Source organism: Erpetoichthys calabaricus, chromosome 4, assembly GCF_900747795.2.
Source record: "Erpetoichthys calabaricus chromosome 4, fErpCal1.3, whole genome shotgun sequence".
NCBI lineage: Eukaryota > Metazoa > Chordata > Cladistia > Polypteriformes > Polypteridae > Erpetoichthys > Erpetoichthys calabaricus.
In genome coordinates, this window is record NC_041397.2 from 29,711,126 (window position 1) to 29,855,304 (window position 144,179).

General features: G+C 38.7%; 2 protein-coding genes and 1 long non-coding RNA gene across 4 annotated transcripts; 2 read left to right on the forward strand and 1 right to left on the reverse strand.

The window, feature by feature from the left end:
* Window positions 1-3,132: 3,132 nt before the first annotated feature.
* On the reverse strand, window positions 3,133-17,840 carry LOC114649919 (uncharacterized). Its single transcript, XR_003715930.2, has 3 exons — window positions 17,654-17,840; window positions 6,564-6,661; window positions 3,133-3,316 (listed from the first exon to the last, which is right to left on the reverse strand). It is a non-coding gene; the product is annotated as an uncharacterized LOC114649919 (long non-coding RNA).
* Window positions 17,841-18,134: 294 nt separating this feature from the next.
* ccdc169 (coiled-coil domain containing 169) lies at window positions 18,135-63,150 on the forward strand. Its single transcript, XM_028799296.2, has 8 exons — window positions 18,135-18,270; window positions 36,948-37,030; window positions 42,438-42,545; window positions 43,783-43,823; window positions 52,678-52,776; window positions 52,864-52,917; window positions 59,643-59,716; window positions 62,903-63,150. The coding sequence occupies exons 1-8, from the start codon at window positions 18,197-18,199 to the stop codon at window positions 63,003-63,005; spliced, it is 636 nt and encodes a 211-aa protein (XP_028655129.1). The 5' UTR covers window positions 18,135-18,196; the 3' UTR covers window positions 63,006-63,150.
* Window positions 63,151-91,540: 28,390 nt separating this feature from the next.
* Window positions 91,541-139,078, forward strand: LOC114649920 (uncharacterized). 2 transcript variants are annotated; one of them, XR_007934806.1, is made up of 8 exons: window positions 91,541-91,692; window positions 95,942-96,041; window positions 107,240-107,350; window positions 107,981-108,085; window positions 113,804-113,951; window positions 125,665-125,720; window positions 131,842-131,933; window positions 138,467-139,078. XR_007934806.1 is itself a non-coding variant. In XM_028799295.2 (7 exons), exons 2-7 carry the CDS (start codon window positions 95,944-95,946, stop codon window positions 138,991-138,993), a joined length of 1,032 nt encoding a protein of 343 aa, XP_028655128.1. In that variant the 5' UTR covers window positions 91,552-91,692; window positions 95,942-95,943; the 3' UTR covers window positions 138,994-139,077. The 2 variants fall into 2 exon arrangements, 1 of the variants encoding a protein (XP_028655128.1); XM_028799295.2 differs by lacking the exon at window positions 107,981-108,085 and having other exon boundaries at window positions 91,552-91,692; window positions 138,467-139,077.
* Window positions 139,079-144,179: the final 5,101 nt, after the last annotated feature.

Sequence of the window (144,179 nt, forward strand, 5' to 3'; positions counted from 1 at the left end):
GTGGATTTAGAAATTGGATCGCTGAATTGATAAATATGCAAACAAATAAAATTAAAACAAAAGTATTGTGAAATATTTATTTAGTATCACAACAACATGAAATACAAGTATAAATAACTAAATGGGTCATGAAATATGCCTTTTGTTCCTTATTCCTTTGTCATTTTTGAACCCCCTTAGTCCTGAACAGGGTCGTGGGGGTCTACCGGAGCCTATCGCAGCCAACATAGGGTGCCAGTCAATCGCAGGGCGAACACACACACAAAATTTAGTACCACCAAAGGAGGACACGGGGAGAACATGCAGACTCCTATATTTAAAGTTATTATGTATTTATAGTCATATTTCACAGTTCTTTGATTTATATTGCTATTTATTTTTGACCTAAATATTCCTCCATTATAAGGAGGTAACATCATCCGCACTCGGTTGTTAATCTAACTCAGTACTTCCACAGCAAAATCGCTTAAAAGCAGTGCCGTCACGAGTGGGCTGTTTCAGATGTTTGTATTGTGCAAAGCCCCCAATCTTTACATCTGTGTTGTAGTTTTGTATATATTCATATCCTCCACGGGGGTTTATATTTCCATTGCTCCCACCCCAACACTAAATCTGTGACCAAGTGTTCCGAAATCTGAAGGTTGGGATGGGAGCCTTCCACAACATTTCGCTCTCTTATACGTGTATGACAAATATCTAGACACTAGGCTAAGACGTTACGTAAAGTTTAAAATGCACTGCCATTAATTTGTTAATTTTATGCTCACATTTTAATGTTAACGGCATGTTGTCATTAATTAATTTCATTGTGTCGGATTTAATTTTGTTTTTTGCGTTTGAGTCACTTTAAGGGGGCTAAGTGTGAAGTATGATCTCTGTCAAAAAGAACTCCAGCTTTCCACCTTTGTGGCACATGCGTAGTAACAAAAAGCAATTGTTTTTTCCTCGACAGCAAATGCCTTGTGCGTCCAAGGACATATTTTTGTCAGTTTGTTCACGCTTGAGAATTGTTCTTGTAATTTCCCAAGGCAAGTGTAACTTTCAGAAGTGGAAGCGTAACTGACGTGTGAAATGTAAATTTGACTTAAAATTATTATAAGTTATTTTCGACAGGAACCTTACTCCATACACAAGTCTAGTAACTGAATATGTACAGACTAGAGTTGAGGCATCAGAGAAGAACCAATTAATACACTGAAAATTGCCACTCAGATTCCCTTGGAAATTCACACCACAAGTGTTGTTACCATTACAACGGTGTGACCGCTGACACTAGTGCATTTGTCGAGGTACACTGAAAAAGATTCAGCCAGTTGATATATATTTTTTTTCTTTAACAAATCGCTGAACAATCTATTGCTACTACAGCATGAAGAAGCAAAACGTCATGTATTGTTGATGGTTTTATCACTTAAGCCATGGAGCAGGGAACCAGTTGAAGTTCCCCAAGGTTTTTGTGTGACGTTACAGATGCTTTTATCATTTCTGCTAAACAGTGAGCTGAACTCAAACTAACTAACATGACACATTTACTGCTTAGATTCTGATAGAGAGAGCTCAGCCCCAAGGTATTGTTGGCCAACAGTCTCTGAAGGTAAATCCAAAAAGCACACATTTTCCTAAATCTGGTATTTTATTCCAGTAGCATAAACACTTTGCTCTTTTTAATTTTGTCTACTGGTGGGAGCGTTTTAGCTACTACTCCATCTTAAAACACACTGCTTAAAAAAAAAAACCTGTGGCACTGACCACAGTGCTAACCCGCACTATTTAATTCTAGCATTCTGTGAGATTTACGATAGCTTACTAGGCGGAGAAAACAATAATTTATTAGTAAATAGTTGTCATGATTTTGCAAACGCGCTAATTTCTTGTTTGACTGTTGTGTCTTTATTCATACTCCAACACTTCACAGACTCCTCCTTGAGAACCACTAACCTGAAAGCCCATTGGCAACAACCCCTCTCTCACACAGAGACAAATGCAGGAAACATGCCTGAGCTGATGAACATAAGCACTGGAGAAATGCTAACACCACAGTTCACAGGGAGATGTTCATCCCAATGGTCCAGGCATGACTTTGGTCATCAGATTATAGAATTCAGATAGAAAGCAGCTGCTCAAGAAATAAATACGTTGTCACATTTACTCCTGCTCAAGGCAGTATAACCTTAAGGAGCCATTATTTTTTTCAATTTACATGGCATTAAGTATTCTGCACAAGATTCATAAACCTCAAACCTTGTTATCTGGTCTCTTAAGTTCCCTTTTTGCTTTTGACTTGTTCAACTGTCCATATGGAATATTTCAACCCTCAGTGGACAAAGTACACTGATCTCTGGTACACAATTTGTAGAGAAAGTTCATTTTTTGTTAAGGCATCTCAAATAAAGAATACCGTGCACATTTTTGAAGTTTTACAAACTCCCATTTAAAAGCATTGTACTGCTGAGAGGAGAGAGAAAAAAAAAAGGGAAATACTTTAATAGCACCTTAGCACTGTCGGGAAAGGCCTTGAGAAGAGATGCGAAAATTAAAGGGAAGGGACAAGGCAGAAAAACAAGAAGTCCTATTATAACACCAAGGGTTATGACAAAACTGGAGGAGAGAACACTGGGGCATCTTATCTAGAAAGTAGAATTTAATTTTGATCAGAGTGCTTGAGAAATACATGTTGACATGAAAATATAATTAATTGTTTACATGGCAAGTTTCGAGTTGAAAAAAGATTTTTGTAAACGTTTATTTATAAATATTAACAGATAAATGACACATTAACAGATATGCTTAATCCAGTTGAGGGAGAGAGGACCAGAGCCTATCCTGGAAGCCTCTGGGGCAAAGCAGGAGGGTCTCTTTAGCTGGGGTGGAAGTCGATCACGGTGTCCATTAAAGCACACCCCCACACGTGTGCATTTATAAACAATCAATGCCCTAAACATATGCATCTTTGGAATGTGAGGTGGGGAAAAAAATGCAGAGTTACTGATATACGAGTAATTCAATGCTTTGCTCAGTTGCTTTTGAACTTTAATACTTTAGCAGCACTTTGAAATGAACCATATCTAATAAACAGTTTGGCTGATATTAACAAAAAATGCAAATTAGTATGAAAAAATGAACAAATTGTAATGTTCTTGAATGAAAGACATTTAATATAAATATTGATACAGAATTAAGCATGTCATTGTACAACTGCACAACCTTTGCTATTTATAGGAATGATTCAAAACAAATGTGACTTCTTAGAAGCCTACATGTTTAACAGCTCACCGCCACATTTTACAGCTGCCACTCGTTCCAGCTTAGATTGAGCCTGCCAACAAAACAAAGAGTACAATTAACATTACTGCTAGATATCACAGTTACCAGGGTACAAATACTAGATTATGCTGGACTGAAGGCTTCAAGCAGAAGGACTTTAATAAAACCGTGTGTGATACTAAGAGAAAAAGTATACTAAAAGCTTAAACAGAGTAGCTCCCATAATTATTGCACACTTGCCTGATACTTTCACCCATGGCGATTACATGATCTGGACACACTTCCAATTGTTTATATCCACTTTTTTTTAGAACTAGTGCCCCGGCAGGCTAAGTGACTCACTCAAAGCCATGTTGAGAGTCGGAGCAGGAATTCAGCTTTGAGCTGGTTTAAAGTTCAGTGCTTTTACTACTATACAATGCTGCTTTCAAGCTGAATGATTTAAGCATTAGGTCTTGAGGTCTAAAATGTACACACCATAGCCGAGTGCACATGAAATATGTTTAGTGGTTATACTTTGAAAACCAGATATTGTTGCTTTCTCTAAAATTTCAACAAGCCAGTCATAATGACTAAGCAGTTTGCAACTACGCTTTAGAATCACGCTTACAATTAGGCATAAACAAGATGCACAGTCCAAAATAGTAGCAAAACTGGGGCAAGTAACATAGGAAAATGGCACAGATCAGTCTTTCTACTGCACATTACCAAGCTTTTTAAATTAGGAAAACATTTGAATTAGAAAGTAATACGTTGATGTCCATGAGACTAAATGACCTTTTTCATTCTGTACCAATTTTGAAGTTTTGCTTTTAATTTGGGAAAACAATTCTATACAGAGTGTTTATCGACAACACCCTACCCAACAGACCCAACCAGTATAGACAGATGTTTTTTATTCAAATGTTATATGCTGGATTGTTTCTTGTACATAAACACAAGGAATTCAATAAGTCCTTGTTGTAGTCATTGATGTTTCTTATCTGTTGTTGGTATCACACTGCTTTCACCACTCCATGGGAGACATGCAAGTAAGAATTTCATTGTACAAATGACAATGAACATATGAAAGAAGCAATGGGTAATCGTACCTCCAGGGACAAGTCTACTTCAATGAATGAACATAACTACCCATGGGACAGACCAACTGCAATCTGCTATTGGCGTATAAATCAAGCATCAAAGAGGGAAGAAAAACTGTGCAAATATGGTTTTTGGTTTCCAACTGTTTGAGTAGTTGCAATGTAAATGTTGCACATTTTCTTGACAGAGTGGAATCTTCTCTCAGGAATTATAAAGTTTAGAAAGATTTATGAATTTTATGGAAGTAAAGAGCACGGATGACAATAACATTTTACAATAAATCAACATAAAATAGTAACTCATAAAAGTCCTCAATTTGTCACAGAGTGTTTATTTGAACATATAGTGTAGCATTTTTAGAAGTTTTCTTGTGCTTCTGCTCTTCATAGCTCAGCATAACTGATTATCTGGAAAAGTGTTGGCTATTCTCCATAATTTACCAGAGGTTCAAGTTAGAGAAAAAAATAACTTCAAGTGATATGATAATACATGAACTCATAAAGAGCAGAATAGCATATAAGTAGAATATAAAATGCTGTAGCTATAACAAATGAATATGAACAAAACGGAATACAAATGTCACTTTGTCCTGCAATAAACATTTAAAGAAAATAAATATTTAAACTGACTTAATACAGTACTGCATAATTTTGATACTTCTCCATAAAATATTGTACAACTGCAGGACACTCTTTAATGCTCAATGTTAGCACCTGTAATGCTGAATGTTCCAAATCAGAAGTTGGTTTAATATATGAATGAGCTAAAACTGCATAATTCTTACAGTTCTACTGATAATTTTAATAGGAGCCACCCTACTGAGCAACCAGTGACAAATTATACTAAACTAGCATGAAAAGTGAACTTGCCAAGTATTTTCTGGTCGCAACAGTTTCTACAACATCACAATACCCGTAGTCAAGTTTCACTTAACAATGCCAAAAACACGGCCAGAAAAGGCAACTGACAATGAGACGAAGGAATGTATTTGATGCCGATTATGCCCGTTAGGAAGTCATTCAATAAAGGAAATAAAAATACAAATGAACTTGCAACAAAAATTAAAAAAGCAAATGAAAAGCAGAAACTATCAGTACTGCCTTGCAAGTGTTTGTGATCAGCACAACCTCACATTTGGCTTATTACAGTACAATTTTACGGTGCCGTGAGGAACGAAGTTTCATTTACTGTAACATGATGCTTCAGCATATTTGTCATAAATCAAAAATAGGTCCTGTAATCATGCATTAGCCCCCTGATAAAAATCCAGTTCTCCCTGTCTTGGTTCCAACCTTGTTTCAAGGTTGAGTTACTTAAGTATTGTAATTTTCATAGCCACAGGTAGATTGATGGGAAGATATCAAAAGTGCCCTGTTTGCAGTGTTATTTTATTTATTAACAGTCATATTTTAGCATACTTCAAATTAGTACTTTTTTTGCATTGTTTCAGATAACAATGTTTTCAAATAATACAGTATCTGTATCTCGGATAGAGTGAAAGGAAGCAAACTCAGCGCTGAAGTTAGCCCTTTTTAGCATTTTAGTATTTAGATAACCAAACCCCAATGGAATCTTGGAGAAGAAATACAACGCCAAATATAACAAAGTGGCTGTAACTAGCACCAGATGCTTTGCTTTATTTGACATGAGAATCTGTACAAAAACAAAATCATCAAAAATCACTTTGTACTAACTCAGTCTGAGGAGAAGCAGTGATCTACAAGTGAATGGGAAGACAGTTATGCTACTTCCATTAATAAAGTAAAGACGGTGTTATTTAATTTAACAATCAATGCTAATGTCTCATAATAGTGATTCATTATCAGTGCAGACCGAGATATTTCTTAAATTACTATTGTTCCTTCTTCAGGTCCTTCCTATCTCTAATTTGTTACACTTCTGTTTGTATCTTTTACATATTGTGGACACTCAGAAAAGAACAGAATGGACAATGCATTATGTGCTTTTACAAATGTTGGAAATTCGCTTATTTAGGGTTTTACATTTAAGTAACCAAGAATGTGTATATTCTTGAAAAAAAATTTGTTAGTCCTCCAGCTTTACATGAAAAATGTGCATTAGTATGTGACTTATCTTGTTACAGGATGACAGCTTTTAGCTGAAAGTATCTAATGTGACATGTCAAGCACAAAATTCTAGTACCACTGTTGAAACAATATTATAAAACATTTTTGTTCATTGGAACAAATGATTACCTTATTGAAAGATTTGTTAAGATGACTTATGGTCATATTGTGCTGAACCAGGCATTTCTGGTATTCTGCAAGCTTATTGGTTTCCTTTGTAAGCTGTTCTGAAAGACATTTAAAGAAAATAAAACAAGCTTAGGAAGACATGCATTGGATTATTTTGTACATTTCAAAGTTAACTTAAAACTGAAAATTATTAATTCACAGATGCAACATTAAAGCCCTTCTACATTTAGCTTTGAGCAGATTATTTTAGACTAAAACTGTCATTGTTAACAAAACATCTGGCACTTTACATCTTACTTCTTTATTAAACTCTGGTTGATATTTCTTAAAACAGACAGCCAATCAGAAACTGAAGACATGTTATTGGTTTACATATTATATGCAGACTTCTCTGATACACTTTCCAAACATACTGCTCTTTTAAATCCCAAACAATTTTGTTCACAAGTAACAGATACCTCTGTCAATTTTCAGACATGCTTATTTAGTTCAGGGTTGCACAGTAGTAGTGATTTAACACTGACAGGTTTAGACACAAAGCTCCATCCAACCCTGGACAAGCGCAATTTCACCGCAACATTGCTCATGTATGCTGTGGCACTCAAACTGGTCTTAAGAGGCCAAATGTTTGCCAAGAAAACATTCCCCACCACACACACTACCACTCTGTAATGTTGGCACAATGCAAGATGGATTGGTGGATTTATGTAGTTTATACCAAATTCAGACTTTTTGCTATTTGCATTTTAAAGCAGAGAAAAGCCAAGCAAAATGACACCTTTTATTGGCTAACTAGAAAGATTACAATATGCAAGCTTTCGAGGCAACTCAGGCCCCTTCTTCAGGCAAGATGGAGAAGGGGCCCGAGTTGCCTCGAAAGCTTGCATATTGTAATCTTTCTAGTTAGCCAATAAAAGGTGTCATTTTGCTTGGCTTTTCTCTACATTCATAATGGCTAACACGGTACAACACCCTAGTACTACATTTTAAAGCAGAAATGGAGATTCATCAGGCCAGGAGATATTCTGCATCCCCAAACCTTTGATGGTTGTACCCACAGAGGGAGCCTTATCTAAATGTTCTTTGCTGACAGTTGAAACCAGTGACGCCCTTCAGCACACTACTGTTTTAAGAGTTGTTATTCGAGTTCTTGTAGGTTTCCATTTAGATAGAGCAAATGTCCTTTTGACTGCTGTTATTAACATTGTGAGGTTTCTCCACAGACCAGCCGCTCAGTGTTCTGTTGAGTGCACTATTCTCTATGACTTTATTTCAAGAAAATCCCAGACGGGCAACTGTTTGGTATGCTGGAGCCAACATGTCTGACAACAGTGACAACACGGTCAAAGTTGCTTCAATCATGTGTCTTGCTCATTCTAATTCCCATGTGAACAACTAATACTCCTGACCATGTACAAATCCTACCCAGACTGGTGTTCTGCCAAATGACTAGCTGTTTTGGATATGTGTATTAATGTTCATTAACAGGTGTGCCTAAAAAAAGTGTCTGCACAATGTATATAGCACTAATGTGTTGATCTGAAGAAAGTCTGCATTATTTATAGTGTCACTCTTAATCTTGCTGTAGTTAAGGTTTGTACAGTTTGGTTATCTTCTGTAGCTAGACAGACTATTAAAACTTCATTTATGATTATCTTTCATTGCATCTCTGATCTGATATTAAATTTTATGTGAAATACACCTATGTTAACTTCATAAACTAATCTACTTTACCCCTTGTGTCTAACTGTGGCCTTAACAGAAACTATTTTTATTTACCTTTTAATTAAATTTTCTGAAGCTGCTTTTGTCAACTCCATGATCATGGATAGTTGGAGTTTCGCCTGGTAGAAATATTTTCAAGGCTGCCCATCACAAAAAACACTCAAAAACAACTCTACATCAAGTCAATTTAGAGTCACAATCAAACCGACACCATACTGTATATAGTATTTATTTATACTGTAGAAGGAACATAGGGACAACAGAGGAATGTTATACAGATATCAGTAAGAGAAGCTTATAAATTCCATAAAGGCACCCCAGCAAAAAAAATTAACTGCTTTGAGGGCAGGTACAGGAGTCCAAAATATCAATCTATAAAGTTTGAGTAAACACAAAAATTAGCCACTGACTAAAAGATTCTGGCTTATAATGTAAAGCAAACAATGTAAGTTTTAAAGACCAGAAACGCCCCTCTTCAGTAGAGGATCTTATTGTATGACTGCTATACCATTGCTGCCATCTACTGGTAGTTTAAAAAACCTGAGCTTAGAATATTTTTATTGATTCTTTTAACTGGGTAGTTATTTTTCACTTTCAACACTTGAAACATAAACCTTTAGTAATATTCACCCATCCATTATAAAACCTCAGTAAAATCAGCTCAGTACCACAGGAATGTGATTCTCCTAATTATGTAAAAAGTAAAACAGTCAGATTTCATTAGCCATTACAACTCAAAATTGTCAAAAAATGGACCATTATTAAAGCCAATGAGAGTCACAGTACTAGCAGTTGTACATCAGATTTCAGTTTGCCTGGAAAACTGGTGTGTTCTCAGGCAGTCATAAAGGTATCTTTCAACCACTGTTTTCAAGATCCCCCGGGGTACTTTATGCAACTGGTTCACTTTAACTACAATGGGATTAAAAAGCATTCTGTCCCTACTGGTCCACTCTGTTTAGTGCAGCAGGGACGATAATGGAATGTCATCCTAAATTATAGCACTCCCCACAAAGCTAACCAAGAAAGAAATCGCTCTTCTTTCTCATTCTGCTGAACTCCTATTCCATTATACTTCCTGGCTTACCATATTAGCTGGTAGGAGACAAAAACAAGTTAAAACTATCACTACTGGGTAGTTTGTAAATTATTCCTTGCAGCTACCTACTAATACATCTTCATTAAGCATCCTTCATATTCTGCAAAATCAACATAGACACGTCTACATACTGTAGGTTGGTTTAAGCTAGGGTGGTCAGTTCCAGTCCTGAACCCAGACTTCGGGATTAGGTTTAGGTTTCTTTATTTAATCAGGTTTACACAAGAAAACATGAAATTTGCCTTCTCAGTTGCATCTAATAACAGACAGAATGAAATAAAACAGACCAATAGAAATAAGAAAGGTTCAGGTAAGGCAGTTAGATAATACATATTTACACCAAAAAAAGGTTACAGGATATCTATCAAAACCTTAAACATTATCTCCGATATTTCTTATTGAAAATTCGTATGGCACTAGGAAGAAAGTGGGATGACCAACCAGATCAGAAGCTTGTTTCACCCCTTTATTGAGCTCGTAGTTTCATAAACATATTATTTTCTTATTTTGTCACTTTCTTGCTCGGGGTACTTGACAAAATAGTTTAGAGCTAGAACAGCTAGAGAAGTTTATTAGATATAGTATTTAGTCATAATTATCTCCTTTTTTAACTGGTAACAACCTTTATAACCACACAGTTACAATTTCTTGAGGAAAATAGTTTGCTAATGTATGTGCTTCCAAATCACATTTTATGACCCATGATGAGTTTACTAATTTCATATTCTTGTCTGCAGTTTACTTCACAGAGGACACTGACATTTCTCACTAGGAACTTTGAACTGTAACGGGAGCCAGTGTGTCAAAATATGCCACTAACAATACCATTGTATTTGGCCCATCTGATAAATTCAATATTAAACAAAGGGCTTCTTGCCAGTCTAATAATTTTATTTACTGCATTTCTCGTACAAAGTGTCCAGCCATCTACATAGGCGAAACAGGGTCTAGCAGACTGATTCAGAGAACATTTTGGGCTTGTAAGGTCTTTAATTTTAACAGCTCTATTGTAGAACACTTCACATTCCTTGAATGATAGCCACACTGGTCTGTTTGTGTTCTTTCATGAGGCTTCAAAGACACTTTTGAAAGAAAAACCAGAAGAAGCTAAGCTCATTTTCAGCCTAGGATCACATATATCTGCAGAGGTTAACAGCTGTCCAACTTTTTAATCTCTCCCTTCACGTTCTCTAAAGAGAGCTTTTACTCAACTTCTCTCAACTTTTCTTTCATTTGCCTTGGCTTTGTTTCCTTCTATTTATTTTACCCGTTCTTTCCTTTTAAGTTGTACACCTGATGAATACAGCCAAAACATTGTGTCTTTAGCGTTCATTCCCCTTTGTAGATACATGCTTACACAGCTCTACAATAACTGTTATTCATTTTGTAATGCCTGTGTAACAAGAAATGTGCTGCTTTCATATTTTACTTTAACATAGTACAACATTCTCAGATCCCCTAAATCCAATTCAGAGAGGGTCAGGTTGGTACCCACACCCTATCCCAACAGCATTAGGCGCAAGGAAAAAAACAGCTTTGGACAGTCCACCCCAAGGCTCACCACATTCACACTGGGACATTGTGAGAGGAACAGAGACATGGGAACAACATGCAAACTCCATACAGACAACCACCATCCATGAAATTTAAACCCAGAATGCTAGAACAGTGAGGTAGCTGTTTGAACCAAAAAACTCTGTGCTTCTAAATGGACGTGTGCGGTTTGAAAATTCATTAAATTCAATTTAATGAATGAAGAAAAAAAAAAAAAAACAGAAAAAAAGGCTGAATATGAAAAAAACACTCCACTACTTGGAAAGTGAACAAACAAAACTGGGTTTGGCACTTTCAGACATGTGTGAAATACTTTATAAATAACCAACCTTGTTAAAATGTGTTTCACAATATACAAATTACACCAAAAAGGAATACCACAGACATACATTTAGTAGAACGTAATGAACAAACAGCAAACATAGTTTTATAAACAGAACTTAGTTTTTTGGTAATTTCTACACTCATGCACCTACAATCTTCTAATTAGGGGAGTATATACTACAACTACTTCTTGCAACCTTTGGCTTCATTTTGTTTATTTCTGTAAGAGGCAGCTAATGTAATGGGAATCCCTTAAAAAAACTGCAACACACTAAACAGAAAATGTATGTCAGAAGAAACAGCTACTTTATAAAGATACCATAAAAAGTGTTTTTTTTCTTGCAAGGTTAAAATTTACCCAATGCATCACATTACATTTGATTAATAGTTCAGAGAGGGAGAAGGACCAATAGACCAAAAGCAGACAGGTGTTGGTTTTCTTTTTCCAGCCGAGTTAACTTTAATAAAGGTAAAATAATATCTTTTTGCCCAGCTTCAGTATTCTTAAGACCATTTAATGGTTTAAATGGCTTCAGAAAATTTTGGAAGAGCTGTATTAATACAGCAAGCAATACATATTCAGAAATTTCATTTAATCACAAATATTTAGAACTGATCATACTAAAATGACTATTCAAGCATTACATTTTTTTAGTTTTATTATTTATTTCTTTATTTTCAGAACTTTTCAAAGTAATCCTATCTACTGTACATATCTATCATATAAACAAAGAGACTTACTGAAAATAATCATTGCTTCAAAGACAGGTGGAGACTGCTCCTGCCCAACTTTTCACTGTCACTGTGACTAGTGAAACCGCAATACATACTGACATGGGTTACAACTGGAGGGGAATCTATAATCTCATTTCTACAGTCTTCCTTGTTGGAAACTTTAGTCACTTATTGCTGTAGTTACAGCATACATCCAGTGGGGTAAAACTTGGTAGCAGTGCAGACAGCACATTCATTGAAATGCTATTTTTACAGGTGCATCTTTGCCACCTCACTGAAAGGTCTTACATCTAATCTATGGCACATGTAGGGAACTAAGCTATTAAAGGCATACTTGGTGATATTTTCTCTTTATTAAACTAGCTCTCTGAGAAATGCAACTTCTATAAAAGTTTCCTTCAAATTAAAAACTATTTTCATTGTAATACATCTCAATTTTCAAACCTGTCTCCTAAGCATGATATGGAGCATGACTATACTGCATTTTTACAATTACATTCTTAGCAAGTTCATACAGTAGATACTCTAAAGGAACGTAATCTTCTGAGAGCTGTGCTAGGCATATATGATTACAACTCAAAATTATCAATTTTCCGTCATCTCAACAAAGCTAAAATATATGTAGTATATAACAGCCTGAAACCAGACTCCCCTGGCCAGTGGCCACATATATCTGGACAAAAAATGTAGACCAGGGGCCTCACGTATAACGCCGTGCATAGAAATCACAGTAAAACATGTTGTATAGACAAAACTGGAAATTTGCATATGCACAAAAAAACCAGATGCATAAAACTGTATGTATGCCAAGTTCCATGCACTTCACCTTTATAAATCTCAATGAACATGAAATTTAACGCACGTGCATTTGTCTACAGCCCCACCACAACTCCTCTCAGAATTTTGCATATATGAATAATCAAATCAATAAATAGCCCCTTCTGCTCAGTGCTTTGTTAAAAGACAATGGCAAATACATGTGGGGAAAAAAAAGAACTTCAGTTAATGCAAAGTGGAGGCAAGGAAAAACATTATTTGTTGGCTTAAGCAGTGGTATAAGCAACAAAAGCAAGTTGATTGAGTGATACAGAATGGCAGAGACACTCGAAAGTTCAAACTAAGAAAGTCGCAGTGCCCGAAATAAAAAAAGAAGTGGTCATATATCAAAGTCACCGTGAAAAGATGAGTAACAGCACACCATTTGTTTATTCTATTTCAGACATTACAAAAGCTGAGATTGCAATGATGGTGCTGCTGTGCCCAGCACATCTTTGGGCTCCAGCTGCTCACCAGTTCAACCACAGTGTAAAGAAATCTTACATATCTTATATATCTGGATGACAAGTGGATAATACCATCCTATATCGCTGGCATGGCATGACTCAGTGATGTTTGTGAAATACCAGATCAGTCAGCAAGTTCACATTGAAAAGCTTCTGTGGCTAAAAACCTGAGAGTGGACTAAACTTGCAAAGAAGCAGGTAGAGCACAATTCCTCTAAGTCTGCCTTTGTAAAGCCAGCACCACTTCAGCGCACAGTTCCAAGAGGAGAGCTCTGGGAAATCAAAATCGAGTTAGAAACCAGTCATCTCTAAATATGCGCTCTCTAATTCTTCCATTTGCGATATCTTCTAACAATGCTAAAGCAGCTACAGTAATTGGAATAGTTTGACCATTTTGTCCACCATTATATTGTTACAGAATGCTTACAAATCAAGTGATTTAAATTTGTAAATGATAAGCAATTAATTTCGGTGTATTTGATAAATCCCATGTCATGGATGCGAGGCTGCTTTGAAAATGTGGGTGGCTTTAGGCCAAGTCTAGTTTTTAAACAGCTCAAAGTGTGCGTGGAAACGGGCATACACAATATTTTTGTGCATATGCACCATTTACACATGAAGCCCCAAATGATTAAATGTTCAAATAAAATGAAAACAGATAGGGAAAAAAATCAATAGAAAATGCAAATCATTGACAAATGAGTAACACAACCATTTAAAATTTTTAGTTAAGCTTTTTTTTGGTTTTGTTATATTTAATTACAATCATGTATATTTCACTTACATATTTTTAAGTACTTTTATCCACATTTGCTTGATTTATGCTGTATTTTATGCTTTGTGTAAACTGGTCTACCTTTATGTTCGGTAATTTTTTAATTGTATTATTTAGTATACTGTATATGCATCTTTTAATGGATCCTGGTTTTCCTTATATATGTTTCTACATATTTTCAAGATTAACTCCCAGTTACAACCCTGTAATTTTTATATTGTATGCCAAAGCAGGTTTATTTCTGAAACACTCATGGTTTGTTTATTTGTTTAAGAACAAAGTACTTCATAATACAAAGAACAAAGGCACTGCCTCAAAGCGTAATGGTTCTGGGTTTCAACTCTAGTTTGGTCAACATATGCATGAAATTTGCATTTTCCTTCCATTACCTCCTCCCACAAACAGTGCATTAGGTAAATGGGTTATGTTCAGTATAACATTTTATATAGGTGAGAATGTAAACGGATAAATGGATGACACATGTGGCTGTAACATTTCACTATGGTTTATGGGCAGCAAATCAAATATCCATATTGGCTTCTAAAAGTAATTGTGAAAAGCACAACAGTTTTCTTCAAGTTCAAAAGAAAGAAAAAAAAAAATATTATATATATATATATATATATATATATAGATGCTTTTAAAAATCAATAGTCAAAACATATCTGTCTGTTAAAGGTTTCTCAGTGAAAGACTGTATAACAGAATGAAGACAAAAATCCACCAAAAAAAGGCATGAATCACAATCCAAACAGAAGATTGTATAAAACATGTTTATATGTGGGCGGCAAAGTAGGTAGTGCCTACATCCAAAATTCAAATTCCACATCTTGGAAATGTCCATGTGGCATCTGCTTGGGTTTTCCACCAGCTATTCCAATTTCTGTACAACATCCGTAAAGATGTGCAGGTTAGTTTAACTGGTGATTCTAAACTGGTCCTTGTGAGAGTGTGAGCACAGCTGTCTGCATGTGCTGAATGGGGATTAGGTAACACAACTATAGAAATAAATTTTATTGTTATACAGTATATTAAACATGAGATAGCTAATGAATTGGACTTAAAACTAATCACCAATTCCCCCACTGTGAGAACCTAAGCAAGTAACTTACCTTGCTAGTGCTCCACAATTCAAAAAAATCTAAAAATGTATAAAATGATGAATGATATTGTAATACAGGTTTCCTGGTAAAAATCAGAAAAATGTTCAACAATCGTATTATACATCCCCACTAAGTTTCATGATTTGCTAATATAACGGTAAAAAGTCTTAATTGGCTGATTTGAGGTGTTCATAAAAAATAAGAAGTGTAATGATTTAATTCATGAGGCAGAAACACAAACAACAAGAACGGTTGTGCAAAAATTAGAAATATTAAAATTGTGCTTCAATTTAAAAGTCTAAATATTCTTGATTATAATAGAAATTTGTAATTTTTCACCCTTTCGTAAAGCTCTATAGAAGGCTAGATCCTTAGTAAAGGATCAAAAAAAATCAACCACCACTTCATATTCGTCATTACTGGCCTTGAAATAGTCTACAGCAATTTCCCTCATGCTCAAGTTTCAAATTGGTCATTTTTAACCTTTCTGGGACTAGCTTTTAAAGGGTTAGGACCATCAGTAAAGAATTAAATATCAAAAGTATCATAGTCATGATCAGCAACCTGGAGACAACATAAAATGACATTACATATGCCTATATTACACCCATTATCTTAATTTTTCCAAAATTGTGAAAAAAGGAGAAACTTTGACCCCTTGTAACCCATTAGGGGCTCAACCCCTGCACTGGATATGGTCAAAGCATGGCATAAAAATGAGGGGGGGGGGGAGGGTTTGAATGTAGAGGGCTAAAAATTGGGGGTAACCCCAAAAAGCTTTTGTATAACTACACCCTTAGTTTATTTGAATAGTATATGTGGGGGTGTTATGAAGAGGTCTGTACCCAACAGAATTCAGTAACCTTTCTGATTTGGCACAGGCGCACTAAGGTGTGATTGTAATGGATTGCATTGGGCATTGATAGGTTTATAAAAGGGATTCTCTCATATCTGAGAGTCAGGAGGCGAAAAAAAAAACGAAAGTGATTTTAAAGCATTAGTAAATAATTTCTTATGAACACAATATAACTACGCTTCGAAACATTAATTACAGTGCTGACAGAATAAGTTACTTTATAGTGATGCACATTAAACTAGTGTTCCTCAAACTTTATTGTCTTTTGCCCCAATTATACCACTTAAATTACACTTGCAACACACTGACAGCAACTGAGAAGTCTGGGGTCCCCCTCCCCAAGGATGAAGACAGCTCATTATTCACTTGTAGCCAGCTACTTATTCACATACATTGTGTAAAGTTGTTACAAAGGCGCTTATGATAAATAACAGTTGAGTTTTGCCCAGCCTAACGTGGGTACTTGGGTCAAAATGACAGGCAAAGTTGACACACTCATTATCTGCTGAATGACATTTACTGTAATGTTTAAAATCACAGTAAAAGGGTTTAATGTCATTAGGCCAGTCCAATTTCAGGAAAATACAGATGCCTTTGTTAAGTTTTGCATAACTGGAGATAACTGGGTCAAAACTGCTGGCAAAGCTGATACACTGTCATATGTAATAAATTGGCAGCATAAGAGGTTAAAAAGCTTTGGGCCACCCCCATTTTCACAGTTTCAAGAAAACAATGAGGCCTCTTTTAAACTTCAGTGGAGTTTTACCAAAGTGGGTAACTGGGCCAAATGAACTGGCAAATTTGGCACACTCCCATATCTAATTAACGAGAATTGCTGTGATATTTGGCATCTTTCCTTTCTTGAAACTGCGAAAACCGCTGCTAAATCCGAGATGGCCCACCCCTTTTGAAATCCTTTACAGTTCAATTTAAATATCACAGTAAATCTCATTCATTAGTTATGGGAGTGTGCCAACTTTGCCAGTCCTTATGACCAAGGTACCCACATTGGGCCGGGAAAGCATCTGTTAATTGTCAAAGGCATCGGTCGGTCTTTCTGTTAACGTTGAATAAGTAACTTCTTTGCACAAGGTATGAATAAGCAGCTGCCTGGAAGCTAAAAAGTAGCCAACTTAAGTCTCGTCCAACTAACTCACATCAAGGTTTTACAGATTTTAGCGAGTAACAACACGTAAAATTTAAAAGGATACAAAAGTAACAGATTGCCGATAGGCCGTGAATGCAACGCAGATAAACATTTACGTTAACCGTGTTATGACAACAGCTTACCCTGTGTAAAATATACATACACGTGTAGCCAATGAAGCGCAATGCGAGTAATATTCAGCATTAAATGTACTGTTTGCAGCTACGAAGTTCGGGTTCAAGTCCCGGGCCGGTGTTGACTTGTGTTTTCTTTTGATGTCCAAGTTTCCCAAGGCAACCATTTAATTTACTAATCTATTTTTATTTTAAAAAGATATTCGTCGTACTGCTGATGTTCAATGGCGCGTTTCTTTAAACAAGTTGCTTAAACTTCTGTTAAATACACAAAGATTTAAAAATCAGTGTGCAAAATATAAAAGCTGCACGGTGACTACATCGTTCTCGAAAAGAAATGATCGCGACAGATTACCAAGTAACTGAGTGATCTCCGAGTAAGACTTCACAGTATCCGGACACTGAGTCTCCATCCTGTGGGACGCAGGTAAAACGTCGTTTTCAGTGAAGGAACCAGAGTTCGCCAGTCTTGTTGATTTACTTTTCGCGCCTATTGGCGATCAAAAAGAGAGGAAACCGAAACGGAAACGGACGGTGACGTCGCCTTGTCAAGCGCTTCTCTGATTGGTTGCTCTTAAACAAGGCGATGTGTCTTATGGGCTGGATTTCCCGAACATTTGGATTTTTCTTGTACTTGTTATATCGAAAGTTATTAAAATCAAAAAAGCTATTTGAGCTGGTTGCTCTCGAGTATAAATACTTTAAAAACAGAACATATCGCCGTTTCACGACCTCGCTTTTGACCCGTGTCGTTAAGGAATATTTAAAGAGTATCAATTGTTTCTCCCCACGTTATTTTCGGCTTGCCTTTTAGTAGCGGACATGCGCACATAGGCCCTGTAAGCGTTCGGCGTCAGCGGGCTGTTGCTATGGAAGCGATTCTAACAAGCCTGGAGTGATGGACGATCCGGATTTCTTGAACTACGATGCCTCGAGACTGAGGATTGAGCTGGAGCAGGAGAAGCAAATGATGTGAGTGTTCTGCGCGTAGACAACAATAGAGACTGTGCATTGCGTACACGTGCAAAATAAAAAAAACTGTGCAAACAACCATTTTAAAAGTAGCATGTTAACTGTAAAACACAATATACAACTGCGATACCTTGCCAGACAATACTGATTATTCCACGAATACTACTATCAACATTTTGGTGCTTCGGAGAAAATCTAATAGAAATTGTTGAAATGGTTTAGAATCAAAATAAAAACGTACCGTAGCCTTTCGTGATGTGTTGTTGTAGCCGTTGTTTCAATAATGCTTTAGCAGAGAGTAGATTGAGATTATTCTTACATAGCACTTGTTTTCTGTTTCCCATTACAGATATTAAAAACAATAGAGAACTAAATTGACCTATATAAGTGACTATGTATCTGATCTCAGTTCTGCGATTCAAATTCATAAAGTTAGGTGCCAATCTGAGGAGCAGAACTGACAAGGTAGTCTTCTCTGAAGTTCTGCTTGTGCCACACGCCAGTCCAGGTAAGACTGAGGAGATTCGAAAGCTTAACGTGTGGCTCGAATCTTGGTGCAGGATAGAAGGGTATAGGTTAATGGGCCATTGAGACTCCTTTTGGGACAAATGGGACATGTTCCGCCGCGACACGTTACATCTGGACCGGAGGGGCACCAATGTATTGGGGAGGCATATGAGTAGGCTAGTCGAGGATTGTTTAAACTATGGAATGGGAGGGAGGGGGTGAGGGAAGAAAGTTTAGGACAGGCCAGGTACCTGGAGGAACAAACAACAGTTTAGAAATAAAAATGAGTAGTAATATAAGTTCTAACTCAACATTTAAATATAGGAGTAACACATTAAAAATAGCTTGCCTTAATGCTATAAGTATCAAAAATAAGGCAAGTGAGCTGTATGTAGCAGAGCATAATTATGATATAGCAATAACGGAAACCTGGCTAAATAACAAAGATGGGGATGAGTGTAACATAGTGGGATACACATTTTTAAGTAAGTATAGACAGAACAGAAATGGAGGTTGAGTTGCTGTTCATTTAAATTATTTAAACAGAATTTAAATGCAAGTCCTCTTCAGTTGGACGATGAACCCTATCTTAGTGAGGGCACATGGCTTCCCCTGGAAAGCATTAGGGAAATGGGACTTAGTTTAGGAGTGTGTTATAGACTGTGCTATAGACTATATATAATAGAGTTCTCAGTGTTTTGTAAGAGTATGGATGCCAAGACTAAAATTGTGAAGTTTAACTTTGGTAGGGCAAATTTTGAGCAGATGTGGCAAAGTCTAAGGAGGATAATAATAATAATAATAATAATAATAATAAATTTTATTTATATTGCACTTTATATTTTAGCATAAACTATCTATCTATCTATCTATCTAAACTGGGATAAGCTTTTAAGTGTGGAGACAGTCGAGGAGCAGTGGAACACGTTTAAAGAGGTTTTACATATAATGCAAGACAAGTGCGTACCTAAATTTGGAATTAATAGGAAACTTTTAAAAACCCCACAGTGGGTTAATAAAGAGCTAAACAAAAGAAGCTGCAAAGAAAAAAAAACAACTGTATAAGGCATACAAGACTAATAACTCCAAAGTTACTAGAACACGAGAGCAACCATTATGAAGAATATTAGGGGGGATAAAAGACAGCTGGAGAGGAATATAGCAGATAAGGTGAAAGATAACCCTAAGACCCTAAATAGTTAAGGGGAATTAAAAGACACAAGACAGTTAAATAGCAGAAGAACTGGACAAAATACAAAGGCTCATCGACTACGAGATGCTAAAATTTCTTTACAAAGCTGGAAAGTCTCAGGATCAGATGGCTGTCCGGCAGGATTTTATGTAAAAGCTGTCTGTTAAATTAGCCCGGTTAGAGCTACTTCTTGTACTGCCTGTGAATTGCACAGCGAAGAACATGAGGGACAAGGTAATGAATCATAGTCAAGGAACAGACTAAGGGTCGATACCGAGAGTCTAATTCTTTGTATTATACCCAAACAACAATGTAAACCAGAGACCATAGTCGAAAGCAGAAGCAGGGATTTGAAACTGAGAAACATTAGAAAGATTAGGGGGCCCCGGCAAACTAAATCTAGGCAATGAAGCCCACGAAATGTCAGCATCCGTGATAAAAAAATCAGTGTCATGCAAAAAATGAAAAGTTTTCTTAGAATTTTGCAGGATTTTATTTACATTGTTCTAAAAAAAACCTTTTTGTAGTGGGTCATTTGTTTACCTACAGTAGCTCTCTGAACTGGGTAGTGATGGGGTTTTCAGTGCTAATTATGATTTAATGCATATTAATTCTCTTTTGGAAACGTTCAGTTGATTGTATTTTTAACTGGATTATGTTTTACGTATTGCAACATGATCTTTAAGCTCAAAAAAAAAAAAAAAAAACACCAGAGTTCCTATTGAAACAACTAGGCAATCACTGGACCTCTGAATTCATGACAGCAGTGCGGACTACTGTGACACTATGTCATCCTACCTATATCAAAAGAGAGAAATATATACAGTACATATAATTCTTTATCACTTTATATTTTTTCCTTCTTTATTCAATGATGTCAAAGTAATCCCTGATCATTACGAGAGTTTAATTGTTTTACTTGGCTTACTTGGTCCTCATGAGCCAGACATTTTAATACTTCTCTTTCATGTTATTAGTTCAAACATTTCTGCCCAAATAAAAATAGCCAACCAAAAAATATCTTTTGATTTTTATCACTAAGCTTACTAGAATACTCCACATGTCAGTTTTTTTTATAAGAATGAATTACTGAACTACTTATCATGAAAGCAACTCCTGGGAGGATGTTCTAACCCACAATGCCAGCTTTCCCCAATCTAAAGCATTTTTCACTGCTTTTCAGCTTCTCCCTCACAGTATCATGTCAACTCTGTATTGTAAATGATCAGCCTAAATGAATGTTTCCTTCTCTAGATAGCCATTACTCATAGCACAGAACACTTAGGCTTCCACTTTGAACAATCTGCTTTCATGCTGCAAAGTATGCACAATAAAGCATATAAATGTTATTAATGTTATGATCTGTCAGCTTAAAGTGATGCTGATTCTCCATCCGACATGTTATTTTAGGCAGTCTAATAGAATTATTTAAGATATCGTACACACAGTAATTCACAATAGAAAGGCAGACAGAATAAAGAATGTGTTCAAAAATATGTGCCACTATCCGTTGGTAGATTCAATAAGAAACAGTTGGATGTTTATGTTCTACCTTTTCTATACTAATTTAACAACAGAGAAATCTTCAAATAAATATGAATTTGTGCATAGATTTAAGTTGCCAGTCTCTGGCCACTCAGATTACAAAATCTGCTACACTTCGTCAACATGCTACATGGATAATGTAGTCTAATCAAGCAGCTGTATGTAAATTTGTAAAAACAGCCATTTTCATTGCAACATTACAGATTGATTTCCTCTCTTTGCAGTTTATATTTTGTATCCTTTGGTATCAAGTAGCTTTATGTAAATTTATAAAAACAGCCATTTTCATTACAACTTTACAGATCGATTTCCACTATTTGCAGGTTATATTTTATATGTTTTGGTATCAAGTAGCTTTAAGTAAATTTATAAAAACAGCCATTTTCATTGAAACTTCTCACTATTTTGCAGTTTATATTTTGTATCCTTTGGTATTATTTCCCTAACACCAGGGCCAGCTCATGCCATTCTGCCACCCCTTTAAATTATCAGCATCACCACAAATGGGCAATAACACAAAGAGTAAATATTCCTCCATTAAGTTTACAATAGGACAGCTTGAGCCCTTTATTGACAGCTTGATGTAGACCTCCTGCACCAATGCAAATCTTTCAGTAATGCACGGTCTCTCATATGCTTCAGAAGACAAAACCTGGAAGTCTAGGGGAAAAAAATTGCACAAACCAGACTGATAGTGCACATAAACAACTAAAAAAAGTAATATTACATTAATGATAATATTATTAATTAAATTATCTACGTATGGTTTTTGAAGTGTGGGCACCAGGCTATCAAGGCTACAAATTTATGCTTTATAGAAATGATAGCCGGTTCCATTAAGAATGTCTTGTGTTTCTGTTGTTCTGCAGAGATGTGTTTTGTTTTTAACATACTTAGCTTTAAGAAGCTGCATCCTCCTGTCACCTTTGTGTTATTTCAGTGTCTGCTTAAAGTTTTCATCATTTTCATATTCTGCACATTTCTGTTGATCAACAACTCAGATCTTGAATTGGCACCATTACCATAAAGGCAGAGGTGGGTGGCCCAAGCTTAGACTGACCCATTTCTCAACAATTGAGCATAATTAGTGTGAGAGCTTGTTAGGATGGCGTGCTTGGTCAACAAGTTCCTAATAGGTTGCATAATAGTATAAAATGGTACATTTCACCACTGCTGCCATTGTTCACAAGCTCCTATTGGCAATCACCTACAGTGTACTCCATAATGTTTGGGACAAAGACACTTTTTCTTGATTTATCCCTCTGTTCCACAGGATAAAATTACTAATCAAATAATTTAGATGTGATTATATTGCATATTACAGAGTTTTAATTAAGGGTATTTGCATACATTTCAGTCACACCATGTAGAAGTGGCAACACCTTTTATACATGCCACCCCCCAGTCTCCCCATTTCATGGCACCATAATATTTGGGACAATGGGCTTCACAGCTGTTTATGATTCCTCAGGTGTTTCATTCCTTCATAAGATACCTCAGCCTGTTATCACCCTGTGGAGTCTGTAGTTGCCATTGTTCAACATGAAGACAAGAGCTGTGCCAATATTAGTCAAAGAAGCCATTATCCATCCATCCATTTTCCAACCCGCTGTATCCGAACACAGGATCACGGGGGTCTGCTGGAGCCAATCCCAGCCAACACAGGGCACAAGGCAGGAACCAATCCTGGGCAGGGTGCCAACCCACCGCAGGACACACACACAAACACACCCACACACCAAGCACACACTAGGGCCAATTTAGAATCGCCAGTCCACCTAACCTGCATGTCTTTGGACTGTGGGAGGAAACCGGAGCGCCCGGAGGAAACCCACGCAGACACGGGGAGAACATGCAAACTCCACGCAGGGAGGATCCGGGAAGCGAACCCAGGTCCCCAGGTCTCCCAACTGCGAGGCAGCAGCGCTACCCACTGCGCCACCGTGCCGCCCAAGAAGCCATTATGAAACTGAAAAAACAAGAATAAAACCATATACCCTTAAACCACATCTGAACTGTGATTTATCATTTTGAACTGTGGAGCTGAGATAAATTAAGAAAAATGTGTGTTTGTCCCAAACATTATGGAGTGCACTTTATATGGATGGGCCAGCCTAGCCTAACATTGATTAACAGCGGAAAATAAGAGTAGCTTTTTATGAACCATCTTAAAATAGATGTTTCAGTGTTAATCAGAAAGTGCTTTTGGTAGACTTTGACTGTTTTTTCTATTTTACAATACATATAAATGAACTGCTATGGATTGTGAAAAAAATCCATTTGAACCGGGCTCAGTGTTCCTCAAAGACAAATACCTGACAATGTTCCTTCATTCTGACAGAGTAATTGTCTTGCTTTGGGTAAGATCTTAATCTTGTGCTCAGTGCAATTGAATGGAGGAGGCATTGCAGGAACGACTACCACCACTTGCTGACTTGTTAGATTTGAAAATGGAAAAATAAAAGATAAAATACAACCATGGTCTTTGCTACTTTATTTCTTTCTCAGTTGAATTAGAAATATTCTGAGACCCCCGTGACCCTGTGTTCGGATTCAGCGGGTTGGAAAATGGATGGATGGATGGATGATTTTGTACTGTCACCTTAAGACACTGGTTTGCTACCCATGGTGAGATCTTGTGTTTATAAGGATGAATGTTTCCAAAGGGATGCGTGTGCAAGAGGGCTAGCTCAGAATTGACGCTGCACATGTCTGTCATCAAACAAGTCCATTTTTATTATCATCATCATCATCATGGGCGGCATGGTGGTGCAGTGGGTAGCGCTGCTGCCTCGCAGTTAGGAGACCTGGGTTCGCTTCCAGGGTCCAGCAGACCCCCGTGACCCTGTAGTTAGGATATAGTGGGTTGGATAATGGATGGATAGATATTATCATCATTAATTTAGCAGATGCTTTCAAACAAGGCAGTTTACTAAAAGTTAGAAAATGTATTCATGGTGTAACACTGAGTTCAGTAGTTAGGTCCTAGATACTTCTCAATTCATTTCAGGGTTGTGCAGGCCAAAGACTATGTCACCTGGATTGGGCAAAAGACTGAAATCACGTCTGGAAAGGACTCTAGTCCATCACAAAGACCACTTTCTCTCACACACACCATATTGACCTATGTTGATAATTTGCAATTGCCAAATAACATAACCTAAATTTGAAATAAAAAGAAAAAATTCTAGCATAAAGCCCATCCTCATTTGTTTAGTGCCAACTTTTTACTACAGATCACAAAATTGGTAATATTACAGTTAGTCCCAAGGTTACTGTAAATACAATGCCTATGAAATTATTCAACCCCTGGGAGGTTTTCACATTTTATTTTTAAACATCATTGAATCACCGGTGGATTTAAATTTAGCTTTTTCGACTTTAATCAATAGAAAAAAGACTCTTTAATGTCAAAGTAAAAACTGATCTCTGCAAAGTGGTTTAAATTAATTACAAATATTAAACACAAAATAGTTGATCACATAAGTATTCACCCCATTCAAATTAGTATTTAGTACGTGCACCTTTAGACAGCCATGACAGCCGCAAGTCTGTGTTCACAGTCTGAGAACACAGTCTGTGTTCTCTCTCTGTCAGTTTTGCTCATCTGGACACTGACATTTTTCCCCATTTGTCTTTGTAAAACTACTAAAGCTCTGTCAGGTTGCATTGAGATTATGAGTGCACAACCTTTATCACGTCCAGCTACAAATTCTCAGTTGGATTGAAATCTGGACATTGACTTGGTTTTTGAGACATTCCTGTGTAGCTTTGGCTTTATAATTGGGGTCACTATCTGGGAGTAAAACAAATCTTGCTTCAAAGTCCCAAACCTGGACACTTGTGCAGCATGTATGCCTCACGGTAAAGCCCATCCTCCATTTGTTTAGTCAATCAGTCATTGTCCAACCCGCTATATTCCTAAACACAGGGTCACAGTTAGTGCCTACTTTATGTAATCATCAGAGAAGGATCAGGACCACAGGGAAAAAAAAACACTTTCACAAATGAGAACATGATTCCATAACATTGCTTGAAGTGGAAACAAATAAATGGCAGTACTGTCTGTTTTTGTCTACTTTTTGGTCATCTTTGCCATGTTGTTCAGAATTAACACAAGTTCTTAACCAAGCTTATCCTGTCAGAGTTTGTACATATACATTACATCAAACTGAGAGATGGGGTACGAGTGGGTCTACTTTGGAGTTTCCTACACGCTGTTTAAAACATATTATAAGGATGTTTGTTTCGGCAGAGCAAGGTTTTATCAGAAGGGTAGCCTGTTAGAAATGGGCCATTTATATTCTTCAGTTATTTATCGGGACACATAACCTGAAATTGTGACTGTTCTTGTCACCTGAACATCTAGCTACCCTAGTAAATTATAGTGACAGGGAAAGAGCAAACCATTATAGTCTTCAGATAATGGAGCTGTGATCTTGGTTTAGTGTAAGGTAAATAGTACTAGCTAAATGTTTATTTGTTCTGTCCACAACAGCTTACACACCACAGGATACTTCATTCATATCTAGATAACCCGTTGTTGTCCTTGATTGCATTTTATAACTTTATGGTTAATAAGATAAGTTAACTTACCCATTACGACTTAAATCATCAGGGGGAAGGAGATTCGTGCAGAGGTTTAAGCTCCAAGCTGGACGTGCCAACAGAGGGTTGCTGTCCCATGTGTGTGCAATCAGCCAGAGATAGTGACTTCCTACCCCATGCATGCAGTCTGCTAGTGTTTCATTAACTTGTACTGGGGTTCTGTTTGCTGTCAGTAGTGTCTATCGGAGATAAAAATGAGAATCATCTACAAAATGTGCAAGTTGGTGTAACTGCCGTCAAGGTAGAATTGAAACAGTAAACTAATTTGTAGTTGAAGCTGCACAGACTCACCATTTTAAGACAGACAAGTAAGCAAATTTGCCAAAGCTTTTCAATGGGAGATTTTGGAATTTAAAAACTGTACAGTGTGATCTAGTTAAGATATCCAACAAAACTTTTACGATCTCTGCAAATTTCCTTGAAGAATAAGTGTGCCACATTTCAACAAAATTGGTCCATGGGGGACCGAGTTGTTTCAAGTCGAAAAACAGATCGATAGACAGACAGATGTGGCTACCGCAATAGGTGCTTCATGCAATGTACACGAAGGGACCTAATAATCAAAATAGATACAATATATCTGAGTGATTAGCAAAAAAATGGAAAGTTAGCAAGTACTGGAGAGACAATTTAAAGCAGAATCACAAAATTGGTAGTATTAAGTTAGTTCCAAGGCTACTGTAAATACAGTGCCTATAAAATTATTCACCCCCTGGGAGGTTTTCATATTATATTCTTATACAGTTACATCATTGAATCACAGTGGATTTAATTTAGCTTTTTTGACTTTTACCAATAGAAAAAAGACTCTTTAATGTCAAAGTAAAAATGGATCTCTGGAAAGGTGGTTAAAATAATTACAAATATTAAACACAAAATAGTTGATCACATAAGTATTCACCCCCTTCAAATCATTATTTAGTATATGCAACTTTAGACAGCCATGACAGCCGTGAGTCTGTGTTCACAGTCTGAGAACATAGTCTGTGTTCACTCTCTATCAGTTTTGCACATCTGGACGCTGACATTTTTCCCCATTTGTCTTTGTAAAACTACTAAAGTTCGGTCAGGTTGCATGGCGATTGTGAGTGCACAGCCTTTATCAAGTCCAGCCACAAATCTCTCATTTGGATTGAAATCTGGACCTTGACTCGGTTTTTGAGACATTCTGTGTAGCTCTGACTTTATGATTGGGGTCACTATCTGGTAGTAAAAACAAATCTTAATTCAAGGTACTGGTTTCTTGCAGACTGTATCAGGTTTTCATCCAGGATTCCCTTTCTATTATACATTCACAAGCCTTCCCAGAGCCTGCTGTTTGAGAAGTGATCTCCATTTAACTAAACTGTACGACTTCTAAAAACTAAATGGCTTACACCAGTGGTGATTTAGGTCTGTCATATTAAGAGGGGTGAATGCTTAAGCAAATCAAATATGTTGTGTTTTATATCTGTGATTAATTTTGATCACATATGTTTTCACTTTAACCTTAAAGAGTCTGTATTCTATTGATCTGTGTCAAAAAAAGCCCAAAATAAATCCCACTGTGATTATATAAAAATAAAATGTGAAAGTGTATAGGAGTGATTACTTTTTAAATAGGTATTATATATATGTGGTTCTCAATGTGAAAAAAATAAATCAATGTTTTTGTGTGATATATTTAGCCTAATCGGCTTCTATCTCTTTCTCTGTGTTCTAGTTTGGGGAGCTTTAGTAACAGGTCCCCTAGGTCACTCTAAATAAATCTCTTACGTCTTCTTTTAACCACCAATGCTAAAACTGAAAAGATTTAATCCTTCAGTCTTTCCTTATAGCTCATACCCTGAAGTCTTGACACTCCACCCTGAACTTTCTTTAGTATTACTGGATCTTTCTTTTGATATCAGGATCCAGTTACACAAAGTAGTTAATGTAAGACTTCACAAGTTTGTTGCATAGCTTATGGTTAAGCTTCCTTAATTTGTTTTTGAAATGGCGTACCATCTAACCCAGCACCATATTTGTTTTCTTAATTGATTCTGTATGCTCTTTGAATGACTCATTACATTCTTCTCCTAAGATGTACTGTACTTTTAGATTCAGACTTCTGTACCCACATAAACCTACGCACTTCTGGGACAGATTTGCACTGGCACACTGTGTTGCAGGTAGCAGAGAACACCATATGAATATCTCAGTGTGGGAGTTTTGACCAATGCCAGTAATTAAGTAGTTATTTCCATAAGGCTCCGACTTTATTTTCCTTGTCTTTCTTGTAGATGAGGATTCCTGGCTGTTTTGACTTTAGCTCCCAAACCCTCCAACACCAACAATTACTCCTGTGCTCAAATAATTATTTATTTTAACAAATAACTTCCACAAGGTTATTCAAAAAACACAGCACAGACACAATTCATCATATTTTCTCTTCCTTTTTCTCTCTCTTCCTCTCCTTTCACTCCTCCAGGCAAGTGTTCTCCAGCTCCTCTCCTGGCTCTGACTCGCCTGAATAATGTTGAGCGAGTACTTCTTGTGTTACCCCACTACAGGTTGGAAGCACTTCTAGGTCAAGCAAAGCTCCTTAAAGGGGGGTTTACAGTCTTGCCCCCGCAGCCCCTCCTGGCGGCACCCATGGAACACAGCAGGGCTGCCTAAAGGGACTGCAATTCCCAGCCTGCCCTGCAGGTGTCCATGTAGGCACTGTAGCCCAGGGATACTGCCACCTGTTGTATCGTACAAACAAATAGTCCATGAGATTGGTCTTCCCCGTCCTCCTTTTAAACTGGCCTCCCAGCTGGGTAAGGCACCTTGAACCATTACGGCCAGAATGTCAGATTATGCCTAGTGTCCATGACACTATTAAAACCTTTATCATGGTAACTGAAACACACTCATTTTAAGAAACAGAACGATAGAATTTATTGATGAGCAAAGGGTTATAGAAATAGGATAACTGTTTGTATATTGCCATAAAAGTTAATGCAAGGCAGATGACACAGAAAAACATAACACCCGAGAGGCTGGCTGTTTTTTGCGCTTTCACAGGTTTTCTGGATCTTCTTGATTTTAGAAGCTTTTTCATCTAATGTTTAACTTTTTGGAAGTGTAGTGTAATGTCACAGTCAGCTTGCCCTTGCTTCAATGCAGAGCTACGTTGCAACTCCACAGTTTTGTCTTGATAGAATTTAAAAGCTTGCAAAAGCTAAAACTGCACATGACACAGTTACTCATGAGCTTGTTAACTGACTATTGTCAACTGGAAATAGTTCAAGAATTTAATTAATGGATGGCTATTGGTAGGCTCCATTGATGTTAATCAGCTTCCTAACTTCTTTTTTTCCTTTTAAACAACTCTGTGTCTTTATGTGTATTCAATATGGCAATTAGTAATCTGTAAATTTTATAATTAAATTAACATGGGGAATTGTTACTGCACTCTTAACCTTCGCTAAATTGTTACATAGTAACAATCATAAGAAAAGCAGGTTGTTTTAAAACTACTTAGTTATAATTGTGACAAAGATAAATGGTTTTATGATTCCATATCATTAAACAATATCAGATGCCAATTAGATTTGCACATCATTGCTTCAGGTATGAATGAAGATCTTTGCATGTATTATTACTTTGCCAAGTAATTCTTTGTCTGTGGTGTGGTCTGATGTCGACCTCCTCAACTCGCCATTAGACTCTTTGTTGTATCTTCTGCATCTTCACAAGGAAATATATAAATCTTTCTGGTCTGAGAGTATAAATGCTAAAGTTCCCTTTGTGAAGTAATGCTGCTTGTCAGACTTCCCAGACTGGATAATATACGATCTGTCAGGTAGACTGTAGTTTGTGCAAGTAAATGAAAGAGTTTCTGACATGGAAGTGAAAACACTGGAGCACCACAAGTAACAGGCCTGTCTCATTTTCTCTTCACTCTGCATGCCTCTGACTATAAATATAACAAAGTCACATCACTTGCAGAAATTCTCAGGCGAATCTGCATTTATGAGGTTTACAAACTACAAGCCCAACCCACACAGCAGCGATGGTGATGCCTTCCTTTCGGATGAGCTGAACAACTTCTTTGCACGGTTTGAGGCGCAGAACAAAGAGCCTGCGAGAAAAGCAACACCTCCCTCCACTGACCAGGCACTCTGTCTCTCCATAACAGCCGTGAGGAGGACTCTATCCAGAGTCAATCCACGCAAGGCTGCAGGATCTGACAACATACCTGGTCGTGTGCTTAAAGAATGTGCCAGTCAATTGGCTGGTGTCCTCACAGACATCTTCAACACATCTCTGAGCCAGTCGTCAGTCCCAGCATGCTTCAAGTCAACCACCATCATACCAGTGCCGAAGAAGTCATCAGTGACATGCCTGAATGACTACTGACCAGTTGCACTCACGCCAATCATAATGAAGTGCTTCGAAAGGTTAGTCATGTCACACATAAAGAGTAATCTCCCTGCCTCCCTTGACCCTCTTCAGTTTGCATACCGCTCAAACGGGTCAACTGAGGATGCCATATGCTCTGCCCTTCACCTCTCCCTGACACATCTGGATAAAAAAGACACATATGTCAGGATGCTATTCATAGACTTTAGCTCTGCCTTCAACACAATCATCCCTCCAAAGCTGGTTGTAAAACTGAGCAGGTTGGGCCTGAACACCACCCTCTGCAATTGGATCCTGGACTTCTTGACAGAGAGGCCCCAGTCAGTTTGGATGGGCTGCAACACTTCCAGCATCATCACACTGAGCACTGGAGCACCGCAGGGCTGTGTGCTTAGTCCACTGCTGTTCACCCTGCTGACTCACGACTGCACAGCCATGCACAACACCAACCACATCATCAAGTCTGCGGATGATACGACGGTGCTGGGACCGATAAGCAGGGATGATGAAAGAGCATACAGAGATGAGGTGGAACGGCTGTCTGCATGGTGTGAAGACAACAATCTATCTCTCACTAGCTAAGTTTCCATCAGTTTTTTTGCGACGTTTTGTTATCGACAAACAGAATATACGTAAAAAAAATAGTGCGAAATTTGCTGTCTCCAGCCTGTTTCCATCAAACTGGCTTTTTATCGATAAAATGGTGTGCGTGATGATGTCATCCCCCCCAAACCGAACTGTCGCATAACTTTTTGTTGTATCGCGAAAAAAATCTGCCCTTGAGCCGTTTCCATACATAATTTTGTGTATGTCGCAAATTATCTACCTTTTGTTTTCCACGTTACACCCCCTCCACTAAACAAAGAAACAAAGAAATGGAGAGATTATTCAGACAGTTTTTTGAAATTTGCTAGCTTACTGTTATTTCAGTTTCACAAATAATTGGAATTGTACATAATATCCGAAGACGACAGCAGAATGAAGCAGTTGCTTGTCTGATAGCCCTAGAGCTTGAAGAAAGTACCCCAGTGCGACGAAACCCACAGGTATGGGAGAGACGACGGAATAAGACCTTCTGGGAGGAGGAGGTGGAGAGACATTTCACAGAAAATCTCTGGCTGCAACATTTTATAATGACACGGCCGACGTTTGAGATGTTGTGTGGATTCATCAGTCCTGATGTTGCGCCCATCACAGGTTGCCACCGACCACCGGTTCCAACCCAAAAGCGGATTGCCATCGCCCTTTACAAGATGGCAAACTGCGCCGAGTATAGAGTAGTTGGAGAAACTTTCGGGGTTAGTAAAACTACCGTCAATCGATGTGTATATGCTGTGTGCACCGCTATTAAAGAAAAATTAATGCGGCGTTATATCAGACTTCCGACTGTAGCGGAGGCCAATGAAATTGCATACCGCAATTCCTTGGTGCATCTTGTGCCACAGATTTTCGGTGCGCTGGATGGCACGCATGTGCCTATTCTTCCCCCGACGGAAGGCTACCGCAATTACATTAATCGCAAAGGGTGGCCATCTATTGTTCTCCAGGCCCTTGTTGATGACAGGTGCACAATACGAGACATTTGCGTTGGAAGTGCCCATGATGCAGCTGTGTTTGCAGCATCGGATCTGTACAGGTGAGCCTACCTTTCAACATCCCTTCACAGTGCGAGAACAACTGAATTAACCTGCTTCCCTTAAGGTTTTTAATTAAAACTGAAATTTGAATTAATACAAAATGACGTTTAATCAAAAAAAAAAAAACTCTCTTCATCAGACCATGCGAACCGCTCCGCCATTCTCGTTTTGATTGCACGTGATGAAAATGTGACACATTTATTGCGTTAAAGCCCTTTTTTCCGACAAAAACTGTTTCCAATGTAGTTTTTGCGACATCTGAAGTATCGATATGGAATTTATGCGCTAAAGTTAAACGGAAAAATATTATGTCGACATGTACAACATTTTATCGATAATTAGCATTTCCATCAGCTATATCGGTAAAAAATTTGAAGCGCTAAATATTTTTTCGCAAAAAACTCCTTGGATGAAACCTGGCTAATGTCGACAAGACAAAAGAGATAATCATGGACTTCAGAAAATCACGTCCTGCCCACATCCCACTCAGCATCAACAGTTTAGATGTGGAGACTGTTAGGAGTACCAAGTTCCTCGGTGTGCACATAACTGAGGAAATTACGTGGACACATAACACCTCATCACTAATCAAGAAAGCCCAGCAGAGACTACACTTCCTGAGGCGTCTGAAGCAAGCACGTCTTCCCCCCTTCCATCCTCACCATGTTATACAGAGGCACCATTGAGAGTGTTCTGACCAGCTGCATCAATGTCTGGTATGGCAACTGCAACATATCCAACCGCAAGCACCTGCAAAGGATAGTGAAGACAGCAGAGAACATTATTGGGGTGCCTCTCCCTTCACTACAGGACATATTTTACAAACGCAGTGTCCGCAATGCCTGCAGCATTGTGCAGGACCCCTTACACCCCTCACATGGACTTTTCACACTTCTGCCATCCAAGAGAAGATACTGCAGCATCAAAGCCAGATCTGCCAGGCTGCAGGAGAGTTTTTACCCCCAAGCTGTTAGACTCCTTAACACCAGGCTGCCCCCTGGGATCTTCCACACAGCCTCAACCACCTCTAAAAACAGAACTTTTATACATGCGAGCTACTGTCCTGCAAATGCGATTGTGCATGTAGAAAACTGAAAATCTCATACTGACCTTTAAGTATTTTGACACTCGTTATCCTTCTGCTGTGAAACATTCTGACCCGTCATTGTTTACATATGTCTTAAATAACTATTATCGTACACTGATAATATATAATAGATAAAGATACAGAAATTATTTATTTATTATATTACATACCTTACACATCAATATTGCTGCTTCTTTGTCCTATCTTTGCACAATGTCGTCTTTGTTTTAATTCTTAATTTTTAAGTTTTTAATTTATTATTTGCACATCATGTTGTTACACTGTGGACCCTGAGCTTCGCAATTTCGTCTATCTGTATACTTGTATATGGTTGAGATGACAATAAAGTTCACTTTGACTATTGATAAGGCGGATGAAACGGATGAGAGGAGTCAGGTGGAGAACTTTTTTTCTTGGTGCAAAGACAATTGCCTGCATCTTAACATCAGTAAAACCTGGTTATTGACTTTCACCGCACCAAAAAGCATATTCAAGGAGTGAATGTAGAGGTGGTCCACTCCTGCCACTACCTGGGGTTCACATTAATGACAGGTTGGACTGGTCTCAGAACACAGAGGAACTATATTAGAAAGGGCAGAGCAGGGTCTTCTTTCTTAGGAGACGGCGTTCCTTTAATGTGGAAAGTGACAATCTTCACACCTTCTATAATATTCTATAACAGTGCGATTTTCTACTCTGTGGTGTGCTGGGCTGGTAGCTTCACTTCAATAGAAGCCCACCGAATCAACAAGCTAATTAAAAGGGCCAGCTCAGTTATGGGATGCACTCTGGACCCCATGGAGGTCTTAGTGGAGGAGAGAATTATAACAAAACTAAGTGCCATTATGAACAAAGCTGCACATCCTCTCTCTGACATACTAACACTGAGGACCTTTGAGCCAACAAATTATTCAGCAGGAGTGTGTGAAGAAACGCTATAGGGGCTCCTTTATACCAACAGCAATACACCAAAATAATGCCTCACTGGAACTTTGACTGTCAAGTCAGAAATTATAGTCATTTTGGAGTGTGTTCAGATGAGAGTGTGTGCATCTATCTATGTATCTGTGTATTTAAAGAGCTTTTGTAAAGAGCAAAATTTTCTATCTAAAGACTAGGCTGAGTCACTGCAGGATTGTTAAATTTTGGAACGTAGGTGAAGGCATCTCTTTTAGCTCTGTTCTTTATTATAGAGATTACCTTGTGCGCCACTAAAAGCCTACCAAAATGGGTTAATGTCCAATTTGTCCTAAACCACTCTGATTTTCAGTTCCACCCTGCTAACATTCAAAAAAGAACTGACAATGAAAAGAGTCAGAGGTATTACTTAGAGAAATTCAAAGCTTGCCAAATCCTTAATTTCTGAAAGTATTTTCTTTTGGTTATATAGTTTTTCTCCATCATCCATTAAATATGTTATGTAAACGATCAACTCTTAATTCTGTGCGTATTGCTGAGCGTGTGAGCAGAGTGTCATTCAGGGTTTGCACCAGGCTCCGGATTCTCTCAACACAGAAACAGATAAGTGAATTTTGAGGTATGATTTTTTGATTGTCCATGTTATATCTCTCTCTCTCTCTGTAATATTATATATATATACATACATACATACATACACACACACACACAGTAATCCCTCGCTATATCGCGCTTTGCGGCTTCACTCCATCGCGGATTTTATATGTAAGCATATTTAAATATATATCGCTGATTTTTTGCTGGTTCGCAGATTTCTGCGGACAATGGGTCTTTTAATTTCTGGTACATGCTTCCTCAGTTGGTTTGTCCAGTTGATTTCATACAAGGGACGCTATTGGCAGATGGCTGAGAAGCTACCCAGCTTACTTTTCTCTCTCTCTTGCGCTGACTTTCTGATTCTGACGTAGGGGGATTGAGCAGGGGGGCTGTTCGCACACCTAGACGATACGGACGCTCGTCTAAAAATGCTGAAAGATTATCTTCACGTTGCTATCTTTTGTGCAGCTGCTTCCTGAAACGACATGCTGCACGGTGCTTCATATACTTAAAAGCTCAAAGGGCACGTATTGATTTTTGATTGAAAAACAAACTCTCTCTCTCTCTCTCTTTGTCTGCTCCTGACGGAGGGGGTGTGAGCTGCCGCCTTCAACAGCTTTGTGCCGCGGTGCTTCGCATACTTAAAAGCCAAACAGCCCTATTGATTTGTTTGCTTTTCTCTATCTCTGTGACAGTCACTGCTCCTGACACGCACTCCTTTGAAGAGGAAGATATGTTTGCATTCTTTTAATTGTGAGATGGAACTGTCATCTCTGTCTTGTCATGGAGCACAGTTTAACTTTTGAAAAAGAGACAAATGTTTGTTTGCAGTGTTTGAATAACGTTCCTGTCTCTCTACAACCTCCTGTGTTTCTGCGCAAACCTGTGACCCAAGCATGACAATATAAAAATAACCATATAAACATATGGTTTCTACTTCGCGGATTTTCTTATTTCGCGGGTGGCTCTGGAACGCAACCCCCCGCGATGGAGGAGGGATTACTGTGTATATATATATATATATATATATATATATATATATATATATATATATATATATATATATATATATATATATAAAATCCAATGTGTGTCTGTCTGTACATCTGCCTGCTTTTCATGAAAGAATTACCATATATACTCCCATTTAAGTTCTTCCGTGGATAAGTCGGGTCTTGATTTTTATCGTATAATTTCTAGTATTTTATAATGTCGGTTGTATAAGTCGAATGCAGAAAACTCATGCTGTTGGTCCAAGAGATGATATGCTAATACACTCCTGAGAGAGTAACCACAGAACACACTGCCTTTTTTTTTTTTTCTATGTATTGTGCCTACGTGACCACACTAATACCCAAACTATTCTGAAGCGACGATTGCACTATTGTGTGTTTTTTGTATCTCATACCCTCATACACCTTTATCGTAAGAGCATCTCTTATCTACGATGGAGTGTTCGATCAGGAGAAAATATGAAGCGGGTTTTAAATTAAAAATAGTTGAAGTGGCAAAAGAAATTGGTAACTGTGCTGCTGCAACAAAACTTGACATGTCTGAGAAACTGGTGTGAGATTGGAGGAAACAAGAAGATGTAAAAAAAAAAAAAAAAAAATGTCACATTTTTGAACGGGCATATAAAAGTCAGGGTCTGATTTTATAATCGATTTTTAAGGTTTCAAGACCCAACTTATACATGAGTATATACGGTACTTAACAGATTTAGATAAGGTTTTTTCCTATAATTTGCTTGAACATTCTGGTTGATTTTGCGACTTCACTCATCACGCGAAGTATCATAGTTCGCTTGCAGGAGCAATTTATTCGTGCTAATCTGAGACAGAGGCTACAGGCAGAGGGGAGGGGGAAATGTGACGTCAGAAGTGGGGAGCCAGGCAAGACCATCCTCGCTCACGCGCCAGCCTCCATTCCAGCCGGTTTACCTGTAGCCACATTTTGGAGTGTACCTTGCCTCCAATTAGCTAGTGATACCTGTTTTTTTTTTTTTTTAATTGATTTTTAAAGTTTGTCCTGTTTCATTACTACATGGATGGAGCCATGGGAGACAGCTAGTTGTTTATATGTATAAAAAGTTCATATTTTTCAAAACTTTAATGATGCAATGGTTCTTCAAATAATGAAAATATCTCTGTAAAACTACTCAGTCAAACATTTTAAAACTACTGTACATTTTGAAACATTACATCATTGTGTCTTTTAGGGAAATGCTGGTGCAGTCATCTTTTGAATTGAGGAATACTGTTGCTGATCTTGAGAAAAAATTGGACACAGTTGAAAATGAAGGTAAGTTGGTTTACTTCTCAGCTAATACCCAGAGTTGCATAAAAGCTACACACCTGTAAGTGCAACACGCATACAAAACACAGACATTTAGTTCAGTTTGATGCCCAAACTCTCATGTGGCTCCTTATCAAATGCTTTCTGAAAGTCAAGGTAAAAATATGACCCTAGCTGGAGAGGTATAAAATGAAATGTTCCCACTGAAATTTTCATGAGCTTTTAAATGGAAGATAAGAGCAGTAAACTGCCAGCCTACCTCCTTGCACTGAGTCACCACTTTATAAAGTACACCTATGTAAAAGCCAATTTTTTTACTGAGAGGAGCCTGAACATGTCAGGATATAGTATTGACAAGGTATTGAAAATACAGTACAGAGATGATGACCCATTGCAGCTCCTCTCTGTACTATAACTGATGCAGTAGTTGGTGGTTGACGCTCTAGATAGATAGATAGATAGATACTTTATTAATCCCAAGGGGAAATTCACACCTACTCTGAGTAAATCATTCTGTTGCATCCCATTTATGCACAATTGAATTGAGGACTAATTCTAACTTCATTTATTAGAAGACCTCACCCACATGCAGTACATGTGTAAAACCAAGTTTTTTGTTTTCCAATAAATAAAAATATTCTTTTTAATCATGACGCTGGAGAGTGGTGACATGTTGCATGTTGGTTTGATCTTTCTTTGTACTCATGAGTGTACTATTACTACTACTATTACATAATAATAGTCTATATGGCTCTATGCTTTTAGTGTTTTTTCTTACCTAGCTACAACTGTTTTTTACTTTATTGTTGTTAGAAATAGAATGCATTTGAAATGTCAACTGCCGTACCTCATCTATGACAAAGTAAAATAAGTGGTGCTTTCTCTTTTCTTTCTACACCACTGTTTAACTGGCATAGTCACTTTTTGTTAGTTCCTTTTTTCATTGTTAGAAGACTCCTTGGGCTGGATTTTTTTTTGGTATGACGATATTTTCTTATTACTCAAATCATACTGTTGTTGGAAGAACCCCAGCAGTGTTACCATTCTATGTTCCTCCATTGTATCTGATGCTCTACCATCAATAGTAAACATTTGCACTATCTGCCAACCCAGATTAAATTGCACTGTCTGGGCATATGGTGGACAGATGAATGTAAAATTGTATTATCTCAAGTATTACTAATCACAGTAAATTGAATGGATGTTATATCTAGTCATCCATTTTCTGGCTCATGTACCCTATCAGCTTTTGGTATAAGGAGGGAACCAACACTGGATTAGTCAGTAGACCAGCTTGTGTGTATATATAATATTATATATATCTCGGGTGTATATAATATATATATGTTGTGAGATATGGCCGGCTATTTATCCTGGCCAATATCTCCAGGCCGCCAGATGGAGCCCTCCTTGCAGCATGGAGCCAACCCGAATGCCAGCAGGGAATTATGGACAGTGGACTTTTAATGCACAGCCCTGCTGGATACCACGGGGGCCGCCAGGAGTCGCTGCAGGGTGGCCCAGGGATTATTTGCACCATGACCCAGAAGTGCGTCTTAATCACAGAGACACAAGAAAAAGGATTTTTATCTGACCCGGAAGTGTCCCATGTCACGTAGACAGAGAAGGTGAAACACTTCCGGGTCAAGGACTATAAAAGGATTGTGGGAAATCCCAGACGTTGAGCCGAGTTGGGAGGCAGGGTGGCTACGCGTCTGGGAGTGGAGGATTGAGTATTGTGTATTGGTTATTGTGGATTTATTGCATATTGTGGAGAGGAGGGTGCTTTGTGCACTGATTTATAATAATAAATATAAATTTTGGACTTTTAGCTGGTGTCTGATGTCTGGTCTGAGGGTTCAAGGGGTCGACAGTGCCTCTATTTGTCACTATATATATATTATATACACACACACACACTTGGTCACACAGGGTCATTTAAATGTTGCTAGTTATCTTAACTTGCATCTCTTTGGAATGTACGAAGAACAATGAGGGAAGCTCTATGTGAGAATTCTGCCTGGGTCAGAATTCAACTTAAGAATTCTGAAGCTGTGAGGTAACAGTGCTAACAACTTCACCACCATGGTATCATATTTTTGTAATGTTTAGTAGTGAAGGATAGGACCTAATCTTTTAATATAATCATCATCATCAGTCAGCTGCGCAAGTGGAAGACTTTGTACAGCTGAGAACAAGTTTCCGCCACTTCTCCCAGTCTTACTTGCCTTTTTTGATTTTGCTTGGGGACAGTTAAATTGCAGTGTTGACGGTGTTGGTGATGTGTTGCCAATATAATTTTATGACCTTGTTTAGGCACTTTCAGTCTTCTTGATGGGTCATACAGCACAAATTTTCTATTAGGTTCTTTTGGGGTGCCTTCGTAACATATGTCCTACCCCTGTAAATTGTCTTTTGATGATGATTTCAAGACTGGCTCCTGCTTGACTTGCTTTTATATTGTTTTGTTTGAGATATAGTTGCTATGTTTTACCCTCGGCTTGTAGTTTGTTTCATAGTCATCTAGCATTTTTAGGTTTGTTTGTTGAGGGTTCATGTTTCACTGCTGTATAAGAGAATGCTCAAGCATGAGGTGTTGAAGATTTGCATCGAGTTCAGTAGATGGTTCCATCCATCCATCCATTTTCCAACCCGCTGAATCCAAACACAGGGTCACGGGGGTCTGCTGGAGCCAATCCCAGCCAACACAGGGCACAAGGCAGGAACCAATCCCAGGCAGGGTGCCAACCCACCGCAGGACACACACAAACACACCCACACACCAAGCACACACTAGGGCCAATTTAGAATCGCCAATCCGCCTAACCTGCATGTCTTTGGACTGTGGGAGGAAACCGGAGCGCCCGGAAGAAACCCACGCAGACACGGGGAGAACATGCAAACTCCACACAGGGAGGACCCGGGAAGCGAACCTTGCTTTGCCAAATACTCTTTAGCTTCCAGAAGGCTATCCAAGCATGTGTTTTACAAAAACGTTGCATTGTTAAGGGTATTTGCAACCATTGATCTCAAATACTTGAAGTCATTTACTATTTTGATCTGCCCTCCGTTTAGGTGTAGGGGAAGATGTAGGTTGTATTCAGGGCTGAATTTCATTTGCTTGGTCCTACTTACATTTACTTCTAGGCCAACTCGTTCTTCTGGTTCTTGGCTTACTTCCTCAATTGTTGTTGTGCTCCTTCTCTTTCATTTACTAGTAGAGCTGTGTTATCGGCGTAGTCCAAGTTGTTGAGTCGTTATTCTGGTATTCACCTGCTTTCGTTGGGATGGGTAATGAAACCAACTTGTTCTGCAGAGCTGTGCAGGACATAGTCAATTATGATGTTGAACAAGAATGGAGTCAGCATTTCACTTTGAAGAAGTCCTGTTCTAGTTGTAAAATCATTTGACAACTTTCACTCTGCGAGGACTCTGCTTTTCAAATTCTCATAGACAGCTTTTATAGCTTGTACTATTTTCCGTAGTGACACAGAATTGCAAACATAATGTCATGCTTGATTGAATCGAAAGCCTTTCTGAAATCTATGAACATTGCATATAGAGGTATGTGTGCTCTGATTGCTCCTTCAAATACTCACCGCAGGATAGGACTCTGTCGGATGCAGCTTCTACCTTTCCAGAAGCCTGCTTGAGTTGAACAGAGGAAATTGTCGACGATTGGATAGATGCGATTTAGAAGCACAGTATTTTATTTTAATATACAGTGGTGTGAAAAACTATTTGCCCCCTTCCTGATTTCTTATTTTTTTGCATGTTTGTTACACAAAATGTTTCTGATCATCAAACACATTTAACCATTAGTCAAATATAAACACAAGTAAACACAAAATGCAGTTTGTAAATGGTGGTTTTTATTATTTAGGGAGAAAAAAAAATCCAAACCTACATGGCCCTGTGTGAAAAAGTAATTGCCCCCTGAACCTAATAACTGGTTGGGCCACCCTTAGCAGCAATAACTGCAATCAAGCGTTTGCAATAACTTGCAATGAGTCTTTTACAGCGCTCTGGAGGAATTTTGGCCCACTCATCTTTGCAAAATTGTTGTAAATTCAGCTTTGAGGGTTTTCTAGCATGAACCGCCTTTTTAAGGTCATGCCATAGCATCTCAATTGGATTCAGGTCAGGACTTTGACTAGGCCACTCCAAAGTCTTCATTTTGTTTTTCTTCAGCCATTCAGAGGTGGATTTGCTGGTGTGTTTTGGGTCATTGTCCTGTTGCAGCACCCAAGATCGCTTCAGCTTGAGTTGACGAACAGATGGCCGGACATTCTCCTTCAGGATTTTTTGGTAGACAGTAGAATTCATGGTTCCATCTATCACAGCAAGCCTTCCAGGTCCTGAAGCAGCAAAACAACCCCAGACCATCACACTACCACCACCATATTTTACTGTATGATGTTCTTTTTCTGAAATGCTGTGTTCCTTTTACGCCAGATGTAACGGGACATTTGCCTTCCAAAAAGTTCAACTTTTGACTCATCAGTCCACAAGGTATTTTCCCAAAAGTCTTGGCAATCATTGAGATGTTTCTTAGCAAAATTGAGACGAGTCCTAATGTTCTTTTTGCTTAACAGTGGTTTGCGTCTTGGAAATCTGCCATGCAGGCCGTTTTTGCCCAGTCTCTTTCTTATGGTGGAGTCGTGAACACTGACCATAATTGAGGCAAGTGAGGCCTGCAGTTCTTTAGACGTTGTCCTGGGGTCTTTTGTGACCTCTCGGATGAGTCGTCTCTGCGCTCTTGGGGTAATTTTGGTCGGCCGCCCACTCCTGGGAAGGTTCACCACTGTTCCATGTTTTTGCCATTTGTGGATAATGGCTCTCACTGTGGTTCGCTGGAGTCCCAAAGCTTTAGAAATGGCTTTATAACCTTTACCAGACTGATAGATCTCAATTACTTCTGTTCTCATTTGTTCCCGAATTTCTTTGGATCTTGGCATGATGTCTAGCTTTTGAGGTGCTTTTGGTCTACTTCTCTGTGTCAGGCAGCTCCTATTTAAGTGATTTCTTGATTGAAACAGGTGTGGCAGTAATCAGGCCTGGGGGTGGCTACGGAAATTGAACTCAGGTGTGATACACCACAGTTAGGTTATTTTTTAACAAGGGGGCAATTACTTTTTCACACAGGGCCATGTAGGTTTGGCTTTTTTTTCTCCCTAAATAATAAACACCATCATTTAAAAATTGCATTTTGTGTTTACTTGTGTTATATTTGACTAATGGTTAAATGTGTTTGATGATCAGAAACATTTTGTGTGACAAACATGCAAAAGAATAAGAAATCAGGAAGGGGGCAAATAGTTTTTCACACCACTGTAACTGAACTTCAAAATATATAGAAAGAGCGGAATGTATACCCAATAAAGTTATTTGTTTGTTTCGATATTTTTTGAAGGTAATGAATGGAAAACCAGGTTTGAAACACAACAGGAGCTTAACAGGCAACTTGAAAGACAGATTACTGTCCTCCAAGAAAAACGTGAAGATGTTGGTAATCCCATTGGTAAAGTATGGATTGTTTATTCTTTCTTCTCTGTTCATTGTTATAAGTTCAGTATTTTTCAAGTCAAAGTTATCTCTTCACATTTATGGTATATATGAATGTGTCACATGAAATTTCATTCTAAAGTAAAGCATTTTTTCTGTATTTAAAAAAAAAAAAAAACACCTAGACTGTTCTTGCGTCAAGGAAATCAAGGAAATGGTGTTAGGTATCAAGGAGATATAAACATGAAAGTAAAAATAAACAAATAAAAAAATCTTACGAATGCATCCACTTTGAAGCAGCAAATGTTTTGATTTAAGGAAATGTGCCTTCCATGCGAGGTATTCTTGTGACAACATACTGTATGTAAACTGGAAGTAATAAATTTTATCACTAATTCTTGATACTATTTACATTTCTACTCACAGCAGCCATCATGGGTTTATATGACAAATTTAGGTTGTCATGCATATGTGTCAGAGGATCACCTTCCAAGTTCCTCCCAGGTATATATTACCACCCCTGGCCAAGAGGGTGCGCTACTGCTGTCTTGTATTTTTCTTCTTCCACAGTACAGAGAAACTGCTCTGTGTGGACAACTGACTCCACTCCTTCCAGTACCTAGGCTATAAGAAAACGAGCACCTGGAAGGAGGTGTCACTTCTAATCCAGAGCCACCAGAGCTAAGGAGCTCCATAACCTTCAGCTGGCAGACAAGAAAGCCTAACTAATACCAGCCATGTTATTCTAGTTTTTGTTTACTTTTACACCACTGAATTTTTGTTGGGACTTAGAAGTAAATGGGAATGGCCAGGTTGGCATACCAATAATTTATTTTCGCTTTAGCCCTGTCTCTCGGATGACCACAGTTATACCATGATTGTAAAGAAATATCTTCCACTTGAAAAGCGGTAAATTTATCCTTTAACCCATAGTACTAGGGTGTTGTACCGTGTTAGCCATTATGAATATAGAGAAAAGCCAAGCAAAATGACACCTTTTATTGGCTAACTAAAAAGATTACAATATGCAAGCTTTCGTTGCAACTCAGGCCCCTTCTTCAGGCAAGATGTAATACAGACACTGAAGTTCCCTATGTTTAGGGAACTTCAGTCTCTGTATTACATCTTGCCTGAAGGGGCCCGAGTTGCCTCGAAAGCTTGCATATTGTAATCTTTTTAGTTAGCCAATAAAAGGTGTCCTTTAACCCATAGAAAGTGTTTAGCTGCTTTTAATTCTTATTGTTGTTTTACAGATAGACTTTCTTCCATACGCTCATATGAAGAAATGCCAGTGGTGAGTAAATGGTGTATGAATTAAAAGAGCTACACTTTTCTTACCATTTTTAATGCAGTAAAAGTAATTAATGAACTACGGAGTAATTGATGCAACCTTTGTAGAAGACATTAACAACATGCTGGTATGTCTTTAGGCATTTCCTGTGAATTTCCCCTTGGGATTAATAAAGTACCTATCTATCTATCTATTTCCCATCATATGCAGTCCAGGGGACATTCACAACACAACATGCTGCTGTAGCAAAATTATATTGTGTCTACAGAATGTATTCACTAATATTTAATTCCCATTAATGTCCATTCATGGACTGGCACAACCTAATTGTGGCATATGGTGGTACAATTTTTGGAAAAGCCACCCCACAATTCATACCGAGTTTGACATTCTCCCTGTGTTCACATGATCTTTCTCCTCCAATACCTATTTCCTCTCAGAATACACATTAACACACATGTATTTGTTTATTTTTTTCCTCTAGGTCAAATAATTAATAATGTTAAACAAAATGTTTAGTGTAGTGTATTGTACTTTTTACTATAGGAAATTTAAAAAGTTATTTATTTGAACCTTTTTCCCAGTGGACATGCAGCACATTCCAAACTTCCTTCCTTGTGAGTTTTATTAATGGTTGTTTTAGCAATGAAAATTATGATTTACAGGTATCTATACTTGGCATATTTCAATGCATTAATAGATAAGATGACCAAGCATCTAATTTTGTAAATTTTTGCAAAGAACTGTTTTGTTTGACACAGAAGTCAGAAGGAACACAGCACAATTCAATTAGTCATAGTCTATACCAGTGTTTTTCAACCAGTATGCCACGGCACGTTGGTGCATTGTGAGAGCTATCCAGGTGTGCAGTGGAAATAGTGTAGCACACCTCATAGGACTGGTGGATAGTGAGACGCAAATTGCCCCTGAGGCAAAGAGGGGTAGGCAAAAGAATGAAGCAACTGGGAGATGCCACTGAAGTGCTTTCTAAGTGCAGTGTCTGTGAATACTGATCTTGGAGTTGCTTTTTTTACTGGCTTCTCTAGTAGTCCCGCCACTTCAAACAGTTGCACACGTATAGGAGATGGGATGTTTTTGGTTACAGAAAGTGTGCCACCCCAGAAAAACAGTTGGAAAACACTGGTCTGAGCTATTAGGACCCTGACTACTCACATTTATGATCACTGTTTACCATGCATTAGTCCATAGCAAAGTAATTATACTCTAATGACAAAAATATTTACATATATAATAACTAGAATAAAACACAAAATATTCAATAAAGGCATATAACATCACAAAATAAATTATATTATATATATATATATATATTAATATAAAGTATCGGCTGTGCACTTATTTCCTGAAAGTTGCAACCACTTTTGCTCATTCATCCATCCATCTACTAATTTTCTGAAAGAATACTAGTCCATCATGGGACACAAATGTATTCACATCAGGACAGTTTAACATTATCAATTGTTTCAATATAATTCATTTCAGTTTATTTTTATTAATCCCATTTATGAGCCCGGGGAACTTACTATAATTACTTATATACTGTGGTAAAAAGGAGTACAGCACAATAGAAAATATAAATCTACTCCAAAGCACACCAAAGTTCCACCGTAGACCCAGAATGAAAAGTGTATAGAAACAGCAATGGTAAAAACAATTTGATACATGATGAGTAGTAGAAAAAAAAATACGACAAGAGCCCTTTTTGCTATATATGTTGTATATTTTTATTTCATGTGAAACTACATAACAGAAAGTTAGTGAAGGGCTTTGTCAGCATGCATCTGCAATGGAAAAAAAGTTTAAAGTTATTTCCACGTTTGAAGCAGAACCTTTTAATGTTTTTCTTTAAGAGAAACTAGAGGGCTTTGCCCCCTGCTCGCTTCGCTCGCCATCCCCAGTTTGGTTTTCCGGACACTTAAGATTTTTTTTTCTTTGAATTGTTGCTATTTCATTAGTTTCACTTTTATTTCAGAACTTATGTAAAAACTAAATTTGGAATCTTTCGAGTCCAAATATGCTGAATCTTTTAAATGAGGTCAGTGAGACATGTGTTTAATGACATTGTCAGGTTAGAGATAATGAAAACTGGAATTCAAAAGACCCCAAAAAAACGTAGGCGCGAAACACATGCAGAGCAAGATACAGAATATGAAAGCAGAAAAAAGAAGGAAAGTGTCAATAACAAAAGTAAACATCGCATTAGCGCAAAAAAAGAGAAATTATTACTCGGAGAAATAGCTAAAAGGCGAATAGAGATCGAATATATGGACATAAGTGATATGTCAGAAGTATGTACATATTGTAAGGCTTTGAAGTTTAAGTCAGAGAATTTCAAAAACGTGTTTTACCTCACATGCATTTATTAGTTACTTTGCAAAAAAAATTATTAACTGATGATGATGTAGATCGCTTTGTTTAGAATTTCAGCACAGACAGAGAAACCTATCTTGAATTATCTCTAACCTGCTCTGCATTTGTTTTGCCCTTTTGTTTTGTAAACTCTTTATGACGTTTTACATTGTTTTCTACTCTGTCTTTTATCTCTGACCTCGCTTTGTCCTGCTTTTTTTTTCCCCCAATGACACCTGGGGCCTCATGTATAAAGCCATGCGTAGAACTTACACTATAACATGGCGTAAGCACAAAAGCGGGATTGTGCGTACGCACAGAAAAATCCAGATGCAGGAATCTGTGCACACGCAAAATTTCACGTTCTTCCACTACATAAATCCCAATCAGCGTGAAAAGTAACGCACGTGCACGCGCCTTCTGTCCCGCCCCAACTCCTCCCAGAATTACGCCTCTTTGAATATGCAAAATCAATATAAATAGCCTTCTGTGAAAAGACAATGGGAAAAGCACAGGGGAAAATACAAGAATTTCAGCGAATACCAAGTGGAGGCAAAGGAAAAACCTACTATTTGTTGGTTTAAACAGTGGTATAAATCAACAAAAGAAAGTTGATCGAGTGACAGAGTATTGGAGAAACTCGAAATATCAAGTTCACAAAGTCGCACAGTACCAAAATAAAAATAAAAAAAAAAAATCACATATCAAAGTCGCCGTGAAAAGGCGACTCGTAGCCCACCGTCTGAGTGTCATATGAAAGCTTATTAGGGTTCAGACAAAAAAAAAAAAATTGGCACACAGTGGGGAAAAAAGCACGAAATGTCAACTTTAATCTCGAAATTTCCACTTTAATCAAGTAGTTTATTTTGCCATTAAAGTAGAACATCATAAACTTCATCTTAAAATAGTTTATTTTACTAGTTTCTCAAGTAGCACATTAAATGCTTTGTTCTGTATTTGATCTTCTATGTGCTCTCTGTGTGTGAATCACTACGTGCTTCCGTTCTTTCTCTTTCTCCGACAGGACACAGAATCCATTACATTTGAGATATTACAGCTCTCTGAATAATTAAAATACTGAGATGTATAGGTGATATCATTTTCATGATGATAGCAATGAAAGCATGTTATTAAACATGGGAACACGGTGGCGCAGTGATTGTTCATATCTCACACAAGAGGCTTGCTGTGCCATGTGCGACCTTCGATGAAATAATTTATTGCAGAAGTACGGTCTCTTTCAAATGTTCTTTTCTTTCTCCAAATACCCAATCGCCACACAATCAGCTCTGTAATAGACGTTAAGCCATCTGTAAGCTAAGAACGCCAATTCTTCAAAACTTTTAAGGAACATTGAAATATCTTCATAGTACATGTTTAATTATTCTATCCGTCTATCCTTCCAGCGTCGCGTCGCGTCAGCACCAGCAATAATACAGCACAAGGCAGGAGCTATCCGTGAACTAGCTATACGCTGTGGCACCGTGTCCTCACATGTTTAATTATTAACAATGCAGATTATTTAAGTTAAAGTTTTATCTGTATACTATAAGCAACATATTTTGCTGCATTTCATCTTAAAAATGATATTGTCATCATATGCGCTTTATAAAGTAGCGCAGATTGTGCAATATTATAACTGTAGTGTAAGTTTACAGTGAGGTAATTGTACTTATAAGTACAAACAGTTCTACAAAGAGCACTTGATGGACTGATTGAGTGCGTTTACAGTTCTTGGGATGAAACTGTTTCTGAAACGCGAGGTCCGTACAGGAAAGGCTTCGACGCTTTTTGCCGTGGTTGAGGTAGTGTGTACTTGAAACTGTATACCGATAATTCTCTTTCCGATCAGCTGCTGCTGTGATTCACACTCAGATACAGTATATAAATACTCCAAGTGGTGCAGTGAGAGTAATATGGAAAAAGATGATCCGCAGTGGCAACCCTTAACGGGAGCAGCAAAAAGAAGAACAAGATGCAGTGAGCGTAACAACGCTAAAGCAGTTATGGTATTTGGAATACTATGGCTATTCCCTGGACCATTATATTGCTACAGGTTAATTACAATCAGATGCATTACACTAATAAACAATATGCAGTTAATTTCAGTGTATTTATAAAGCCGCGTCAGGAATGTGGAGCTAAGAAAGGGTGATCACACAGGAACAGTAGCACTGCTTTGACGCTGGGTGCCGCCATTCTGCAAAACCGAGCGGAGAAATTGCGTATGCCAAGGTAGGAGTTACCGTGGAAATGTGCGTGGCTTTATGCCAAGTTTAGGTTTTATACATCGCGATTTGAGTGTGGAAACATTCATACGCAACATTTCTGTGCGTACGCACCGTTTATACATGAGGCCCCTGGTCCGTGGCGATTATTTTCCCTTTTTCGAGTATCAATTTCCATTTGTTTGCGCTACTGCGATCTTTACTTTCTTTTTTTATACTTTAATTTTTCTACTTTCATATTCTTTAAACTTTCTCCACATTTGAATCGCACATACGTTTTTTTTTTTTTTTTTGAGCCTTTCGAATTGCACTGTTTTCATAATCTGCTCTGCATGTGTATAGCGCCAACATTTGTGAACGTCTTTATGAAGTTCTACTTTGTCTTTTACTCTGTCTTAATTCTGAGCCCGATTGGACGTGCTGTGTTTCAATTCCACTTGTTACAGGCTGATAATTACTTGCCTTATTTTCTGAATTTGAACCTAGATTTTTTCTTTTTTCTTTCCAATCCTTTGGAGTCTCTTTTCTCCGCGCTGCTTTCATCTTCGCTTATTCGTCAACATTTCATTTATAACGAGTATTGTCCTTATACGCTTTATATGCACTAAGACCCTGGATCTGTATGTGCTCAAATCCTTCACAAGACTGAATGTTTTGCTGCCCCGTTGTCTTATTTGATAAATTGTAAGTAGGGCGTGTCTTGCAAGAATCTCATGTTCTACGTTATCGCGAGACGGTCCTGGGTCAATCTCTTGGCACAATGTCTCATGCTTACGTCCCCGCAAGACGCACCGTGGCAAGTCTCTTTGGTCTCGCGTGTCTTTTAAATGTCTTCCGAGAAGATCACAAATCGTATCCTTGCTTTTGCTTTCCAGGATGGATTTTTTTTTTTATAATAGAGAGATGTATGACACTTCTAAAGCCAAGGAACAGTTACAAACGTAATGGTGAAATACAGTACAACAAATTTTGTTGGAGGTAGCAGAGTTAAAGGTGCTAAGATTTGCACTGGGTGTGACGAGGATGGATAGGATTAGAAATGAGTACATTAGAGGGTCAGCTCAAGTTGGACGGTTGGGAGATAAAGTCAGAGAAGTGAGATTGCGTTGGTTTGGACATGTGCAGAGGAGAGATGCTGGGTATATTGGGAGAAGGATGCTAAGGATAGAGCTGCCAGGGAAGAGGAAAAGAGGAAGGCCTAAGCGAAGGTTTATGGATGTGGTGAGAGGACATGCAGGTGATGGGTGTAACAGAACAAGATGTAGAGGACAGAAAGATATGGAAGAAGATGATCCGCTGTGGCAACCCCTAACGGGAGCAGCTGAAAGAAGAAGAAGATTTTGTTCACACCAACACCCATTTAAAAATATGTTGTGATAGTTTGTTTTATTATGAATGTGGCATTCAAATAAGAAAGAATTACTTACTATGCTACAGTCTGTGTAATCTTTGTATTGTCTCAAGGAACAGAAAGCAATCAATTGTTTTCAATCAAGATTATCTTCCCATACATTTGTTTCATTTTTTAAAAAAAATTATATTTTCCCTGCATATTTAAAGAAATGTGTCCAATAGTGGTAGAGTTACTGCAAACATATTTCTGTACTGTGAATATTCCATTTCTACATTTCTGTTTTGAACATTCATTTGTGCTTTTCTTTATAGACAGACTGTTTTATCAGTCATAATCTGTTGATACCTACTGCAGTGCTCAGTTTTTTTAATAATTGGGTAGAAGCAGCTGTGACTGCAAGGTGACTGAATGAACTGTAACAATCAGTGAAATTGACAAGTTTTAAATGAAGTGTGTAGTATGACATTTTACTGTCATAGGGTGGAAAGAAAAACAGCCCGTTTCATAAGCCAAAGGAGGGTGGACATGCAAATAGACATTTTTCTCTTTACAAAAATCACATACATTTTCTATACTGAAAATAATGACTGCAAAGTTTTTTTTAGAAATAGTTGTGATGGTTTTTGGATGATGCTCAAAACAGACTGACAGAAATTTATATATACTTATATAACTATTTTAGGGCTATATATATTGTAAGAGAAAAACAATGGAATGAAAAACAAGAAAAAACATGCAATAATTGTGGCAATGTCTTTTCATACTTGAGTTCAGGGCAGAACTACCCTAAGATAGCAGATGTTCCGGCTTCGAGTCCATTCGACAGAAGGAGGAGGGTTCAGGTGGATAGACGCCAGAAGTAATGTCAGTAGTGTTAAAGCCGACAATCTTCCGGTCTGCAGAGGGAGGAAGAAAAAAAGTATTAGGACACAGGGACAACCCATGGAGCAGTGGGAAATTACAATCACCAGAGTGCTTAAGCAGTCCCCTCTGTACACATGCGTGACTTATATATATATATATATATATATATATACACACACACACACACATATACACATATACACATATATACACACATATACACACACTCTATTTTAGGGCTGCTGATTAATTACCATTAACACTTGTGATTATACATTAAAAATTTCTGCAGTTAAATTTTTTTAACACACCTAAATGCGTTAATTAAATGCAGTTAATTTGATTGCACTTCACAACCTATTAATGAAACTGCACCAGATGAATCCAATTCTATTAATAGTAGTGGCAGGTTCTCGGTAATTATCAACACACTGCTATGAAAACAGTTGCTGAGATACACTTGACCAAGAAATTGACATTGACTTATATTCATTACAGTGCTGGAAACTACCGGAGGACCAATGCCATTCCCCAGCCACTACTGTCCTGAGCAGTGTTTGGAATAATGCTTTAAAAGTTACATGCATTATGTAATTAATTTGTTTTGTTCCGTTATACCCAAAGCTTGAACTGACATCCTAAGAAATAATAAAGGTTTTAAATATGGAGCACCAAAGGCTGCATAATGAAATTAATACCTGCTTTATGTTAGCATCCTGACCTGGAATGAAGTAGTAAATAATGTTAAAATATTCTTTTTTCTCGTTGTTCAAGGAAATAGATTTATTTTGATTATAAGTATGGGATTCATATCTCTGTTAGAAGGAAAAGCTACACAAAAGTAAAGCACTATTTGTAATGAATTAAATTTTATAATAAATGGCTACATTACATAATTAAATTACTTACCAAAAACTAACTAAATAACATAACTTAAAAGTAACGTTTCCCATCACTGGTCCCTTGTGCACATTTGCTTCTGTATATAGATATGTTGTTAATAATAAAAGACCATCCCTTGAAAGACCAGTGTAAATAAACTGATGTGCTTAAGCAATTGGCTGAATAAGCAGTCTGAAAATTAGTAGGGCCTTATTAAAGACAGCATTATTGACAGAACCATTTGAAGAGCTAGACTAATTTGCATGATGTGGCTCAAAATAAATAAAACATACTGTACTTTTGACTGTACTTCTGTGCTGTTGACTGATTAGTGTTTCAATATTTTTTCAGTTGTTTCTGTTACACAAAACTTTCAATAAACTAACTTGAATAGTTTAATATGCATAGGCAAGTTAAGTGTTTGTATTAAAAAATAATCACCGAGTTATTTCTGCTTTATAGAAAAATATTGTGTTTGAAGGAAATACCTACAAATTTTGATTAAAAATTGTATATATAAAATACATAAGAAAAGATAAAACAGATTCAAAATAAACAAAATGCCATTCCTTACAAGCAATTTAAATGAGGCACACTATTGACCTGTTGCTACCATCTGGTGGATATGTAGTGCTATTAATGTGGGGTTATGTATTATGTCAGCTGATTATGACAACTTTTAGCAAGGTCGTTTTTTTTTTTTTTAAATACATATTTATATATAGACAATCTAAAATAATATTAACCTGTATTTTAAATATAGTTGTAGTGGTTTTTGCATGATGCACTAACAGACAGACAAAAATGCAATTTTATGTATATGAACTAAGCTGTGGCACACTGTGGATCTAGTTTTTAGACAGTTGGAGTCATTCAAGAAGGTATGCTGTTCCTAAGTGTCCTTTTTTCCATGTTTCACGGTTGTTGGTGGAACCGAATTTGAGAAACAAACATATCTAGGGTTATCAGCATGTCCAGACTGTTCTTTTCCCATCTGGTTAGTACTGTACTCATAGCTCTGACAGGGAAAACTAATCTATAGCAGGAATCCAAATGTTGTATCTACATAGGTTTGCGTTTTGTTTTTTTGTGTGTGTATATATATATATATATAAAAAAAAAATCACATTATATAGTAAATACATATTTCTTTTTACAGGGAGCTCTGAAACAGTTGCTTAAGCAATTAGAAACAGAAAAGAAGCGTTTACAGAGCCAGCTTAAAGATTACTCAATAAGAATAGAGCAAGAATCCAAGGTATGATATGATTCAATGATAATAGTGATTATATTAAGCTACAATATACTAATTGTTAAATGTTAACATTAAATACTTTCTTTATAGGCTTATCACAAAGCAAATGAGGAGCGTCGGGCCTATCTTCATGAAATTTCACAAGTAAGAATATCTCAATCCATCTTTATTTATTGCTAAAGTGAACACTTCTGAAAGCAGCTTCAGAGCATCATTGTGAATAGTAAAAGACAAATAAAGTTGTATCTATCCATCTACATGTTTATCCTCCTCTCAGTTAAACAGAAAAATCCTTAGAATTTTATTCAATTATTCTACAAATCCTCTTTTTACTTATTCCCTTCTCTGGCCTGCTTAGTAGTCTCAAGTCAGTTCACTCAGTCCAGCCTTGCAAGCATTTCATACTGTTGACAAGCACTCCTGGATTTCGGATTACAGAGCACAAGCAATGTATTTAATTTGGTTGGGCTTCCACAGGAAATCTCTAGGACACTGCAGTCTCATGAATTTTTTCTTCCAACAACAAGCAAACAAGGGCTGTGCCACGACCTTAAAGGAGAGATAGGTGTTAAGGTGTTGGAGCTAAGCTAAAGTTAAACCCTCATCGATCATGTCTATGTAACATTTTCCTTGTCAATGTATGATTCCTGGCAAACAAAATGGATGAGCTTCGACTTTAGATTACCTCTTAGAAACAAATTATGGATTGCAGCTTCATGGTTTTCACAGAAACATGGCTTATCACCAGTTTTTCAGACAGTGTAACCTCACTAGAGTGCCTGTGTATTTGATGGGCTGTGCATCTACACGCAAGTAAAACCTAGTGCACCAACTCAATTCAAATTGAGAGCCATTGTTCTTCTGATCTGGAGTATCTGATGATTAGATGTAGGTCTTTCTGTCTCGCAAAAGAAAGCTCATTCCACTATCATAACTGCAGCTTAACTCCCCAATTAAAATTATTGCTGAGTCAACAATGCAAGAACTTTATGCTGCCATTAGTAAACAACAGTCTACACACCCAGAGGGTGTTTTTATTGTTGTAGGGTACTTTAGTCATGCTAACCTGAATACTGTTTTACCCAACTTTCATCAGAATGTTTCTTGTCCCACTAGTGGAGACAGTACAGTACTTTGGACTACAATTTTATTATTATAGTTGAGGCTAACAAAGTTATTCTCTACCCAGCCTGGGGCAGTCTGCCCATCTGTCTTTGCTCCTACTCCCTAAGTACTTGTCTCCACACCACAGGATCATTTCAAACATACACATTGGAGTACATTTGCCACTCAGACCATCCTGAACTCTAAAATGGTCTTGGACACCTATGCATCATCACTGCTGGACTATATTAACTCTTGTGTAGATTGTGTCACCTCTCTGAAATAAATAAGAACCTACCCTAATCAGAAGCTATGAATGAATAGCAAAGCCAACCTAATATTAAAGGAAAGGGATACCACTTTTAAATCTGGTAGCCTACAGCTCATCGAGAGCTAATCTAAGGAGGGTCATCAGGAAAGCCAAACACAACCTCATATTGTGAGTCGAGGAGTACGTTCATAACAATTCAGTTCCTCATCACATTTGGCAGGACATCCAGGTTTTTTTTACAGACTACAAACCCAGTAACACAGCCCTACTTCCAGCTACGCATCCCGACCTGAGGAGCTTAACTTCTATGTTCATTTTAACAAGAACAATAAGGAAATGCCCATCAAAATAGGTTCAGCCCCAATGAGCACCCTCTGCTCTCCACCACCTGTACACGTGCTACACTGAGAAGTGTCCATGTGCGCGATAGGATCCCTGACTGAGAAGAGCAGCTGGCAGGTGTCTTTACTGACGTTTTCTATCTGTTCATGGCCCAGGCAGTTCCTGCTTTCCTCAAGACATTAGCCATTATGCTAGTGCCTCCACTGGAGTGAGCTTTAATGACTTAAGTTCCATTATTATGAACTACTTTGAGAAGTTGGTCCCACATCATGCAAATTAATCTATGGTTCTGCCAATAATTCTGTCTTTAAAATGATATGAAGATGAAAATTACAGCCTTATTGATTTTCAGACTGCTTATTTAGTCAACTGCTTAAGCACACCAGTTTATGTACACTGGCCATTCAAAGGATGCTCTTTTTTTATTAACAACATATCCAGATACACAGGCAAATATCCACAAAGAAAACATTTCTTTAAATTAACTTATTACTCATAAAAAAGTAACTAAAAAGTAACTAAATACAGTATGTAATATAGCTACTTAATACTAACCTTTAGCACCTCCCTGTGTAATTGAATTCTAAATTTCCTCACCAACAGACCACAAGTCCGTTAAGTTAGACAACCACACCTCTGACTGACCCGGACCCGGTCATAGCAGGAACATGCTGCTCAAAGAAGACATTCAGAGACTTTGAGTAGGTGCAGGCAGAACAGTACTTTCCATCCATCCATCCATCCATCCATACTCTTCCACTTATCCGAGATCGGGTCGCGGGCACAGCATCTTGAGCAGAGATGCCCAGACTTCCCTCTCCCCGGCCACTTCTACTAGCTCTTCCGAGGGAATCCTGAGGCATTCCCAGGCCAGCCGAGAGACAGTCTCTCCAGCGTGTCCTGGGTCTTCCCCGGGGCCTCCTCCCAGTTAGACGTGCCCGGAACACCCCCAGGAGGCATCCTGATCACATGCCCGAGCCACCTCATCTGACTCCTCTCGATGCGGAGGAGCAGTGGCTCTGCTCTGAGCTCCCGGATGACTGAGCTTCTCACCCTATCTTTAAGGGAAAGCCCAGACACCCCGTGGAGGAAACTCATTTCAGCCGCTTGTATTTGTGATCTCGTTCTTTCGGTCACTACCCACAGCTCATGACCATATGTGAGGGTAGGAACGTAGATCGACCGGTAAATTGAGAGCTTTGCCTTATGGCTCAGCTCCTTTTTCACCACGACAGACCGATGCAGAGCCCGCATCGCTGCGGTCGCCACACCAAGCCGCCTGTCGATCTCCCGCTCTATTCTTTCCTCACTCATGAACAAGACCCTGAGATACTTGAACTCCTCCACTTGAGGCAGGATCTCGCTCCCAACCCTGAGAGGGCACTCCACCCTTTTCCAGCTGCTTCACACTCGGCTGCGAACCAATCCAGAGAGAGCTGAAGATCACGACCTGATGAAGCAAACAGGACAATTTCATCTGAAAAAAGCAGTGACCCAATCCTGAGCCCACGAAACTAGACCCCCTCAACGCCCTGGCTGCACCTAGAAATTCTATACATAAAAGTTATGAACAAAATCAGTGACAAAGGGCAGCCCTGGCGGAGTCCAACACTCACCGGAAACAGGTTCGACTTAGTGCCGGCAATGCGGACCAAGCTCTGACACCAGTTGTACAGGGACCAAACAGCCTTTATCAGGGGCTTCAGTACCCCATACTCCCCAAGCAGCCCCCACAGGATTCCCCAAGGGACACGGTCGAATGCCTTTTACAAGTCCACAAAACACATGTAGACTGGTTGGGCAAACTCCCATGTGCCCTCCAGGCAGGGTGTAGAGCTGGTCCACTGTTCCACAACTAGGACGAAAACCACACTGTTCCTCCTGAATCCAAGGTTCAAGTATCCGATGGACCCTCCTCTCCAGGACCCCCGAATAGACTTTTTCAGGGAAGCTGAGAAGTGTGATCCCTCTGTAGTTGGAACACACTCTCTGGTTCCCTTTCTTAAAGAGGGGGACCATCACCCCGGTCTGCCAATCCAGACGCATTGTCCCTGATGTCCATGCAATGTTACAGAGGCGTGTCAACCAAGACAGTCCTACAACATCCAGAGCCTTGAGGAACTCCGGGCATATCTCATCCACCCCCGGGGCCCTGCCACCAAGGAGTTTATTGACCACCTCTGTGACCTCAGTCCCAGAGATGGGAGAGCCCACCTCCGAGTCCCTAGGCTCTGCTTCCTCATTGGAAGGCGTGTTAGTGGGATTGAGGAGGTCTTCGAAGTACTCCCCACAACGTCCCGAGTTGAGGTCAGCAGCGCACCATCCCCACTATATACATTGTTGACACTGCACTGCTTCTCCCTCCTGAGACGCCAGATGGTGGACCAGAATCTCCTCGAAGCTGTCTGGAAGTCATTCTCCATGGCCTCCCCAAACTCCTCCCTCGCCCGAGTTTTTGCCTCAGCAACCACCGAAGCCGCATTCTGCTTGGGCTGTCGGTACCTATTAGCTGCCTCTAGAGTCCCACAGAACAAAAAGGTCCTGTAGGACTCCTTCAGCTTGACGGCATCCCTCACTGCCGTGTCCACCAACAGGTTTGGGGATTGCCACCACAACAGGCACGACCACCTTACGGCCACAGCTCCGGTCAGCCGCCTCAACAATAGAGGCACGGAACATGGCCCATTTGGACTCAGTGTCCCCCACCTCCCTCGGGATGTGGTCAAAGTTCTAACGGAGGTGGAAGTTGAAGCTACTTCTGACAGGGGACTCTGCCAGACGTTCCCAGCAGACCCTCACAATACGTTTGGACCTACCAGGCCTGATCAGCATCCTCCCCCACCATCAAAGCCACCTCACCACCAGGTGGTGATCAGTTGACATCTCTGCCCCTCTCTTCACCCGAGTGTCCAAGACATGTGGCCTCAAGTCTGACAACACGACCACGAAGTCAATCATCGAACTGAGGCCTAGGGTGTCCTGGTGCACATACGGACACCCCATGCTTGAACATGGTGTTCATTATGGACAATCCGTGATGAGCACAGAAGCCCAATAACAAAACACTACTCGGTTTCAGATCAGGGGGGCCATTCCTCCCAATCACGCCCTTCCAGAGTGGTAGTGTCTCCAGCCCCTCTCAAGGAGATTGGTTCCAGAGTCCACGCTGTGTATCGAGGCGAGCAGGACTATATCTAGCCAGAACTTCTCGACCTTGCACACTAGCTTAGGCTCCTTCACCTTCAGAGAGGTGACATTCCACGTCCCAAGAGCCAGATTCTGTAGCCGAGGATCGGATCACCAAGGTCCCCGCCTTTGGTCATCACCCAACTCGCACTGCACCCAACATCCTTGGCCCCTCCTACAGGTGGCGAGTCCATGGGAAGGGAGACCCATGTTGCCTCTTCGGGCTGTGCCCGGCTGAGCCCCTTGGGTGCAGGCCCGGCTACCAGGCACTCGCCATTGAGCCCCACCTCCAGGCCTCGCTCCAGAGGGGGGCCCCGGTGACCCGCATCCGGGCGAGGGAAAACGCCGCCCCAAAAATTTTATTCGTCATAGTAGGTTATTTGAACCGCTCTTTGTCTTGTCCCTCACCTAGGACCAGTTTGCCTTGGGTGACCCTACCAGAGGCATAAAGCCCCCGACAACATAGCTCCTAGGATCATTGGGACACGCAACCCCTTCCACCATAAGGTTAGCCGTTATCGGACTCCCAGAACCGATTATCATCCTATGACACCTCAAATTCCTCAGCCTTGCTCTAAAGAAAATATTGGTGGTTTCTATATTCAGTTAGAGAAAAATAAAAATACATATTCAGGCTGTTATTGATTAACTCTTTCACAGTCTAAGACCAACACCTACATCAAGTGCTTTCCTAATCTAGTAACAACTACGTCATTGCATAGATTTTATCTTCCGTAACCCTAAACACTGGTGTCCAACAGGGCTATGTGCGGAATCCCCTACTCTAATCCCCGTTTACATACGACTGCTTCCCCATACATAGATCTAACACAGTCATTAAGTTTGCACATGACACCATGATAGTACGCCTCATCAACAAAAAATGAGGAGTCAGCCCACAAAGAAAAGCTACAGTACTTAACATGGTGTTCCAACAATAACCTGGCCTTAGACATCATGAAGACTTAGGAGCTCGCTGTAAATTGCAGGAAGTCAGAAGGCTGCAGGCACACCCTCATCTTCATCAACAAGGATCGTGGCTGATAACGTCTCCAGCTTTAAGATCCTGGGCATTCATAACTCTGAGGATCTTTTATTGTCCCTCAACACCTTCATAATGGTCAAGAAGGCACAGAAGCATCTGCTTTATGAAGATGCTCAGGAAATTCTAAAAGTCTTGTCAGATTCTAGTGACCTATAACCACTGCACCACTGAGAACATTCTATCCAACTGTATTGAAGTATGGTATGGTAACTTCAGATTCTCAGACTGGAACACTCTGTAGTGAGTGGTAAAAACCACCCAGCACATAACTGGTGCCTCGTTACCTGCTACTGAGGACCTCTAGTGCAAACGGTGTCTTGCATGTAGTGTTCTTGAGGACACCTCTTATCACAGCCTCATATGAACTATTTACTCTTTTACCTTCTGGGAGGCAGTACAGAAGCCAATGTGCTCGCATGGTAGGCTTAACTGCGTCTACCCTGTAGCTGTTACCCTGCTAACCTGATAAATCCAAAAAAAAAAAAAAAAAAAAAAAAAAACGGCCACAACTCAGTTTCCCCTTGACGTCTCTTTTCAAAAAGCTCTTATTTTCCTTTTAATCTTGTTCACTTTGCTCTCTTGCTGCAGCGGTCATGTCCTCTTATACCGTGTGGGATTCAGAATGATGTGTACATGATATAACACATGGCTAAATACATTTTTTATGAAGATATATTAAAAGAAAAAATTGATTAACCTATCTGTAGTTTTTCTGAACTGTCATTATACCTAAGGATGTATATTATATAACAATGAGTGTAAAATTTTCATAGTGAGCTCCATCCTTAGTTTTGCTCATGAACGATTAGAAGTTATCTGTTGGGTACTGTGTAAGTACAGAACAAAATAAAACTGAGAAACATTATTAAGCTACTAAAAAAATACAATGTGTCCAATTTAAAACTTTTGCTTTTTACCTAGACTACAGCCATAATAGAAGCAAACAAGAAGCATCATGTGACTGAAGCAAGTGAAATGCATGAAAATCAAAAAAGGTAGAGTATATAATGTGATTATATACTCTAGGTTTAAATTTTGACTTGCTTAATGTACAGTACCTTTCAGTTTTAACATTATTTTAAAAATCAATGAAATTTAAAAATTGTTCAGCTAATAGCTAAGCTGTCCCAATAATGTTGCCTATTATAACTAAAATAGTTGCTACCACATGACCACTGGAATCATAATATGTGATGTCATTGCTAGTGATGGGCAATCCAATACAATTTACTTGTTCAATTCTTTCAAACTACCTGCTATGTGAATCGATACATTTGATTCATCCGCCGGATTCAGGGCCGACAGAGTTTAAAAAAAAAACAAAAAAAAAACACCCTTCCTTAGGAGGAGGGGGTTTCTACTCTGAATGCATGCATCATACATATGTAATCAAATAATATATAATAATTCATACATAAATATATACATAATAAATTGTGTGTTGATAATTGATATCATATAACATTGTATCCTGTCACACAGAATGGCAACAAAGTAATGATTCAATTTGCAAGTTGAATGGGAATCGTACACCTCATTCTCAGCTAATATTTCAGTTTGAGAATTAAATGAATGAGAATTGTGCATGTCGTTCTCAGATGATGGTTTATTTTGCAAAACAACTGAACAAGAAATAGTTGACTCATTTACAGGGTAATAATTCAGTACGAAATAGAAAAAGAGTGAGTGAATCATACATTTCTAATCCAGTCAATTGAAATGAAGAAAGTGTGCATTAAAGTTGAAAGGAAAATTGTTAGAAAATAGATTAAATATTTATATAAGGTTCAGTTTTGTTTGATTAATTTGTTGAATGTACAAATGAACATAAAATGTAATACTTGAATATCATGTTTATATATTCTCTTTAAAACAATTCCAATAAAATGTATACAAATAAACAAGTGAACGAGAATAATAAATTAGATGTACTTGCACATGTGCTCTAAACAACTGCTTATGTAATGAAAGATGCTGGTGATGTCACACGTGTTAAAGCACCATCCATCCATCCTCTTCTGCTTATCCGAGGTCGGGTCGCGGGGGCAGCAGCTTGAGCAGAGATGCCCAGACTTCCCTCTCCCCGGCCACTTCTAGCTCTTCCGGGAGTATCCCGAGGCGTTCCTAGGCCAGCCGGGAGATATAATCCCTGCAGCGTGTCCTGGGTCTTCCCCAGGGCCTCCTCCCGGTTGGACGTGCCCGGAACACCTCACCAGGGAGGCGTCCAGGAGGCATCCTGATCAGATGCCCGAGCCACATCATCTGACTCCTCTCGATGCGGAGGTGCAGCGGTTCTACTCTGAGCCCCTCCCGGATGACTGAGCTTCTCACCCTATCTTTAAGGGAGAGCCCAGACACCCTGCGGAGGAAACTCATTTTGTATTCGTGATCTCGTTCTTTCAGTCACTACCCATAGCTCATGACCATAGGTGAGGGTAGGAACATAGATCGACTGGTAAATTGAGAGCTTTGCCTTACGGCTCGGCTCCTTTTTCACCATGACAGACCAATGTAGAGCCCGCATTACTGTGGACGCCGCACCGATCCACCTGTCGATCTCACGCTCCATTCTTCCCTCACTCGTGAGCAAGACCCCGAGATACTTTAACTCCTCCACTTGAGGCAGGATCTCGCTCCCAACCCTGAGAGGGCATTCCACCCTTTTCCGGCTGAGGACCATGGTCTCGGATTTGGAGGTGCCGATTCCCATCCCAGCCGCTTCACACTCCGCTGCGAACCGATCCAGAGAGAGCTGAAGATCACGGCCTGATGAAGCAAACCGGACAACATCATCTTCAAAAAGCAGTGACCCAATCCTGAGTCCACCAAACCGGACCCCCTCAACACCCTGGCTGCGCCTAGAAATTCTGTCCATAAAAGTTATGAAAAGAATCGGTGACAAAGAGCAGCCCTGGCGGAGTCCAACTCTCACCGGAAACGGGTTCGACTTACTGCCGGCAATGCGGACCAAGCCCTGACACCGGTTGTACAGGGACCGAACAGCCCTTATCAGGGAGTCCGGTACCCCATACTCCCGGAGCACCCCCCACAGGATTCCCAGAGGGACACGGCCGAACGCCTTTTCCAAGTCCACAAAACACATGTAGACTGGTTGGGTGAACTCCCATGCACCCTGCAGGACTCTGCTAAGGGTGTAGAGCTGATCCACTGTTCTGCGACCAGGACGAAAACCACACTGTTCCTCCTGAATCCGAGGTTCGACTATCTGACGGACCCTCCTCTCCAGAACCCCCGAATAGACTTTTCCAGGGAGGCTGAGGAGTGTGATCCCTCTGTAGTTGGAACACACCCTCCAGTCCCCCTTCTTAAAGAGGGGGACCACCACCCCGGTCTGCCAATCCAGAGGCACTGTCCCTGATGTCCATGCAATGTTGTAGAGAGACGTGTCAACCAAGACAGCCCTACAACATCCAGAGCCTTGAGGAACTCCGGGCGTATCTCATCCACCCCCGGGGCCCTGCCACCAAGGAGTTTTTTGACCACCTCGGTGACCTCAGTCCCAAAGATGGGGGAGCCCACCTCCGAGTCCCCAGGCTCTGCTTCCTCATTGGAAGGCATGTTATTGGGATTGAGGAGGTCTTCGAAGTACTCCCCCCACCGACCCACAACGTCCCGAGTCAAGGTCAGCAGCGCACCATCCCCACCATATACAGTGTTGACACTGCACTGCTTCCCCCTCCTGAGACGCCGGACGGTGGACCAGAATGTTAAAGCACACCTATTGAAATTCACTGAATCAATTCGTATGACTCAAACTATCATATTAAAATTCTGTAAAGCTAAATCTCACATCAAGACAATAAAAGCTCTCTCTTTAGAATAATATTCATGTCCACTCTTAATTTAATAAAAAGGTGTATAAGAAAAGGAGGATTATTTACATAATGCTAATGTATTATATATGCAAGAATTTAGAATTATAATGTGCAAACTCTACATTTGTAAATATGCTTAGAAGTTTTTTATTTTATATAATGTTCAAAAATTAAGAGGATATATACTGTATTTGCTCACAAAATGCAGGCTAACTTTACCTACTGATAAGCACTCTCTTCTATAAGTACTTGGTATGAAATTTAAACAACAGAAAAACTACGTTTTACTTCAAAAAACAAACTGAACTGCTTTATTTATGCATTTGTTTGCCAATTTTTATGCAGGTCCAACTACAGTGTGCCAGCTAATAAGAGAACTTATAATGCCAAACAACAAGCACTTAAGAAGCAATCTACAGTATTACCACTGCCAAAGTTAAAGCACTGATGGGGAATATGCTTGTCGTTTTATCTTAATGCTGACAAAAACATTTCATGAGATTGTCTAATTTTTTTTTTCTACTTTGATGTCAAATTTTTATTGTAATTGGTTTCCTAACACAAATAAACAAAATAAATAATTTTGGAATTTACTGTTTCCAATGCAAGTTTATTTCATATATATTTTATATAAATATATATATTTTATATATTACACACACACACACACACACACACACACACACACACACACAATATTATAATAAAAAAATCCTGGGATGAGAAGAGACTTTTTCAGAGAGACACGTTCACGTCCCACAAGACGAGTCTTTGTGCCAAGAGATTTAACCATGCCCGGGGCCGGAAATAAAAGTCAAAGATGATGACAAAGTAGAACGTTGTAAAGAATTCAAAAACTTTGGCGCGATACACATGCAGAGCAGGTTACAGATAATGAAAATACTAAAATTTGAAAGTCTGAAAAAAAAATGATAGTAAAGATCGCATTAGCGCAAACAAATGGAAGTTATTACTCGATGAAATAACGGAACAGCGAAAAGAGATTGAATATATTGTTCAGATTTAAACTTTAAGTCAGAAGACTTGTAGATCATCTAATTCGTGTTGCCATCAGGTAAAAGTAGTGTTTCTTCCCAATGAAGAGGCGTATCCGTGAGAATTAAAAGATTGTGGATTTCACTTTCACCAACCAACCATAGCATGCCACGACCCTGCCTGATTGCTGTGTCTGTGTTTAGGAGAATGGTAGACCCCGCTACAATAAATAAGCGTGCTGTTACTGTTTCAAGCTGAATAAAGTTGGCTTCGCTAAAGTACTGAGACTCAGCTTCATGTTTTGGGGTAAAAGACAGGGACTCACACGTCACAATATAGTGATAAATCAGCTTGGCCACAGACAGACAGACAGACAGCGAATGTCCCGAATATACACACTCTTTATTTTCGTGGCACAACTAACAGTGCACAATTAGCAACAATAATGCTCTCAGTCAATGCTTTTTCTTCTTTGGCCACCTCCTCCTGACTCAGGCTCCTGTCTTCTCCCTCCCGACTCTGGCCTCGAGTGGAGTGTGGCGGCCTCCTTTATACTGCACCCGGAAGTGCTCCAGGTGCTTCTTGATTAACATCTGGCAGCTGCTGCCAAGCACCATTCCAGAGCTGTCCAGGCGCCCCCTAGTGGTGGCCACGTCCCCCCACAAGATTGAGCGTCCCAGCTCCATGGCCCCCATGCAACCCAGGAAGGCTGCCTTCTCATGTTCCGGGGAAAATACTGCCCCCTCCCGGTCCTTCCCTTGTCCCGGTGGGGCAATGTCCCCAGACATCTGTCACAAATTATATACACACACACACAGTATAATAGAGCTATATAGTACCTTATGTACTGTATTTTTTTTTTTTTTTTTTTTTTTTTTTTTTTTTTTTTAACAAAGTTTCTTTATCACTATACACCATATTTTTATCATAGCACTGTCCAACTTAAACAATACACCTGAAGTATATACAGTGATCCCCCGCCTCTCGCAGGAGAGATGTTTCAGACCCATCAGCGATACGTGAAAATCCGCGATATAGAGAGGCCATATAAATAAACATTTTTTTTTTATAGTTTAAGCCCTCCCACACGATTTAAACATATGCAAACTTATTAAAAGACACTTTGTAAATACATACGTATGATATGTGGATGTCGGGCTAAGGATACAAGTAATATCTCTCCATTATAAAAAAAAAAAAAAAAAGACAGGGAGACGAGATGTGATCTTCTCTGAAGACAATTTGATGATATCCCATGAGAGACATTTTAACACCACGCGAGACAAGGCAGTGAGAGACAGAAGGACAGCTGTTGTACAGGCTTTTAAATGATCGACGCACAGAGCGACAAGCAGAACACGCACCTTGTCAGAAGCAGCACAAAGCCAGTAGCTGATCCGTCTGCTTCTCCTTAGTGTGCGTTCAGCTCCCCCCTCTTCACAACACGAGCGGGACAGACGCGAAGTGGCAGGAGCATAGCACGCCTCCGGGGAGGTTGAGCGAAGCAATCAAGATCAGATCATCTCGGAGAGACACTTTGACGACACGCGAGACTAGACATATAACCTTAGGAAGCAAAACCCGTGAGTTGGTGACTTTTGCACGTCATGCCCTACTTACAAACAATTTAAAACAAGTTCACGGACATCTAACCTAGCAGTTGTTGGAATGCTTTTGGCAGACACACTTCAGGTGCTCCCAGCTCTTAAAACAACGACAAGCAGAATATGCAGCTCGTCAGCAGCAGCAAGCCAGCAGATGATCCGAGCACATCTCCTTAGCGTGCGTGCCCCCCCCCCCCCCCCCGCCTTTCAGAACACTAGCGGCAGAGATTCGAAGTGGCAAAAGGACAGCTGCTGTACAGGCTTTTAAATGATTGACACAAAGCGCAACAAGCAGAACACGCAAGCTGGCCAGCAGCAGCAGCAAGACAGCAGCTGAACCGATCACATCTCTTTAGCGTTTGTTCAGACCCCGGCTTCACAACCCGAGCAGCGTTATTAGTCCCACGAGAAAGAGATTTAACCACCCCCAGGGCAGGAAATAAAGGACAAATATTGTTTTTACAAAAGTTTTAAAGTAAAAATGAAAATACATATGTAACAATTCCCATGAAAATAAATCTCTTTAAATTGTTTATCCGGTAAACCAAACCCAGGGGTGGGCGAGCGAAGCAAACAGGGGGCGGAACCCCCTAGTAATAATAATAAATAATAATAATAATAATAAATCCACGATATAGCGGGGACGCGATAGCTGAACCGCGATATCGTGGGGGATCACTGAAGTGGCATAGCAGTGCTGTTGCCTCACAGCTCCAGAGTCATAAGGTTGAATCCTTGCCTGAGCACGGTGTTCATGTTTATATTGGGTCTGCAAAGATTCTTCTCTAGGTACTCGGGTACATTTTTGCTTCCACTTCCCAAATATGTGGGATACACTAAGTAGCAGCTGTAGATTAGTCTGGCATGAATAGGTGTATGAATGTATGGCGTGATGGAGAGATGTCCCAACCAGAGATTCTCCTTGACCGGACCCTGATGCTGCTGGAACAGGCTGTGGTGCTAATGTCCCTGAACTTAAGTAAGCATCTTTGATAATGTGTATATGTGTGTGTTAAAGTACCTTTAGGGTTGCCTAAGTGTATCTGAAGCTCCTTAAGAATGGGAAAGGTGCTATATAAAAATGTATTAAAATATAAAAAAAAAACAACTTATTTTAGCCATGTGGACAGATATAATAAAAGAGATATAGCAGTTTGTTACTGAGAAGATTTTCATTTATCAAATTAAACCACAGACTTTTCTCTGCAAACTATAGTGACTGTCTATTCATACATTACTTGTAAGTTCATAGTTCACAATAATCCATAATTATTTTCCACTTTGGAGCAACCTGCAGATCCTAAAATCTGTTCCCTCTGCATTTAAAGTTTGACTATGATTTTTATTAATAGTCATTGCCAAAGTTTAATTAGTAGTTGCAGCCCTTCAACTTAAAATGAAGTTTCTGTTGGTATGTGATGTAGATGGAGAACAACCTATTTTGTACATCAGATTTTCTAGTTATCTGTCAACTCAATAAAAATTATGAAGATTGTGAATTCTTAATCTTGAAGAGGATCTAAATTTCTAAAGAATACAATAGGACCACTCTTCCATCGTCCACCACTGTATTTGCAAATTTATATTCTCGTCAAACCATTTGAATTTCTGTTAGATCAATGGATTTATACTAATTCTTCATTTTGGTCATTCATAGCCATCTTCATCTTGTGTGCAATTTCGATCCGAAGGTTGGCAACAACTGCTCTCCGCCTTTCCTTATCTTCTGCCATTCTTTTTACTTCCCCTCATTTTTTGATGCTGATCATTATTATATATTATCACCCCATGTTCATCTTTGTCATTGGTTCTGTCTATTCTTTCTTCAGTCATCAATTTTGCAATTTTCCTACTTGACCCCGTCAACATATGTCCTGTGAATCTCATCTTTCTTGTATTCATATCCTCTACCATACTGTTTTCTACAGCCACTCTTTAGCACTTCTTCATTCCAGCTAATTTTCATTTTCTTTCTGTAGCACCACATTCCAAAGCTTTTCAGCTTCTTAATAGTTGTTTTCTTATATGTCCATGCATCACTACCATAACCGAACACTGGGAAGATATACTGTACAGTATGTTTTCAGCAATTTATTTTTAAATTCAATGTTCAGATTTTCTCTCAGGTATTCAGTGCAGTCCAAGAAGCTCTCCTTGCCTTGTTTTTACCTCCATCAAGCAATCCCCTGAGCAATCCAGCTTCCAATGTAATTAAAGTATATTCCTTTACCTGCTCCAATTATTGAAATTCCACTTTTATATTTATTTGTGATACCATTAGCAAAACTAAGGAACTAGTGATTGACTTTCAATGTACCAAAGAGCTCCTATGTCCAGGCTCTATTCAGAAAGAGGATAGATATTGAGGTGGTGCACACCCAGAAGTACTTGGGGTCCACATCAATAGCGAGCTGGAGTGGTCTTGGAACACAGAGGAATTGTGTAAGAAGTCTTCCTTAGGAGATTGTATTCCTTGAAATGTGGGAAGTGACATCCTTACACATTGTCTATAACAGGGGTAGGCAATGTCGGTCCTGGAATGCCACAGTATGTGCAGGTTTTTGTTCCAACCCAGTTCCTTAACGAGAACTCAATTATTGCTGATGAAGCACATATTGCTTAAGTGACATTTTAATGCTTCATTTTAGTGGTCTCGCTTGTTAAGGTTCTCCAACCTTAATTGCTTATTTCAATCTTAAACTGCTGCATTCAGTGTTTTAATTGCTCCTTATTAGCAAAAAGATGTAAAACAGGGGTAGGCAATGTCGGTCCTGGTGAGCCGCAGTGGCTACAGGTTTTCATTCCAACCCAATTGCTTAATTAGAAACCAATCATTGCCAATCTCAGACCTTATTTAATTTTATGGCTTGTTAGTCTGTGCAATGTAAGGCTTTTATATCGTAGATTTTTTTCCTTTCCAAGGATATCATCCAAATGATTTGAAGCCTAAAACAGATCATTTTCAGTCTGTCACATTTTTCTATTAAGTGTTTTATTAAATCAAACCGTGCATGATGAACACACACAGATGTAATTGGAAAAAAGCTAGCTGGAGAACTGCTGGCTGCTTTGTCTTTTACATCTTATTGCTAATAAGGAGCAATTAAAACAATGCAGCAGTTTAAGATTGAAATAAGCAATTAAAGGTTGGAGAATCTTAACAAGCGAGACCACTAAAATGAAGCATTAAAATGTCACTTAAGCAATATGTGCTTCATCAGCAATAATTGAGTTCTCGTTAAGGAACTGGGTTGGAACAAAAACCTGCACATACTGTGGCACTCCAGGACCGACATTGCCTACCCCTGGTCTATAACTCTGATGGCCAGTGCAGTTTTCTACTCTTCGGTGTGCTGGGCTGGTAACATCACTTCAACAGAGGCCCACCAAATCAACAAGATAATTAAAAGGGCACACTGTTATAGGACTCACTCTGGACCTGGAGAGTATTAAAACAAAACTGAGTGCCGTTATGAACAATGTTCCACATCCTCCCTCTGACGCACTAACACTGAGGACTTTCAGCCCGTGAATCATTCAGCAGAAGTGTGTCAAGAAACACTATGGAGGCTTCTTTATTCCAAGAGCAATACACCTGTTTTATGCCTCACTATGACAAGTCAGAAGTTTTTTTTTTAAATTTTTCTTCCTTTTCAGTCATTCTGACGTGCGTTCATACCATAGCGTGTATGTATATTTATCTAATTATATATTTAATTTATTTATTTAGTTAAAACTCTTTACTACAAATGTGTATGAAGATATCCTTTGTGCGTCATCTACACCTTTACACTCCAATATATCTCATACATAGATCTGCGCAAACTCAAAGACATTCTATACTTATAACATAACAATTAAACTGCTATTGTCATTTACATTTATTACATAGACCTACAGATGTCGTGACGGTGAACATGATACATATGTAACAATTACCAAGACAGACAATAATCTCTTTCAAATCTATTGCGGGTTACCCAAGACCAGGGATTGGCGAGCAAAGCGAGCAGGGTGGCGGAGCCCCCTAGTTTGCTCATAACTTGGTATACCTATTTTGTTCAGTATTTCTAACAATTCCACACGTTTTCCTCTATTAAAAGCTTTAACATACAGCAGGGGTGGGCAAAGTCATTCCTGGAGGGCCGCAGGTTTTTGTTCCAACCCAGTTGCTTAATTAGAAAACAATCCTTGCCAATAATTACATTTCATGGCTTGTTAGTGCTTTAACTCTGTGATGTCAAGTCATTCTCATATCTTAGATTTTTTTTCCCCCATTCTAAAGATATCATCCAAATACTTTGAAGTGTAAAACGGATGGGTAATTCTCAGTCCTTCGGTTTTTTCTCTTCTCTTTCCTTCCAAGTATTTAATTAAACCAAATAGTGCACAATAAATACACACAGGTGTAAAGGGTAACAAACAAAATGGATAACTGCTGGTTTCTTTTGTCATTTGCATCTTATTGCTAATAAGGAGCAATTAAAAACTGAGAATGCAGCTGTTTAAGACTTAAAGCAATAAGGGTTCAAAATCTTAACGAGTGAGATAACTAAAATGAAGCAGAAGTGTTTCTAGAGCAATAAGTGCTTCTTATTAAGCAATTGGGTTAGAACAAAAACCTGCAGCCACTGTGGCCCTCCAGGAATGACTTTGCCCACCCCTGACATACAGTAATTGATAAAGCACATGCAAAACTTTTTTACACTAGAGGGCACTGCCTCCTGCTCCCTTCACTCACCAAACCCCGGAGGCGGGCAGCCTTGTAACTAAGCGTGCTCGAATTGCATCAGGGCACTTCATTAGAGGAAGCAATTGTATTTAAAGTGTTTGTATACAGAAAAGTATCGCAGGAGGAAGACGGGTTGGTTCTTAGTTATTATAGATAGAAAATCAGTTACTTGAGTATTTCACAACAACTGTCCATTTTAAATACCAATGAATAATAAAATGTAAAAAGTAAAAAAGTAGATGTAAAAAAGTAAATGAAAAATTAAATTACGTTAATGCCTCGTCAAAAACAATATTATGAATTACTTCCTCTAACTTACATTCTATAAACATTGCTTTTTTGCATTTTCATTCGCATAGTGTTTGGGATACTTTTCTCTCTCTTGTTTATTGGACGATTCTCTTTGTTCTTGATTTGTATTATTTGCAGCTCTTTTTTGTTCATTTTCAACATTCATTATCAGCTCATGCTACTGTTTTCCTATCGTGATCTAAGATTTGACGCCACCGAATTGACAATTTGCTTTTTCTGGCTTGCCATTACAATCAACTGCATTGAAAGGCGAGTTAGCAGCATTGAGATTTTTACGGGGTGGTATAGAAGGAGAATGTGTGAAGTAGGAGTAATGATTGGGCAAGTGATGTGGAGGGGAGTGGTCAAGGCTAAATAACACAGACATGACAGAAAACTTTAATATAATAGAGAGATTCTTTCCAATATATTTTTACCATATATATCCCATCCCATGTTGTTTCCCTTTTCTGAAACCTAGTTGATTTTCTTCTTAGTGTTTTTCTTTTATTAGTGTTACTCTTGCTATCACTACCTTTATGTGGTGTCAATCTTATTTTTTTTTATAATCTTTACATTAGAGTGCCCACCCCGTCTTCAATATTGGCAGAAAGGTACTCTTTAGAAGTTCTTCTGGAAAGTTCTTTTTTCATAGATTTATTAATCTCATCATACTTCTTACTCCCTCTTTCCCTGTCATTTGAAGAAACTCTGCTGGAATTCCATCATCTGCTGATTAATTTCTTCACTTCCTCCTCATCTATTTTTTTTCCTCCACAATAATGTGGGCAGTTATTGTCTTTCATATTTATGAAACTCCTTAACCCAGCCACAGGGTATGCACAATCCAGTGTTTTTCTTCGTGCCAGTCCCAAGCCCGGATAAATGAAGAGGGTTACATCAGAAAGGGCATCCGGTGTAAAATTTTGCCAGATCAATATGCAGACAATACAAAATTTCCATACTGGATCGGTCTAAGCCTGGTTTAACAACAGCCACCACCAGTACTATTAGTCAACAGGGTGCTGGCGGCAATTGGGCTACTGTTGGTCGAAGAAGGAGAAGAGGTGGGAGATGTGTCCAGAGACCAGAGAAGAAGAGGAAAGGTAAAGAGATTGGAACTGAGGGTAGGAACTTTAAATGTTGGCAGTATGACTGGTAGGGGAGAGAGTTAGCTGATATGAATGAGAGAAGGAAGGTTGATATTTTGTGCATGCAAGAGACTAAAAGGAAGGGGAGTAAGACCAGGTGAATTCAGAGCTGGACTCAAATCGTTCTATCATGGTGTGGATGGGAGGAGAAATGGGGTAGGAGTTATTCTGAAGGCACAGTATGTCAAGAGTGTTCTGGAGGTGAAAAAGTGTCAGGCAGTATTGATTATGAAGCTGGAAATTGGAGGTGTGATGATGAATGTTGTTTTTGTATATGCCCCACTAGTTGGGTGTGCAATGACTGAGAAAGAAGATTTTTGGAGTGAGTTGGATGAAGTGATGGACAGTGTACCCAAGGGACAGAAAGTGTTGATTGGAGCAGATTTCAATGGACATGTGGTGAAGGGAACAGAGGAGACAAGGAGGTGATGGATAGGTATGGTGTCAAGGAGAGGAATGAAGAATGTCAGATAGTGGATTTTGCGAAAAGGATGAATATGGCCCTGATGAACATGTATTTTAAAAAGTGGTAGGAACATAGGGTGATGTACAAGAGTGGAGAAAGATGCACACAGGTAGATTATATCCTATGCAGAAGAGTCAATCTGAAGGCGATTGAAGACTGCAAAGTGGTGGCAGGGGAAAGTGCAGTTAGGCAGCATAGGATGGTGGTCTATAGGATGAAGTTAGAGATCAAGAAGAGGTGAAGAGTAAGGGTGTAGCCAAGGATCAAATGATGGAAGTTGAAAAAGGAAGACTGCAAGATTGAGTTTAGGGAGGAGGCAAGACAGGTACTGGGTGGGAGTGAAGAATTACTAGACAGTTGGGCAACTACAACAGAAGTAGTAAGGGTGACAGCAAGATGGGTGCTTGGCGTGACATCTGGGCAGTGGAAGAAGCACAGGAGAGTATACAAAGCAAGAGGATGGCGAAGAAGTGAGGTAGCAAAGGCTAAAGAAAAGCTGAATGGTGTGTGGTACGAGAGGTTGGACACTAAGGAGGGAGAAAAGGACCTGTACCGATTGGCTAGACAGAGGGACTGAGCTGGGAAAGATGTGCAGCAGTTAGGATGATAAAGGATAAAGATGGAAACATACTCACAAGCGAGGGTGTTGAGCAGATGGAAAGAGTACTTTGAGAGGCTGATGAATGAAGAGAATGAGACAGAGAGAAGGCTGGATGATGTGGAGATAGGTAATCAGGAACTGCACTGGATTAGCAAGGAGGAAGTAAGGACAGCTAAAGAGGATGAAGAATGGTAAGGCTGTTGGTCCAGATGACATACCTGAGGAAGCATGGAGGTGTTTAGGAAAGATGGCAGTGGAGTTTTTCACCAGATCGTTTAATGGAATCTTGGAAAGTGAGAGGATGCTTGAGGAGTGGAGAAGTAGTATACTGGTACCGATTATTAAGAATAAGGGGGATGTGCAGAGCTGTAGTAACTACAGGGTGATAAAATTGATGAATCACATAATGAAGTTATGGGAAAGAGTAGTGGAAGCTAGGGAGGTGATGATTAGTGAGCAGCAGTATGGTTTCATGCCAACAAAGTTATGTCATATATTTGCAGTCATGCAAGAGTGTAGTACCAACCTTACAACATCCCTACTAGCAGCACACCTAAAACAAATGGACACACTTGTTGCATTAGTATTAGCAGGGTGAACGAGAGCCAAAGGTAACATTATAGGCATCAGGCAAGTTACCACCTAGATAATATTACATACCTTGGAATGAACCTCTGGATAGCGTGCCTCTAGATGCCTCTTGAGGTTTGCGGTGTTCTTTGTAATTAAAGTTGATCCATATATGTGACCACTTTTTTTGCTCAAGAATTATGTTGGCTGGCATAGCGGAGTGGAGTGGAGTGGAGTGGAGCAGGATTCTGGCTGATGTGAGGAGTTCCTGCTGGCTCTGAAACTAATTTTATCCAATTACAAGCGTGCATACAGATTTTTTTTTATTGCACTACTGCATTCATGCTTGTTGTTTGTTGGCAGTATGTGTTATGTGTGATCGAGATGTGCAAAGAGCTTCATATCGCTCATTGTCCAGTTGTCTGTTTGTAACATTTTCTTTTTGTTTGATTTTAAAAATCATTCACCTTAGTTTTTGTCATTAAAGGCACATTCTTATTTAGGTTTTGTTCCATTTTCATCACAGAGAAAAAATCATTGTTAATTTTGTTGATTAAAAACAAAGATGAAAAATACTCACTGCGTCATAGGGCGGAGTAGGTGACATCAACTTGTCAAAGCCACAAATACAGATCCCATGAATACAGAGACCTAACTATAATTAGTAATTCAAAAGATTAGATACTGAATGCAGCATGACATCAAGTTACACAAGTAGAGAGGTATGTGACCCACATGACATATGGTTGGCAACAGGCATAGTGATCGTAAATATGGCTACAATAATAGAGACACACAAAACTATGGCAACTGCAGTCCAAAGTTAAATATAAAATGGTGCCATGCTGACACCATAATGATAAGTAGATATACAAGTAGCCTAGAGAATGACGCCGCAGAAGCAATTGTTTCAAAGTCAAAGTGAACTTTATTGTCATCTCAACCATATACAAGTATACAGACAGACGAAATTCGAAGCTCAGGGTCCACAGTGTAACAACATGTCAAGTCAAGTCAAGTTGGGGAGCATGCACTGGTACAGTGCGTTGCTGCACCCACTACACGGCGAAACAACTCGGGATCCCGGTTTGCAACCCCCCAGGCAGACACGCGGTCCAGTCCTACCCTCCGGAAATGACCCCCTATCTGCCGTAACCAGGTGTTACGTGGGCAACCCCTTGGCCTGGTCCAGCCACTCAGGTCCCCAACAATGAGGATCTTACGAGCCGGATCACCCTCAGGGAAACGCGCCACATGGCCGTAGTACTGTAACGGACGCTCCCTCACAATGCAGGTAATGTGCCTCATTCGGGACCCCATGAGCAACCGCTCATTCGACACAAAGTCGAACCAACGGTACCCAAGGATTTTCTGGAGAGAGATACAGTACCAAAGGAGTCCAGTCTTCATCTCAGGTCACTGGACAGCATTCATGTCTCGCAACCATATAGCAAGACAGGAAGCACTAGGACTCTAAAGACCTGGACCTTCGTCCTTTTGCATAGATATCGGTGACCTCATGACCCCCCATGCTGTCCCAATCCGGCTACTGACTTCATAGGAAGAGTCACCAGAGACATGAATGTCACTGCCATGGTAAGTAAACCTCTCAACAAGGTAAACACTCTCTCCGCAAACAGACACATTGCTGATGGCTGTGCCTAAGAGGTCATTAAAGGCCTGGATCTTGGTTTTTATCCAGGACATTCGCAAGCCCAGACACTCAGACTCTTCACTCAGTCTCTCGAGCATCCTGATCAGAGCCTCCATTGACTCCGCAAAGATCACAGCATCGTCAGCAAAGTCAAGATCTGTGAATCTTGCTTCACCAACAGATGCCTCACGGCCGCTGGACCCCACAACCTTGCCCAACACCCAGTTCATACAAGCATTGAACAGAGTAGGAGCAAGAACACACCCCTGACGAACCCCAGAATCAACTGAAAAATGCAGAGGTCCTGTCTCCACTCTGCATAGCACTCACGGTACCAGTGTACAGGCCAGCCATGACATTCGGCAACCTCGAGGGTGTCCAGCGAACCCTCAGGATGCTCCGCAGGGCAGCTCCCCTGCCCACCCAACAACATGACATGTAAATAATAACAGAATTAAAACACAAACAAGACAAAGAAGTAGCAGCAATATTGATGTATAAGATATGTAATATAATAAATATAGATAACAGAAATTATCAGTTGTTTAAGACATGTGTAAACAATGACAGGTCAGAATGTTTCATAGCAGAAGGATATCAAGAGTGTCAAAATACTTAAAGGTCAGCATGAGATTTTCAGTTCTTTTCTACATGCACACTCGTCTTTGCAGGAAAGTGGCTTGCATGTATAAAAGTTCTCTTTTTAGAGGTGGTTGAGGCAGTGTGGAAGATCCCAAGGGGCAGCATGGTGTTAAGGAGTCTAACGGCTTAGGGGTAAAAACTCTCCTGCAGCCTGGCAGATCTGGCTTGATGCTGCAGTATCTTCTCTTGGGTGGCAGAAGTGTGAAAAGTCCATGTGAGGGGTGTAAGGGGTCCTGCACAATGCTGCAGGCCTTGCGGACACTGCATTTGTAAAATATGTTCTGTAGTGAAGGGAGAGGGACCCCAATAATGTTCTCTGTTGTCTTCACTATCCTTTGCTGGCGATTGCGGTTGGATATGTTGCAGTTGCCATACCAGACAGTGATGCAGCTGGTCAGAACACGCTCAATGGTGCCTCTGTAGAACATGGAGAGGATGGAAGGGGGAAGACTTGCTCGCTTCAGCCGCCTCAGGAAGTGTAGTCTCTGCTGGGCTTTCTTGATTAGTGATGAGGTGTTATGCGTCCACATAAGTTCCTCAGTTATGTGCACACCGAGGAACTTGGTACTCCTAACAGTCTCCACATCTAAACCATTGATGCCGAGTGGGATGTGGGCAGGATGTGATTTTTTGAAGTACATGATTCTCTCTTTTGTCTTGTCAACATTGAGAGATAGATTGTTGTCTTCACACCATGCAGACAGCCGTTCCAGCTCATCTCTGTATGCTGTTACATCATCCCTGCTTATCAGACCCAGCGAGAATCTAAATCTGAAAATTACTTAGTATTTACCTCTTTTGATTAAAGAACTTAAAATTACTTGAAGTATCCAAGCGATCAGACTAAATACATTAATATGGTACACCTGTGCTTATTTAAAATTATCCTATGCTCATCTGCATTATTGCACAATATCAATACCGTATATACTCACAGAAGTTGGGTCTTGAAACCCAAAAAAAAAAAAGATAATAAAATCAGACCCCAATTTATACACCCATTCAAAAATGCGACTTTTTTTTTTTTTTTTTAAAAAAACATCTTCTTGCCTCCAATCTTGCATCAGTTTCTCAGACGCATTGAATTTTGTTGCAGCAGCGTAGTTACCAATTTCTTTCGCTATTTCAACAACGCTTAATTTAAAACCAGCTTCATGTTTTCTTCTGATCAAAATGCTCCATCGTAGATATGGGATGCGGTTACGATAAAGGTGTATGAGGGCTTGAGATTTAAAAAAAAAAAATCCAAATCAGTGCAAACGTTGCTTCAGAATAGTTTAGATATTACTGTGTGGTCACGTAGGTGAGAGAGAGGGAGAGGGGTTAGGAGCACACGCAGATACAGTGCATTGCCACATCCACATAGAAAAAAAGGGCAGTGTGCTCTGTGGTTACTCTCTCAGGTGGGCGTTAGCAAATCAATCTCTTTGACCAATACCGCGAGTTTTCCACATTCAACTTATACGACGATATTATAAAAATATCAGAAATTATACAATAAAATCAAGTCCCGACTTACCCACGAGTATATACAGTAAATATGTAGTGCCTCACAACAGGTCAGATGAATTCTGCAGTCATGAAGATGATGCAGTCTGCCTGTGTGTTGTGGCCCTTAAGTGCTGTGCAAAAAGGTGGAGGATAATTGAGATGTCAGCCGACATCACCAGGAAGTACTAATTCTCCTATTGTTCACTGCATAAAAGGAGCTGCTTCTGAAGACCCTTGTTATCCAGATATTGTCTGGCAACTAGCATTTACCACACTGCAAATGTCCAGACTGGGACAGATCTTGGCATGTGTCAACCACTCAACAACAAAAGACTTGGCGCAGTTAGCAGGATTTGCACTGCGAGATGGGTGAAGTGTAGTGATCTGGGGCCTCATGTATAAACGGTGCGTACGCACAGAAATGTTGCGTACTCCCGTTTCCACGCTCAAATCGAGATGTATAAAACCTAAACTTGGCGTAAAGCCACGCACATTTCCACGGTAACTCATACCTTGGCGTACGCAATTTCTCCGCTCGGTTTTGCAGACTGGCGGCACCCAGCGTCAAAGCAGTGCTACTGTTCCTGCGTGGTCACCCTTTCTTTCTTAGCTCCACATTCCTGACGCGGCTTTATAAATACACTGAAACTAACTGCATATTGTTTATTAGTGTAATGCATCCGATTGTAATTAACCTGGAGCAATATAATGGTCCAGGGAATAGCCATAGTATTCCAAATACCATAACTGCTTTAGCGTTGTAACTCTCACTGCATCTTCTTCTTTCAGCTGCTCCCGTTAAGGGTTGCCTCAGCAAACCATCTTTTTCCATATTACTCTCACCGCACCACTTGGAGTATTTATATCACTGTATCCGAGTGGGGAATCACAGCAGCAGCTGATCAGAAATATCGGTATACAGCATGAAGCAGACGCTGCCTGAGCCACGGCAAAACGCTTTAGAGACTTCCCAGTACGGACTTCGCGGTTTAGAAAAGGTTTCATCCCAAGAACTCTAAACGCACTCAGTCAGTCCATCAAGTGCTCCTTGTAGAACTGTTTACTTATAAGTACAATTTCCTCACTGTAAACTTGCACTACAGTTATAATATTGCACAACCTGCGCCACTTTATAAAGCTCGTATTTACATATGACGACGGTATTCATTTTTAGGATGAAATGCAGCAAAATATGTCGATTACACAGATAAAACTTTAACTTCATTTAAATAATCTGTATTGTTAATATTTAAACATGTGAGGACACGGTGCCGCAGTGCTAGCTAGTTCAGAGATTGTTCCTGCATTACGTTGTATTCTTGCACCGACGCGACACTGGAAAGATAGACAGAATAATTAAACATGTACTACGAAGATATTTCAATGTTCCTTAAAAGTTTTGAAGAATCGGCGTTCTAAGCTTACAAATAATAATAATTCATTACATTTATATAGCGCTTTTCTCAGTACTCAAAGCGCTATCCACACAGGGAGGAACCGGGAAGCGAACATATGGCTTCACGTCTATTACAGAGCTGATTGTCTGGCGATTGGGTATTTGAAGAAAGAAAATTAGGGACAGGAATTGGAGGTTAGTACGTTTGAAAGAGACAGTACTGCTGTTATAAATTATTTCATTGAAGGTCGCGCATGGCGCAGCAAGCCTCTTGCATGAGATATGCACAAGCACTGCACCACCGTGTTCCCATGTTTAATAACATGCTTTCATTCCTATCATCATGAAAAAGATATCACGTATACATCTCGGTATTTTAATTATTCAGAGAGCTGTAATATCACGAATGCAATGGATTATGTGACCTGTTGGAGAAAGTGAAAGCCCGTTTAAGAAGCAGGTAGTGATTCACAAACAGAGCACAAAGAAGATCAAATACAGTACAAAGCATTTAACGTCCTACTTTAGTTACAATGGGATTTGAGAAACTAGTAAATTAAACTATTTTAAGATGAAGTTTATGATGTTCTACTTTAATGGCAAAATAAACTATGTGATTAAAGTGGAAATTCCGAGATTAAAGTTGACATTTCGTGCTTTCCCCCCCCCCCCCCACTGCGTGCCTATTTTTTTTGTCTGTACCCTAATAAGCTTTCATACGACACTCAGACGGTGGGCTACGACTTGCCTTTTCACGGCGACTTTGATATGCGATTTCTTTTTTATTTCGGGTACTGTGCGACTTTGTGAACATGAGCTTTCGAGTTTCTCCGACACTCTGTCACTCAATTAACTTCCTTTTGTTGATTATACCACTGTTTAAACCAACAAATAGTACGTTTTTCCTTTGCCTCCACTTGGTATTCGCTGAAATTCTTATATTTTCCCCCATGCTTTTCCCATTGTCTTTTCTCAGAAGGCTATTTATATTGATTTGCATATTCAAAGAGGCGTAATTCTGGGAGGAGTTGGGGCGGGACAGAAGGTGCGTGCACGTGCGTTACTTTTCATGCTGATCAGGATTTATGTAGTGGAACGTGAAAGTTTGTGTACGTACAGATTCCTGCATCTGGATTTTTCTGTGTGTATGCACATTCCCGCTTTTGTGCTTACGCCATGTTATAGTGCGAGTTCTACGCATGGCCTTCTACATGAGGCCCCTGTTGATGTTGTGCAAAAAGGTAGGGTCAGAGTGTAAGAGAGGGCTCAGTTTGCAGTGTTTAAAGAGTGGAAATACCAGGAAAATTTGGCTATGAAGCAGCTCCATGAATGGCTGGTAAAGGGGGTTGTACGGACACAGCAACTAGCGCGATCTTTTATCATGTCTCCTGGCTGCAACAGTCCATTGGCCCTATTATTTCCGATTTGAACTCTGAGGTTGGATTTGTTCACCGAGTGCCAGAAGAACAGAGTGACATGTGGGTTACATCGGACACTCAGAGAGGTGGAGCTGGGCAGTGTACATGGTTAAAATGGGACAAAGCACCTGAGAGCATGTCGTGCCACTTAAGACCCGAGTGTCATGGCAGAAGCAGTGCTGAAAAAAAAAAAAAAAACAGTCCATTTTAGGAACACTCACCAGAAATCAGTGTAAAGAGGCTAATTTTATTCCTCAGTCTCTCACACCCCCTGGGTTATTAGTATTATAGAGCCTCCTCCAAAACAACAACGTCTGCAATCATGTAAGAGAATAATTTAGATGCAATAGAAAGTATTTTTGTTTTGCAGTGTGTACATTGAAATAAGAATTGGTTTGGGAAAAATACGGAGATGGTCAAGTAAATAAAGAATGTACCAGAAGAAAGGTTGATGTAACATACAAAAAGTGTGCTGAAGGAGGACTAAGATGACTAAAAACGTCAGCAGATGTCCTACACAACCAGAATGGAAAGTTCTTATATGCACAGAAATTTCAAGGGTTGTAGCTCAACTCAAAAGGTATAAGAAGAATCAGAAAAATAAGATTGACTTATTTTATGTATCATTTGGGTTTAAGCTGATGAACCAGGAGTTTGCATGTTCTCCCCGTGTCTGTGAGGGTTTCCTCCGGGTGCTCTGGTTTCCTCCCACATTCCAAAGACATGCAAGTTAGGTGCATTGGCGATCTTAAATTGTCCCTAGTGTGTGCTTGGTGTGTGTGTGCCCTGCGATGGACTGGTGCCCTGCCCGAGGATTTGTTCCCGTGTGTGCCCTGTGTTGGCTGGGATTGGCTCCAGCACACCAACCAGACTGATGAACCAATCGGAGTAAATGCATCTATTGATTGACACTGTTATGTAAATTCATTTGCTTATAAAACAGACCTCACCCTTTAATAGACTGAGAATGCTCCCTATTCATGAAGTGACATTAAGAGACATATAGAATGGTTCTTCTCCTGCCTGGTTTCTAATAGTAAGAGGTTCTAAATTTAGATATATTAATAGAATCTTAATTTCTTCCACAATCCGTGTGTTAACACAGTGTGTGTGTATGTGTGAGAAACAGAATAAATGTATATTTTCTGTACTCAATTTTCTATATGTACAGTACTTGCATTTTAAATTGTCCATTTTATTGTAGACTAGCCAACCCACGGCGTAGCATACACCGCATAATTATGTATTGATGGATGAACACTTCCTGAAAGACACAGTTGTATCCTCAAACCCACCCCATTTGGACGACTGTAATTGAATGAAAAGATGGAACTCTGGAGAGAGCAACATACAATTGTCCGTGACTGAAAACTGGGTTTGGCAGACACAGGCATATCATTTTGAAAGTGTGTCCCTGTGCCTTATTAATTGTCATTGCAAAGGCCAATCTAACAGGAAATTGTCTGAGTGTAAACGTAAAAGGCAAATTTGAATCTGATGGGGTCAGGGATTCATTCTCTCTCTCTCGTGCACATGCCTGTGTCTGTGTGTGTGTGTGTGTGTCTCTCTCTCGCTCTCTCTCTCTCTCTCTCTCGTGCGCACACCTGTATGTTGTAAGTGAATGAAAAGATGGAACTCTGGAGAGAGCAACATACAATTGTCCGTGACTTAAAATTGGTTTTGGCAGATACAGGCATATCTTTTTGAAAGTTTGGCCCTGTGCCTTATTAATTGTCATTGCAAAGGCCAAACAAACAGGAAATTGTCTGCGTGTAAAAGTAAAAGGCAAATTTGAATCTGATGGGGTCAGGGAAATCTGGGGAATATGGACAGTTTGTGAGGTAGGAGCTGCGATTGTTTTACACCCCAGTACATTGTGGTGAATGCTGAGAACAGTCAGTCTAGTGCATTTACAGAGACTTGTTGCTGGCATGAGGTTTCTGAGAAGCATGACGACTGAACCAATTTTAAGTTTGACTTTATGCGGAGGCATGCCAGTGGGAGTAATGGCTGCCCGGCGGGTCATGAGAATAATGCCGCCGGATCGCCAGTCGGCATCGTTTATGGTCGGAACTACGACGGTATGTGATCTTCTTCGAACCTCTGACTTTCGTTCTTGATTAATGAAAACATTCTCGGCAAATGCTTTTGCTCTCGCACGAATTGTTGGCTTTGTAATGCGTGTGCCATGGTCGGCTGCGTAGTGAATTGTTGGTGGGCGGGGCTCGGTCTTGCTTGCCATGGACTTAGTGAATTATATATTTTTGTTGCATAGGTTGAAAGAAAATGTTATGTTGCTGCTAACATGTACTATGTAGTTAGGCATACTGTACAGATGGTATGCGTCTGTACTAAACCTATACAGACTGTCATTAGTCCCTAAAAAAATACAATTCTTTAGGGCAACTATTTACATAGAAGTTACATTGTATAAGGTATTACAAGTATTATATGGGAGGATATTGGTAGATTATATGCAAATACTGTGCTGTTATGGGCGGCACAGTGGAGCAGTGGGTAGCGCTGCCGCCTCGCAATTAAGAGACTTCCCAGGTCCTCCCTGCGTGGAGTTTGCATGTTCTCCCCGTGTCTGTGTGAGTTTCCTCCAGGTGCTCTGGTTTCCTCACACAGTCCAAAGACATGCAGGTTAGGTGCATTGGCGATTCTAAATTGTCCCTAGTGTGTGCGTGTGCCCTGCGGTGGGCTGGCGCCCTGCCCAGGGTTTGTTTTCTGCCTTGCGCCCTGTGTTGGCTGGGATTGGCTCCAGTAGACCCCCTCCGTGACCCTGTAGTTAGGAGATAGCGGGTTGGATGATGGACGATGCAATTTTATTTATTTATGTAAGGGACTTGAGCATAAGGGGATTCTGGAATCAAAACCCCGGTGGATACAGAGAGCTGACTGTCACCCAATCCACAACAAAACACTGTGGATGTTGTTAGGAAGGAAAATGCTGGAGAACATTACAAAAAGACTGGCAAAGTTTTAAAGCTTATTAGAAGCACCATGAAGTCTATTGTAACACTAAATTGTGAAACCAGACAAGAACAACAATTGTCAAGGAAGTGACAACGAGACTAGCTACAACACCGAGTAGCAGAGATATTTGGCTGAAAAAGGAGAAATTGTCCAAACGTCAATCTCTTCACAGGTTTGAAGAATGTCTAGAAGAAAGTTATTTCAGAGAAAGGCCCAACATTAAGTCATGCTTGGAGTTTGCTAGATGCTATGTGACAAAAATATAAAACCATCTGGAGAAAAAAAATTTGTGGTCCGATGGGACTAAAGTGGAGCTTTTTGCTTTTCAACAAGAGGAGCGGAAAAGTGTGTTCCATTAAGATCAATATAAATGGAGCCAAATGCATGCAAGTCCTTGAGGAGAAATTGTTTCAGTCAGCCAGGTATCTTCATTTAAGCCAAAAATGAATTTTTATGAAGGTTAAATGATCCAAAGCACACAGCAAAAATCCCTAAGAAATGGCTTGGACAATGGAAGGTTAATTTTGCAGAATATTCTTTCCAAAGCTCCGACTTTAAACAATTTCAAAATCTGGAGTACGACTGAAAATTGTTGTCCAGCTATGCTTTACAACTAATTTGGCAGGTTTGGAGAAACTCTGCCGTGAAGAAGGAGCAAATGTTCCCAATTATGAAAGTGGAAAGCTTATTAAGGCATATCCAAGAAGACACCACACCATAACTGCTGCAAAAGAACTATGTACAAAAATGTTAGGGTGAGAATAGTTTTGTTAATTAGTCTTTCATTCTGGAGAATGTTCTTGAATCAAAAATATTTTGATACCTAAATGTATGAATTTATTCTGTTAGTGAAGGGAGACAAAAATTAGTTTAAATGTGTTAAACTTTAGAGGTAATAAGTATAAGGTAACTAAGAGAGGAACTTATAAAAGGTAACTTGAGGAACAAAATGTGAAAAAAAAAAAAATTCAAAGAAGAGAAAATGTAACATTTTCTGAAATAAGTGTGGTGCACTAAATAAATAAAAAAAAAGTATCTTATAAATCTAAAGGAATTAAGTTTGTAAATATTTCAAAACATTCCACATAAAAGGACTAGAAAAAAAAAGTGGTTGTGTCTATTGTTACAGAAGCTGTCAGTTCTTATTACAATGACATTTTAATGTTTCCTGAGCATCTTTACTCTACATTAAAATGCAATGAAAAATTGAGATAAGCAGGACATATTTATAACAATGGATGTTTGTCCTTGTAATGTTCAGAAAAATCATCAATCACGGTACTTATTAGATCCTGCTAAACTGCTTTTCCTGTGGATTTTGAAGTATTCATGCTTGAAAAATAAATAAGGTTTTGACTGGTTGACAGTGAAGTTTGAATGAGCCACCATTTACCCGCATTGTTGTATCGGCCATGGATGAATAAGGTAGAGGTTTGTACTAAATTAGTCAGCTCTCGCATAATATACCTTGATCCACTGCTATTCTTCACAGCTGTCACGGTTTAGACAGCAAGTGTAATGATAACTACTTATTCTAAGGAGAATGAAAACTGTCACTTATACAAGTCCATGTATAAAAATTATCCAGTTAAAGCTAAACATAGATAACAAACAAAGACAATTTACACATTTGCCACTTTTGTGGTGTGCATTTTAATAAAATGTTATTTATTCTGCAAATGTATTTAGGGGACTGTACCGATTACATTTTTAGTTATAATTAAAACAAAGTTATGTTTTCTTATCACTTACTGTATATCAACTGGTCTATCAATATTATGGAAAAATAGAGATGTACATACCAGTTTCCTATCTGAAATCATTACAGAATAATTGAATAACTTTGCGATACACTAACTTTCTCTCTCTTGAAGGGCAGGTTCTGTACTTTTCAAGTCAAATTATTTCTTAATCATGGTATATAGTAATTTGCCACATGCAACTGCATTCTAAAGTGAAGCATGCGTTATAAATTGGAAAAAAATCAAATTCTTGCAGCTAATAGGTATCAAGGTCCCAATGCGAAAAAAGCAATTAAAACTTCCTGAATACATGCATTTTTCAAGGCAAAATGTTAGGGTTTTGAGTCAGGCCTTTAGACTGCACACCTATTGCAAAACAGCCGGTATCTTTTATGAAGAAAAAAAAAAAAAAAAAAGCAAAACGTGAAACCTGTTTGAGAGATTCAGCCATTTTAAAAAAAGGATGATCAGCTGTGGAATACTTCATTGCTTGTCCTCCTTAGCGGAAGCCTTTTACTCACAGGGGTGCGGGTTCGACTTAGAAATTCATTGCTAAGCAATGAATTGTGTAATTGGTTTGTGGTGCTTCAATCGGTTTCATCGTGGTTGGGCTCGATCACATAATCTGCCTTTCATTTTCAAAGTGTTTTTTTTTTTTTTTTTTTTTTTTATATAAATCATGCGTGTACCTGATACTCCACAGAAAATACGACATGCAAACGACTTTGCTCTTTCTAAAATCTAAGGCTTTTATTAAAATTCTAATGCAGTGTGAGCAGTTCAGATTTATTGTTATGTGCATAAAATACAACAAAACTCCTACATGCTTGGGTGCACCAAACACACTGCTGAAGAAATAGAACTGCAGAAGCAAAAGTAGGATAATAAGCAGAATTTTACTTGGTGAATTAGGGGGATTCTTCGAGTTTGATCTGCTGCTGCAAGCTGAAAAGCGACAGAATCTGGGGTTAAAAAGGGAGGGCTACTGCTGTAAGCAGACAAAACTATCCTTACCTTGAGAAAATAGTATCATGAGAAATGTACCATTTCAGGTTTGCTTTGGCTGTCACAGGCATGTCTCCGAAACATGAAAACGAAATCTTTACTTAAAATATTTACTGCTTCAAAGTGGACACATTTGGTCAGTGCTAGAAGTGGAACCAAATTACTGGTGGTACTCTTTATGGCAAATAGTTGTAGAATGGGGGCTGTGAAGATTCAGTAAAAGGGGTCAGTACTCACTGGCATGCTATAAATAAGTACCAGTTTTATAAAAAACTTCAATAATCATGATACACAGTCAGTCAATGGCTGAGTGGGTGTGGATAGGGGCCCATGAAGATTTAGGAAAAGGTGCCAGTACTCACTGGTATGCTAAGATAAGGTACTGGTACTCTATGTTGAATCCAGAACCGGCGAGTTTTAAGGCGGTCTGTGAACATTTATGCCAGGAAATAACCCTGTATGTGTGTAGAAACAAACTTAGTGACCACTTAAGGGCCCAAGTGGTGTGTAATATTGTTTCCTTGCAGGAAATGGAATTCCAAATGTTGCAGGATAATGAAGCGAGTATTAACAGGAAATTATTTTTAATATGTGACCCATTATAAATGACCCGAGTCCAGATGTCTATCCTAAGCACTGCATCAGCAATAATGTTATCTACACATTAAAAAGTGAGAATTGGTTTCACCTGATGAGAAAACAAGTATCTCCAGCTTTAGACAAACCACCACAGGAACCTAGGCAATTAAAGCCTATTAAATAATTGTCCTTTGAAAAGACCCTCTTGAAGATAAAGGTAAGTTCAATTTCACTTGGTCTTTCTCAGGAAGAACTGTTTGGTCCCAAAACACTCTTATTGAACCCCATTTTGATGTTTTCGGACATCAGAGTCAAATTTATTAGTTGCACATTACTGGGAGTCAGAGTTATGGCTCATTCTAACTGATAACTATTGATCTGCAATTGTTTCAGCTGCATATGGTATTTGTTTTCGGTTGGTGTTTAGCGATATCGCATAAAAGACAAAATGGTCATTGGAAGATTCCCAGGACAATCTCCCAGAACAAGTCTGTGCTCTTAACCATTATCTACCATATCTTTCTTATTTTAATACTGTGTATAATTTTGAGTTTGCTGGGTAATAAATTTTTAATTATTGTAAACCACATCTAATACTCAAGACAGTAGAGTAAAAGATCAAAGCTGAAAAGGTTTAATGCCTTTTCCCTGTGGAAACATTCTGGAAAATCAGTTTGTGAAGTTCACAGTCTGAATATTCATAATTGGAGAATAGTTAGGCTTTAAATTAAATATAATACATGCCAAATTAAGCTGACTAACCTCTGAGGTTTTATTTTAAAACACATACTAAGAAATAGCATTTTACCACCGCGGTTACATATAAAAGATGAATATTAGCTGTAGTTTTATTTCTTTCTAACAGTATATATACGGTAACCTATAGTTTTGCAAACAATAGTAAGCCTATGGTAACTCATTATAGTAACTTATAATTATTTCATAACTTGAAAGTAATCCTTGAATACCAATAAATTGGAGTCAGATTAAGAAATCCACACCCTCATTCTGTCTTTCGCTAAGAGGTGTGACAACTGTAGTTTAAAGCTGGTAAACAATTAAAATAATAAATGCATACATCAATAGGTAGCTAAAAAGACCAACAATGGCGAGACAAATCAACATTTAGAGATGTCAGGTGAATTGCAGTGATCATAAAATACATACACCATTAAAAGGTAATTTTATTATTTTTCAAGTCAAAGTTATTTCACAGATGTGGTATTGTTTCTTGGTGCTGAAGCAACTGTTTACACATTAACGTCAGCAAAACGAAGGAACGGGTTATTGACTTTTGCTGCAACAAAGAGCCTCTGGTCACTATTTATGGCGTGGATGTACAGGTGGTGCACTTCTACAAGTACTTGGGGTTCACAGCAATGCCAAGTTGGACTGGTCTCTCATATCACAGAGGAATATTATAAGGACAGGGCAGGCTCTTTTTTCCTTAGGAGATGGTGTTCCTTTAATGTATAAGGCAACATCCTTCACATCTTCTACAACTCTGATGGCCAGTGACATTTTCTATGCTGTAATGCAGGCCTGTCTTAACAGCAGCATGGGCCCCCAGCCAAAGTAGTATGCTGTGGCCCCAGTTCTGATAGCAATACATAGGCGCCCACAATGTTTCAGCTGCCTGTGCTCCTGGGGCCCCCAACCTGCCCCCATACGTTAAGATGGCCTTGCTGTGATGTACTTGGCTGGTAACATCACTTCAAGATAAGCCCACCGAATCCACAAGTTAATAAAAAGGACAGGCTCGGGTGTGACACTCTGGACCCCGTAGAGGTCATAGCGAAGGAGAGGATTAAAACAAAACTGTGTGCCATTAGGAACAATGCTGCACATCCTCTGACACACTAACACAGAAGACTTTCACCCAATGAATCATTCAGCTGAAGTGTGTCAAGAAATGCTACTGGGGCTCCTTTATACCAACAGTAATAAGAATGCATGATGCCTCATTGTAACTGTGAAAGTCATAAGTTTTTTCTTTTTAGGTGCTCTGGCATGTGTTCAGGCCATAGTGCGCGTGTGTGTGGGGAGGGGGATGAGGGGTGCCATAACTTCCTCTCAAAAAAAAAAAAAAACAAAACCATAGTAAACTTTTCATGCCACATTTTTTTTTTTTTAAATTTACTTCCCTATTTATGCGATAGCTCACTCAAGCAAATAGAACAGGTATTCTTAGCCACGTGAAAAATGGTACCAGGAATATGATAAAATGATTATTTCCAGATCCTGTGTGTTGTCAGAAAAATGCATCAGAAACACAAAGGGCATGTTTTCTTATATTGAAACTTCTGCCGCTCTAAGTTTTTAGGCTTTTACTTTCTAGAGGTGCCCCATTAGCCTTCACTGTAAAGCACTAACGCGGGCAAGATTTTTTTTTAATTTATATAAAAGACACCGAACTATAGAATACAACTTAGCCTATACCGTGTTTGTGAAAAAATAACGGACTTGGAAAAATATTGAAATTATCCTTTAAGATACCTGAAACTCGTTTCCAGAAATCTCAAGATAGGTTCCTTTACATTTTTAAATATCTGCAATACATTTTGAGAAATCTCAAATATAAGAAATCTTAAAATGCATTTGAGGCATCTCTAAATAATCCTGCTTACCATAAATCACATTTAAAGTTAACGTGACATTCGATATTCATTTGACATCCTTTCGCTCAGTGTCTCCGAATTCCCAAGCAATAATTCAATTACAGTTAAACGACTGCAGATAAACTGGGCATGAAGTTGCAAAATGTGTATCTACCATCAAAGATACTTTTTTAAAATTTTTGGATGATGCTTCTCTTGCTCCCAGTGACATGCGGTGAGGTTCATAGCTGGTAAGGCACGGACTCCTTCAGAGTCAGATTTACAAACCTATGAACCCAAAAAGAGTAGCTTATTCACTATGCAGTTGGCAGCATGCACTTTGACTACTACACTTGACTTTCTGATATCGCTAACTTATTGGCGCCCCTGCATAGAACAGCTGCATCAAGCACCTGTTGGGCTCACATGCGCCCCCTTCAGGGTGGCACGGTACTCTCTGGCTCACCTTGTGCTTTTTCACTGCGGTTTTATGACCGATCAAGCAAGACTAGATATGTCACACACATTCATTAAAGATAATAGCCAGACTGTGGAAAGTCAGGGTGTATAATAAACGTGTCTGCAAACATATTGGCGACATACAGAGAGACAGCAACAGGCACAGGCCAATTGCATGCATCAACCCAGTGTGTGAGGGACAGCGCTGTGTGAGGCGAGGTTCGTTCCTACCTCACCTTGCGTTTCTCCCCTGTATTTGATCAGCGCAAGACCTTTTATTCGAAGGACATGAAGAATTTCAAGATTTAATATGCACAAGGGGTAACACTGCAAAAGCAGCCCAGACCAGAAAAGACGGCTGGCAAAAAGTGGCCATCAAATTAAACGCTAAGTAGTGTGCATTGTACTTACTGAATGCAGCGTTTCATTTCCTATGTGTCAGATTAATTATTATTTAATGTCATAATTCCAGATCAAACGTGAGCACAAGGAGAACATGGGAACAGGTTAAAGTGAAGTACAAGAATATACTTCAGACTGGTAAATATTGGATATTTAACTATTTAAAGAATTGTTGACAAAGAATCATATATAATATAAAAAAACATTAATTTTAAAGCTAATAAGGAGGCAGACAAGCAAAAAACAGGTGGAGGTCCATGCGGTCCAGACCTAACCCCTGCAGAAGAGTTGGCTCTCCAGCAAAATGCCTGTTGCCCTGTTTCTGAGGGCATTCCAGGGGGAAGCTCCTCCTCTGAACCAGTGGCTGGTTGCAGTGGTCACTTCATTTCAGGTAAAGGATGGTCATTGCATATTTCTCCTCCATGTGTGCTATAGGTATGTTCCATATAGCCCTCTTTTTTGTTGGGTCAGTTGCAGGGAATGTCATATCCCTTGAACCTGTGTCTGACCAACGAGATATTGACGAAGGTCAAATATTTGATGAGTACACTGTCTGATTATTCATCAGGAGGAGAGGTACATTTTCCAAATAATGTTTGATCAAACTCCACTCTGATCAGTCCCATGTGCCCCAATCACATTTGGAAATCCTGGTAATGAGAATGTTAGGCTGATTGTGGGATTCTTTATGGAACTGTGGGTGTTTTAGACTGCGTACCTACATGCAATGGCATGATACGCCTCTTATTGTCTGCACATGCAGGTGTCCAGGAAACACAATGAAAACCTGAAGGAAATGTTTCGGAGCCATACAGACTTTACGAATTGCCTGGCAAACTGCACTTTTCGATAGATGATGTTCCGCATCGCCTACAGTATATAAAAAGTGCCTCTTGCAAGAAACCTCAAAGCAATGCCTACTGTCTGTGTGGTTGCGAGAGCCCGACTTCGCCGAGATTGACTTCGAATATACGGAGCTAATAAATCTTTGTGGTACAATATCCCCCCTCAGCTAAAGCGGTATGTTTCGTATAGAATTTCCTCCGGGAGCAATAAAGGATCTTGCCGATCGCGCGAAACCCTCTCTCTCTGTATGAAATTCTCTTCGTAGAATTTGCGCACCAATATCAATTGGTCGCTCATTCATGAACGGCGAAGCCATAACTGGATGACTTCCACGCACCGTCACTGATCACGTGTGTAAACTAATCCTTGTTTACGTAGAACAAACCTGCTCCGACTCCGAGCAGGTTTGCGGATTAGGATGTGTTGCTATGACAACACTTCCAGCAAGAGTTTCGAAAAACCGACAGATCCAGGATCAGGCCAAATCGTCAACAATTACATCCGGCTAAACGACTAATCCACGTACGAAAAACACCCCCCAGATCTTGAATGCTTAACTTTATAAACAGTACTTTCTAACACATTACACCTTAAACATAGAAATGAACATTGCAGAACTAATTGTAGGTATATTATTTCCATTCTAATATAATGCACATTTACTTCTCTAATTTAATGCTTAAGTAATAACATAACTCTACACAGAAAACATAATTAAAATTGCACAGACCAGTGGACAAATGTTATATTATATATATATAAACACTTTTCACAATGTCACCTGCCTCCCCGGACCGCACGTCCCCGCTTGCTCCCAATGACGCCAGCACCGCCTCCTATCTTGTAGATAAAGCAAGTTTAAAAAAAAAAAAAAAAATGGATTTTAATAAAATCGCCGAACATTACTAAACACTCCGATCAAATTCCCTACCTGTTGCATGTCCATTTCTGCCCCATGTGCCCTCTTCCAGTTTATCCAATCTGCCTTGAAAGTTCTGTCTCCGGTAAAACTGTCGGCCAGTTCAGGGGTGGCTTCCGTTTGCCTGGACAGACGTCGACTCCCCGACGCTGCCCAGGAGAAATCAGTCAAATAAGTCTGCTGGCATGTTAATAATAAATGAATGAAACCAAACCTTGAAATTTCATTTTGGTGATTCTTGCGAGGTTTATCATCAACATTAGATGGTTACGATGCATTTGATTTATTTCTCAGGGCTTCCGGATGTTATTACAGCGCATCCCCCTGATCTGTCAATGACTTAATTAGCGACAAAATCCTCTTCCATCACGAGATTTTGTGGACGGCGCGCTGGGGTCAATTGATGCCGGTGCTGAAGCGGACGCCTCAGTTAAAAGCAGCTGCAGCAGAGCGGCGCGGCGCTGATCAACACGTGCCGCTGGCGAACTGGCAAGTCTTTCGGCCGCACATTTCCACGTGCCTTCTTTACGTTTGCGAGAATTATTATTTTGAGTGTAAGAAACTCCAGAACGACTTTAAAACACTATTACAAACGGTAAGACTTGTAGATTGGGGAGTGGTGGTCTTGGTGTATTAACGCCTTTCGGTAAATGTGTCTTAATACCTTTTGATTGACACGATTTTTGAATTGGAATGGTCTTCAAGCGGCATTTGTGATTCACAACTAAAGGGGCAATCAGATTTGAATAGACTGTGATCACAAATATCAGAAAGTTAAACCTTTCAATTAGGTTTGTATTTTAACACTTGGTCGATTTAAAAAAAAAATCTGTCCATTGCCAAACTTGCTTAAAGTTTTAATTATTTGGTTTATGCAAGGAAAAAACACACTGAATATAAAAGTTGTGGTTTTCATTGACTTCGTTGTTTAAGTCGGCATATCTTCTAACTGTTTACGAGTTTTACATTGCAACAGTTTTAAAGAGCACAGGGCCATTCATCTCAATGTACTTACCAAGCCTGTTCACTTTACTAAACCAAAGTACCCATTTAGAGGGTCCCTAAAATCCTAGTCTGCAACACTTTTAGCTGGTTTAGGTTTAGGTTTATTTGTCATATATAGGTTAACACAGGGTCAACAAACAATGAAATGTGTATGACGAGAAAAACCAGTCACTCAGCCTAGATCCAATAAAGCTAAAAAAAAAAAAAAAATGTACAAGTTAAAAATAGACAAGCCATATAAAATAAAATGTGTACGTATAAAAGAAGTTATAGAGCAATATGAGTTGGATGAGCAGCAAGTACAAATGACAGTTATTGCACAGATAATGTTTTATAAGTACAGATGCATATTCCATAAAGTGCAGATGCATGTTCCAGTCAGTATTCAGAGTGTGTGCAGGTACAGTTTGTGTGTGAGTAGTGCAATGTAGATGTAATGTAAGTGTATGTAAGTGTTCAGGTGTTGCTGTTGAGGAGTCGAATGGCCTGGTGGTAAAAACTGTTCTTAAGTCTTGTAGTCCGAGCAGCCAGACTCCTGTATCGTCTGCCAGATGGCTGTGGTCCTTTATGATGCTGCTTGTCTTACGCAGGCACCGATGGAGGTAAATGTCTTCAATGGCAGGAAGACTATTGCCCGTGATGTGCTCTGCTGCCTTCACCACTCTCTGTAGTGATTTCCGGCTGCTGGCAGAGCAGCTCCCATACCAGACGGTAATGCAGCCCGTCAGCAGACTCTCGACCACACTCCCGTAAAAGTTTGAGGTGATGTTGGCATTCATGCCAAACTTCCTCAGCCTTCTCAGGAAGTAGTCGCTGGCGAGCTTTCTTAACCACAGTGTCTATGTGAAGGGTCCACTAGAGATCCTCGGTGATGTTTACTCCGAGGGACTTGAAGCTGTTAACCCTTTCAACTTCTACGCCGCTTATGTAGATGGCCTGGTGTTCTCTGCCTTGTTGTTTCCGATAGTCCACGATCATCTCCTTGGTTTTGCTGACGTTAAGAGACGAGTTGTTATCCAGGCACCAATTACTCAATGCCAGCACCACCTCTCTTTAGGCCGTCTCATCGTTGTCAGTGATAAGGCCTATGATGGTTGTGTCGTCTGCAAACTTGATGATGGTGTTTGTGCCGTGTTTTGCAACACAGTCGTGGGTGAACAAGGAATACAAGAGGGGGCTAAGCACACAGCCCTGCGGCGCTCCTGTGTTTAAAATGAGTGATGAGGACGTGTGTTTGCAAATGTTATGTTCCTATAGTTTGTGTGAAGATCAGTTTCCTAACTTTTCTACAAAAATTCCCAGTAACCAGATTCCATTTGTCGGAGTGTTATTGTTGAAGAATCCATTTGACCCTAGAAACTTAATAATTTTGACCACTTCAATCATGTCACTTCTCAGTCTCCAGTAGCTTAAATAGAAAAGGTTACTCTTTCAGTTTTTTGTTGTAGCTCATACATTGCAGTCCTGAAGTCAATCATTGATTTCTGGACTTTCCCTAGTGCTGCTATGTCTTTATTGTATTATGAAAGCCAAAAGGCCACATAATATTTCAAACAAGGCCTCATGCTCCTAACCTCGCTCTTTCTCTTACTAGTGCGTTGTATAACCATGCCAAATTGTACTCCACACATTGTGCTGCATATCCTAACATCCATATTACTCTTATTTATTAATTTACTCTCACGTCTTTTGGATGTGGACAATGAACAAGTCCATTATATCTCCCAAGTCATTTACATATGGTGTACTTTCAAGTTTCATAAAAACACGGAACATTTAACAAATGAGAGGAGACCATTCAGTCCTTCGAGCTAAGCTGTCCCTGTATCTTATCCAGATACTTCTTAAGGGCTAACCAAGATTCTGATTTAATTACGTGTCTCGGTAATTTGTTTCAGACTCCCGTAACTCTTCGCATAGAAAATTGCTTCCTCACTTCTGTCTTAAACTCGCAACCCCTTATTTCCACCGGTATTTTTGTTAATGAGATTAAACTATTAGTTTCAGACCTCTACCGTTATGCATTCAAATACTTTATATAACATTTTATTAATTTTTATGCATGATAATTTATATTTATTAACATACAGGCAGATTACATGAGTTACCTAGGCTCAGACAGTGAGACAGTGATGGGAATAATTGTTGGTCTTGTGATGTAAGGTTCACGGTGTTAGCTGTGGGCAGCATGGTAGAGTAACTAACTTCACTGCTGTTATGATTTCTTCAACTTGTACCATTCCATATTTGTAATTTAAAAAAGTTTAAACATGTCAAGTGTTGATTTGTGCATGTTATCAGATCTAATATGCTATGACTGCACATGTTATGGCATAGGTTTAAAAATTAGGGGAGCAACTGTCCTTGAGTGAACAGTGCAGAATAAAACTAGTCCTCGGCAGTGGTAAAAATAATTGTAGACCCCAATCTTGATGTGTTAAACGATGAACTGGCTACAAAATAAAGTTTTAGCCTATAGCAAAAAGCAAGTGTCAAGTCCCAAATTCAAATGCAGCAGTTTACAGGCATTTACTTATTAATGATTCCGGAATTCAGAAATAAGTAACTGTTGAAATTCTTTGTATCGACTGCACATGCTTGGCGAAATTGGTTGTGTTAGCACTTTTAGTTGGTATTGTGCAGTAGGAAGTCATGCATACAAGCTTGCATGTATTTTGTGGGTTTTACATCCCCATTTCCTACAAAGGCAAGGTATTTTCAGATGCCACCCCAGCTTCCCTCATTGTCATCTAAGTATGCTGGTTGAATGGCTGACACTGCTGAAGTAGCCATATATGTATATGTGTATGTATATAATATTATAAAATTGTTTATTTATTATTCTACTGTACGGTAGCACAGCTTGCAAAGTACTGTGTAGACTCTGCTTACATAATATTGTCTGTTTCCACTGCTTTAAAAGAGAAATTACAGTGAACATTTGACAAGGCAAAACTATATAAAGTTGAAAACGACAATGTGTGTGGCTTTTAGTGGTTTAGCATTAAGGTAAACAAGTTACTATTTACTCTGCATTAATACTGCATAAGAAAACTACTTCAAGGTACTTCATCTTGTTACAATTATAAAATTCCTATATTAATTTGTTAACATGTCATCATGTAAAAACACAAGTGGGAGCTTTGGACGCAGTGTGACATTGTACTGTAGATGAAGTTCAAATTATGAGGCTCGACAATTGTTCAAATGCAGCTCTCAAAAACAATACAGGTCAATTCATTTTAATTAGACTATATTCTTTCCAAATCTAAATAGCAAGATAAAATCTTGGATTCTGAAGTTGTAAAGCTTATACTCTTGGATGAAAGTAAAAGTGCATTTTGTGAAATTATTCACCTTAAAATTCTTCTTTTCATCTTCAATTTTTAAACCAATTACCATGCAACTTAACCATACTAAATTCCTGTACTGTTTTTTCCTCTCTGTGTGTCAAACATATGTAAGTCGCATTTGCCAGTAAAATTTTTTTTTATTATTTTAAATATCACACTGTAAAGGTAAACAATAACTGCAAAGGAGAAAAACGTAATCTTTTACCTTTTAAGTGTTTTTCAGTGTTGCAATATTCTTGTGATAATTAGCGTGCAGAACCTTTAATACAAATGCTCCCAAATTAGAATAAAGTTCCATTGGGTGATGATGGTAACTTTGTCTAAATAACCAAGCTAAAAGACACACATCTTATGTAATATTCAGTAACTTAAGCCATTTAAAAATGTATTTTGTAATTTTATTAATAAAAATAAACGTGTATATGTAGAACATTGAAAGGAGATATTTTATTATGTTATTTTTCCCTCTTTATAATTTTTCTTTAGATATGAATGAAAATTCCCAAAAACAAGTTTTATTTGTGGATACTAAAATTGTACAGAATGATTCAGAATTCTGTGAATCAAGGTCTAAATGCATCAAAAGGTTTGTCATATTGTTTAATTTTTTTTCTGTTTCTTTCTTACTGTGAACATGTTCCTGCGTGTTTGCATTGATGTTTGTAAAACATTCTTTAGGAAAAAAAAATGACCTAAAAACTACAAAAGCCTGTGACTAATAACTTTTACTGTATGAAGTAAAAAGAAAAACTGTTTTGTAGATATTTTTGAATTCTTAATATTTTCACAATGTATTGCTTTGGGTACATTTAATTTGATATTTGAGTTACACTTAAGATCTGAATATTTGGATAGCTAAATCTTTCTTTCTTAGTGAACTTTTTATGCAACATAGTTCACATAGACTTGGTGGTTATCATTTGTCCCAATATTTTTATCATGTTTCATTTGACAACATTCATTAACTCTTTAAAATATTTAAGAAAGGTGAAATGTTTAAAGGAATACTCCAGCCAAGAAAAATGTATCTGTTATGTACTACATGTTGTTTATAGTAATGGGCGTGAGAAACTTTTATTCTCATATTCTATTGGTGAATGAATAAGACAAAATTGATAGATTCAGTGAGTTTCGATGGGGAGCAACACTAAACTATTTCAAAACATCCAGGAAGAAAATCTAAAATTGCTTGTGACGCATAATTCACATTTCAAGTATTCGGTCCTATGCTGCTTACAGCTTCAATCACTTCCTCTTGTGCATGTTCAAGTGGAATTGAGCTCGTAAATTGAAGAGCTGCCTCTCGATTACAACCTGCTTGAGTTTATTGTCATATGTACATTGTATATGTAGTACAATGAAAAATTCTTAACTGTTTCCTCAGGCCAGTGACAATAGTGCAATACTAACAAAGATGCACACAGAAAAAATGCATAAAGTGCAATATACAGTATTATACGATATGCATTTGCAAGTTACTGTATTGTGTGTGTGTGTGTGTGTGTATGTGTGTATGTACTGTATATACTGTGTGTACACACATGAACTTTAATAACATCCCATTCTTAATACATAGGCTTTACTATGGAGTTGGCCCACCTTTTACAATAATACAATACAATTTATTTTTGTATAGCCCAAAATCACACAAGAAGTGCCACAATGGGCTTTGACAGGCCCTGCCTCTTGACAGCCCCCCAGCCTTGACTCTCTAAGAAGACAAGGAAAAACTCCCAAAAAAAACCTTGTAGGGGAAAATGGAAGAAACCTTGGGAAAGGTCGATCAAAGGGAGACCCCTTTCCCGGTAGGTTGGGCATGCAGTGTGTCAAAAGAAGGGGGTCAATACAATACAATACAATACACAGAACAGCTTTTGCAACTATAACGGTGTCGGCTCTTCTGGGAGGACTTTCCACAAGGTGTAGCAGTGTGGTTATGGTAATTTTTGACCATTCATCCAAGAGAGCATTTGTGAAGTCAGGCACTGATGTTGGACGAGAAGTTCTGCAAAAGGCGCAAAGGTGTTCTATCGCGTTGAGGTCAGGGCTCTGTGCAGGCTAGTCAAGTTCCTCCACACCAAACTCACTCATCCATTTCTTTATAAACCTTGCTGTGTGCACTGGTGCACAGTCATGTTGAAACAGGAAGGGGCCATCTCCAAACTGTTCCCACAAAGTTGGGAGCAAGAAATTATCCAAAATGGCTTTGTATGCTGAAGCATTAAGAGTTCCTTTCACTGGAACTAAGGGGCCAAGCCCAACCCCTGATTAACAATACTTGATATGTGTTACGTATTGAACTAGATTGACCCTTGTATGTAGAAGATTTCTAAAGCTTAAACTGTTTTAAATACACGGGGTTGGGCCATGGCTGCCATACAAGTGATGCCTCAAAAATTGTTTTGGATACCTCCAAATTGAAAAGTTTGAGTTACTTTTGTCTATTTTTTTTCTCCCTTATCAATCTTAAATACAAAATGTAGCCACACATTTGTTGTGAAGCTATTTTTACTGTGGCTGGATCTACCATTATTATTGCTGTAAGTCAGCAAATTTTGACAAGGTCCAGCTGCTGTTGTTTCATCCAAATATGTATCTTGGGTAAATAATTTGTGTGTTTTTTTGTTTTTGAGCCAATTGTACTTTAAGCTGAATTTCCCAATGGAATAACCTGGGCAAAAATGCAGGCCAGTGTGTGTGCGCATGTCTGTGCGTTTTTAATTTTTTTTTTTTTTTTTTTTTAAGACCTTTAGTAAAAAAAAAAAAAAAACATGGTTTATGGGGAAAATAGACAATGAAGGTCAAAGTGTAGGGGGAAGGTGAGGAATTCAATTGCTCTGCAGCCATTTAAACTTGTTATATACAGTATGTTAAATCACCAACATTTTTTTGTTTTTGTATTCTTAATTGTTTAAAAACTGACAAACTTGTTTTTCCATTCCAATGTTGACACTGATATGCGATTTATCAAATCTTGTTGTCAAATGAACACATTGTTTAATATTCATGTTTAATGCCTGGATAATGTGTTAGCTGTATCTCATTTGTGACTTTTCTAAATTTGAATATAGTTAAATCTAACCTTGTAAATCAGCATTCTATATTATAATATACCTTTTTCAAATTTTGTACAAGAAGGTCATTGCAGTCTGCTCGTTGGATGTGTCCATGTACACATGGAATCACTTTACCTGCAAGAAATGGCAAAGCTAGTTGCAAAAGCTGCTTATAACCCAAACTTGTCTTGGGAACTATCTCTAGCTTACAATTTAATAAACCCACAAAGAACAGGGAAATAAGTATACGGATCAAACAACTGCAGTACTGTATATTTCTGTCTTGTTGTAACACTTTACTTTTGTCAAACATGCTTTTAACAAAGTGGTCCTCAGGATTATTTTGCATAGTACTGTTGCCAAAATATGCCAACATGGAAGAGCAAACATTAATAAAATTGAAACTTGTGACAATTTTAAAATATCTTTAGCAAAACTGCCTTAGTGCTCCTGGAGACTTGGTTTGAATCACAAACACAAACTCCTGGCTTGGATAACGAAGAGCTGCTACTGTCAATACAGGCTTGTAGGTGGCAGTAAGTTGAGGTTAGAACTGCTCAGTTATGCCACTGGTTTATATTTAAAGACACTAATATTTGGGTTGAGCAGTGTCCACGAAAGGAATGGGCATAGTAAGCCTTGATTCCTTCTGTGAAGTCACCAGCATTAATAATGATTCATCCAGAAGACGTTGGTACAGAGTCAATAATTTTGGTTGCTAAGTTATCCAAGATGATGCAATTTACATTCCCTGGAAGTGACATGGACTAATTCAGTCTGCAATTCAATGCCTGGATCACACATTTAGTTCTAATTTATACTGTGCTCCCTTTTTCATCACGCACATTCACAAAAATCTCCAGTCCTCCTCCTGCTTTTTCTACTCGTCTGTTCAAACCCGTCCAGCATTAAAGTAGCATCTGAAGTAAGAGTTTGTTCTCTGCAATACCCAAATATCATAGTACCTGAGTATACATTAAGAAAATGGATGGACATATAATAATCATATCACTTTTTATAGCAAATGTGCAGTATAATTAACCATTTTAATAATATAAAAGTGTTAAAACCTTTCACAAAAAGTTAGTGCAGTAGACACTCCCTTTCAATAAATAATTTTCTCAAATCTAGTACTACTGTATTTTAAGACACCATCTACCTTAGTGATTTCTGGCATCTTAAATTGCTAGTATCGCAATGATAAATTACAGATGTACTCCTATAAACATTTTGCAGTCATATATAGATTTCTTACAGCACTGGTGTTCTCACTCATCTCTGTAGAACTCTGCTGCTCCCTGTGGTGGTATAAATAGTAATTGTCTCATCCATACATGCTCCATCTTCCTCATTAATTGTACAGAAACCCATTTCAAATAAAATCCATGATATTCTAAATAAAGTATTTTATAATGCAGATCTTGTAATACTTTAGAGATGATGGTGTGACCTTTTAGTATTAAATGTATGCTTAAGATGGGCACTAGGAGACTGACAGGTTAACACCTCATAATTTATTTGATGAGGTTAAATCTTTGCCCTAATAACTGCATTGTTAAATTATATTAAAATGCAGTTTAATCCATTTTTTAATAGAGACAAGAATGTTAAAGTATTGTAGAGAAATATTCAAATAAAATTTTTGTTTGTTAAATTTAGTTTGTTGCAGAAAGCTGTATGGTGACAGGTTTACTTTAGCTTTTCTTTCTTGTATGAAATATATGTATTTTAGGTTAATTAAGTATAATGGCTTAGTATGTGACTGCCCTTTAATAGACAGGCGCCCATCTATAGTTGGTTTTACCACTCCTCTGAACTAGAAAGCTGGCGAGAAAATGACTGAAAGAAATTCACATGAGCACTTCAAGTGATGCACTTGTGTGTTGATCACTTTCTGATTAAATGTTTCATCAATTTTAAATGGTTTTTGAAGCTGTTCTTACTTGGAAGAATAAGTGAGAAATCTGGTCATGCTTTTTTTTTTTTTTTTTTTTTATATATATAAAACCCACAAATGCATAATGCGAAATCATTTTGTAGACAGTGTGGCCTTGTATAAATTATTGACTAATTTACAAATATGCCTGTTCAATACCAACCTCTTGTGTGTCTCTGAACAAGTCTTTCAACCTAGGGCTGCACAATTAATCATATATTAATCACAATTACAGTATATTTAAGATTGCCTCGATATAGTAATTGTGGAAATTGATTACAGCATTCTATTTAGTACTGCTGAACTCTCATAGATCAAGCTTTCCCAATTAAAAACTGCTTTAAACGGCAAATGGGTGTTTTAATCTGGCACTGACTCATACATTCCCTACGCATGAGAGCACTGATAAATCAGAAGAACTTCCATCATAAGACTAAATACTTGTTAAATGCTAAATGCATTTTTATGATTCTGATCCCAAACAACATTTTTTTTTTTAAATGTGCATGTATTTCATTTTTGTTTGCGCCATCTTCCAGAAAAAAACTGGTTTGTGTACTGCACAAACATTTATACAGCCATTTAAAATTCAACCACATAGTCCAGTATTAAAAGCACATAAAAACTAAACCAGTTGCACCAAGTTATCTGCAATAGTATTAACCATTACTTGTTTGTTATAACGACTGTCTTTATTCAGCTATTGAAAACAGTCTGATACCAGTAGTCCTCACGTTTTATTTATCAAAAGACTAGCCTCCAATTAAAATGCCACACAACATAGGTTTTAAAAAATGATCAACAGTCATGCCCTCCTGCAATTAATTTTCCAAATTTTACTTTATTCCAAATGTCAGACAATTTATTGAAATGAATCTGAAACAAGTAGCTCTTGCAACCAATTTGTGGTTGAGTAGAACTGTGGAAGCATGCTTGAGGATAACAGCTCATTATATTGATGAGGAATATACCGGTAATGTGAAAAGCAATGCTTCCTCTTTAAATGAGAGTGCCTTTTATTGAGTACTTTCCTCATCAACGGGGATGTCGCTGCTTAAGGACCGAGTCTGGTAACATAATACTGTACTTGAGCTTACAAAATTTTCACATGGATACATTTTAATATGTTTACATACATGTAAACACAATCTGATAGTTCTGTTAAACATTACCGTCATTTAAAATTTTATTAACTGCTTAAATTTTTAATACACATGCAACATATGTTTGCTAAATACAGCTGAACCCAAATTTAACATTTCTATATTTAACATTTTCCCACATTTTATATTTTTGGATAATGAGTGGTGGTGATGGATTTTTTTTTTTTTTTTCAGAAGTAACATTTATTTTGGAGGTAAAAAAAGAAGGAATACGTTTGTGTTCTACTTTTACTGATGCAGAAAATTATAAGAATATTTATGTATTTAAAGTGACTCAAATTGTATAAGAAGTGTGCTGTATCTTTAGTGTAAAAAGAGAGACATTATTAAACACTAAATCATTAATTTTTCAATTGATCCAGCATTTAACCATTTCATATTAATAATTTAAGTGGTTCCCTGCAAAGTGGGGGTTCTACTGTACTGTGTGTAAACAGAATACAAAGTATGCAGTTGGCAAGGTACACATTTCATTGTACTGTTAATTGAAATAATTAATCGCAATTATAATACCAGAGGCATCACAGTCAATTTATTTTGCTATAATCGTGCTATCTCTGTCTGTTTGTCCTTCTGTTGTTCAATTGATCTGTATCCGTTACATATTTCTGACATCACTGATTTGTCATAGGCATAAAATAAATCTTGGTGGTTGGGTAGAAGACTCATTAATGCTTTCCAGAGTCCACTTATTGAAGCTTTCCAACTTGTACTGATGCACAGTGGAGTCTGTACTCCTTGACTACATGACCCTAATATGGCAATGGCTCATGTCGGGACTAGTGTTGCGTGCTATATTGGTAACAAAAAAAAAAAAGTACATCGCCAAATTTCTTAAGGCCGAATGTGATAGACAACAGGAATCGACCGGAATCCCAGCCCCACAATGAACCACGATCCCTCACTTAGCCAGGAGGCTGGTATAGCAGCATGGATGGTCTGGCATCCTGGTGGGGTTGGACAGAAGACCCTTACCTGAGCAGGAGGCCAGTATAATGGGAGGACTCAGACAGATTTTCAAGGTGATCTGCTCCCCTGATAACTAAGCTAGGTGAACATATCCCTGGACTGGTGCACCTATGTACACATGCACATGACATACTGGGAATCAGTCCTACTGGGTTCCATGGGTACAACCACGGGAGCTGCAGGGAAGGATTTCCCCACTTTAGGAAGCTTCCACCTGACCTGGAAATGCTTTCTTTGGGAAATGTCTTGCGATTGGAAGTACTCTCGGGTCTGGTATACAATGCTTACCGGCGAGAAGTGGAGGAGGAAAAATAAGAGTTTTATGGTTTTCTAAACCTTGTAGTGAAGAACCCTGCTTAAAGCTATTTTATAAAATAAGCATTCACTTGAATCCTGGGACTTGTCTGGGGCTCTGTTACACCCCCTAATGGTCACAGGTACTATACTAGCATTGTGAAACTACATGAAAATCTGACTGAAATAGCTTTACCCTGCCTTTATTGAAAGTGACTCTCAGTGCCTTCTTCACATGAAGTGCTATGTTCTTGTAACTAGCAGAAAAGGTAATCACATTAACTGGGCTTTTGTTACATACTCATCAACTCAGAGGTGGAAAAGTTTTCTTATAACGTACATCACAAAAAGACTTGCATAAACAGAAAAAAAAACTAAGCTGAACACACGGCCCTTCAGTGCTCCTGGATTCAAATTGACACTGTTATAGATGCAGTCCTGACTCTACTAGTTAGAATATCGTGGATCCAGTTACATTGAATGACATTCAGTCCAGTTATTCTGAGCTTCACTGCTAAATTCTCATTGATGTGGTACTGCGTACCTGTTGGAATATAAGGTGTACCCAAGGATTACTTTTGAGAACGAAAGTAGAACCAGGAAATGGTCAAAAAGACAAAATGCAGTAAAAAAAAAAAAAAAAAAAAAAAAAAACACAAAGCAAGGGGTCAAAACCATGAAATAAAAACCTGAAAATGGTAACCAAGGGACAAAGAGAGTTAGTGTAGGGCAAACACAACCAAGCACTAGGCCCTACTTGAAATAGAAATTAACTACCACTAGTTAATTTCTAAAGAAGAGTTCTCACAATTTCATCAGGGTTATTTCTGCATTTACCCCAAAAACGCAGTAACCAGGAAATAATGACTCACTTAATTAGGCTAGGCGTCCATGAGAAACTGAAGTTGGTTGGAACAAAAACCTGCAGCCGAATTGGGTCCCCAGGACAGAGTTTGGGAACCACTAATATATGCAATGTCCAACCACTGAAAACACTTTAGATACATGATAGTAAAATTCATAGCCCCTGCAGAATGGTGGTGTGTGGGATGATGTCTGCCACTTGATTAGCACATGCCCTGGTGTACATGGCTGGGAACACCTTCTACACCCACCATTTTGGAAGTGTTCACACTCCTCAAGGATAGATAGATACTTTATTAATCCCAATGGGAAATTCACATTCTCCAGCAGCATACTGATACAATAAACAATATTAAATTAAAGATTGATGATAATGCAGGTAAAAAACAGACAATAACTTTGTATAATGTTAACGTTTACCCCCCCGGGTGGAATTGAAGAGTCAGATAGTTTGGGGGAGGAACGATCTCCTCAATCTGTCAGTGGAGCAGGACAGTGACAGCAGTCTGTCGCTGAAGCTGCTCTTCTGTCTGGAGATGATACTATTTAGTGGATGCAGTGGATTCTCCATAATTGATAGGAGCCTGCTGAGCGCCCGTCGCTCTGCCACAGATGTTAAACTGTCCAGCTCCATGCCAACAATAGAGCCTGCCTTCCTCACCAGTTTGTCCAGACGTGAGGCGTCTGTCTTCTTAATGCTGCCTCCCCAGCACACCACCACGTAGAAGAGGGCGCTCGCCACAACTGTCTGATAGAACATCTGCAGCATCTTATTGCGGATGTTGAAGGACGCCAGCCTTCTAAGGAAGTATAGTCGGCTCTGTCCTTTCTTGCACAGAGCATCAGTATTGGCAGTCCAGTCTAATTTATCATCCAGCTGCACTCCCAGATATTTATAGGTCTGCACCATCTGCACACAGTCACCTTTGATGATCATGGGGTCCATGAGGGGTCTGGGCCTCCTAAAATCCACCACCAGCTCCTTGGTTTTGATGGTGTTCAGTTGTAGGTGGTTTGAGTCGCACCATTTAACAAAGTCATTGATTAGGTCCCTATACTCCTCCTCCCCCAGCCCATTTCTGATGCAGCCCATGATAGCAGTGTCATCAGCGAACTTTTGCACGTGGCTGGACTCCGAGTTGTATTGGAAGTCCGATATATACAGGCTGAACAGGACCGGAGAAAGTACAGTCCCCTGTGGCGCTCCTGTGTTGCTGACCACAATGTCAGATGTGCAGTTCCCAAGACGCACATACTGAGGTCTGTCTTTAAGATAGTCCACGATCCATGCCACCAGGTATGAATCAACTCCCATCTCTGTCAGCTTGTACCTAAGGAGCAGAAGTTGGATTGTGTTGAAGGCGCTAGAGAAGTCTAGAAACATAATTCTTACTGCACCACTGCCTCTAAGTGGGAGAGGTATGGGTGTAGCATATAGATGATGGCATCCTATGCTCCCACCTTCTCCTGATATGCAAACTGCAGAGGGTCAAGGGCATGTTGAACCTGTGGCCTAAGGTGGTGAAGCAGCAGCCTCTCCATGGTCTTCATCACATGTGATGTCAGAGCAACAGGCCGGAAGTCATTCAGATCACTAGAACGTGATACCTTTGGGACTGGGGTGATACAAGATGTTTTCCAAAGTATCGGGACTCTCCCCTGTTCCAGGCTCAGGTTGAAGATGCGCTGTAGAGGACCCTCCAGCTCCGATGCACAGACCTTCAGCAGTCGTGGCAATACTCCATCTGGACCCGCTGCTTTGCTGGCACGAAGTCTCCTCGGCTCTCTGCTCACCTGCGCTGTTGTAATTATGGGTGGGGATGTCTTTCCTATGCTGGTATCAGCAGAAGGATGTGTGGAGGGTGCAGTACTCCGAGGTGAGAGTGAGAGTGGGTTAGGGTGGTCAAACCTGTTGAAGTTGTTCATTTGGTTTGCTCTCTTCACGTCTCTCTCGATGGTGGCACCTTGTTTCGAGCTGCAGCCAGTGATGATCTTCATCCCATCCCACACTTCCTTCATGCTGTTATTCTGCAACTTCTGCTCCAGCTTTCTCCTGTACTCCTCCTTCGCCACCCTGAGCTGGACTCGGAGTTCCTTCTGCACGCGCTTGAGCTCATGCTGATCACCGCTTTTAAAAGCCCTTTTTTTCTGGTTCAAAAGGCCCTTGATGTCACTTGTAATCCATGGCTTGTTGTTAGCATAGCAGCGTACAGTTCTTACTGGAATTACAATGTCCATACAGAAGTTGATGTAGTCAGTAGTGCAGTCAACAACCTCTTCAATGTTCTCACTATGTGATCCCTGCAGGATATCCCAGTCTGTAGTTCCAAAGCATTCTCTAAGAGCCTGCTCTGCCTATGGGGACCACTTCCTGAATGAGCGTGTAGTTGTAGGATCTACTCTATTTATAGATTATTTTTTCTGTGGACAGTATGAGAACGTGTTCATCTGTAGAAAAAATGGCTCTGTAGCGTGTGTGATTGTTTAGACCAAAGTGAGCACAGAAGGTGGTCACTTTGTCTGACATGGAAGAATCAGTGCCCATCCTGGAGGTGACTTTGCTCTTATAGTAAGTAATATCTCCATTCTCCATGAAACAATTTTACTACTGGCTGCTCTATATGCCTAGCAGTTGCCAAATATTAATGCTTGCACGGGAAGGAAATGGATTTCACTGTTAATCCTGAGTTTCAGATTTGGCATTGTCGTTATTTCTCTTGTTGTAATACCATCAACATCTTTCCTAATTTAACCAGCTACTGAAGATGCATATTCTTCTGTATGTTTCTGCCCCTATAGCTGTTGCTGCTTTAAACATATTCCAGTTAGCGTTATCTAAAACTACTCATGGTACCTGCCCGGGACAGGTAATTAAATAATAATGTTTGCTACCTTTTTGTTCTACATGTATTTTCAGTACCTTTCCGCTGTATTTGTGTATCTGAAACTCTGTTTACCGGCACTCCCTTTCTCTGGTGTTTTCATGCAAAGCCTGCTTGTCAGACTGTCATTATTTTTGAGGCGACTTTCTCACCTCCTGTCTGGTTTTATAGTTTGTTTGTGAAGGTAACTCTCTCTCATCATACACCTTTACATCTCATACTTGCACTTCCTCTTTTGTTGCATCACCAAATTCAAACCGACCAATAAAATCAAAGCCAAACTGACCAATCAGATTGCTCTGTGGAACTGGACACACAGACTTTGGTGTTTTATTAGATAGTAGATAAATAGTAGACTATTCTTTCTTTTTAGTAGAAACACCAAAAAAATTGTAATTTTTTCTTAAAGGGTGACTTCTATGGAATGTGGAAACACAGTACCATATACTGTATACTATAACAGCTACAAAATCAGTAATTCATAAAGTGTATGTCATTATTCCTTTCTTGTGCTGAAACTGGTTCACATGCTAAACAAAACTGTGGGGGTTTTTCCCCAAAATTGTATGATAGTACTGCATTTAAAAGATGCTGTTTCTTTTCTCTTCAATTTTGACTAGTAATAAACCTTTAAGCCATGCTGCGGGTAGTGATCATCTAATTTCCCCCTCCAAAGAAATTAACTGCAAGGTGGAAGCTCTTCTTCATTCTGTAAAGGAGCAACGACGAAGGTGAGTGACATTCATAAAGCCACTCGGTTATAGAAAATATTCATGTACAGTGTGCTTAATACATGTAATTGTCTGGTCATGGCTGTATCAGTGTGTTCTGTAATGGACTAGCACCCTGTTCACAGCTGGATGCACTCCATGCTACTCAGGTTCCATCTTAAACCTCACAACCAATGAACTGAATTATGCAGGTCTGGTACTTAATGCACATAACATGGTTGAAATGGAAAACTTGGTTAGCTTTAATGAAATTGTAATTATGTGGGGCATTTTGTTGGCATAATGGCAATTGTAGCTCTTTGATGGGTTCTGAATTCGAAGCAGTTACCTGAATTGGTATGTATATGGTTCACAGTTTCTCTGAATTCCTCTGTGGACCTTCTTCTCTTATCCACAAAACATGTAGGTTCGATTCATTATTGATTAGACCCCATGTTAGAGCATGCATAAGTGGATTTTGTGTGTCATGTTTCAGGCAGGGTCCTGCAGCCTCCCATCCTGCATTGGTACAAACATCATGTTTTTGTCTACTTTGTTCAATTTTTTATGTTAATAGTGCTGATTATTTAGTTTATTTATGTCAATGTGTACTCTGCTTTGTTCCTTGTGTTTTATGGGTGGACCTTGAAGAGGCATGGCCACCCGCATATCACAGCAAGGGACTACTCTCAGACCTATAAAGGCTGAGGAAATCCCACAGTACCTTGCAGTTTATTGTATGCACTCATGGTTGTGGTGAGCTCTCCTGTGTTTTATATTGCTTTTGATTATTTCTGAATTTTTGACCTGTGTGCTCTGTTCTTAGACCATTCTTTTGATTTGTGATTGGTAGTTGTATGTCCCTGGATTACCGTTACCTTTTCAGGCATCCTCTGCTGTGCCTTTTGTACTGTTTGGAGCTGCACAGTTTTAACAGCTGTTTGAAAATAAATTATTTTACTTGTAGAGATTCTTTGTTGCCCTTTTTATGGCTAAGCAGCGTTTGACAGTTTATCCCCCTCTAGTGGGCATTCCGAGTATTTTAGGACTTGATTGTGGTTTAGAACTCTCTAGAGCAGAGGTTCCCAAACTTTTTTGCCCCGTAGACCACTTACCAATTTTTTTGTTTTTCATAGACCCCCTGCCTGACTAATATTGAATTTTCCTAAACTTATTAACTTCAAATGTGTTTTTGGCAACTGACACAGTGCTGCTTACTTTCATAGGGTTTTTTGTAGAGTGGACAATTGTAAAAAAAGAAAAACATGTGCAATTTTTATTCATACCTTTATTGAAAAGACACAAAATGCAAGTAAATATTTGGATTTGGAACGAAACAAATCAGAACCTAGTAAAATTCTTACATGTTGTGTCCGCTCACGTGGACCACCATTTACATCTCGTGCACCCCCAATTTTTTTTCTCACTGACATAGACCCCCTGCAAGTCAAAATCGACCCCTGGGGGTCCGTATAGACCACTTTGGGAAACAGTGCTCTAGAGCTTAATGCTGCAGACAGCCAAGGCTGCTTCGTGTCTTGTAACTAATGCTGTCTTAATTTCGACTGGCCCCTCTTAAGACGATAAAGATTGGTACATTGCAATTTTGCACCTTCTACAGCTTGTGTTATCTAAGCTAATATAACACATTAAGCATAGACTTTAGTATTTTTTATTAGAATTTTCAGGTTTATGTTAAAGCATATGGTGTGGTGGTTTTTTTTTTTTTTGTTTTGTTTTGTTTTTTGCTTCAGAAATGTTTTCTCCTGCCTGTGGTTTCTTGGAAACTTCAGAGAATATATGTACTGTTTACCTGACCATGATTTAGATTATTTTTAGTACTGGCTTTGTAACCAATTCCTTGTAAATCTTTTGGCTGGGCATGATTCATATCTAGGGGATACAGTTGGTATTTTTGCTGCCTTATACTAATTGGTGTTTTCAGATGCTCCTAAATTCATCTTGCATCCCAAAGTAGTGCATATTAGATTACATGGTAAGTTCAATTTTCCATCGATGAGAGAATGGACCCTACAGTGGTCAGGCACCACTTTCAGGGCTAGTTCCTACATTGTGCCTGATTCTCATAGGATAGGCTTCAGACCCTTTAATCCTAAACATGATTAGTTGTGTTCAGAATTACTGTTTGATTTACCATTGATCTAATCAGTAAAAGTGAAAAATGCATTCAAAGTAGTTTTTTAATTTCTTCATTTCGTAATTTTGAAATTGTGAAAAACCAGAACACCAAATCGGGCGGCACGGTGGTGCAGTGGGTAGCGCTCCTGCCTCGCAGTTAGGAGACCCGGGTTCGCTTCACAGGTCCTCTCTGCATGGAGTTTGCATGTTCTACCCGTGTCTGCGTGGGTTTCCTCCGGGTACTCTGGTTTCCTCCCACAGTCCAAACACTTGCAGGTTAGGTGCATTGGCGATCCTAAATTGTCCCTAGTGTGTGTTTGGTGTGTGTGCACGCCCTGCGGTGGGCTGGCACCCTGCCCGGGTTTTGTTTCCTTGCATTGTGCCCTGTGTTGGCTGGAATTGGCTCCAGCAGACCCCCATGACCCTGTAATTAGAATATAGCGGGTTGGATGATGGATGGATAGAACTACAAATCATAACATGCATGATAAGGAAAAAAAATCTGAATATGATTAATAGTTGTGTTTTTGGTATGTCAGTTTGGGTGAGCCTAAACTAATATCTGTCTCTATTTTAGCAAAGCATGCAAGTTCATGCATCTTTGATATCACAAGAAAAACCCACTCGGACAATGGGGTGCTGATTCCTGGTCTGTCTCCGTTGGTATATGATCATTGTGATACCCTCTGTATCATCATTATCTGAAGAATACAGTCATATAGATTTAAATGCTAAGTAAAGTGGGAGCCTTGCAACCACCCGGAGAAATGATTGACTTGATTTATTCATGTCCCAATCTGCCTGGTGCTTGTTGGCCATGTGGTGGGGGCATTGTTAGATTGCCAGGTGTAGGTTGCATGTGGATGCATGAGAGAGAGAGACTGCTAGAATGGTTGAAGCAGTGGTGTGCTGGTGAGAAGCACCTGCAGAGTTATTAGTTCCACTAATTATGGGTCAGTTGAGTGGAGATTCTTATGAAGAGTATTTCTTGTAAGAAAAAGAGTAATAAGGTGGCATCAAGGGATTTGTGGCAGACCTGCAGAACAAAATGTAAAGTGAGCAGAAAAGCTTGAGTAAGGCGTACCAATTCCTGTGTAGAAGGCAATGGTGGTTATTGGAGCAACTGTGAATAGGGAAACCAGGGTAAAGGTGCTGAGAAAAAGGAAGACATCAGGAAGAGCTTTGTGATCAGGCATTCGGGAATAACATTGGAATGGAGAGGGGCATCTGATCGAGGAAATTGCTGATGTGGATTTCTATCATTTTCAAGCTGCAATAGTCTGGAGTTGAGATTTTAAGAAACTTGTATGACTTCTACAATACTTGCACAAAAAAGACCTGTGTATTCCTGTGTGTGCGTGCACAAAAAAGGCTGTTCTGAGGGCATACACTGATTTTTTTTTTTTTTTTTTTTCTTTTTCAGTTTTATAACCATAGAATTTACAGAAATTTTATTTAACTATGTGATGTTATATGAAACTCCTTTAAATTTATGATATATTTACTCTCCAATAGCTGCCATATGAACGTAACCTCAATTTAGCTTATCTCCAATCACATGGCTATTCTCTTAACTCTTACAAATACAGGGGTGGGCAAAAATAGGTTTACGTAGTAAGTGAAACCATTTTATTCTTGCATTATTGTTTATTAACTATTGTATTTTATTTGTCGTCTTATTATTTTAAATGTGCTTGAGTGTAGCAATCGTAACCTGCATATCTTTTTCCGTATGAACAACTGTAAACCTACTTTTGCCCACCCCTGTATTTTTTTAATGTTGAAATGTTTTTTTTAATAGTTACTACATATGTCAGAGTTAGAGTGCATCTCACTCAAAAAGCAATCGCATTAAGAGGACGCTGACATACACACATCACTTTCATAGTGTAAAATTGGGGGGTTTGTCAGTCTCACAGGGCACTCGCTATTAATTTCTTGCCACCTCTGTATGTATTTTGATAAACTCATGTGCGAAGGAGGCACTGAGGCTGATTCAGTTGCTAGGTTTGCCCTGATGGACTTGTAATTGTGAGTGTATACGTGTGTGTGCGTGTGTGTTTTGTTTTTTTAGATTTGTTACCGTTTAGATCTACGTGTATGTTTGTTTATTTTTACATTTTTATTATTTTTAATGCACCATAATAAGAATGAGATTCCCTGAGTGCAGAAGCTTAATGTGACTACCACAGCATGCCCAACTTCATCCATAATGCAGAGTATTTCATGTAGTTAGTTCGTTGCCATGTCAGATCACATTCATAACTTCTGCAAGTCACTCCTGGGTTTGGTTGGTAACATACTGAGACCACCCTTTCCTAAGGGCCTTGGCACAGAATATATAGAGGATCTCATCACCAGTATGCTCTGTAATACAAAATGTTTATTTAAGTATTAGAACATTAATTTTTAAATGATCAGATTAAATGCTATAAGAAATCAAAACAAAACCCCTCAAATCACAGCGCCATTACAGAACATGCCAAAATTAACATACCCCTTTTCTTTAGGAAGGTTCCATTTACATGGCTAGGGTGTCAGTGTTAACTACCTCTCATTTCTGCAATTATATAAAACTTAACAGAATATTTCTCTTTTTTTTAGCCCTTTCCATTTTAATGAGAATAAAAAAAAAAATACTGAATGGCTATACATGGAAGGCTACTTAACCTCTGTTATCTTTGCAAGAGGCAAGCAGGTTGAAGGCAGACTTGTTTTATACTTTTGGAGGTGTCTTGTAGGCACTGGCAGGGTATCGCTGTATGTCCTGTAATTCAGAATAAAATGCAAGTTTACACCTGTGGGATCATCACAGTATCAAGTCATGGTCTGCACAATTGAATAAAAATATTCATACCATGTTTTATTAAAACATTGTTGCATCTGTAATTTTTTTTTCACTTTGCATTATGTGCAAAATCAGCAGCTACTTAAGACAGATACTAATTGTGGAACGGGGCATGTGGTAACTTCCATGTCTTAACTATTTGTGCAGTTTTCCATCAGAAATATTTTTTTATAGTTTTCTTAATGTAATAATAAAAATGTACTTTTTCCTGTTTAAAAATACATTTTGCATTTACTTTGGTTTTTACAAGATACTCTACCATGATATTTTAATTTTGAATCTGGAAATCTTTGGTGTTTTCAGTAAAGTTGTTTGCTGATATTCCAAAATACTAATTTGACTCTTGTATTAATATTTATTCTTCTATTTTCTATTACTGTTGTAGTAAAAGTAAGGCCTTCTAGTATTCACTGCTCCTGGATGAATCCAATGTGACAAATGGGAACAACCTCATGGATTAAGTTCAATGATTAAAATCCAAAATATTATAACAACATAACTATGTGCAAAATTATCTTTTTGGACTTGCACTCCATGAAAGCCTCAAAATCGTTCGAATCTCATAAAATAAATTTTAAAAACGTGGAGTGCTCTATAAAAATAAACTGAAATGAACTGAATAAACCACTTAGTGCCCAACAGTGTGTTTGTGAAAATGGGCTAGAATATAATTTGTTTGTTTGTTTGTTTATTCGTTTTAAAGCATGCTTTACTCTTGAAGTGGGTTCTGCCATACATGGCGTTAACTGTCTAGAACTATAGTGCCGGTCTGTGGTAGGGGTATTATAAGTGACTTTTCATTTTGCCTAATTTGGCTACAAAGCACAGAGAAAAAAGCAAGGCTAAGATATAAATAGAACAATGAAAAGATCCCAAACAGTGAAGTTTCCACCGACATTTTCTCTGCTGTTGAACTGATCATCACTGCTATGGCTTGTTAACTGGTGGCCTCATGGTGCCCTGCTTAGAATTGCACCCAGAGGTGCCTTGTTGTGAAAAGTAGGTTTGATATGATTAGACTATTTAATGTAGTCCTGTCCTAAGTGATAGCAGGCTCATGTATAGGTAATTGTGCAGTATATTCCACAGTACTAGAGTAAGATTTCACATACTGTATGTTCAGCCAGCCCTGGAGCAAAAATGGGGGCCTTTGAGATTGCCACATGGGATTTCATACACTAATCAGTGTAAATCCAGTTGTATTATACCTGAGATATGGCTAGCTAACGGAGGAAATAAAAACGGTCAACAGCATTGCTGGAGAAAATAAACCCCTGGGTAGGTCCACAGTCCATTATAACAGGGAAAGTCACAGGCCTAATGACTAACAGGGCACTGTAAGCTTGTAAAAATACATATGGATTTTTACCTTTTGTATAAAAAAAGCCTTAAAAAAAAAAAAAGCATTTTGACTAAATGGACTCTGGGACCATTTAATAAGATAAGCTATATTTCACCATTTTTTTTTTTTTCTCTTCATACCACAGACAACAGATTAAGAAGAACTGTGATCATCTACGTGCACTCCTCCCAAAAATAAACAGAACTAGGATTGATACCGCATCTTTACTTGAAATTACTGTTGATTACATGAGGTTCATTCAAGAAAATGTTCCAAAAGAAGTTTTGTCACAGGTATTGTGCCACATAATTACATCATTTGAGAATATTTGGTTACTTGGTGGTAAAGCTAAGATAAAGGAAAGAAAATCTTGCATAATAATTCAAAAGCACAGAATTACTGAAATGAGTTTTTCCCATACAGTATATCTAATATGCGAAGTTTTCCAGAGGTATTATTTTAGCAAACATGATTGTTTCTTTTTTTTTCCTCATGGGCATTTTTCACATCGTTTGCCATTGTACAGCATCGGCCTCTGTTGGGTCCCATTCAATTCAAATGTTTGTAATGTACTTTTTCTTGAAAAAGATAAGATTACATTTTTTTTCTTGGTCACCACTACAAACTATATAAGGGGTATGTAACGTAATTATTTTTAGGTGATGTGTCCCTTTTAGGGAACTTGGTTAGGATTATATGAAAGATGTTTTTCCAATTATTTCTTGGGTGATGTATGTATTTTAAATGCATATAATTGTTATAATATTGAATGCAATTTTAGATTTTTTTTTTTTTGTTTGTTTTTGTGTGTCCCCTTCAATTGGTGCACTGTTTAGAGCTAACTTGTAGGTGATGTTGCTCCCTTAATCTCAGGACACCCAGTTTATTGCTTTCATTACAACAGTCTGTAAACAGATGCTACACAGTTCCATGCCCTATACAAAATGACTGTTTGTTTTTTGAAGTTCTCCAATATTCAAACAAACTTGGATAAGGGGATGTGAATCTTACCAAAATTTTTTGAACTATGGGTTGAAATTAGTGTGCCTAGAGATCTTAAAGAGAATTCATGAATGAAGAAGGATGTTTTCACTCTAAATAGGTAGGCCTATTGGCCTAGAGTCTGACCATAATTAAGTCTTATGTGGTAACAACATTACCTGCTGATCAACTCTATTGTCTCTTTTCAAAGACTCTTGATATACAAATGCTAGCTTATATAATACACCACCGTGGCTGTCTGTTTGTTTGTCCAGGATTTTAAATTGCCTGTATCTCACAAACCGTTTCACCTATTGACCTGAAATTTGGTACACATATACTATGTGACCTCTACTGTCCGCTTTCAGGGTAATGGTTTTTATTACTCCTTTTTTTTTTATTTTATTTTATTTATTTTTTTTATTTTATATATTATTGTAGAATCCACTCTTAGCAGCAGAGAGGCAGTGCAGCGCATGCATACGGGCGCTGTTCTCATCCCTACCACCTTCGCTGTCACTTTCCCTACCTCTCTATATCTTAAATCATTCTTGAGGCAGATTGAAGACTTAAGTGGCAGCTTAAGTGAAATATTAAAAACGTACTAAGTAATTGCAACACAAACTGACTTAATCAGTTTTAACGCGAAAAGATGCAGACGAACGAAGAGAAGAAGCAGGCTGCTAGGATGGAGAAAAGAGCTGCTCAGGTAGCAGCAAGTGCATCAACCTCTGAGCAAACGAATACTGACAGAGAAAGAGGATGAAAATTATCAAGTGTATTCACTGCACGTTATTGTGCAGTCCGTCGTTACTGTTAATTTATAATGGACAACAAACGGTTTCAGAATAACACCTGGTATCTTAACCTACCTATTAAGCAAGATCAGCAGTTCATTGTCAACTGCTGTTGTTTTACTTTTTAGACCATTAAGCAAGGGTGGGGAAAATTGGCCCATGGCATATGTACTAGCAGCTCATGTGCTTCTCATAGAAATATCTAATACTTTGGCCCTTGTCAGGTATTGTTAACAAGTTGATACTATAGTTGACTTGTGTAAGTTGCCATGTGGTGTCCTCCAAAAAATAAAATAAAATCGAGCTTTTACAATATGAATAGGCACAGCTTGTAGCATTACCACAGAGAGGGTAAGCATGCATGTGTTCAGATTCTTGCTTTTCACAAGTGAGTTTGCACATGGCTGAGTTTGGTTGGCAACAGCACCCTTGAAAGCAGAATGTCAGGTGTGACTGGCTCTGTGCACAAATAAGTGTATAGAGTGCCATTTTACAGTTGCAAAAGAAGGAAGTTAGGAGAGAGGTTTCCCAGTAGCTTTGACAACTACAGATTGACCAAAACAGATTATTCCTGCATTTCAGCCTAATCATTAGGTGAGACAAGAAATAAAATGCACTTGGTGCTGTGGAATGGGGCTGAGTCAGCTATAAGACCCCTCCTGTCTTCAGTAAACCTCCATATACTGAAAAATGTCAGAATTGTTGCATAAGACAAAGGTATGATATTTTTATTCCTAGTAATTAATGATACTGTTTGTTTTTTTTACCATACAGGGTAAATACAGTCCCCTGTTGTACCACAGTGCAACAATAAAAAAAAGTTGGTGAAGCTTTAGGACATATTATCACAGCTTTAGGCAGAAGGATAAGTTAAGGGGTACATGTAGTTAAAGCTGACTGGTACAGTTTTTCTGGTGAGTTTTTCAGCCTTTCTCCATTTTTCAATCCTTACAATAATCTGAGTCAGCTGCATTAGGCAATAAACAGAACTGAGTAATTGACCAGATATGCAACTCATATTGCCATCCTTTGTCTTAAATTTGAATCTTGTTTTCTTGTTGTTTTTTTTTTTTTCTTGTTTGTGCAATATTTTCATCCCCTTTTGCCGTTCGAGTGAAACTGAAAGTAACTGAACTCCAGTGCTATTGTGAACTTAAAAATAAATTTTGCTAAAGTTTCTTTGCTTTGCTTCTACAGTCTGCACATTATTCAGGATTTGATTCCAAGGCTTTGCAAGCATGCTGTGTGCATGGCATCATTATATTATGTGGTAGAACATATAGTTGAAGGTATATTTTCAGAAATTGGTGATTCTATATCAAACTAACACATAACAAATCTTTACAATGAGTTAATAATTGCAATGACCAGTCTGTCAGTTGATATTAACAATTTGTGTAGAGACAGTTTTATGTTTATGACTAGAACAATGTCATAGCAAAATCATATATCCATCCATCCATTATCCAACCCTCTAAATCATGGGGGGTCTGCTGGAGCCAATCCCAGCCAACACTGGACGCAAGGCAGGAAACAAACCCCGGGCAGGGCGCCAGCCCACCGCAGGGCACGCGCGCACACAAAAACACACACCCACACATCAAGCACAAACTAGGGACAATTTAGAATCTCCAATGCACCTAACCTGCATGTCTTTGGACTGTAGGAAGAAACCCACGCAGACACGGGGAGAACCCAAGTCTCCTAACTGCAAGGCAGCAGCGCTACCACTGTGCCACCATGCCGCCCATAGCAAAATCAGTTGTTCTCTAAAATTGCTATTGCTGGTGCTTGAGCATTGCTCTGAATTTGTCAAAAACCTTTGCCTACACCAGCATAAAGGAATCTGTATAGTACTGGGGTTTAGAGTATAGCCATGAGCTTTTTTATTTTAGATCATTAACTTGAGTGTTTTTGTTTAGTCCATGGCTTTTCTCGATGATAAAATTTGTCCTTACTTTCGTATTCCTGATTTCTTTCTACCTTACTCCAGCCCTAGTGTTTCTCTTGGCAAACCTTGAATAATTGTTTTTTTTTTTTTTGTTTTTTTTTTGTTTTTTTTTTTAAAGCTTCTTTTTCTCACTTTGTATGTCCTGGAACCACAAATGACAGAGGGAGCACTAAAAGTAGTATACATACAGTAGTAGAATTATTAAGAAATGGCTGACAGAACTAAAATGTGCATTATTACTAGCAGTTTCTTTCATCTCACACTTGGAATAGAAACTATCACAATTCACAGTTTGTGTGTGTGTGTGTGTGTGTGTGTGTGTGTATAGTTCATTGTGTGAAAATGGCTGATAAGGAAATGTCATTTCATTATTGTACGGTGCTTGAATTCCTTGTAAAGGAGGAAATCCCTGCAGCTGATATTAATGCAAAACTTCATGATATTTAAGCACTATCACTGTCAGCGAATGGTTAAACATGGTAAAGAGGACAGCAGAGACATCATTGACCGGTTCAGTTCTGTTTGCCTGTGTGGAACCCCTACCTAGAGCAACAAGGAAGAAAAATCAATTAGCTTTTTAACAAGAGTCAACAGATAACAATAAGAGAAATTATCCCATCCAGGCAGTTGGAGGTCTCTGTTTACATATTGCTTGAACGGAGTTCTATGATTGTGGGATCTTCTCTACAAAATCTCCATCCTGAATAACATTTTGTCTGAAGTAAACAAAGGTATGTAGTTTTTTATGTAGATTAACTTTCTTTTATATTGATCATAATGTCCTAATTCTTTCATGTCCTATGAGCCACCACTTTATATTTGTTCTCCACAAACTTGAGTGGCTTTTCTACTTCTGTTGCCACAGTTTGTTTTACATTCAGTTTATGCAAGAAAAATTAGGAAAACTGCCATTAGGGTTGGGAAAATTTTTAAACCTGCTGACACAACAAAAAGTTTAATCTTCTGTGAGTGACTGTTTTGCTGAATGCCGCAAGGATCTATCCATTGGGGTCATCCTGTGATTTACATCAGAAACCTGTCCCTTCAAGCATCAAATTAAGGGGAGTTGTACTCCAACACAACATAAAGATCTAGATTGGAAGAAAGGCAATAAATAGCAAACTATGTCCTTAGAGGAAAGAACTTGATGTATATGACTACATAAGGAATCTAAAGAGGAAGTCCTGAAGATAACCTGGGGATGACACGCTATACTTTTTTCAAATACATCAGTCTATTAAGGGAAATCTCTTTGAGCAGACATTTATGTTCATTAATGTGTAAAAATGTTACTATAAAAGCTACCATTTTTAGTAAATCTATTTTTACATTGTAACAAACGAGTCATTATCTTTCATCTGAGAGAAGACACCGAGTCCAAAGCCTTCACGAAAACCAACTTTATTAAAATTAAAACAGGAACAGTCAGGGTCTTTATTCAAATGGAAGCTACCATTTTAATACACCGACACAGCAAACAAGCAGAAACAGGGCCAAGGCAGGGGCCAGATTAGACTGATTCCTTCATCAGCCATCGAAGGACAGGCACCTTACGCAGCAAGTCAGTGAACCTGTGGTTACCCTGGTAACTGACAAGTAATCTGTGCTTGTGTTAACACAGTTTCAGCACACAACACAGCTGGGGGTTTGTTGGGGTCTCAAAAAATCTTGCAATGTCGAAATTCAGGCGTATGTCTTTTGGATTGCTGAGTATTCTTATGAGGTATTGATGTATATTTGTGTAAGAGTAATGTTGAAACCAAGGATAATTACCTTGCAATGTGTCTAATTCTAATTTCTGGTAGTCTCGTCTCTTGTCTGTATTGTTTAGGCACACACACCCAACTGGTATCATATATAAAGTGGATGGATGAATGGATAGATACTTTATTAATCCCAAGGGGAAATTCACATACTCCAGCAGCATACTGATACAAAAAACAATATTAAAGAGTAATAAAAATGTAGGTAAAAACAGACAATAACTTTGAATAATGTTAACGTTTACCCCCCCCCCCCCCGGGTGGAATTGAAGAGTCGCATAGTTTGGGGGAGGAACGATCTGCTCAGTCTGTCAGTGGAGCAGGACAGTGACAGCAGTCTGTTGCTGAAGCTGCTCCTCTGTCTGGAAATGACACTGTTTAGTGGATGCAGTGGATTCTCCATAATTGATGGGAGCCTGCTGAGCGCCCGTCGCTCTGCCACGGATGTTAAACTGTCCAGCTCCATGCCAACAATAGAGCCTGCCTTCCTCACCAGTTTGTCCAGGCGTGCGGCATCCTTCTTTATGCTGCCTCCCCAGCACACCACTGCGTGGAAGAGGGCACTCGCCACAACCCTCTGATAGAACATCTGCAGCATCTTATTGCAGATGTTGAAGGACGCCAGCCTTCTAAGGAAGTATAGCCGGCTCTGTCCTCTCTTGCACAGAGAATCAGTATTGGCAGTCCAGTCCAATTTATCATCCAGCTGCACTCCCAGATATTTATAGGTCTGTACCCTCTGCACACAGTCACCTCGCAATAATCGCAAGGTCCACGAGGGGCCTGGGCCTACTAAAATCTACCACCAGCTCTTGGTTTTGCTGGTGTTCAGGTGTAGGTGGTTTGAGTCGCACCATTTAACAAAGTCCTTGATGAGGTTCCTATAGTCCTCCTGATGTAGCCCACGATAGCAGTGTCGTCCGTGAACTTTTGCATGTGGCAGGACTCCAAGTTGTATTGGAAGTCCGATGTATATAGGCTGAACAAGACCAGAGAAAGAACAGTCCCCTGTGGCGCTCCTGTGTTGCTGACCACAATGTCAGACCAGCAGTTCCTGAGACACACATACTGAGGTCTGTTTGTAAGATAGTCCATGATCCATGCCACTAGGTATGAATCTACTCCCATCTCTGTCAGCTTGTCGCTAAGGAGCCGAGGTTGGATGGTGCTGAAGGCACTAGAGAAGTCTAGAAACATAATTCTTACAGCACCACTGCCTCTGTCCAAGTGGGAGAGTGATTGGTGTAGCATATAGATAATGGCATCCTCCGCTCCCACCCTCTCCTGGTATGCAAACTGCAGAGGGTCGAGGGCGTGGCATACCTGTGGCCTCAGGTGGCAAAGCAGCAGCCGCTCCATGGTCTTTATCACATGTGACGTCAGAGCGACAGGCCGGAAGTTGTTCAGCTCACTAGGACGTGATACCTTTGGGACTGGGGTGATACAAGATGTTTTCCAAAGCCTCGGGACTCTCCCCTGTTCCAGGCTCAAGTTGAAGATGCGCTGTAGAGGACTCCCCAGCTCCAGCGCACAGACCTTCAGCAGTCGTGGCAATACTCCATCTGGACCCGCTGCTTTGCTGGCACGAAGACTCCTCAGCTCTTTGCTCACCTGCGCTGCTGTAATTGTGGGTGGGGATGTCTCTTCTATGCTGGTATCAGCAAAAGGATGGGTGGAGGGTGTAGTACTCCAAGGTGAGAGTGGGTGAGGGTGGTCAAACCTGTTAAAGAAGTTGTTCATTTGGTTTGCTCTCTTCACGTCTCTCGATGGTGGCACCCTGCTTCGAGCTGCAGCCAGTGATGATCTTCATCCCATCCCACACTTCCTTCATGCTGTTATTCTGCAACTTCTGCTCCTGCTTTCTCCTGTACTGCTCCTTCACCGCCCTGAGCTGGACTCGGAGTTCCTTCTGCACGTGCTTGAGCTCATTCTGATCACCACCTTTAAAAGCCCTTTTCTTCTGGTTCAAAAGGCCCTTGATGTCACTTGTAATCCATGGCTTGTTGTTAGCATAGCAGCGTACTGTTCTTACTCGAACTACACTGTCCATACAGAAGTTGATGTAGTCAGTAGTGCAGTCAACAACCTCTTCAGTGTTCTCACTATATAATCCCTGCCACATATCCCAGTCCGTAGTTCCAAAGCAGTCCCTCAGAGCCTGCTCTGCTTCAGGGGACCACTTCCTGAATGAGCGTGTGGTTGTAGGTAGCTCCCTCACTCTTGGTTTGTAGTGAGGCTGAAGCAGAACCAGGTTATGATCTGCTTTCCCAAGCGCAGGCAGCAGGTTGGCGCTGTATGCGTCTTTAACGTTCGCATACAGTAAGTCAATAGTCTTATTTCCCCGGGTGTTACAGTCCACATACTGGGAGAAGGCAGGTATTGTTTTGTCCAGCGTTGCATGGTTAAAATCTCCCGCGATTAGCACAAGCGCCTCCGGGTGCTGCGTTGTTAACTTAGCAACAGCAGAATGGATGATGCCACTCGCTATCTCCACATCTGCCTGAGGAGGGATGTAAACAATAACAACAATGACATGTCCAAACTCTCCGGGCAAGTAGTAGGGACGCAGACTTACAGCCAACAGTTCGATGTCCCTAGAGCAAGTGGAGATTTTGACGTTTACATGTCCAGAGTTACACCACCTTGTATTGACATAGAAAGCGAGTCCTCTTCCTTTGTGCTTCCCGCAGGTACTTGCATCTCTGTCCGCTCTAACTGTGCTAAACCCGGGTAGCTCCACGTTAGCATCTGGGATGGTGGTAGTTATCCACGTTTCGCAAAAGCACAACAAACTGCATTCTCTGTATGTTCTGACATTTTTCACCAGCGCAGCCAGTTCGTCGATCTTATTTGGTAGAGAGTTCACATTTCCCAGGATCACAGAAGGCTTAAAACGCCACTTTCTCGCAAGCCGCTTCATTTTTAGCTTCGTGCCGGCTCTGCTGCCACGATACCGCCTTCTTGCCTCGTCGGATGAATAGGGAACCACACCGACACTGGCATTTGTTCTCAGTGCTTGAAGTTGACTACTTGAATAGATGAGTCTCGGTGTGTAAAAATCCATGTCCACGTTGTAAAAGTAAGTGTCCAGGGAACAAATCTACATAAAAGAAAGTGATAGGAGTGATCAATAAAAAATAATAAAGAGAAAAATAAAAGGTAGAAAAATAAAGTTGTACACGGAGCTGCTGAAAAGGCTGCCACTCTCGGAGGCGCCTGAGTCATCAGTTTATAGTAATATACTGTAATGTGATGGTAGTGAATGATTACATTAGTGTGAATTTCTGTGCTGAATAAGGTTTAGAGATGCAGAATTTGAATTGTGTAAGCTTCAACTGACTGAAAAAGAAAAAAGTTTATATTTAATAGAAGGGGAAAGAGTGAAATGATCTGCAATCAATCGCCCTGTTTCTCACTATGTACAGTCATTAATCTTTTTCCTCCTTTTAACAAGATTTGATTGTCATTTAAACAGTATCAATAAATAAAAGTGATCTCATAAGCATCATGCCACTTCTACATTTTTGTAGTCCATTGTATAATTTAAATAAACTTAAATGCAATTTGTGCATGACAATAAAGTAAGTACACCCTTGCATATATCGCTACCTCAAATATCTAAAACGAGAATCCTGTGCAAATCATTTGAGACAATCTTGGAGTTTGGTTTGCTTTTTGTTAGTGTTCTACCACTGTGCCAAGATGGAAACAGTTCTCTGAGGCCTTCAGAAAAAAGGTTATAAAATTAAAAAGATTTCCAAAAAACTGAAATCGATTGTTCCATTTTCCAGAAGATCATGTACCAGTGGAGAAGATTTCAAATAACTACCAGCTTGTTTAGGCCAGGGCACCCTGTCCGCTTCAACTTGAGAGAAGACAAAATACTGATAAAAGTCTCCAAGAAGACCACATTTTGATATCTGAGGCAAGAGTTACCTGTAGGTCCCATGATAAAAGTGCATAAGTCTATCATTAGAAAGAGGCTGCACAAATTGGATCTACTTGGGAGGTGTGCCAGAAGGAAACTTTTGCTGTCCGGAAAGAACATTGTATTCATGGGCAAATTTTAGTCTTACCCCAAAGACCAGCATTTCTGGAACAATATGCTCTCAAGCAATCAGACAGAGGTTGGTTTTTGCCAAACATGTCTTCTCCTTCTGTGGTAAAAAGACCGCATTTGCCCAGAAAACCTGAGATCAGCTGTTAAACGTTGTGGTGGAAATGTTTTTGTTTGAGGCTGCTTTGTTGCATCAGGGCCTGGGAAACTTGCCATCATAGAATCCATTATGAATTCTTCATTGTTCCAGAGGATGCCTGAGGATACTGTGAGACCATCTGTCAGAAGATTAAAGTGCGGCCAAAAATGGACTTTTGAACATGACAGTGACCCTATACACACCAGTAACTCCACCAAAGAGTAACTGAAAAGAAAGAAATAGCAGATTCTAGAAAGGGCAAGTCAAAACCTAGATCTGAATCCCTGCAAATATAACGCAGCAAAGAGAATTCTGCATGGAGCCATAAAAATTTTCTTAGTCAATGTCAGAGGGTGACAGACCATTTTAGGAAAAATCTTCTTGAAGTTATTTCTGCAGGAGCAATACCAGCTATTAGAAGTTTGTAGCTACTTTTCTTTATTGATTGAATTATTGCAAAGTCAAGTTCTTTCTTTTTTTTTTTCTTTCTTTAATTACACCATTTTTTTTGTAAAGAAAGCATTTAAATTTTGATATGTCCACATACATTAAAGAAAAACATTTCATGGGGTTTACTTACTTTTTTACATGACTGTAGATTGCCAAGACAGTTTCTGCAGGAAATATCAGTGAATGTTTTTTGAATGGGCAGAGGGGGCAGTTAATATTAGTTTTTCCAGAGGGACCTGATATAGTTTTTCAAGTCTACAAGTGATTCTTGTTCCAAAAGACCATGCCCAGTCCTTTGTGAAGTGAACTATGAGCAAGAAGTTTGTACTACTGTAGATAGATCCATCTTTAAAATGAAACTGAGAGATCACTTGCAGATCATTTCATGGAGCATGTTCAAGCCATTAAGACTGAAGACCTTCTAAATTCCGTTATAGAACATTTCACACCCATTGATCATAACCACACTGATCTTTGTGTTCTTTTACAGGGTTTCAAAGAAACCTTCCAAAGAAAAAACGCAGAAGCTGAATTAAGCTTCACAATTGATTCACATATTTCTCCAGGATTAAATGACCAACTAACTTTTAAATCTCTTCCTACATAATCCCTAATGACTGCCACGTGGTGTCCACAATGACATAAATGGCTAAATAAAAGGGCAGTCTTGGAGTACAATACATTGTCTTTAGTAGTCAGACTGAAGAGGTGTAGCCTAAAGACTGAATGATCTTTGGAGAGAGAAACCAGTAGGAGGAAGTTTGTACAGCTTATTTAGAAAGTCCAGTTGTCCTTACTGGACTTACAAAAGTCGAAGACAAGTGCTAGATTAATTAGAAACTCTAGCCTGATGCAGTGCAAGTGAGGGTAGAATGTATGTGTGTTCCCTGTGGTCCGTCACCTTCAACTAAATACATTTTTTCAGAAAATGGACAGGATAAATGAATATTCAAACAACTTTGAGGAACATCAAAAAGCTTCATTTTCTTTCTTTCAATGCTCAAGTGTCCATGGCTATCTTCAGATATGATCATTTTGTTAATAATTCCATTTATTTAGTACTTGTATGCAGCTCAACCATTTGTATAGTCTAAATATTTTAATAGAATATTCTAAGTCATTTTTCAGTTACTTTGGCCACAAACAGTCTAATTAATAAAATACTGTGTTACTGTGCCTGCCATTGTAGAGTTGTATGCTATTGTTCAATTTGTGCCTAACTTTTACCTGAGAAAATTATTTAACTATATTATGCAACTCAATTTCATCTTCAACATATCATATGTAATTCTTAGCTGGTTAACTTGCAAGCATTTTTTTTCACTAATATACTGTACGTTATAGAATATAGTTCAAACTGTGTACTGTATTTCTTTAGACAATGTGTTTCATTCATTAGTCAGTCCCTTCTCCATTGTCCAGTTTTATGCTCACCTCATGTGTCAGTTGCAATTATGTACTGTTTTTTTAACAAAGGTTTTGCCTGGAAACGTCACTCCTCTACTAGATGTGTTTTAATTTTTTTTAAATATTTTGTGTTTTCAGCTCTATTAATGTCAGATTGTGACAATCTGTAGGTTGGCAGAGAGAATGAATTTCAATGCACTGTTTAGTAGATGCACATGACAAACTTTTTAAATAACAGAAATGTATGCTGTCTATGGTATAACTGAATCCTTTCTTTGGCTTTCTAGTTCTAAAACATATTTTTGAATATTTTTTTTTCTTTAATATTAAACAAAATTGTTTTTTTCAAGTCAAAATGATTTTAGCAGTTTTAATTACATAACATTTTATTGGTATTCGTCAACTTTATTCTAAATATCCTGTTTAAATTTCCTTTTTACTTTCTCTTTTTTTTTCCAAAGGTTGCCAAATTAATCCAAGAATATGGAGAAGGAAGGTGGTGGAAACCATTGGAAAGGTTATTTTTTTAATTTTGAACATGCTAGCATATTTGTTGTATTCATGCTTTTATACAATAGTTTAATTTTATATCCATGGTGTCAGCAGAAAACTAAGAAGACTCTCCAAAATATGTTTGCAGATGTACTATATTACGACTTTTAAGTGGCATCTGATTGGTAACGATATATTTATTCTAGTTTTGTTCATATTCTAGTAGAGATTTTAAAATATTTTTAATTTAATACTGTTACGAGACTAACACACATCTAAATATTAGAACAGGTCATCAATTCGGTTCACCTAATTTGTCTAAAATGACAAGTTAAGTTTTGAAGGTCCCTGAAGTAGTACTGTCTACCACATTATTTGGCATCTTTTTCTTGTCTCTGAATTTTCTGAAAGCCCACCATAATTCCTTTTAAGTTTTAACAATTCAAGAATGTCCCCTCTATCTTTCTGTCTTTGTTCATGGCTGACACCTTGCAGTCCTGGAATTGGTCCAGTTGCACTTTTACTTACTCTAATGCCACTCGGTCTTTTTTGCAGTTCAGAGACCAAAACCAGCGCTGCAGATGAGTCCTTGCTGTATATAGCTTTATCTTAACTAGGGCTGGGTAATAAGGAAAAAAATGTTTCATTTTTTTTCCGTATTAGTTAATATTAATATATACATCCATCCATTATCCAACCTGCTATATCCTAACACAAGGGTCATGGGGGCTCTGCTGGAGTCAATCCCAGCCAACACAGGGCACAAGGCAAGAACAAATCCTCGGGCAGGGTACCAGCCCACTGCAATATTGAGATATATATATATATATATATATATATATATATATATATATATATATATATATATATATATATATATATATATATATATATATATAATATATCACGATATAAATCAAATCACTGTTTTCTGTTAAGCTTAAACATTCTTTTTTTACTCCAAAGTGAGATGCGAAGATATCAAAGGGTTAATTTTGGTTTAAATATTATTTTCTTTCAGAAGTTGAACATGACAAATGTACTGTAGAAAATCATACAATTTGTATTTCAAGTAAATAAATAAAGTAATATAATAAACTAAAATATTACTTCTGACCAGTCGGAAGCTTTCAAGTTTTACAGGAGAACATGCTGAATTTGTTGGTCAGCTCCAAATAAATAAAATCTTAATTCTTAAATTTTAAAAGTAAAATCTTAAACACAAAGTAAATTCAGTTGGTCAGCTCCAAATCAATAAAGTAGGTATTAATACAAAATAAAATCTCAAAAATACCACTGTACCATATCCTTAGCTTTGTACTGGTTCAAACTGTTTTAAATGGTTGGGATCAAACCACAAATAGACAGAAACATTCTGTATATATCCTCAGTACAAATTCAAGCAGCTTTACAAATATAAACTAAGGAGAACATAAACAAAATTGACATATTCACTCAATTGCGGTCATTTTATGCTCCATAGCAAAAAAAAAAAAAGGCACAAGAAATCCCCATTAGTGCAGCACGTGCTTGGTTTTGGGACTGTGAATTCTTATATTGTGCATGCTCTAAAGATTAATGGTATTAAACTGTCTTTGTCGGAACATGCTTTTGACACAAATTGTAGTGCATGTTACTCTGCTTCTTGTCAGACTTTAAATAGCTAAAATATCTCCACACTACCAGATTCCTCTGACCCTTCTTTTCAGCAATGTCCTCATCTTTTGAGCCTTGGGCTGTGTCTATTGGTGTCTTCCACGGTAACATTGAATTTTGAGGTTTCTTTAGTGTTGTCTGTCTCCATTTTCCTTTTTATCTCCCTCCCACTTCTGATGTACTGGCATGCACAGCTACTGCAACCCAAAATTAACACGTGCTGCTGCCAGTCCAGTTCTGTGTGTGTGTCAACATAACCTGATGTGGCTATAAATCTGTTCCAGCCACATTGGTTTGGAACAGCACTGTTCTCATTATCATTGGCTTTTCATGTCGTCTGTCAAAACTTGAATGGAATGAGTTTTATATGGACTTTGTATCAACCATGCCTTATCCTTCTATTGAGGAAACATTATTTCACAATAATTGTTTTATTGTCCATCCCTAATCTTAACCTATTACCTGTAGCTTGTGTACATCAGCTATATAAAGTAATGTCTTTTTAACCACCTTATATCCCTTCTGTACACTGTTTGGATGCAGAAAGTGAAGTCGATTACAACTCCTAGGTCCTTCTCATAAGTTGTACTGTCAAGTTTGGAACATACCACTGGGTATTAATATCTAATATTTTGGGTTCCTATACACAATACTTTAAGTTTACTATATTTTAAATTCAATGTCATCTGCTAAAAAAAATCTGCCCAAGCCCACGTTCTCTGTAAGTCCCACTGTAATAATTTTGCTGAATCTACAGTATCTACCTTTCTAGGTAGTTCAATATCATCTGCAAGCTTAACCAACTCTTTCTTTATATCACTATTGAGATTATTTACAAGTATGAAAAAGAACAGCAGTCTAGCACATCACCTTATTCATAAAAGTTTCCTCGCACCATTACTCTTTGGTTCTGGCATTTAACCCAATTTTGTACTATTTATTTACTCACTACACCTTAACTCCCAATGTTTTACTTTAACCTTTTAACCTGTCATGGGGTGCCCCACGAAAAGTGTTATGAAAATCAAGATAAATATCATATCATCACATGCACTTTTTTCTGATCATATGCTTATTGAAACACAACCTCCCCTATCTGAACCCATGCTGACTGTTTACTAATACACCTGTTCTTGCCATGTGATGCTCGATCTTTTCCTTAAATAATTCCTTATATTAATTAACACGTGATGGATGTTAAGTTTACTGGCTTAAGGTTGCTTGCATCAGCCTGATCACTATTTTATATTATTTGTTTTTAACGTTTACTGCTTCCAGTCTTCAAAAATGTCCTCGGTGTGTAGAGATTTTTGAAAAATAAGCATGCACTTCTTTAGACACTCTAGACAGATAGATACTTTATTAATCCCAAGTTGAAATTCACATACTCCAGCAGCAGCATACTGATAAAAAACTATTAATTAAAGAGTGATAAAAATGCAGGTAAAACAGACAACAACTTTGTATAAAGTTAACGTTTGCTCCCCGGGTGGAATTGAAGAGTCGCATAGTGTGGGGGAGGAACGATCTCCTCAGTCTGTCAGTAGAGCAGGACAGTGACAGCAGCCTGTCTTTTACTCTAGGGTAAGTGTTATCTGAATTTGGCAATTTATTTGAATTCACACTTTTTAATATGCAATTTCCAAATTGCTAAATACCTTTTTGATAGTTTGTATAACTACTGGGAAGTTGTCAGCTTATTCAAATATGAAAACTTCAGGAAAATGCAAATTTAGAGCAGTTGCTTTGCCTAATGCACTTAACTTCTTCCTCCTTGACAGTTTTTCTGTGTTTAATTATTGCTAAAATATTGAGCCCGTTTGGATCATCTTTTGCCTTTTCCACACTGTTTCTTTCTAATTGTCTGGTAGCATTCCTAATATCTATTTTATTGTTTTGCTCACAAGCTCTCCAGTTAGCACTAAAGTTAGTAGTTACGTTTATTTAAAGCCTCATAATCCTAAGGCCTACTCAACTGCTTTGCACAGAAAACGATAGATGAGGTAAAGACAACTTTCAAATATGTGTTTTAAATTTACCTATAACCACCTTCCATTTATGCCGCCGTGTTCTTCCTGAAAGTGCTTCTGGCATCCAGCTTGAATGCACCTTGTAATTTCTCACTGTTTAACGGATACAGTTATTCTCTGTCAGAGAATGGTTTGCAGACATGGATTAGGGAACAACACAGCCTTCACTTTTCAAGGTAAGAAATTTAATCCCCATATCTTATTATTTTTAGTTCTGTATTTTTCCAGATATTGCAGTTATTAAAAAATTGTACAACAGTACCATGTTAGCAAGTTTTATTATCTTTATTTTGAACTACATATGGCCTTTTTAATGCAATCCCTTTAATACAAATGCTTCCATCAGTATAAGTAGCACATTAAGTATAGTCATTATGTTTTGGTAATGTTCTTTATATTTGGAATAACGCTTCAGGTAATAGTCTCATATCTTATTTTAAGTCCTCAATTGTTTGGTAAGAAATATTGGTTAGCATTTCTTCCTTTCAAGTAAAACACTCAGGTTTGATTCCTAGAAGACGCTACTCTTGTCTATTTATTTTTCTTACGTACTCCAATTCTGATTTAAAAAATGTACAAATTAGGCTGAAACCACATTTCACCTTGCAAATCATAGGTAACAGTTCCCATCCAGCATTCCCTTTGCACCCAGAGTTGCTGCAACATGCCCCGAATCTTAGCATACTTAAAATTGAAACCTCCATCCATTTTCTGATACTAATTTTTGTTTATATATATATATAAAAAAAATCTGCTGTAGTAATGCATTCTTATATATTTATATAATATATGTAAGTTCAAATTTTATGCATTTTTTAAATACATTTTTACTACATTTTTATTTAAATATATGATTAAGTTAAGCGATAATAACATGCTAGCTAAATATAAGCAACTATACTAGTGTATGTGAATATGTATGTAGAGTATATATTAAAGTACATGCACAATTGACCCTTTTTGGCATAATTTGATATCTTTCGTGTTATTAGAATGAAAAAGGGTAAATGAGGTGTATGCTTTTGGGATGAATAATTTTAAGAGAAGGTTTGTATACAGTCAAATATCAGACCTTGTAGTTTGTTTATTAATTCAGCCTTTCGATCACTATTCTACAAAAAACAATGTAGCAGTGTTTGAGTTTTAAAATGAAACTGTTTTCTCCAAACTTTGTACATATTTAATGCTTATAAACCTACTGTATATGTATAGCAAAAAGTATAACTGTTTGATTCTCTGTATTTATGATGATTACCAGTCTCACAAAAAAGAAATAAGACCACAGCCCCATACATAAGCTCACGTGCCTTCAGAAAACACTACTTAATGAGTAAGAGCTAATATTGTGCAGTGGTTAACACTACTGCCTCACAGTTCCAGCATCCTAGATTCTCATTCTGGCCTGCATTCTGTCTGTATGCAGTTTGTACATTTCTTCCCATGTCTGTGTGGATATCCTTCCCAAACCCCTAAGGTTTGTATGTTCGGTATGCATAGAAGTTGTGCTTAGAAACCATCTGGTGCCTTTTCTAGGACCGGATTTGGCCTTGTGTAGTAGGCTGCTAGTATAGGTTCCAACATACCATGATCCTGAGCTGGATTAAGCAGTTTTTATATTGTATGGGTGAGTAGAGGGCTAAAAGGTCATAAAATCTGAATTGGGTGTCCGTTGGGCTACATCTCTAACCTCTAGGTGCCCAGTGCTGGCTGTTAAGCAAAGACTTGGCACTGCTAGAAAAATTCCATAATAAAGCGAATAGCTCATACCTTGCTGTCCTGAAATCAGCCTCTGAGGAAAGTCGAATCTTTTTAAACTGAGATTAACAGTACAATGGATACTGGCTATTACTTTAAAATGACTTCTTTAATATGAACACATTGACACATTGTGAAACACAAGGGTAATCTTCACAAAAAAGTTGGAAAGAGAACCTTGGACATACAATAAATGACCAAATAGTGCAGTGGAGAGTAGTATTTTAGAGTCCTTCAAAGCTTGACTCAGTGTTATCATTAAGGAGAAATTAGGTAAACAAGATTGGTAAGCTTTATTGATCTGAATAGCCTGATCTTGTCGAAAAGGACACACCAGGACCAACTTTCTGCTTGGATGAGTTCTTATACTATATAGTATATATTAAAGTAATGTTTACAATAATTAGTACTTTATGTACCTATGTTGAACTCAGAGCTGCTGGGATAAGTTCCAGTCTCCACCAAAAGCCTGATTAAGCAAGTTTAACCTTGTTACATTCTTATTAATTTTCTATTCACTTTATTATTACTAATGTACAAATTACTAACCAGTTCTGATTTAAGTATTGTAAATACATTTTTATATCACTCTTTAACTAGTCTGATTTAGAGCATCTCTCAAAAAGTAAATGTTAACCCTTTTAAAGTCATTAAATTTATAGTGTTGTTTACATAACTACCTTTAAATTGTTCCAATTTTGTCAGTTCTAACAAAAGGATAAAGCCAAAATCCAAAATGCAGAACTCAACAGTTCAAGGGACTACAGCTTCAGAACAGATGCACTCCCCAGTAGCAGGTATGATTAGCTGCTTTAGACTTTTTTTGGGGCTATAGTTAAAAAGTTTGCTTTCCTTTTATGATTTTGCTTTGCCTGCAGATATCTTATTAGAATCGAATTTTATATAGTTTTGTGGGGAGTGAAGCTTCATATTAAAATATAAAAGCACAACTAGATATGTGCTTTGTGAAACCATTTTTTAAATTTTCAAGACCAACTATCTGTAACACTACATTACTTCGTGTCAACAAGGTGGAAAAAATGTACAGTAAAATAACTTCTATTTGGAATTTACCATTTCTATAACAAAACACAATGTAAAAGAATCAGGCCTGTGTTTCCTCAAAAACAAATAAAAAGAAAGAATCACACTTTATTGTGTGCCTAAATCTTTTTGTTACAATAACTTGTATACAGTTATAGACTGGCTTGAAATGAACTGTTTTAGTTAATAAAATTGTGAAATTGTAAAAATGCCTTTATATGCTTCCAAACAAATTTGAATTTCATGCTTATGCATTAGAAAGTTGTGCTATGCAGTGAACAAGCTGTGTTAAGCATGTGTAATAAGTATATGTTTAATATGTCACTGTGCTCTGTACAAAAAGTATTTTACAAATCCACTCACATGTACAGCTAACACAAGGCCAGATTTAGCACACAGGAGTTCACCATATAAGAACTGCTAGGTAAGCTTTTTAAGACCAGACAAGACAAGTTAAGGACAATCTGTGAAATGGGCATTGTACTATTTCTGTGTGTCAGTCAGCATGACCTAGGTAAATCATGCCATTCCAAACAAGTAAAAGATCCAAAGTGGGGGCCTGCACATGGAGAAAGGGTATAAAACCTTGGAACATTGCCCAACACACCTTTTGAAGCCGACAGACGGATGGCAGAAAACATCATCCGATCTGGAAAATCCTTCCAACGTAGCGACGAAAACGGCAGACTCTATACACACTACCCAAAAGGTCTTGTCATGGCTTCCTCGTCTGTTATGCCACATAAACTGCCATTAAGGAAAGCCAAGTTATTTCTCCTATGTGATTTCTTATTGCCAAATCACTAAGGGATTCTGCAATTCGGATATTATATCTATTTAGTTTCGGGTTATGTAACATGCCGCAATTACAAAAGAACTTATTCCAACCAGGGAGCTAGCGCCGCCATGTAGTTATAATTTGTGCACATCTGTAAATGTGATGAGCTGTGAGTGCTCATCCAACACTGCACTGATAAAGGAAATTTTTAATTTGCCATTATTTGAAATTACAGTAGTAAAGTACATATGTACTGTCTCTGCCCATGTTGGATGTGTACAAATACAACAGAAAGCTAAACATTGTTAATTAAAAAGGGAAATTTATAATTACATTACAATGAAAATAGTGTGTGTTGAATACAAATTTGGGCATGTAGCTTAGTTATTTGATCCATCTAGTTTTTTTTCCTATTTACTTGGTGATAGAAAAATATGTAATGCTAACCGTGATGATAAAGTATAATCTCCTGACATTTTATGTTTTAAGTGGTGGGGCCTCCCACCACTCATTTAAAATCGGACACTTTGAAAGTTTAAATCCTAAAAATTGTTCTTGCAGAAACGAAAAGAGGCACTGTACACTTTGTGAGGCAGAGATGACATGCAAATTAATTCACATTTCCCAGTATCCTGATGACAAAGTTATAGTCGCTGGATAAAATGAACGATGAAGTACAATACTGGATCAATTTACAATAAGGAATGTGCTCTGGTTCACAGAACTGTAGGAATTTAAACATTTATATATCCTAATGAGCTCATAGTTCATTCCCTGAGTTTTACAACTGACTCAGCAACTAGAAGGATAGGAGAAAAGTTTCTTTTTTTTATGATCTATAACCTCCAAATCATTGCTGTTGTAGACACCCACCAGTCTTAGTTTCACTGTTAAATGTTAAATTAACCTGTTTACCTGCCAAGGGAATTTCCAAACATGATTAAGATGACTGGCCACAAAATATTCTAAAGTGGCTCCAAGTGATTCAGATCAGTTTGTTTTGGCATAGCCCTCATCGCCTAGTGTAGTCTTGGTGTACTGTAACAAGTTTAGGTAAATGCAACTACAAGCTAATTACATAATGAATGCTTTTAAATTTGCAAGAACAAAAGGTATCCCAAAGTGAACATAAATGGAACTTAATATCTGTCCCTTTAATATCATTTTTAAACTGTTTTCCTCGCCTCTGTGGCCTTCACCTGGCCAAACTACAGTCCACAGTATCCCTAGAGAATATAAACCTGGCAAGATCAGTTATAGTTCTGGAGACCTAGGCCCACACAGTCTTGGGCATGCTACAGTACAAGTTTTTTCTGGGCCATCTAATGTGGTGAAAAAATAATGTAAGTGATGTTCAGATTGTAATCATGAATATGAAGTTTCATACAGAAATGTGCAGTGAAGGCAACCTTTTTTAACAGTAAAGGAAAATGTCAGTGTCTTGGTCACATGACCATTTTCATTATATTTTAGTGTTTACTGTTACACTTTTGTGATAAATTCATACATAATTTTAAATCACTTGCTTAATGGTTATAATGATTGTTGCTACAGTGTAATAACTATTTTGCATAGTTCTTGTCTGGGTATGAACTTGTTTTATTTTTATTTAAAATATTAAAAAATAAAAAACTCAAAAGATTTTTAAAATTTAAAAAATATTTCCTTAAAGATTAAAATTGTAGCTGGGATCATGCACAAAAACGGAGTAATTGAGCTAAATGTAGCTGCATATTCAAAAGACATTCATTGTTTGTAGGTGAACAGTGTCTTCTTTCTTGTTACAAACTCATGTCACATACAATTAAGTACATTCCCGATGTTTTAATGGGTGTCGCAGGGGCAATGTTTAGATGAAATGTAAGGTTAGGTGTTGCACAGTCTTAGTTTCTAAACAGCCTGCATGAGACTGCATACCACAACAAAGTTTATTTTGTGTCCCTATCTGAACACGAAGCTGTGACATAATTTAATGCCTAAAACAATCCAATGATGATAATCTAATCCAATATAAGGTAGTGTTGACATCCATCACTTTAAGTATAAATATGTTATCGTTGCTTGCACATCCATGACCCTATAATAGATAAGGTTGGTTTGGAAAATGCAATGAGTTATGTTTGGTATGAAGGTTGTTTGTGTGAGAGACTTCATCAATATTGTCCAAAAGGCATTCGTGATATTTAAACAAATCACTTAGTTTAAGGGTCTTCACAATAATGAATAAATAACTTGAGGAAAATAGCAAGGAATCCTGGTTATCAAGTTGATGACTATGCAGTCAAACAGTACGCGAGTGAGTATAAAGATAATACCATACGCTACTTAAATATATCTACCGTAGATACTCGTGTATTAGTCGATCTCGCAGATAAGTTGAGTGTATTTTTAAGCTGAAAATTACGAAATTTGTTATGACCCGTGTATAAGTCGAGGGTAAAATTTGACCGCTATCAGAGATAGAGGGCGACAATCAGCTGTTAATGGTGACAAAACTCACTGTCACGTCACAGGCATTCCCTCTGTGCTTGGAGAAATGCTAGTCTCGTTGACCCGGCAACTAATCCTTGTGTGTGCGTGAGTTGCAAAATGTAAACAAATGTAAACAAAGGCAAGATGGCATCGATATGTCACAAGGGAGCGAAGCGAGTGCAGAAAAGAAAACTCTCACCAGACGATGTTTTGCACATTATCGCTGAGTCGGACTCTGATTTTTCAGAATCGGATTTTATTGACAGTGATCAGGAATCGAGCAAGAGAGTGAGAAGCCGGCATCATCTGATCAGACACCAGCTGATGCCGCGGCAGCTGAACACATTCGCGCAGCCGATGCACCTACGGCAAGGTTCACTTGGGAGGAATACCCAGACATTGATCCGTGGGAGCCGAACTGGCTACCGGACTTCACAAAACAGCATGGCTTCCTGTTGGACACAACAGATCACCCGCTGCTGGACTACTTCAGGCTGTTCTCTTCTGATGCTGCTTTTCAGCTACTGTCAGACGAGACAAACGGGTAGGCAGAGAAATTTTTTGAATTGCAGACTGCGTTGCCTTGGTTCTTTTGATTCCAAATCTGGTTGCACGTGGCAGCTAATGGTATGTTTGTTATCCAAAACCTTCAAAAGGTAATGCTCAAATTCAAGTAGTTCACAGTTTAAAGAATTATTTAATGAAATTAGAAAAAAACTAGCTAATTAGCAATAGTATTGCTGGCTTATAATTATTTCAGAGACCATGGGAAACGGCAGATGACCGGTGACTTAACACCGTGAAGCGTTGAGTGTACAATGTCATTACCCAAATTCTATGGACAATTGTGTTGCCCCGCGGATAAGTCAACCCTGTTTTTTTGAATTAATTTTAAGGCATAAATTTTTCGACTTATACGCGAGTATCTACGGTATATCTTTATGGGGACTGCTAAAACACTCAAAGCAGGCAGAAAGCGTTACCTTTAAAGTTTGGCTATACAAAAGCTATAATAAATTAATTAAATATAAAATAGCCTCCTCTAGGCACAGTTTTCATGGCATGGGAAATGGTTATGAATTTTCATTATATATATATATATATATATATATATATATAATATATAAAATCCCTTTGTGCGTCCAGGTGTCTGTGTGTGGGTGTCTTCTGATGAAGTGCGCATGCGCGGGGCACGGTGCGATGCGTGATATTACTGTCAGAGAAAGTTCGAGGCGTTTTAAGGAAATACAAACTAGTATTACTGTCGAGAGGAAATTAAAGGTACACAATACAGTGACACATATTACAGCCACATACAAGCCAGTATTACTGTCAGAGGAGATTAAAGGCATATTACCGACGCGCACGCCTGTATTACCGCCAGAGAAAATTAAAGGTATATTACGGATGTACAAGCCAGCGGACGTACAAGACGGTATCCTTCAATAAGGGCGCGTACAAAAAGGCGAACCTCAAAAGGGCGACCTCAATTGGGCGCAGCGAATAAAGGCGCGCGTAAATAAAGATCTGCACCTTTGTTGCTCTTCACATATTCCAGAGCCATCCATCCATCCATTCTCTTCCGCTTATCCGAGGTCGGGTCGCGAGGGCAGCAGCTTGAGCAGAGATACCCAGACTTCCCTCTCCCCGGCCACTTCTTCAAGCTCTTCCGGGAGAATCCCGAGGCGTTCCCAGGCCAGCCGGGAGACATAGTCCCTCCAGCGTGTCCTGGCATTTGAACTAAATTATCTACGAATGCCTTTATTCGCCGCACTCAATTGAGGTCTCCCTTTTGAAGCTCGCCTTTTTGTGCGCGCCCTTATTGAATAGACCGTACAAGACAGTATTACTGTCACAGAAAATTAAGGACACACAATACACGGCGGCAGCCCACGAAGAACGGTCAGCTCAGCAAGTAAACCTCAACAAAAGAAAGGCTGAAAGAAAGAAAAATACGACCAACAAAAAGAATGAGGTCAAAGTACCTTGCCATTTAATATAGACTGTTTCTACTAATGTTTATGCACTACTGTTCTAGCGCCCGTTATTGTAACGGGCTAAATGACTAGTTTATATAATATTGTAGCAGCGGGATGGATGCTGCTAAATTTGTCTCTGTGAGAAACATTGAAGTACATGTATTGTAAGGCTACCTTCATTGTACTAGGAATCTTTAACAGCACATTATTTTCAGCATGTCTACTTTCCTGCTTTCCTTCCTTCCATACTATCCAGGATTATTACAGCATTTAAGTAGCCACCTGTCGCTTGGAGTTGCCACTGGTGATGTCATGCCTTTCAAATTCATTCTTTTGACATGCCTTTCTGGTTGAACTTTTGGAAGAAACGTGAGATTCCCCTTGACTTGCTGGTTAACTTGCATAAAAAACTGAATGTTTACTTAATGTTTTTATATGAAAATAAATGTAAGGAAAACAAACGGAGCACAATCAAATACCGTTTTGGGATGAGATGATTATTTATTTGATCTTTCTTTTTCCTATTTTAAAAAGGAGGCAAGAGGTTACCATTACAACCTTGCAAATTTGTTATCTTAAGAATTTCTCCTCTGGGTTTCAACAACTTGAAAGAACATTCAGGTGAAATTGCCCATATGATGATGATGATGATGTTTAACTGTAAATTCTAAATCTTTTATAAAGGTTGAATCTTGTACTTTTATAAGTTCTTTTTGAAAGCAACATAGCACTTCAGCTTCTTCTCACATCACACGTATGTGTACTTCCAGGGTAAATGGAGGCACTAGGAATTGGGTGTCCCCTAAAATGTAGCAATGTCACTTCTAGACCTGGTTCCTGTAATGTACAGCACCGCAGCCTTGCTAAGGTAGCAGTGGGTGTGTCTGTCATAGAAAAACACATGCTAAGAAAACAATGAACTGATTTCATTACACATTCTTGTTTTCTTGTGTTATCCTTTTAAATTGGTTAATGGTGTTTTTGTAAGGCCATAAGTTTACAAGATCAGTAATACGCTATATAATCATCTGTTTTATTGCTCTTTCATGTTTTTCAGATTACTGGGTCCCAATTGTGCAGCAAATATGCACTCATCCTTCTTCACAAGGATATCCTGCTTTACAGCCCAGTACCCCCATTGTACCATCCGTAGCATTTCCAGAGACCTCATTTTACCCCTCGCCAGTTATGCTCCATGGCCTTTCAGAGTATTCTAGTCCAAAATTATTTCATTTTCCTAGACCCTATAACCCCATGCAGACATATGGAACTTCTGGTAGTATTTCTTCAGGTCGAAATAATTCATTCTCTATACTTCAAGGACAAGGCCATTACATGCCTCAGCTCGCTCTCCAGCCAAACCCTTGTGTACTGCCAAATTCTGATGTCACCTCTGCAGGATTTTTTTACGATCACCCAAGTTTAAATGCACAAGATCATCCGTTAAGAAAGAACTTACCAATGTCTCTACCATGTAATGTCAGAATGTCAATTGATTCTTGCACACCTCTGCCTGAGGAACACAAAAGCATGACAATGGCAACTACTTCTAAAGTGCTACAGTATTGGAACGGAATGCCTTAACAAGGTAGAGTAACATTCTTCATATTAGTACTGTTCATAATTGTAGTAAATAAAATAAAACAATGCAACATATGATATTACATCCCTCAAAAGGTTAAATTCATGGCTTGAGATTCTGTTTGTGGAGGTTTCTTGTTTGATTTCAAGCTGTGTACCAAAGAAAAGCTGATCGGCTTATTTATGTCTCTAAGTTGACCCAGTGCGAGTCCCAAGATAGGCAAACTATTTTTTGGAGAGGATTTCTGTTTTTTAACTTTATTTTTGTAATTTATTTTTGCACCAAGCCTCAGAGTGCATGCACAATTGTAAAACTGTAACACGATAATATGAACTTGCTAAACCTTTCAATAACCTATAGTAAATTACCATTAACAGTATGATTTGATTTGACAAAGTTCATTTTTGTTCTTGCTTTAATCTTCTTTGTTTATGTGACACTATTTGCACTGATGTCACAGAAGTGATGATTCAAATAAGGTGGCATTCTCGCTATGTATTATCCCTCAGTGGACATGCAAAGTTTCAGATTCTTTCTTAGTGTAGTTAGCTTCCTTCTTAACTGGGTCGTACTGTTGGGTTTTTGCTTTTTGGTTTTAACTTTATTTTGCCTTCAAGATCAGAATAACCAGGCAATCTAGAAATCAAAGGTGCCAAGATATAAATGAAAAGCTGGCATTTTGATGCCTTGCTTGTCCTGACCACGTCTTAGTCTATGTATATCATCTTCTGATCATTTCTTCACTCACAATAAGCCTCGGGCACTTGCTTGTCTCATAACAATGTTAATATAAAGTTCTTTATAGTTCAAATATGGCCAGTTGACAACCTGAGAAAAAAAAAACCAAAAGCTCCAGTCCGCAGCATTAATGGAGAAAACGTCTGGAGAATGTGTGTGGTCCATGGTTGGTTATAATTGACCCAACCACAGTTCTGACGACCTAGGCCAATTGGCTAGCAACCCTTATCTAGGTTATTCTATCATAAGTACATGGTGGACAATATAAATACTGAGTATAATCCTTTTCATTTTGATCGCAAAGGACCCAACATCTGAGGTCAGGGTGGGCTTCTTTGAGCCTGAATAAAAAAATTAAAGTGTATTCATTTTGAAAAAAGGTTATTGGAATGAGTAATGAAAAAACATGTTTCATTTGTTAGATTATCATTTCAGAATATTAGTTAAAATGAGTAGTTCCATAACAAGCAGGATACAGATGAATAAAGAGCAAAGCCGTCACCCATATTATGAACATACTTTATCCGCTATAGTGTTAAAGGTATAAAACACCCCATTGTTTTTGTGTTCTGGTGAGAACACCGAGGCAAGTGCATTGCACGTCAGTCAGCCTAACAATGTTTTGGTATTGTGAAGTATCTGGCATGCATTTAACAACCTTGTACAAACATAGCGCAAATGTGTAAACTGCACACATCCAAGCCAGAAATGAAACCATGTACCAAGATCTGCGAGTTGAAAACCTCGACTTGTATCATGTCTTGTCTCTAACCAAGAATCTTTGTTTATAATTTTGAACTTCAAATGTAATTGCATAAACGCATAAACAATATGTGTGTGTGTATATATTATAATATACTATGCCAAATTGTAATTATCATTTTAATTTAGCACATGCACCAACTGGGGATTTGCAGAAACATATATAGACCTAAGGTGAACAAACGAACTCCGCACACAATGACAGCCATGAGACTCGAACCCAGGACACTGGTCCGTGAAACAACGGTGACAATTCCTCTGTATTAGGAATTTTATTTACAAAGCAAGAAGAGATGAGCAAAAGGAACTATTGCAAAATATGAAGTGATGAAAAAAAAAATCCGCTACTTTGCTAGAATTGCCTATGCCGGTAGAGTGGCTTCAATGACTCAAAAGCCATCAACAGCAACTCTTGCCCATCCTTTACTCTCTCAACAAAACCCTTGTCAGTGTACCTCTCTTACAAATTGGTTTTGATATGCTAGCAAAGACTTTAAGGACACTCGCAGGAAGTAGCTATTAATATTTAGTACAACACGTGGCTGCTATTGGAATTGTTATCTTATGAAATCCTGTAGCTGCTGAGTTTTTTCCGCTGCACACTTAAAATATAAGGTATAGGAATCTAAAAGGTCTGTCTTCTTCCGCACAGAGCAGAGTTTCAGCATCTTTCTACTTAATGGTCCCATGACTATATAGTAAGTAGGGTAAATAAGGATACTAGATAACAATGGTGCTATTTTGTTGCTTCATCTTTTACAACCTACTACCTCACTGCATATTTCATTTAAGGGCACTAGTACTGCCTCATCAGTGTCTTAATTTAAGAATACGTTTAGAATGTAATGGGTTTTAACATGATGTTTATAATTGTATGGCTGGGTCCCATATGGTGGCTCCACTATGTTTCTTCAGCCTGTGCCCAATTAGGCTGCACTAACTGCCTGGTCACCTAGGCTCCATGGCAAATACTGTACTACTGCCACTCTGGCTTCAGAAACAGGTCTTGATATTTCTGGTCAGGAAATGGTTGGATGCAACACCAGGTTTATAGTCTGGTAGTAAAGAAAGAACCAAGTCCTTGGATGATTTTTTTTTCAGTTTACCAGTAATGTACATTCTCTTCCTCCATGTTTTGCATGACTAGATTATGGGAGAATCAGATGCAATATGAAAATGTACAGTAGGTTGCTACTGTTAACTGTGTGATGGAATTTATAGCCCCTCTGCACTGTCATACAGGAAATGTGTGAGTCTTCCAGTTAATTATGCTGAAGGTCACATACCGATCCCTGACACACCCTACATACAATTTTCTGGAAGAACTTTACTAGAGGCCCAATTTATCACAGGTTAACAAAACGACCAGCAGGTTAGATGTTATAATAAATACAACAAACTCTCAAAGGTTTGGGGTTTCCGGCCCCGTATACTGTACAGATTGCAAATCAAAATAAAGAATACGGTCATACATATAACATTCTATCATAACAGCAGACATTTTGGATCTGGTGAAGGGAGCATTTATGGGGTGGGACCGGAAACAGATGAATGGAATGCTGGGAAGGAACCAAGGTGCAGTATGGGAGCTGTGACGTCATCAAGATGGGACCAGAGGAAGGGATGGGATGCAGAAGTGGTGGCACATGGTTTAGGGAACCTGGTCAAAGTTATGGCGGTGTTGTTTCTGTCTTTCTGTAGGAATAAAAGAGAGAAAGGGTTAGTACCCCGTCTTTCTCCCCTGGCACAATATGTTCCATTGCTTGTCAGGTCTTTATGCAGCTCCCTATCTATGCACGCACGTGACAGTGTATTGGTGATAAGTGTGTGTGTGTTCACACTGCTATGGACTGGCACCCTGTCCAGGGATTGTTGGAATAAGCTCTAGCTTCCTTTCAGTCCTGTTCTCTAGATAAGCAGGTTTGGCAGTTGGATGAATGAATGTTTTTGTTTTTTTGTCTTTGTCACCACGTTTCATAACCATTTTTAAGTCTGTATTTTGCTAAAAGGGCAGGTATCTGGTGGCTGCAGATGTGGCATGTTGCCAGGCAACTTGGTGTGTGGTGTCGGCACAATTTTGCTGTAAAGGGGAGCTGTGTGTTTTGCGAAGTGTCTGAGCTTCGAGTAAACAAGTGAAGACCTTCATGAGAGATTCTGCATTTAAGGACAAAAAAATAATAAACCTTACAGAAAATTATTATTGGCATTCAATCGTGCTTCATTTTGATCTAGAGTATGGTCTTAGTAATGTACAAAATATAATTAATAAATTCTGTGCAATGACCTTACTACTAGCTGACCAGTTGATAAAGCCGGCATGTCCATTACTTTTCCAGCATTCATTATACAGAGTGCACCTTACTGAGTGTCAAATAAAAACACAGTAACTGGACAGTGATACATCACTGTGATCTCAAAATACTTCTGTTACTTTTCTCCAAGCCTAAGCCTCAAGGGCAATAAGCAAAGCAAGAAAAGTTATAGTACAGAATCTTGGAGAGACTAACAGATGTAAATTAAGAGTTTATCCTGGCAGCATCTGACACAAGGCAGCAAACAGGTTCACTAACGCATATACCCAATTCACACAGGGCCAGTTTATCACCAATGGTTAATTTAGCACAGTTAATATGTGGGAAGAAAAGTAGTCTACCTCAAGGTGAGTCCATACTTTACAAATAGAGAATGTGCATTGACTGTATGTGATTTGAAGTAGAATATTGGATGTGTGAGGTGGCAAGTCTAACCACTGTGCCAGTCTGCTGAGGCTATGTGCTGTACATTGAGGGCATACAGCATTACCTAATGTGTAGTATATAATTTGTGGATTTATATTTTGCAATGTGAAATGCAGTGGATTTTACAGCTTATTCACATTGTTCATTCTTTTTAATGTGTTTGTTTTTTTATTAGGTAACACAAGGTGCCAAAATAAAGGAGATGGCACATGATTGCACTTGACTGCATCAATAAACATCCCAGATCTCAATGATTCAAACTCTCAAAGCTGTTCTGTGTGTCCAGATTGTCCACTGTTTAACTTTTTCCTTCACTGTCTTAACTGTTAATAGAAGTTTAGCCTCACTTCACTTGTACAGTTGAAAGCACTGTATTTTCTGTTGCTAAGCAACTGAGTCAATCTGCTCTACTTTAGTTGATTTTTTTCCCCCCAATGTATTTACTTTGGTTTATCAAACGTGGACTCAAAATGATAAGCTGGCTGAAAAATGTATTTTCATGGACAGCTGAGGGGTAACAAATTTGAAACCTTTCTCTAAAATTTCCTGCCCTTGAGAATCTGACACATGTTTGGTCTACTAATTTATTTTTTTCGGTTCTGCTTATAAATAAAAGGTTATATTTTAAAATGTTACAGTGCCATATATGTATGCATGTTCTACATTAATGTTCTTTAACATTCTACCATACTTCATGTTTCTCTGTTTAGTACATTAATTCATCTAATTCATTTTCTATGAGTTAGACACTTTTTGCATCGTGTGAGTTTGCTCACTTATATGGAGCTCCTCCTTGTGTTGGCCCCTAAGATCTTCTTGATCTTAAAGTCAAATTTTTTTTTATAATTATTCCCTTTTTTGTGCTGGATCTAAAAAGAAATCCTGTAACAAGAATAACCAATACAATATGCATTCATTATCTTACTCTCCTATATTGGATCTGTACTCTT

Coding starts and splice junctions, on each gene's coding strand:
- ccdc169 (XM_028799296.2), top strand. CDS start 18,197: ATGGACGATCCGGATTTCTTGAACTACGATGCCTCGAGACTGAGGATT. Junction 18,271..36,947: donor GAGCAGGAGAAGCAAATGAT/GTGAGTGTTCTG, acceptor TGTGTCTTTTAG/GGAAATGCTGGTGCAGTCAT. Junction 52,777..52,863: donor GAATAGAGCAAGAATCCAAG/GTATGATATGAT, acceptor CTTTCTTTATAG/GCTTATCACAAAGCAAATGA.
- LOC114649920 (XM_028799295.2), top strand. CDS start 95,944: ATGAATGAAAATTCCCAAAAACAAGTTTTATTTGTGGATACTAAAATT. Junction 125,721..131,841: donor TGGTGGAAACCATTGGAAAG/GTTATTTTTTTA, acceptor CAATTTTGTCAG/TTCTAACAAAAGGATAAAGC. Junction 131,934..138,466: donor GATGCACTCCCCAGTAGCAG/GTATGATTAGCT, acceptor CATGTTTTTCAG/ATTACTGGGTCCCAATTGTG.